General features: G+C 39.9%; 1 protein-coding gene across 1 annotated transcript; it reads right to left on the bottom strand.

Moving 5' to 3' along the window:
- Positions 1 to 36,333: 36,333 nt before the first annotated feature.
- Positions 36,334 to 140,196, bottom strand: grik3 (glutamate ionotropic receptor kainate type subunit 3). The gene is made up of 16 exons (XM_020633518.2): positions 138,938 to 140,196; positions 81,330 to 81,503; positions 80,933 to 81,190; positions 80,647 to 80,828; positions 77,560 to 77,613; positions 74,482 to 74,652; positions 72,115 to 72,258; positions 68,735 to 68,842; positions 65,593 to 65,706; positions 60,647 to 60,850; positions 54,897 to 55,120; positions 50,047 to 50,165; positions 42,559 to 42,776; positions 37,915 to 38,140; positions 37,423 to 37,673; positions 36,334 to 36,671 (listed from the first exon to the last, which is right to left on the bottom strand). The coding sequence occupies exons 1-16, from the start codon at positions 139,050 to 139,052 to the stop codon at positions 36,477 to 36,479; spliced, it is 2,757 nt and encodes a 918-aa protein (XP_020489174.1). The 5' UTR covers positions 139,053 to 140,196; the 3' UTR covers positions 36,334 to 36,476.
- Between the last annotated feature and the right edge of the window lie 3,983 nt (positions 140,197 to 144,179).

Here is a 144,179-nt window from a genome sequence, read left to right as displayed (position 1 = left end):
AGTATTGTATGTGCTAATGACATGCTGGCTCCAATCCCCAGTATTGTGATGATCATTTGTCTCTACTAACAGATATCGTCATTAAAGTGCTGCTAAAAATCCGTAATTGATCAAACACTTCAACTTGAGCCACAAATCTCCTTGACTGTGGGGCAAAAGGAAGTCTTGCCTGGAAGTTGTTTAACCCTAACCACTGGCTTCAATGGATCAATGGATACATTTGCATATGTTCCCAGGTGCATATATCGTTTATGAGTCCATGATAGACGATGATAGGTGAGTGCCGCTGGGTTCAGAGATTGATCTTTGAGATTGTGGATGTTTAAAATGACCTTTAATTATTTTACTTGAAGAGTCAAGAGACAATTTCTCATGAAAAATAAATCAAGCAAAAGGTGGTTTTGTGTAATCATTTTGTCAATGAACTTTAAAAAAAAAATATGATAACTTTCCAACTTGTTGTCTTTGTTAAATTCACTTGCAGGCTGCTTGGTTTGTCCTAATAACACACCCACCTGGTATCCTTATCCTTAGTAGAAGCTCTGCATATGCCTCTGCCATAATGCCATATGGAAACAAAGTATACATACATTGAAAGTATCATCATTGTGTGACAGCTGCTTATAATCTCCAACAGTCAACAACCAATTTAGCTCATATGTGCGTCCATATGGTGTGAAGAGAGTGGGGGGTAATGTTTTTTTTCATTTATAGTAGTGGTCATCAGCAGCACAGAAAATAGATGAGGAAAAAAAATTGTGTCTCAAACTGGCACAATAATTTATAAGAAATATATGCAATCATTAGATTTAAAGGTTACCGTAGAACTTCAAATAAAAGCCCATCCCAATTTAAGGCCCAGTCGCTTTTACTAGCCTGGTGATGACGCAGGCTTTGACGAATAAAGGCGGGTCTGGATTAGAGGCTCCTGTACATTTAGTGTTGAAATAGTGTCTGCAAGGATACTAAGCATTTTCTAGTCTTCTGACTACTCAAAGCGTTTTTACATCCCATATACCATTCACATAATGATGGCAGAGGTTGCTATGTAAAGTGACCACCTTTCATACGCGCATACCCCGCTAACGAAGCAGCTGGAGCAATTTGGGATTAAGCATCCTGCCCATGGACACATCTGACATGTAGCTGCATGAGCTGGGGATTGAACCCCCAACCTTGTAGTTGGGAGACGACCGACTGCAAATTGACATGCAATGCAAAGCTACAAGCTAGCTAAAATGGCTAACATTGGCCTGCTAACACAACAATGCAACAAGGCCAATGCAGACAGGCAAATGCAGTTCGAGTCAAGAAAATGTTTCTTGTCCATCACTTGTGCTTAACTCCACTGCTCACTCCTTTGTGTGAATGCGAGGGGAGCGGGGGTGGAGGTGTGTCGCTGTACGAGAGCAGAGGCTTTAAGTAGGCTATGGCAGAGGTGTCGCAAAACAGCAGTTTGATTTGGTTTCATTCTGGTGCCCAAGAGTGACATCTAATGAATCAAAAAGTCACACATTCTTCCTTTAAAACCTACAGATATGTACCGGACCAAAAGGACATACCCACTCCTAATTTGGACTCCTACCTGTCTGATTGCCCGGAAAATTCATGATATAATAGCCTGAGGGCTCCATCATCCACCAGCAAAATATAGAAGCTAAATTATTTTCAAACTAAAATTATTTTGCCATTTGGAGTGCTGTTGAAAAAAAAAACAATATAACCTTCTTCTCAAAACAAAGCAGATGTGGTGTCCTATTGCTGTTTGACACATTTTAAGCCCTTTTTATTGGAAATAACAGAATTTTTCATTTTGTCAAAACACCTGTGTCCAAAAGAAAAATCAAGAACCAAAGTTTTAACACCTAGCATCCAGTTAACTTTAAATCCATCATCTGTTTCTCCCTGTAAAATCCAGTAATCCTGAAAGCTGGCTCTCCATGCTGTCTTGTATCTGAGCCAGCAGCAGGTATGCTTCACTTTCCAACCACTTGGCATCTCTCTCAGGCCTCATTACAGGTTCCTCTGTGCCATCCAGCAGCGCTCTGACAGGCTGTTCTTTACACAACTCACATCAACACGTCAGTGATGTTAGACCTAAATCACACTTTAACATTAATCACTGTGCATAGGATCGTGTGTGTGTGTGTGGGGGGGCATGTCAGTGTCCTTTTCTATTACTGATTTTTGATGAATTCCTCTGGGTGAGATCAGTGGGGAGAAAATAATTGGAAGGATTGGATGTGGATAGGAGATGTACACTGAATAACTCATCTGCTCACAATTGAATGTTATCCATCATCGACAGGAAATGCTAATGAAAAGCAGAGGTCTCCATATGAGAAGGGTATATCGTAGGGCTAGTTCACTCAGATCCCAAACAAAAAAAAAACAACCTCTCCTTCACTTACTGAGAGTGGCACTGGTATTCAAAAGTGTATCTAATCTCTATTGTGAGGACTCCTGCTGCCACCATGATAAAAAAGAGATTCATAGATTTTCGGTGAATTGCCTTTACAGAATATTTGAAGATTTTCTGAATAGAGATAGATATTCCTTTTATCCACTGAGAATGTTTGAGTCTCTCAACTTCAAATTGGAGCCATTTTTTGCTTTTTGCCCCCACACAAGCATTATTTTTGCAAGGATTTGTTCAGCGAGTTGTGAATCTACAGCAGCCAGAGGCTTTTGGATATTTTTTTTAGAGGAAAAACAAAACTTAAAGTAAAAAAAATCTGCTGCTAAAACAAATTGTGAAGATAGATATTATTATTATTATTATTGTAAAGCTATAAAAGCATTAATGTTTGAGTAGGTACTAATTTGGATGGACACTCATGGTTATTAAAATGTGTTTTGGGGCTAATTTCCAAATACTTCTGCCCTTAATTTGTAAACTAAATATAAAAATAATAACATTTCCATGTGTAGTACTTAAGTAGTTGCTTCTTGTAACAAACCCACATCAAATCCCCCCCCCCCCCGCCCCCGAGCTCTGTTTGCATTGTTGGTGTCCCAAACTTAGAGTGTGGGGTGGCAGTTCTAAAGGCTCAGTCTAAAGGGACTTGGGTAGGGAAGTGGAGGTTCGCCGGTTCAAGTCATAGTGTGAAACAAAGAATGGAAGTTGCACTGGTTACTGGAGAGGCCTGAGCATGGGCAAGCCCCCAACTTGTCTCACTGTGTAAATCTCTACATTAAGTCATGTCCATAGGTCCTGTGTGTGTGTGCATGTGTGTTATTCTTATCTATCTGTGTGAGAAGCACAAAAGTATGGAAACTTATATACATATTATATAAATTATACATATATACATATGGATGTAGTGTCAGTGATGTCAGCCATTGCTTTCTGTAGTGGACTTTTACACCTTTTTCCTTTTATAAATGATCTATATCGAGTAACACAATCAAAGTCAATTTATTTTGTGAGCATGAACATTTTTTTCAAAGCTCTTATCTTTTATGAAATGGTTGAATACTTTGCTGTTAAATATTCACCATCTATTCTCACAGTTGTTAGATTTGCTTCTCCAGTATTTCTAACCTCATCTCTGACTCACTTTATCGTCTCCACCAATCGGTCAATCAGGCACCTCCAGAGTTTTGCTCCTGCAGGAGAATGTGGAGAAAGCCAAGCTTGTTTTAGGCATTAGCTCGCTCTTGACGCATAAAGCGCTAACGAGATAGCGATCAGAGAGGGCCCAACTCCAAAGGCAGCCTGCCTGCCTGGCAGCGCTTGATAATCTCTTCGTTGGTTTCACTCAGCTCCCTTTAATCTGACTTCACATAATCCTTTTTTTTTTTACCCTCCTGATCAAGTAAACGCTTAATTACGGCTAATGAATTCCATCCAGAGCTTGGGTAAACACGTCTATCAAATGAGATCATGCTGATTTTTAACTGAAGAGAGAAGAGACGGGTGGGAAAAAAACAAATATGGGAGAGTAATCAGAAACCGTGAACGTTTTGGTGCCAAAATGACTGCAGTCCCACGAAGGACTTGGAAGAGAGATGGTTCTATAATAGCAGCAAATTACTGCGAAAAGGAGAGAAAAACACTGCCTAGCAATGCTATTATTTTATAAAACAGAAAACCCCTCTGAATGAATTCTTGTTCGCACATCATTCCCTTTGCATTATCCAACAAATGATCAATCCCCTACACTGTTCACTGCTGAGATTTACAAGTTGTGTTCATATTTTCTCCAAAAATGCAGCACATAGATGCAGGCAGAATCCTTGCTGCTTACTCTCACAGCCATTTAGCAGCATATTTACCGTTACTCAAGTATTTACATGAAATGGTTCCACACTGTCGTGATACAAGATAGTGTTGTAGTTAAGACCACACTAACCAAGACCAAGACAGAGACTAGACCAGAGTGCTCTAAGAGCGAGACAAGACCAAGACCATAAATATCACTGAAAAATCATCAGCTTGTGTGCAGTTGGCGTGTCACTCACTTAGACCGTATAACACATGGAAGGTTGCGGCCGTAACCAGGGGATCAAAATTTAACTACAAATGAATTGAAGTGATTTTTTCTTTTAGAAAGAGGCATTTTCCTTCTAATACAGTAATGATGTGGAAAAATAGCCTTAAAGTAGTGGTTTTGACTGGTTTTGATTAAAAAAAATCTGAGTCTGCGGCCGAGACAAAACAGGGTAAAGATCCTTTCTATTCCGGGACGAGGCAGGGACCTTCAAAAAGTTGTGTTGAGACGGGTCTTGAGACCAAAACCACAACACAAGATCCCAAGAGGACAGAATATTACTTTTATTATGTAATGTGTCAAATAAGCAGCAAGATATTTGTCTTTATTCCATAAAGTATTTGATTGTTTTTGGTTGTCTCGTTGGTGCATTGCAGCAATAAATATAAACTGAGCATATAATAAGTATACAAAAAAACATAAAAATATCCATTCAGCAAGTTCAGGCATGTAGCATTCATACATACATATGTATGTGATACATTGTATTTTCTTGCTCTTGAGTTGTTTCTATTTCTTAAATGAACTGTTGTAGAATAATTCTTGTAGCTTCCCTTGTTGATGTTCATTTGCCTTTACCCCTGTTGGTTTGTGTGTCTGTGTGAGCAGAGTCCATAAATTGTTGATGAGAGGTCTGCAGATGGCAGGATAGCAAAAAAGAAAAGTATAGGCAAGGCACTGTTGTGTCTCCACAGATATGTCGGTCCTGCTTCTTGTCTGTTAAAAGCCGGGACTGCGTTTTCAATGCATGTTGGAGCTCAGTTATTCCTTGGGAGTTTGTGCCTGAAAACAACATATTTGAGCTCAGATAAAATAAGTGTAATAAATGTTTGTGTGTTGACTTTAAAGAGAGGTTGGCAACATAGAAATAAATGAGAAATTTGAAAGGATTTGTTTGTGTGTTTATGTCGCACCAGCCGGTTGATTGGCCTCTAAGCTGTCTGTCCCATGATGCCATTTACTCGGAGGAGCAGACCACATTGAAGCGATTCACCATGGTGCTACGCAGGTTATTATTATGACACTCTCCATCAGTTTAAGAGGCTCATTGCTTATCTTGGCTCTGAATGTTGTTTACTGGAGGATTTGAGCGATCTACGTGACGCCACTGTTTACTTTGGGTGGCCCATTGTCATTCTCTACCCATGCTTGACAGTTGGGCCTGGGCAGTTTGTGCTTGGCATCCTCGAATAGGTTCCCCCCTAATGAGCCTGATAGAATGACCATTCATCCACAGGGGGCTCTTGATGTGCCACAGTTCAAATGTTAATCACCCGAGCTACTTTGGCAAATTGACAGAGCTCCATTCACTGCTCGCTCTGTGACTGTGTTGTCTTTCTAAAAGCTGGGCTTGTGTGTCTCCGCCCGTCTTTTGAAGCAGGACGAGACGCAGGGAGTCCCCGCTGACCCTGTTTTACAGTCCTCAGCTTACCTCTCGCTCATTTTTTTTCTTAGTTAACGGACAGAGCGGTGGCACCGCCATCCGCTGCAGTGATCCTCTGGAGGATGGCGCTGTGGCCTGCTGACAAGGCCCCATCCGGACTCCCTCCATCATCATGTCAGCGTTCACTGGGAGTTCAGTCTTTGGAACAAAAGGTGTTTGTGCACTCTTACAACTCAGCTGACCTCCCCTGAACGGGTGTTTACAACTGCTTTCAGTTAATTTGGATAACAAGACTATCAAACTGTGAGCTTTAATACGGTTTAGAAAGCAACATTATTTTAGTAATTAGTGAGTAAAGTTCAGTGGAATTAAAAGGTCAATATGTGATCCTAGCTTTTTTTTTAGATCTTTGCTCTTTGCACAGTCAGTGCAAAAAATTGCATTATAGCTAATTGTGTTTCCATAGGAGTATCAACATATGCATCATATGATATCATGATTCATGTAAAAAAACTGAAGTTCCAAAACATTTCATACTAATCAAGAAAGAAAGCAAAAACAAGAACCAACCAGGTTAACAACCTATTTTCAATTAAAACACAGTGCCTACTTTGTAGATTTTGTCAACATTAATGCTGTTTCCTGGAGTATCTACAAGTGTTACGTAGCCTTAAAATGTGTTAAACCCTATGGCTATTTATGTTTTGCTTTAGATATAAAGGTATTTTTTAGACATTTTTAGACAGGATGATCCCCCCCAACTATCGCCAACATTCCATTTGTGGATACTCCCTGCTCAAGTATTTTTAACAATAATTAAATAAAATTTGTTGATGTCATCAAGAAGTGTTGAAGATGTTTATGCTAAAAGATATTGCACCAAAAAGTCCATATCCATTTAAAACATAGACCGTCTATAAACATGGACGTAGTCTTTGTTACGTGACCCATTGGTTTCTGAAGCCCAACGATGGCAGTCGCCATTTTTTATATGCTTTCTCAAACTAATTTTCAGTCAACCTAATAACAGGCAAAGAGCTGGAGCTGAAACAGGCCGTAAACCTCCTGACAAACAGCTTCAATGTGTCCGCCCATCAGTCAGATCAGCCATGCCCCTTATTATGCATAAATGTCATCCTTCATAAAACCAAACCTAATGAGTTACAAAAAAAGTATTCCCCCTGAGGTGTGTGCCAATAAAGAAATGAACTATTCAGACTGTGTACATTTTTGTACCAGGTTGTAAATGTGTTTTTTTAATTGTAAAAATTGGCTTTTTCAGTGGGAGTGTATGTTACTTTTGTGGCATTTGCAGCCAGCCTCAAGTGGACACTTGGGGAACTTCAATTTTGTGCACTTCCAAGTGGCTTCATTTTTTAACACTGGAGGTTTCCACTTGATTTAATCATGATCATGTAAGCAAGTGCCCTGCACAAATGTGGCCTAAGTTAACACATGTATTTTCTTGAGGTTTCCTTAAGAACACGTGAAATCCAGTGTTCCCTGATACACCACATAACCAGGACAGAAGTCAAGTATCAACAAACTTGAGTCTGCTGTGTTGAACATTCACATACGCTCCTCCCTTCCCTGGACTGTCTGAACAGCGTGAGTTGTTTGATCCATAGAGGTTCTGTTTCTTTTGTAGATCATCCTGTTTACTTCCAGCAAACAAAACCGGCCTTGGTCATACGTTAGCTTGAGATCAAAGCATCCCAGGTCATGGTTATGGATTTTGCCCCAGTGAGCGCAGAACAATCTATATTTATATCACTCTTCAGCAGCATGAAGTCCACATGATCCATGCTGGCTGGTTCAGTGAAGTCTGGATACTCCATCAACGAGTGCAAAACCTGCTTGCACAGATCCACACGATTACACTCTAGCACTTTATGACTACAACTCATCGCCCGGCTGTGGTTAAACCCTCAGTGGTCCTAATGGCCGACAGCAGTGCACCTCCCTTGAAACAGGTGATGAATTACAGCAAGTGTTACATTTCCAGCTGGGGATCTGCTAGCAAATGGGTTTCTTTCTTGTTCGAGGCATTTCTGTGACAACAAATTGAGCCAGATATCAGGGGGACACTTGTTGTAGAGGATGATACAGTAGCTCCTGTATAAACACATACAGCTGGATTGATATTCTTTACAGAATAATGCACACCAATGAATGCTTTCTCCTCTTGTCAGGTTAGTCTGTTGTGACCATGCTCCTCTGCAGCAGCTCGCTGTGGCAGGAGGGGGGATCTGTGAGCATCTGTCGCTGACAGTGATGAAACAACTATGTAACACAAGGCGACAACCAACACGTGTAGAATCATCACTTCCTCAAGGTGGAAGTGGATCCGTCATATTCTTAATCATAATATTCATCCCGGCTTTGAGGCCAGATTAAACAGGCCATTACCCCGACTATCATTAAAGCAGGCAGGCACCTTCATGGGCGGAACCTGTGGTGTAGTGACAGGTAGAGGGTTGAATTTCCATCAGTATAAATTCAAATATTTAATATCTGTCATAGCTGATTTGAATAAAATTAAAACAAAAAAAAAAAAGCTCTGTGACAGTAGTATTTAGATTAGTCTTGAAAACCATTTCTGTTTGTTTTCATGACTGATGACCAAGTGGTTCCTTTGGTTTAAACCTTCTTTTTGGTTTCACAACCAAAGATAATTTTATTTTGTGCACTTGCTCTCTGTGTTTGAATTCTTTCTAATCAACCCTGATTGGCTGTCCATTCTGTATTTGATTGAGACAAACTGGGGAAATGTCTTTTTTTAAAGCGTCTTTTGGTCGTTTTCTTTTCTTTTTGCCTTTTTAATAGATAGGACAACTGAGAAAGACAAGGACTATGGGAAGAGGGAGTGTTGGATGACATGCACTGAATAGCACTAGAACCGAGAGTCAGACTTTAATTCAAGTGTGTCAAAGATGAGGCCTCTGTACAGCACATGGGGCACATGCTCCACAGACATGGCTACAGCACCTTGGACTGGTGAAATTTCAATCTATTTCAATGATCCTAATACAAAACATGCATTCACAATGGTAAATTCCTGTGTTTTTTTCTGTAAGGCAAGGGACCAATTGCTTATCTTCAAATTTTAGACATGGCCTGAAAATGTCTACAGTCCTTGTGTGAGAGTTATTTTAATAAGACTGAACTGTTTAAAATTCTAGTCTAAAATACCACATCATTTAACAATGTGTTCAGTAGGGTTTGGTCATGTTTGGAATATTTGAATAGTAACTCATTTATAAAATAAAATTAAAGTGATTGTGCAACTTTTATCTCATCTTTAAAAAAATATATTTTCGATCATTTTTAGTGGTGCCCAGTGGTAATGCAATAATACCGCCAGGCGGTCGCTGTGGCACTTCTCTAAGCTGTTTGGCTATTTCCATTATGTGTCGGCGTCAAGCTAACAAACTAAGATGTGCATCCTGCTGCATCTGTTACAAAATGAGTCCCCGGCAATAATTAATCATTTTATTTGAATTATTGCTATTGACTTTCAAATAGTTATTTTACTTAAAATGTCCCTCCCTAGATTTCAAAATGTGGGCACATTTGCACCAGTTGCAAAACATGCTGTGAATTTGGACAATTGTGATTCCCATTGAAATTATTCATCCGACCACCACAAAAAGGTTCCAAGCTTCTCGTGTGCAAAAGCACGTTTCGCAAACATTGCATCATTTGACATACATTATTTTTGAAAGGTAATTAGGAGCAACCACTTCAAGGTATTAAAGATAGCAGGTAATCCATACGACATTAGAGCAATTTTACAGCCCTAATTAATGAGTTATCAATTCCTTTGAATTCCTCATTACCACGTTACATCAAATACAGTCATTGTGTAGTTATTTATCATCATTTGACTCTGATAAAGCCTTCATAAATCAGACCTAACTGTAGTTCAACGTTGGCTGATAGTTGTGAAGCTGCTGCTGAATATCTAACCTCAAAGAACACCTGTTTTGACAGAAAGGTCACTGAAACGTTCCTGAACCCTGATTTGACGGGCTGAGATATTATTCTCCACACACTGAAGGCAGCTCTCAGTGTAAACATGGTTAGACCTTGGGAAATAACAAAGATTTATTGCCTGACAGCATGTGTCTTCTTAACCCAGCCTCAGATATACAAGTGTCAAAAAGGCAGGATAGATAACACGCTTTAATCACTGTTGTTTACACTACATCCCACCTCACCGGGATGTTATACTGCTGACATAACAGAAGAGGTTATCAACCAAATTATAAGAGTTCATTCGGTACTTTACGTGGGAGGAATATCCATAGACACTCGGGCTGCACATGTTCAAGTCGAGTCAAGCTGGGAGCAACCATGGGGCAGAGAAACATTGGATCTGAATGATGAACAAACAACTTTGGTTTTATGGTTTGCATGTTAGTTACAAGAAAATACTTACATTTCCCAGGAGGAGTGAATGGAAAAATCAATAGTACAGCTATACTATACTATCATCTATACTCCCACATAACTATGACGTCCTGATCTCTTGTATGAAATAAATGAATAGCTCTATGTATCATTTGCTTCAATTTACCAATTTACATAAAACACTTAAACTGTTGACTCACATTAAGACAAGGATTCAATTATGCAAAACATGTGTAATATTATATTAATACTAGAGCCCAACTGATTAATCGGCCAGCTGATAATATCGGCCAATTAAGCATATCCAGTGACTATTGGTATAAGCTGAGTTTATCGCAGATATGCACATGTATTACTAAATTTATTCACCAGTCAAATAGCATTTAATTTTTAGCAGAGGGCCCTATATATATTACAACAACTATTATCCCTCGCAAGCAGTGATGCACAGTTACTTTCCATTTAAGTGACCATCTCGTCTTCATTATTTATCTTTTCCTCAAGTGTTTGATAACTGCATTTGAGGGATTAACACAATAAATGTGTACATCTATATCTATCTATCTATCGCTACAGATCAAACATTTTCTAAGAAAGATATCGGCCGATATATCTGTATCAGATTTTTTTCTCTCCCTGATATTGATACCGGTATCGGCCCCAAATAACCCATATCGGCCAGGACCTAATTAATACGACTGAAAAATGTGTTAAATGGTCTATTTATTTAAACCACAGGTGTAAAATGTAGAATTTAAATCCCACATCAACCCTTAAGGCAGTATGGATTCTAAATGAACTCTTCGCATCACATTTTTAAGATCTATTTTTTTCCTCCAGCTCAGGAATCTGCATGCTACAGTGTGCAACCACAGCTTGAAATAAGCTACTGCTTTCTATCTAAATGTGATAGGATTGCGTTTCACTTAGATTTTGCATGAGTCATAAAAAATGTTTTTTCCACAAATGATTGAAAATATGAACTTGTCTTTGTACCATGGCTTCAATTACTTAACTTAAAAATGTGGTTTGTGCCTTGCTCAATGACACCTTAGCAATGCTCAGGCACCTCTCCAGCTACCAGACAGATTTCCAGACTTGATCATTTTCGGACTTGGACTTGAACTGGCGACAATCCAGTTCCCAACCCAAGTCCCCACAGACTGAGCTAATCGAACAAAAGTTATGACTTTGAGTACTTCACCAAAATACCTGGGTGGAACGTTTATCCAACAAATGTATCGATTTCCATCCACATAAAATATTTAAACACCTTATTTTATATTACAAATCCAACTTTATTTCCATCCTTGTCTTGTCCTTCCCTGTCTGATTTGCACATTGCAACAACTTGCCATGCTGTCACCAACGGGGTAAATGTCTGCACTGCTGTGACACTATTGTAGTTTGATTGTGCCAGATGCCCAAGAGCACAATATAGACAGAAAGGGCTGCTGATTTTGAATTAGTCTCTTCAGTAAGTTTAAAAGCATGAAGTTGGACTTCTTTATCTTGAGACATTGAAACAGTTCTGTGACTTTTTGAAGAGAAACTATCCTTTAGGGAGTTCCCTGAGAACTACACATCATGGGAACTTTTTTTCTGTCTGCATTTGTACTGCATGATACCCACTCTGACGCAGGAGCTAAAAAAAGGTTCCTCTTAACGGGCTTCTAGGAACTAAAATAGTTCATAGTTTATGTGATGTGGAATGAATGAAAAAGGAGGAGGGTTCCAGCGGTTTCTTCCTGCGGTCCGAAAACTCCCATTGAATGATCAAATTTTAACATTTTCCTAAAAACTGTACTTTTTCTGGATTCAAAGAATAACAAAGTAATGCGCTGATTAATATTGGGGGCCCTTTTTCTCAGTGAGTTATACTAAATGACCCTTGTCATCTCAAATTAAGTAATTACTGTAAATGCTCTCAGATGTTTTATCACTTTGTGAATCATGTTTTTTGAGAGAGTCAGTTTCACCAAACAGCAGATATGAGTGCTGGAAGAAGTGAAGTGAAAAATCAAGCAGCTTCTCCAAAGTTTTTACCTCCCCCCTGCGGGCTCTAAAACTTTTAAGGCAAACCTTCCAGCTGGAGGAGGGGAGACTCTGCTCTTCATGCTACAGCTCACCTGGGAGACTGACAAGACCTTGCTTTATGGGTCTGCAATTCCCTTCATGTACAACATTTGAGTTAATAGAAGTCTTCATCCCTGACCAACCTCATCAGGAGCTTACTGCCGAGGAAATTATGGGGCTAAAAATGGCCGTACGGCAGCAGCAGGGTAACTGGGGAGAGGGTGGAGGGCTGCTGAGGCAGGGGGAGGGAATATCATTACAAGGTTAGATGAGATACGGATATCACAAAATCATAATCAGAGCTCAATTCACACACAGAGCATAGCAGGGGTGAGACTGTCTGTATTAGCACCTTGTAGTGTAGTATTTCTGACATATTGTAGCACAATGACATGACAACCTTTTCTCCTACAACTTACATTTATACATTATGAATTTGAATCGCTCGACAACTCTTTCTGACCACCGAAGGATGGATTTTGTTAGCCACACATGCTGCATTCACGGCTCACTGTATCTACACGGAACATGTATTGATAGTGTAGGCAGTTGCATTTTAAATAAGGTACTTTTCCCATCGTCACTTGCCTCTCGGTCAGGTCTATTTGTCATATAAGTAATAACTTAGACAATACAACAGGGCTAGGGATCAGTGCTATGAGCAAGAGCAACACATGAAGGCTGTGTACATGCATCATGATATGTCTGAAACATGAGGAAACAAAATGTACTGTAACTTGTTTAATTTTGGTAATCACATTTTTACTTCATTGACGTTTGCATACACGTTGATATAAAACTAAAGAGGGATAATCACCTGTACAACTTGTAGTATGCATGTCAAAATAAAAGCTCTATAAGGACAAGACAAAAAAAAGGGAAGAAAGAAACAGGAAAGAAAACGAAAAAAAAAAAAAAATTAAAAGGAAGTAAAAGTTTAGAAATTAAGAACACAAAGAGCATCAACGAAGGCTTCTTAGGTGGACAGAGAGAATTTGCTACATTACTACAGTCGCCTCTTTGGCCCCACGTTCTGTAGGCCCATTCGAGGTGTAGAAAGTATGTATGTACGTAATATACTGCAACTCATTTGAGAAAAGACCCGTGTTTTGCATTTGGCGAGTTAACTATTTTTATCCGTATAATCGCTTTTTCAGTTTAGATTTTGATGTCCTGATTTGTCAAGTCTGCTTATGAACAAACCTATTCTCGGCCTGTTTCCTCTCATGACATGCTCTAGATCCTGTTGTGGGTAGTAATTGGGTTGGGTTAATGATTATTATTATTATTATTTTTTTTTTTTTTTCGAATCAGACTGGGTGCAACCATAGACTACATATAAACATGGCAAAAGCCCCAGTGACGTCACCCATTGGTTTCTCAAGGGGGCGCTTAAAGCTTGTGGTCGCCATATTGGGGCTTCTGCAGCCTCAAGTGGATATTCAAGGAACTGCAGTTTTTCTTTGCACTTAATCGTTAGCTCAATTTTTCAACACCAGAAGGTTGCAGCTTGGCGCCAACCTCCTGTTGCCAATGTATAGAACAGGAGAAGAGGCAAAAATCAAGTAACATAATATTAAGAGGAGTATAAAGTGATTGGTTGGCGAATGGGACTGATGGATGGGTCAAACAAACGCAACATGTGGTTACTTACATTGCAAAACGGCATTACAAAATTTAACATTGATCGCATACTTATTTATTAATCAAACAACAAACTTTGAAATGTGTCTCTTAACTTATCCCAAGTATGTGCATGTCCCATTGTTAATGATGTTTTTCACATGAAATAACATACTGTAGGAATGAGGACATGCTGCATGTCTTCAGAAAGGGCTAGTTAAGAGAATGCGCCTGTAGGTTGTGTTAGATGTTAAAAACAACCTTTGACGATATAGGATGGAGGTAAATCAAAATTTCAAATTAATTTCTAGGTGGTTTGATTGGACATGCCCTGTTTATTTGATATGCAAAATAATTCTCTGATTTAGGCATTAGTACATGGTACTGTGTTTAAACAGCACAACAAAGTAAAACCTCAGAGCAGATAAATTATGTACAGTGTACAAAGTGGATGGATAGCAGTGATTTAACAACCAAACAACAGCCTCAGTCCCTTTTTGTGTTTAGTGTCTGGGAAGTGACTGTCTAAATGAGCTTTTTGAATGATGCATTATGGGAAAGACAAGGGTAGTGCCAAAACCATGCCGTCAGTGGCACTTACAAGGGGAAAAGCTCCAGATAAACATATGGTGTATTCAATCTTGCTAAGCCTTGGGGGGCTCCAGCAATGAGCGATACAGTGAGGAGTTTCATTAAGGACCGGCTGCTAGTATTTGCACTTTATTATTGCAAATAGATGCTTTCCCTTCTACTTCTATAAGGCGTCACTATCTGTACTGATGTCCCTTTGACCAAGCAAGGGTTTTGAAACTATCATTTCAAAAATTTTACTACATTTACATCATTTTTTTAAGGTCATCTTTATTGAGTGGTCAAGTTTACCACACTATTTCGACCTATTGCAAAACTGATGACATATATAGGTTTGGCCAAAGTATGGTCATGGTAACAAAATGGCAACACATTAATCTTATGTCTGTCCTAATTCTCAAAGGACTGGAATATAATGTGTATCAAAATAAATGTTCCACTAAAGCAATTTGTATACATCTATGTCGTTGCTTATCGTACGTCTGATGCAATTGTCAGTTTTTATGTTTGTTTTACAATGTTGTTGTATCATGTGTGTGATTTCCTAAAAGCCTAACCAGGGACATGGACTGCAAAGTCCTAGAAGTCCTATTGCATCGGTTGCTCTTCATTTAGATGTAACAATGCCTACATGTATTGTCCCTGACAAATAAACTGATAGATAAATAAATGAAAAAACTCAAAAATGTTTGGAGCCCATTGCAGCAAAGCACAGTAAGTTGGTTTGATCTTAAGTCCTGCCTCTAACCCTCCAGATATTCAATCAAAGTTTGTGGGATGACACCCGAAATGTCAAGGGGGCCCATGCCACCCAAGGCCAGCCTCTAGAACACGCCTGAACTGAGGCAAATTTGGAGAACAAATGATAAATAACCTTGATAACACAGTCAAATGATCAATCTTCATAAAATCCGAAAAGGGTCAGTCATTTAGGATTAAGAAAGCTGGTGTAGCTATGGCAACACTTCCTTAAAGCCTGAGGACTGATTCAATCTTTGTGTCAGAAGCTCTGTGAGCAGTATTAGGTCGACTTTCTCTCTGTTGGTTTTTCAAGCAGTCATGAACACAGGACTCTTGCCAAGAGTTTTGATATATGACACAGCCATTCACCCAGTTTACAGATCACACACTCTGCCAAGTTAATGTCCCAATCCCTCTGTAAAGATTGGTTTAAAAGAGAAAGTAAACCTCTTCACATTCACTCTGACCTGCAGGAAAAGACATCTGTCATGAACATGGGAGAAATTGGGACTATGCTTCATAATTCAGGCAGTTTGTATACCTAGAAGATAGCAGGTGGAGGTGTTTAATTCTACTCATGTTAAAGCAATTCCTCCCTAGAGCCGGCTGCAATATGTCTGTGGATTATAAATGACAGCTGCCATGTTCTTGAGAAAATAAGAAGTGATAACCTTCAACTGTTTCAGCAGTTGTTATTCCCTTGCAGACAGGCCATCAGAGTAATGGGTTTAGAGGCAGTTAAATGTGCTTTCTATGTAAGGTGATCATATGATTTACAATGAAAACATGCTTTGTATGTTTCATAGCGCTCTATTGCAGTTTTTAACAATAAAAATACAATATAAAAAAAACATCCTTTGCAACCGATGTGTACGATATTTGCAGCGACATCCAAAATACATTGGCTCACACTTGCAGTAGAGACAGTGCTGGCTGTAAGTGGTGTCATTTTTTTCGCTGCGTTCAATGGGAATCAGCTTGGCAGGCCTGACATGTTGCCATTGCTCAATATGTATAACACGTTCTCTAGCCAAATGAAATGTTCGCTGGAAATTGAGGTCATTTCTATTCAAATATTTGTTGTCCTGACAATTCAACAGGAGGGGAAGTATAGAACTGCTACGACACAGGAAATATTCATTCTAATTATGACATTGTAAGACATCAACTGTTGAAGAAAAGTATTCTCTCTGGGTCCAAATGTTGCTACTAGTTACATGGGAAATAAGGTATTAATTAGATTTATGCAAGACTTACAGTTTTTTTTTCTGCATGAAGACATTTGTTTTAGAGGACACAATTTAAGACACTGTTTACATCAACGTATCCCAAACTACTGACGGGTAAACGTTGTCTTGTTCTCAACCTACAGCTCTCAGAGTTTCTGGAGAATGAGACATTTATTTTAACACGAATGGAAATCCCTGTGATTTGGAGGATTTGTAACGCAACATAATTTGGCTCAGCCTCAGTCTTAATATTTTACTTGCTTAATCAAACTGTAAGAAAGGGTAATGCACACTGCTAATTGGATTGTGTCGTTTTAATTCAATAATGAACACGAGGGAGCAAAAAAAAAGTCAACAAATGAGCTATCCTGCTCATTTATGCAATTCCTTCCAAATCATATTGTAAGTGTCAGTACATGGGGAGTTGGTAATGTAACACGCTTGCTCTTTAATACATGCAATAACAGAGTGCACACTGCATTTAAAAGCATATATTTGTAATTATTTCTATGGATGCATTGCATGATCTCAACCTGTCAAGATTTAATCTATTTAGTACCTCAGTTTGGATCCAAATCAAGCCTCATTTAAAGACTTTTCATTTCACATATCAGTCCATCAGGATTTTCTCTGGGGTAGATGAAATGATAAACTGGAAACTGAAACCATTAAATGATTAACTGCAGGTTCTTTCTGATTGACGTTATGCAAAAAAAAAAAACGTTTCCCAATGACAGATTTGCGTCAATGACAGATTTGTATAATTTGCCCATTAAGATGACATGATAAGTTTGGTTTACTTATTCTGGAAGCAAGGCAACACAGTCCAAGAAACAAAAATACAGACGAAAAGTTTTTCATACAGAACAGTAATCAGCCAAGCAGATCTCAATGCAATCATCTGATTTTAAGTCAGATTGAAGGCAGAGTCCCTCGTCCTCATCCGTCTCGGTGGTACAACATATAGCTGTCAGGCTCATTCTGCCTGAAAGTGACAGTGAGGAAACAGGATGTGGGCAGCCTGAGGCTTCTTCCCCAGGGAAACCCAGGACATATGGTTGTTTTCGATGCCGGGACTTGTTATTCTGCAGGAAAGGAGTCCCAGCGGGCCGGTTAAGTAGTAATGACAGTATAGAAAGAATTGACAAGAACCATTTTTTTTCCCACAGGTGCTGCACTGGAGTCCCTCTCTTAGCTTTTATTGCAATTTTGTTACCAACTACCTCTACTCATCAGAATCTGCCATTCATTTATCTAAACTGATATTTGTTGTGATAGTTCTTGCAATGCTCAAAAACATCGGTGTGGATTGTTGTTGAGGTGGTGGAGGCTATTGCTTACCTTCCCAAGGCTAATAAGGCTCTGATCACATTTAGAGCATCCTGATCTGGCAGGTCAACAAGCGTGTAAAAACAAGTGTTCTCATTAGAGCACGGAACATTGATTAAGATTAAAATTAAAATGCGCAACGGCACAGTGAAGCCCAAGGACCATGCATAAGAACATCAGCAATGTTTAATGCACCGCAGCCTGTGTTTGCTTCATGAAACTTTTAAGTTTTGCTTGGCCAACTCACCCACCACTACGTCAAGTTCTTCTCTGTGAGCTTAGAAAATACATTATTTCCAACAGTTTAATTGCACGTAACATGACATATGGCGATGATCCAGATTCTCTATTATACTCAATAAATAACACTTGTTCAGCCATTGCTAACACCTTTAACCAACTATTTCATTATTTTTTTGTAATGGTGGGAGATTGTGGAGAAGAAGAATGGTGTGTTCCTGCAGACATAACCAGAGCGGACATGTAGGGCGAGCTGAGAGCTGCAGAGAGGTGAACGGCTTCTCGACAGTCTCGGGTCCACTGATTACAATCAGCCGGCGTCAAGCAGCTCCCAGCAGATATCAGCACATTATCTCAGGTTTAGTACAGCCTCTTAATCACACCCGGCACAGAAATCCATTAGTCTCTGTCACTTTCTCCCCAACTCAGGGATCTAGATCCCAATCTGCTATTTGAATGTTATGGCCCCTCTCTCCTTCCATTTTCCACCAAGATTTTTTATTTTTTTTTCCCACTTCCATTCCATAAGACCTTTCCTAACACCCTGCACACGACCAACCAATACTATTTCTGCATGTGTTGCATGCTAGGTATTTCCATTTGTGTCTGGGCAGCAATCTCTCTGTATCATCTCACAATTCTATCAGCATTATTCCTCCAAAACAAGATTTTCTTGTCAAGAATATGTATAGCATACTATAGGCAATCATGCATTTGGACAAGTGATACTGTCTAGTGTCATATCTAGCATTTGGACTGCATACACCCTCCTTTGGATATGGATATAACATGATAGTAAATGACATGTATACTTTTTTTGACCTTTAGCTTCTTGAAAATAGGATTCCCGGTAGTTTTCTACACATGCTTTTTTTAAATCCATATTTCAAACCTTTATTTAATCCTTGAAAATCATTCCCTCATTTACAATGTATATAATGTTTGTATGGTAACATTTAAATAAAGGTAATAAAAAGGCAATTTATACAATGAAAATACATTTCCTGTATGTTAAATTTGTTTGCTATTTCTTAGGGTTTGTGCTTTAATGAAGTTGCTCATTAAAGCAGAGCGAGCTGAACGGTGTGCGGACCTTTCTCTTTTTCCTGCAGTTTATACTTGTTTTGTCCTGCACCTGTATGCTAGTCTTTTTTCTCAAACCTCATTGATACACATATCCTTGACAAGAAAATATTGATGGGAAACAGTAAACACAATAAGTTTGAAGTACTTAATACAATGAAAATATGTTCCCTGTATGTATAGTGTGGTATACACACAGTATATAACGTGACAATGTCCTACACAAACCAACCCAAACATATCAATATTGATCTTCTAAAATAGCATATGGACACCAACAATATTTTATTGTTTATGCCTGTGTGCAGACTATTTTTGCTTATAGAAAAATCAATAGAGCTTGAGTTATCAAATCCAACGTGTGTTGGAAGAGAGTGCCAAAGGGGGAGAGCGAGCGGCAGCAAAATCGATCCTGAAATATTGCCTTATTTAACAAGTGCCATAAATAGCAGCATTATGATGTTAACTATTGCTGAAGTTACAGAGAGGACAAGGAGAGGTCAGACTGCATGTTGCACTCACTTTTTTTTGCCGACTCAAATGCGTCCAGTGTCTCATCTAAGTACAGTATCCTCTCTTGCCTAACTTCCCTCCTGTAGGCAGCTTTATTTTCAAAAATACTGCAGCGTGACCTTCATCAAATGCACAAATTATATAATGATCCAAAATAAGGTTCACTCGTCTTTTCTGATAAGGTAACAAATGAATTTAACAATTTCCCTACTTTATATATTGATCTATTTCCTGTTAATTTAACAGGATGGTATTTGCATTGCACAAAAGAATGTGCAGCTATATATAGAACATTTCTGACAAGATAGTGAAAATGAATCAATCAGGACAATTAGGAGGGACAAAGAAATCAGGTCATCAATAAGAGCGATACATCATTTTGAAGAGGACCAGCAGGGCTAAGTACATTGCAATAGGTAAATAAGCGTAGCATCAAGGTGATGTATTGACACATGAGGTGCATTAATAGAAGAAAACAATCTAATAAAACTAAGACAATGGAGGGAAGAAGGGCTAAAATGCTTAAAAATAAAGATATTGTTAAATGTACAGTAGCATCAGTTGCAGAGTTGGGATTTGCACGGATGTGTTTGAAGCCGAAGACTGCCTGCACTTATTTTAAAACACTGTTTCATTCATTAACTGCACATTGGATTTATATCAGTATTGTTGCAAGGCTGCTGTTTCCTTTTAATTAGCTAGGGGCCTAGCTGTATCTAATCTGTTACTTTATGGCCATGCTCCAGCAGCATCTGCTCAAACCTGTTCTGCCACCCTCGGTGTGCCCGACTGCAAGTGAGCCTCGGATATAACCTCGTCCTAATCCTTCCACCTCCTCCCTATACTTGCCTCTCCGTGTGAGCCATCTTGGCAGAACTACAGAGGGAAAAAGAGCTTATCAGAATTTTTATTCATGTTGCCCAACGTCACAGTGAGGCCCACTCACCATTCAAGGATGGATCTTGCTCCTGGAGTCTGATCTTTAAAGTGACAGGATTTAAATTAGCAATGGAATCCATATGTAGTAACAGCTTTGGAGTTTCACATTTCAAACCAATACCAACTTGAGTAGCTTTGAATTAGCAATACGCTACATAGAAAATAAACGTACAGATACCGTACTAACATTATTATATGACAACAACTGCAACAACTGTCTCAGCTTTGTGACCGTTCACTCCTACAATCCTATTTTTGTAAATCTATGATTCAGCCATGGACCAAAATAAAACGGCCTGTTGTGACTACATTTGTTTCTTTTGTGGCAAAAGGTGTGTAATACCTGTAGCTGAGTGAAAAAAAAAAAACTTAGTGGGAGTCATCAGTGGGTGAGATGGGAACTATAGCATTAGTCAGAGCAGATCGAATATGTCTTTTTTCCATGTTTAAAAGCACTGCACTCCCAAGCACTTACAGCTTCAGATAGCAGCAGACACCTGTTTATGTACGGATGAAACTTCTCATCCGAGAAGTTCCAGGGCTATGGAAAGCCCTCAGAGGATTTATTAGATATACTCTTGATATCAAAACTCAGTGTCCTGGGGGTGCCAGTGGCTGAGTGGTTCGTTTTTGCACACCTCATATACAGAGGCTGTAGTCGTTGGAGCCTGCGGCCCGGGTTCAAATCCGACCTGTAGCTACTTTCCCGCATGTCATTCCCCACTCTCTCTCTCTAACTGATTTCTGACTCTATCCACTTTCCTGTTTTTGACAAAAAGGGACAAAATGCCCCCAAAAAGTTCTTTAAAAAAAAGGAAGTTTGGTCTTTAACAGCACTAAATTACTAGTTAACTAGTAAACAAAAAAAAACTCTGATATGTTAACTTGGAAGGTTCAAGTCTAATTAACTAGTAAGACATCATTTGACACTACTATTTAACTAGTGAGCATAAAAAAGTTGACTAATTGGTAAGATCCAAATTGTCAACAACTAAACTAGTTAAGGTCTTTTGGACTTTACTCATAAACTTTTAATACTAAAATGTGTTCTAGTACTGTATTGATTGCTCTTTAATTATGATGCCAATGACAACAATTGTCATCAAATTGCAATAGTAGAGGCTAAGACTTTTTGTTATCAACAAAATAGATAAAATAACCTTGAATAAAAGAAAGCTTTAGAAGAAGCCCATTTACCACTCTTCATTTATGACATGGTGTCTTTGCAGCCATTTGACCTTTAAAGAGGTTTCAACTGTTTTTTCTTTATAAAACTTTACAATCTGAGTGACACATACATGATCTTAGAGCAAGTTTTTAAAGTTATATTTAATGGAGTCAGTCAAGTTATGACAGATAAATAAGTAATCTATTGCACATTCTGATTGGGAAACATTGGCTCAGTTGCACATTCTTAGTATGACTTCATTCAACCAAGTAAATGTAAGTCAATGTAAGTCAATGTTTTGCAATGATAACATACATCTCCTGATAATTACTTGTGAATACTTTTAAGGGTTAGGATGCACATGCCGGGGTCTCATGGGCATTACTCCTATTTCTCAGCGATTTGTGCAAATAAGTTTAAAAAAAAAAAATCCTAAGGGAACACAGCACCTGCACTTTTTGGCAGGCATATGATTTACCCTGGATGTACTCTGACTGTAAGTTCAACCTAGACAATCATAAAACTTGAATTATAAATTCTCAGACACACTCTCTAAGTAGGTTGGCAGACATTTTGTCGCTGGCAAACAGAGTTGCACCTGTTTCTTTCTGTCTTAGAGTTACTTTATCCAAGCAGGGATGAACTGTGGGATGAATCCAGAGCAGAAAGTGAAAAAGAGAAGAAGGCATGAGGGGCTGAAAAGAGCTTTCTGTCTTTGCTCGTGTTCCTCTGACAGCAACAGAGGCAATAGGAAGAGTCCTTCAGGTTACAGAAGCCACGCTGCAAATGTCACACAAATAGATGAGCTCACGTTGTCTCCTACTGTGAGAGGGGGGAAAGGTCAACCATGAAATGATGATGAAAACCAATACTATACAACATGGTGAGACCGGTAACAGCTTGACACTGACATGTTTCAAGGTAGGAAATTCAGGATCACAAGCTATTCATCCAAATTTTGCCTCCAATTTCAAAATGTGAAGGTCACTATGGCCTCTACATGTAGCTGGTAACAACAGATGAGGAAAATCAACCAGTTCTTCTAGTTTGGTCGACGGATATTCTTCATGATAAATTGCTACAAAGGTTATGGTTTGGCCCAGGTTTATCATTCTTGTTGTCTGCCTGGTACCATCAATCAGTAATATGGGATACAATTACCTAAATGGACACGTTTAATTGCTGACAGACATAAAAACTGCTGCTGTAAAACTCAAAATAGGCTTTCTTTTAGTTTTTTCAGTGTGAGAGAATGTACAGACGCTCAAGTCGTAAAGAATAGGAAACCACTGGGTGCCTCAGTTTCTCCAGATATGACTGTTGGAGTGAGATATTAAACAAACCAAGTAAGAAGAACCAAACAAGATCATATCTTCATGGCAATAACAAGTAGGAAGGGTGGTGGACAAACTGATGCAATAATGCATTTAAAGTGTATCTACTTTATGGTATTGCTACATGTTTTCTTACATTTAGGAAAACCAAACTAATCAGAAAGTGTTTAGTGGTACTTGAAGGTAGAGCCTCCACCTACGAGTGGAGCATTGAGGTGCAGGTAATCAGACTGCTGTTAGTGGGCAAGTCCATAGGCAGTGATATAACTGTAACTGTAAATCCACGTTGGACAATCAGAAGCATGGCAAAACATCATTACCTATTCTGGTAGGCTAACAAAGAGTCCTGCTTCAGATATAACAGTACATTTTGTTTAGTAATATATAGCAACAGCCCCAATATGACAGCGTAGAGGAAGTTTTCACCTGGTGGTTCAGATGGCCTGGGGAATAAGCTGCTCTCATTGGGGAGAGAAGAATTGAAGAATTACAATGTGCTCTACCTCGGTCTCTCTCTTTGTAGGGGAGGGGGGTCCATGATCCCATGTGGCTGGAATTTGCAGTTTTTTTCTCTCAGAGAGCAGCAAGAATATCTCAACACAACCACACTCTGGTGTATAGGTGACACTGAGGTGGTTTTTCAGAGTTTGCCACTAGGGTTTTTTTCACCTAACTTTGGTCATGTTTGGAATATAGGTGTTGAACAGTTGGTCTGGTTCTGTTGTATTTCTACTTTCAGAGTTTGTTGGAGGCTTTCAGCAGATTCGTTTTGTACAACAGAGAAAAAGGGTTAAAGAGGCAACATCCAGAGTAAGGAAAACAGAAAAAAACAAAAAGTTGACCCACAATTATAAAAGATTGATGGATGGTTCCAGTGGTTGTGTTAACCGGAAATTCAACATCTTTGATGGTAACAATTCACCAACCTCAACAATGGACTGGAGGCCATTGACCAAAGGCAGACAGGATTTTCCTTCTGCCCAAGTGAGAGCTTACAGGATGGATGGATCCCAAACTGGTAAAATGTGGTATCTTAGGGTTGTCTGGTTGAGACAGCTGGCTGTTAACCAATGAATGACCTGAGACAAATCTAGGCAACTACATAAATACAATTTTATCGACTGATTGAATGGTTAAGTGAACAAAAGTGGATAAAAACCTGGCCCATGAGCTAACACCTTGGTTTGACGTACTGGAGTGTTGTGATGAATTGGATTAAGAGTACATTTACATTCAATACTCAAAAGAACCCTGTGCTATTGGACAACCAAATCTTTATTATATGACAGTCATAAACAAGTTGACATTTAAGTGGCATTAATGGCACTGTTCACACCATTAAGTATTATGACAAGTGACATAAGATTGCCTGATGTGCACACTGTCTCTGTGTTATTGACATGCTATCAGGTTAGTGAGGGCCCCTCCTGTTGTAAAAACAGGATATGTTGCACTCAAACTCCTATGGGCTAAGGTCATTTTGTGACGTAGAGGTCACAATAAGTACAGCAGGAGTTTTGCTTTCCAGTAAGTTATCTGAGCGGATTCACAAGTTCTTTTGTTAAATATGTAAACTGTTCACATTCTTCTTCAACTGTTTATCATCCCACAGTTTTGTCATTATTAAAACCCACGTCCCTTCAGGGGGTGCTACAAAGTTTGTTTACTTGCCTCTGATTGGCTTAAAGTGGGACTGCATCCTTTGTAGAGCTTGACATGTTTACTGTTTGCTTCTTTTGAGAGGCTCATCCTACCAAAGTATCAGTGGACTAAGTGACGGGTCCTGGGGGATTTACTTATAATCGTCTCACTCACTGTCAACGCCGTCACTTCTTAAAATCTGCTGAAGTTTCTATCAATTAACGCTGCTTATAGAAGTAGTGCTGTATCTTCCATAGAATAGCTCTCATTATTTTGGAGCTGTTTGTTCAGTTACAGCAGAGTCACTGGTGGCTCGAGCTTAACAGATGAGGTCTCTCTCTCTGAGCAGCTGTTGCAGGTTATTGATGACCTCATTAGAATGCTGCCTGCGGCACGTCGCCTGACTTTGAAGGACTTCCCATATGCAATGGCACAAACCGCCAACCAAGCCCGTGCCGCTCGCTTTGTGCCAAGTGGCATTTCCTAACGGTCTTTTAGTCAAAGGCAAGGAATTTCAATGCTGTGGAATCGTTGTGGGGGTCCCAAATCTTCTCTCAGAACCGGAGGCTTTTTACTGCAAAGTATAATTTGAACGCTTGGAGGAGTTCCAGTAAGAAGCTTTCCGGTTTCCTTTCCTTAGAAATGAATTTTTTATCCCCTTCATTTCAACAAATCAGCAAAACCCACAAAGTTAGATTTTACATAAATTAATCAGCAATAAGTATACATTTCCCATTCTAGCTCCTAATTATGTTGTAAATTGAATTACTCACTTTCACCATCACAAAAAAAGTAACAGGATGCCATCTAAGCTCCGCTACAGGTGCCTTCTCTTTATATTTTATATCTGAGACACACGCTTGCATTAACAAAGCCTCATTGAGCAATAATGCTCTGTAATTAAATAAGACTTTACACGTGGCTTCACTCATAAACACAGGCAACAACCAGTCACAAAGTAACACACAATGGGGGACATAAATTGTTATTTTCAGTGGCATACACATTAACATTGTGGTAGCTGTGTGGGATATTAAAACAAGTCTAGCACAACGCAAGTCGTCTGGCATGAATACTGAAAGAAAGAGACAAGTTTTAATCATGCACGTTACATCCACAGTGATGTTTGCAAATGAACCGCTAATGTGTGGCAGAAGGTGCTGTTAGTTAACCGTCTGAAACATTAGAAAACACTGCAGAAATCTGTCACAGAAGCTCCATCCACAAGACTTCAGATCTCCCTAAATGGATGTGCATGAGCATCATATTTATAAGACAATATTGAATACATGAATAACAGTAAAAGGATTTATTTCATTATCATTCAGATGTCCAGACTCTGCTAGATATTCAGAATAGCACATGTTGCACCTGTCTCTAAGGGAATAGGACTTTGATTTGACTAAACAAATGGGGGAAGGCGGTATTAAACCACTAAATATTAAACACAATGGTATCATTTCATTGTAAATTCACTTATTTGGGTTTTTTGCAGTCAGACAACATTTCCCTGTCATTGCCAAGAAATCCAAAGCAGCTGTTCTTCCCTTAACCACCACATATTGGGTTAAACAAAGCTCCCAGCCATCACTTGCAATCCCGCTTGAGGGGCCAAGAACGTATGCCAAGTCTCTCCAACTGTCACTTCCTTATTTAATATTAATGAGCAGTTTACGCTAAGCCCATGCCACTGCCACTAAAATCATCAACTCGTTTTTGGGGGTTTTTTTTAACTGGAGTTTTGTTTCCTTGGTGATCTATTTTTTGTCTTCAACGCTCTATTGGAGAAAGATAAAGGGAGGAAGGTGACGTGGCGGTTTTTGGACTCCATCTGCAGGCTGCTGAAATTGGCCTTCACAGACCATAAACTCTCGTCCTGCCAGCCAGACACCCTCTAGCAGCTTCCCTGTGGACGGACCATATAATGTTCTCTTATAGAAGAGAGTCACATTAAAGAAGAGATGATTTTTCATATTCCACTGAGGAGGCAAAGAAAGCAAAAGACATGCTAGAGTTTAGCCTGGGATATAATTACCTTCTCTCTGCTATAGTAAAGCCAAATTGGCTTAACCCCTTGTAGTAAAAGAAAAACCTCCATTAAACTTATCATAATGATCAAGTCATTATGTCAGGCCAGGGTAGCTGCATCTTAAAAATCCTAAAAAAATATGCTTTTCGTGGAGCTGACAGCTGACAATGCTGTGTAGAGAAGGCAGGAAACAAAAAAAACAATTCAAGTCTACTATTCAAAGCTCATACAAACCACTAATGACAAACATTGCCTTCGTAAAATTTGCTTGTTTTTTTTATTCTCTGAATGTTGTACAGAAATGTGAGGGAGGGTAAGATGCTGGGAGCATCAGCAGCTTCCAAAGCTGAACCATGGAAATGTAGGGATGGAGTTTGATAGAGAATAGTAAATCATCTGCTGGTGAACTTCTTCCCCCTCTGGAGCTGAGTGAAGTCTGGTCCTGGGCCAACATCAAACAGCCTTGTTGTAGGCTGCAAGAAACCTTGGGATAAAACTGACAGTATCTCCTCAGGTAGAAGTGAGCAAAGAGGTTTGGAGTTCCTGTTTGATGATGAGAAAGACCTGCCTTTCACAACAAATCCAAACCTTGAAGAACATACACAGTGGTTCTTGCATTAGATACAACCTAGACAGAAAAACTTGGATAAATCCGACTGTTTTCTTTTGGATGCAAAGCAACTCAAGTTATTGGCGTGTAACTCACTCCCATGAACAAAAATGAACTTCAGCAAGAATGGTTTATTGATTACTAGACTTAACATTTCAAACTCTGCCACCTACAGGAAGAGAAAGCAACAGCAGCTGCAGTTCAACCATGCAGCTGTGCTTTTGGTTATTGCACCTCCTACAGGCAATAGAATTTTTAGCTGCATGTAGTTAATAATCTATCTACATCTACATGTGGGCAGCTGTTGCTCAGTTGGTAGAGTCGGTCGCCTCTCAACCAGGAGCTCCTGCAGCCACATGTTCGATGTGTCCCTAAATTGCTCCAGCTGCTTCGTCAGTGGCGTATGAAAGTGTATTAATGGGATTATTCACTTCTGATGGCCACCTTACATAGCAACCTCTGCCATCAGTGTGTGAATGGGTAGGTGTGACATGTCACACCTATCCATAAAAGTGTAAAAGTGTAAAAGTGCTTTGAGTAGTCAAGACGAGAAAAATGCTATACATGCTCAAGTCCATTTACCATTTGCATCATTTGACATAAAGCTGTGATATAGAGAGTTAAATGGTTAACCATTTGATATGCTTTTATGATATACAAATTCAACATCTGCTGAGCTAACTTAAAGCAATGAGGCAATAATTTAAGAGTTTGTCGTTCCAATGATTCTTTATTTGGTACGAAATGGTGGAAGGAAAATAGTCCATAAACCACAACCACTCCCGGTGCTCCATCAGGTGGAGTCATATTGTTCAAATCACATCATTGTTCATCAGCATGTAGCAGTAAGAAGCCTTGATGTATTTTCCAACTGTGTACCTTATAGTGCATAATGACATGTCCTTTACACACCGTTGCATTATGGTCTGGTAGTCATTGTGTGCTTGTGGCATGTCTGTCAGCTTGGATGAGCTTTATTATTCTCTGACACCTATTTTAGTTTTACACTGACAACCTATGTACAAGGTGTTGTTGTTTTTACCCTCAGCATTGCAGCTGATTGCATGTATTGGTCCGCTGAAGAAATTCTTTGCAGGGTCTTATATTTAAAACATTGTACATTTTTCAAAGTAAACAATACGTAAGCATTACATCATGTGCATTCTAAAATATATTGGAGCAGTGTGTGTAAGCTTTTTTGGTATGCTTTGGCTTCATTTCCATATGACTCAGACTCTAGAGGGGAGAGTGATTTGCGTAAATGAAGAGGTGTACCTAATTGAGTGTCCACTGAGTGCACGATGCAACGTTAAACGGCGAAAAGTACTGCACCTTTCTGACAAACACAACCCCACGTTAAATGTTCAGGAGTGTTCTTTTATGTACACTGGAGAAAATTGGCTTTCATCCATTTCTATATTTATATTCATGAAAAGCTTCCATCCAGTCATTATCAGGGTCAAAGACAGAGAACAGAGAGCAAGTCACCGAGGCATTTCATGGGCAACGTCTCTATCAGGCTATTTCACCTGAAGCCAAATGGATAATTCAATATGATGGCGTGAAGATAAAGCTCTGATACTGGCGGTGTCAGTGATTTGCAATAAAAGAGATGGGGTCTGGAATAAACAATGGTTTCCTCTCATTCGGATGTTCCACCATATGGTCTCTCCCTGTACAAATACGACACATGCAATGCCAAGCTCATTACGGAAGGTAGAATATGCATGAGTATCCCCACTGTGCTACCACTTCATTAGAGCATTACCGTGTGTTTTAATTACACATTCATTATTTGTTCATCATTTTTAGTGTCATCGGGATGGACAGTGCTATCAACCTTCTATTTGTCTCGTAATCTAGTTTTGGCATACTGCCCAAATATTTAAAAAAATGGAAATTTATCTATGTCAATACAATCTTGATGTTTGTCTCAAGACAAAGGCTGATTATTTCCTTTTCATAGTAGCATGTTATAGAGTGAGTTAAAAATCTGGATTTATGTATAGAGCTGGCTGGAGTCACCAGGAGGCAAGAATGGGTAGGTTGCAGTGGTACACATGTTGGATTACCACACCTTTATCCCAATTTTGCCAGTCATTAATTCAATTTGGTCATCAAAAGAAATGTATTTAAGATTAGGGAAGTAAAGCGATCACGTTTGGATACAAATAAAGAATCTGGAGTCTTGGTATGCCAGCTAGCTCAGTGGTTATGATGTTTGCCCCATATACAGTATAGAGGATATGGTCCTTATCGCAGCAGCTGTTGGTTTGAGTGCTTCCTCTGGCCTCTGCTGACTGTCATCCCAACTCACCTCCCATCATTGCATGTCTCTCTTCAGCAGTCCTATACAAGACAGAATTACCCCACCCCCCAAAAAAAACATCAAGTCTTGAGTCCATATAACCATTAAGGATATAAAAAATGTTGTAGTCACCATAAATGTTTAAGTATGAAAGAAGTATGGCCACTGCTTGTATATGTTAAATGGACTTGAGCTTAGTGTTTTGTTTTTTTTCTAGTATTCTGCTGATTCAAAGCGCCTTTACACCGCATTTCACACCTACCCATTCAACTCCACATTAACACTGATGGCAGTGGTTGCTATTTAAAGTGACCATCAGATGTTACTAATTCCATTCATACACGACGAAGCAGCAGGAGCAATTACGGATTAAGTGTCTTGCCCAAGGACACATTGGACATGTTGTTACAGGAGCTGGGGATCGAACCCCCAACCTTCATGTTGAGAGACGACCGACTCTATCAACTGAGCCACAGCCGCCCCAAAGCCATTTGTAAAAGCTTTGATACTTTGTGAAGGTGTTATCTACCTTTATCCCTCTGTGACCATTTTTATTCAGCTCCAGCCTTTACAGCTACATATCCCGTGATTCTTGCGGGGGGATTTACTTTTTGGGGTTGATGACATTGCACAGAATAAGGTTCAGCGCACATTGGACCTCCTTTCCAGCCAATCCTCTTGTGCAGCTTCAGCTCAGAGAGGTTTCTCACCCAGTGGGTCCACTGAGATGTGCATAGCGTGGGTCGGTCAGTCATTCACCCCCCCCCCCCCCCCCCACCAAAATGGGTCGATGATGCACAGCCATCGGGGCTCCAGCACATCACCCTGGTGTGTCAAGCAGAACATCACACGCTGACGGCCCTGTCAAGGTCATCAAAAGGAGCACTGCTCTGGACATGTGCCATCCGAGTGAGAAGAGCGCAACGGGTGTGCATGAGCAACCGACCGAGGCGGTCTCCGTCCTGGAAAAGATGCTGGAGGTCAGATTTAGGTTGTGCTTTTTCCATGCAGCACTTCACCTTCAGCGCAGTACAGAAACACATGTAAGAGTAAGTCTGAGGATATGAGCTCGAGAAATGAAAAGGTACTCCAAGGTCCTAACATCATTCAAAGCCTCTCCTCTTCTTCACAACGTGCGGAACACTATGTAAAACCACTCTAAATAAATAGTTTATGCCTCTACATTAAGCTGCAGCACATTAACATTAAATCAAACGTAGACTTCCCATCATAAAAAAAAAGAAGAAAAATGTCCCTTTTTTCTTAAAAGCCACTCAAACATAATTGAGCACAGCCACATACAACTGCCTTTGAATGGAATCATTATTTTCATTAAAAACCTATTCAGTAACTGCACAATTTATTTTCAAAACAGCTCATTTGTTAAGACATTCTGTACTTGTCGACCCACTTCCCGAGATTGTAATCGACATTACTACTCCACTAGTCCGGCTGGAAGTGTTCAAGCTGAACATAGAGCTCATCTTTTTATAAAGCATGTCCACAAAGTAACTCAGTGTTGAGTGAGTCTCCCAAATTCTGTTGTATGTTCCCTAAGTTTCCCGTTATTCACTTTTCTTTCTCTACTGTCATAACACTCTTTCATTTTTATATTTCTAACTTTACCTTATTTCTGCATTTTCTTCTTCATTCACAACTTGTAACCTTATTCTTCTCTTTTGCATTTTCCCTCTCCATTCACCCTCTGTCTAGCTCTCAGATTTGTGTGGATAATATCTTCATATCGTTCCCTCATTCTCAATCTCTATTTTCCATTTTCACCCCATCTTTTCCTTTTAACTCTATGCTTCAGCTCCCTCCACCTCTCTCATGTCCTTTCACATCTCATTCTCTTCATCTGGTTGCCTCCCATCCTCCCTCAGTCTCCCTCGTTCTCTCTTTTACATACTCCTGATGCGCTCCTGCTGGCCACGGGCTGTCCGAGGGGATTAATTGATAGTGAGAGATAATAAATCTTCCCATTAAGCGCGAGGCCCCTGCCCGTTGCTCATTATGTGCCCGCTGCTCCTCAACGCCATGCCCTGGGGTTTCCGCTTGTTTTTTTTTAACACGCACGTCTGCCATCCTTACACCAGCAAGGTCAGTCTCAGTCTAACACAGACGATTGGCTACCTAACCTCACGACACATATTCGTTCATGCATGACCACCATGCATGACCTCCATGTGAAGCACATGCCCCATCCCTCTTGTTTCGCTCTACTGTTAGTGTTTTACATGAAGGACCTAAGCAGCCTTCGCATGCAGCAGCTGTTGCATGCGAGCTCCATTTTCGTATTAGCATTTATTGACTCCAACATAAAAACTCTGCCCTTACATAGTCTATTTTCCACTTTTCTTCTATCAAGACAAAAAGAAAAGCTTATAATGAGTCACAATAGTTTTTTAGATAGTCAGTCTTAAACATTCCTTCATTTGTTGTTTTGGAAAGATTGGCCAGTTAGTGACTCTTGTTTTTGCTAACTATCTCGACAGCTGTTCCATCTCTGATCCATCTTATTGGAGCAGTGTAGCATTTTCTGTTTTGGTTTCTATGACCTGAAAAAAAAAATACTGTGGCAGTAAAACAACCTGTGAAAACTTCACTTACGGTTAATGTCTCGAATTGACCTTGACATTTGCTGGCTTTCAAGAAAGTGTTTCGGGTTTGTAATTTAATTTAATTTTTATTTTAGAGATAGGACAGTGGATAGTGTCAGAAACCAGGGAGAGAGCGAGAGTGGGGAACAACACGCGGTAAAGGAGCAACAACCGATAGGCCCCAGGCAATCTTGAGTGTTTCAGGTTAAACCTGTAGACCAAACCACTGAATGGGAGACAATGTTTTGGATCAGCAGCATAGTGGAAATTATATTTCTACTTAAATTTAGCCATATTACCAAGACATTTTGGGTTATTTTTAAGACATGTGAAAATACCCTACAATGGGGGCTATTCAACACTAGGAGGCGATGTCAAACTAACCAGCTAAGTTTTGCCAGAGGTTCATTGATGAGTTTGTCCAAACCTATATCTATCATATTGTCCTTTAAAATATAATCATCCAATCTAAACAATTGTCATCTTATTTCTGGTAATTTGGTAAAATTAACATTTTAAAATACCTGGTGTCAATATTTAAACTAAATATAAGCTTTCTGAAGTTGTTATATTTAACTTAAAGTCGGCAGGGGCGGCTGTGGCATTTAGTGGGGAGACACGTCCGATGTGTCCTTGGGCAAGACACTTAACTCCAAGTTGCTCCCACTGCTTCGTCTGCGGTGTATGAATGTGAATGCATGGGATTAGTTGCTTCTGATGGTCACTAAGTGTGTGAATGGGTGTGAAAGGGTAGGTGTGACCTGCGGTGTTAAAGAGCTTCAAGTAGTCAGAAGACTAGAAAAAGCGCTATACAAGCTCAAGTCCATTTACCATTCAAACTTAAAGTCAGTATTACAATTGGTGGTAAACAGCTTAACATCAAGGACTCATGAGCACAGAACAGTAGATAAGTTGATAAATATTTGATCCTGTCCTGAAATATGCCCACATACTTCCCTTTACCATCCAGAAAGCCATGGTAGAATGGTAGCACACCAATCAATCAGTAGCTCAACAGGAGACATCAATCATTTGTATTTTTTATTTAAAACTTCATATAACCCATACAGCAAACTGTACAATTGAATTATTCACAATGTGTTAAAAAGAAAATAATCTGATAGCTTTTCTATACCATTTTGTCGACCCATGTTTTCGATGTCAGTTATTCTACTGTTCTCTTAACACATACAGTTACTAGGAAAACAAAAATCTTTTTTTTTTTCTTTACAAAACCTTACAAAAACTATATTCATAGAAATTCTGCATGTCCACAAAGAAAACCCTGGTTGGCACCAACATGTTTTTCATATTGTTTGAAAGGTTTTCTGCCAAATGAAAGAAGCTGTGCAACTGAAAAAGAAAGATATACATTAAAAAAAAGGCTTACCATTGTGACTGCGGGAAAATCAAAACTCATATCACACACTGCTAATGGAACACAGGTTATGTAGCTTACATTTTGCATTATTTTTCGCTCACGTTTCATACAATTTTTGTGTAAAATGACATTGTTATTCACATTATTTTATAAAAAAAAGATGTATATATTCATTAATCAAACCTGACTGAATCAGCCAAATCAGAAACCCTGTTGTAATTCCAACTAATTTAGATTATGATGAAGTTTTCAATTATTTCTCATGTTACAGAGGTGAAACACAGGCATACTTGAGTCTTTGTTTCACCTGCATGGGAAGCTACAGTACACGCGAGGGTAACAGTAATATACTATAGCCAGGTATCAGCCACGGCCATTCTTTAAACAGGTCCTCATCAGGATTTCAAGAGAAGTTAAGGTCCATTTTTTTTTTTTGAGATCAACCCTACCACCATCCCTAGGGGGTGTCCCCTAGATTCTTTGGGGGAGTTAAACATTTCCGTTCCATGTTCACCTTGTAGAAATATATTTGATGATTTACATAGGCGTTCTCATACATTTACCATAAAACGTCTTTCTATTAAATAAATAAGGGTTTGGGGCTTTTAAACTGGGCTTAAGTGAGGAAGTAGGTTAAAGTGACCTCTCTAATGAAATAAATAGCATCTATAACATATTAGACTGTGAACAGAATAAATTTATAACTGTATAAATTTAGCAAAATACATTTTTCTCCTGCGGATCTTATCTACATACTCTACTTTGCAGAAGGGAATCCATAAACAATTATACAGTGAATCTCTACCAAACCAATGCTAAATTTTACAGATTGAAGTTTTCCTTGAACCACAGATAGTTCAGATTTTTTTTTTATCTTGATGTATCAACAACTTAACCTCACAGAGGTTTGCTGTCCTAGGTGATGGAGGCTCACCCAATCCGTGAATCTTCCAAAAGCCATGACGCTTGTTGAAGACGTACACTTAGGCGTTCAAGTCAACATGAACACGTGAATTCATCATCTGTCTTTTTTGTCCATTCACCAAACTTTCCCTTAGCATGTCCATACACCATAAGTATGGTGTCATCTGTACCAAGTACCTAATTCAACAGGAAATTAATTCAAACCTGACCAAACCTTTGAACCCTTATTCTCATTTAAAACCAAAGACTTGCAATTTTTCTTTTTCAATGTACATATTGCAAAACAGGCTGTTTCCTACCCCCCCACCCCCCAAAAAAAAAAAAAAAAAAAAAAAAAAAAGCATCTATATTGCATCTGGGAAATAAAGTACTTAGGACACTCAATGGTCCTGTAGCCACATATGGACAAAGTCCAGCAAGTACATCAATGGTTATGTCGCGATTGGTCACAATTAGAGAATGCACTTGCAACAAAATGCCCTTTAGTTTTAAGGTCACAGTCTCTTGCCCTTTGTCTCTGTGACTTACAATTCTTTATTCAACTAAGATAAAATCAGAAATAACTAATCCAATGCCCTTCCTGCCAAATTGAAGTTTTTAAAAGTCCAGGTATGCTACCATAACAGGTGAGCACAGACTTAAGCAATTGGTTAATTTAACTGTCAATTATTCTGTAATTCTCATAATGAAATTCACGAGACCAACCTTAGGAGAGTAATTTTATCTGGAGGTGTACCATTTCACAAACCATTCACTTCAATGCCATGACTGTGCCAATACAACTAACTTGAGACACGTTACCCTTCATGGTTAAATAAAAATGTTATAGAAAGATCCTTTAAAAGTACCTCACCATTCTCATGGATTTTGCATTGAACCCAAAATAAGTGCCCCATGAAAGCTTTGTGAGTAGAGGAAGTATTCATACTGTTATATTGACTAATGTTGAGTTTTCAGATCTTTGGCAATTGAACTGATTAAAAATTGAATCATACAAAATTATTTTGAAATAAAATGTTCTTCTGTTATAATAAATCAAAGCAATTCAACGCTCCAATGGAGGGAAAAAAGGTATCTCCCCATTCTAACTTTTCTTTTATGTAGATCTAGTTTATTTCATGTAATTACTTCAACAAACCTTAACTTTAGAATAAAGAGTTGTGTCTGACTTTTTGGCCTGGCAATCATTTATGTCCATGTTAACCATGCTTTCAGAAGATCCTGCAACTTATGACTGAACAATAACCATACAAGCCTCGACAACGTGTTTGAGGTAACATTATTTTCAGGCGTCAAAGGTCGTCCAGGAGTTTGTGTGAATCAACAGGTTATAGGTAAGAACTGGATATCATAATTTGAATGTGGAAAAATTGGATCTCCAAGGAAACTCCTCTTCCTTGTCCTCTGTGTGTATCTGTCATTTATTGCCATTCTCAACAAAGCCTTAATTCTTGCCTCAGTCCTTATTAGTCAATAAAAATGTCAGTCTTTCCTCTGGTTGAGGATTCTTGAAAGACGTGTATTTTCTTGTGTTTTTGTGTTGCGCACGTAAACATCAGACTTAAAACTGATAAATTGAGTATACTGTTTTCCCAGATCTCCCCCGATTATTTTCTTTTACATCTTGTGGTTTGGAGAACTGTGGTGAATGTTGTCATACCTGTGTGGCTGATGCTGCCATTTTCAGTTGCCCATGTTTTGTAAGTGTCCCAAAGTCACTGTGGTTAATGGTGAATCTGGTGATCCCGTCTATGCCATTGTCTCTGGTCTCTGGCAGGGTCCCCGACACGTTGCTCAGGAGGTTCTTGCCTTGGGGGGAGCACAGTGTCATGGGAACACGGGAGTCATCCCAGTGCTGCAGCTCATGTTGTCCTTTCCCGGGAGTCGTCGGTCGTTGTAGGCGTGCATGTTGATCACTGCATCCGTCTTCACCATGACTGGAGGCTGAGCCTTGTGTTTCACCCGCCTCTCGCAGGTGAACGACAGTCTGATCTCGTCCACCATGGCACTGCACAAAGACCTCTGGGCGAAAAGGGAGGACGCGGGGAGGGGAGCAAGAAGGAGGAGAGAGGGAAAAGGGATGGGGGGGTAAATGCCTTAGCTTTAAATTGTTCTGACAGTGGAGAGTGTCGACAGTCTAAAAAGCACAAAAGCATTCCAACATAACATTCATGCTGCGTTACTGCTGGTGTGTGTTCAACTCTGTGTGTGCGTGCACACAAATCCATGGCTGTCAGCAATGTCAAATCGCACCACCACCACATGGAGCATGAACACAGTTCATTATTGCTGCTGCATCAGAAAGAGGGGGAAAAGCATGTTGCATGAGAACGCATGCATGACTACTTACTAAGCATGACTCAAATTAGTGATTTGCAGCAGTAAAGAGTCCATGCTTTTCTGACATCTCCACTGACTAATAAAGGATTAATTCTCTATGCTCCAATTTGCAATTATGCCTGTTAAATAAAGTAAATGTTGTGGTGTTATGGCTAAGTACTCCTGGGGATTACCCCAAGGCATGCAAATCCTTTTATAACATGTTTGAACTAAAAGCCATGAATAGAGCACAGCTTTGGTTTCGAGGCTATGTGGAATGAGTATCATAACAAGAAAAGGCATGGTTAGCAACATTTTTACTGAGAGTGAGGGTAAAATAAACTTAAATCCTGGTGGAGTGTAATTAAATTAATGTTTGAATTTTCCATTCATCCAACACACACAGTGGAGGACAAATTAAGAACCAGCAAATGTAATTTATGGAGACATATACCTGCTCACGTTCTGCAGTCTTCCGTAGCTTGTAGATGAATTCGGCGATTGCCACGAAAACAGACAGCACTAGGCCAGATGCCAGCACAATGAATATACCACCCAGATTCTGGATACCCATGGGGCCTGTCTCGCGACGCTCTTCATCCAAACAGCTGCTCCCACTCCACCACTTCTCCTTCAGCATGTGTAGGCGCCCATCCTCCAAGATGCTTAGGATTGCTATGGTGATTTTGTCTCTGTACGGGGAGCCTAGAAGCAACAGAAGGCCTGTTTTACTTTGGAAGGGAGGCCAGCTGGATTCTGCGATAATAAGGTTCATAAACACGTCATGGCATACTGTCTGACTAGTAGCTAAAAAAACATGTCTTATGCTGATGCGCTGTCAAGAAAAATCAATCCCTCCCCCTCATCCTTCAGAAGGCAGCACATAACTTGAATTTTTTATCACTTGGAAGACTGAATGAATTCTCTGGTCATTTGGAGTTCTTACCAAGAGGAGTGCCGATGCCGTAGCCTTTGCTGTCGATAAGCCCTCCCACCTGTGTCAGGTTACAGTTCCTCCTCGTGATGTAATCGATCGTCGTGGACTCCATAATGAGGGCGTAGTCAGACTTGAGCACCCTCTGGATCCCATCCTCAATGGACTTCACCAGTGATGTGCTCGGTTTGCTGCTCATAAAAGCCCACATCTTCTCAAAAGTAGAAACCTTAGATTTCTGTTGGGGATGGAAAGAGTCAGCTTTAAAAAGAAGTGCCTTTGAACGTTATTTGAACAGTCTCTCCTGCTGCAGGTGGAGAAAAAGTTGAAAAATATACAATGCTTTAAGCATAAAAAGAGGTTCAGCTTGAACAAAAATTACTTTCAAAAATGTAAGGCCAAAGAGCGAAAAACTGAAAATATGACTAACCATGAAACATGCTGGTTCCCTGCAGAATGGTAGGACAAGATTGCAGCTATGGGGATTTTTTGTAAAGCTTGAGTGTACGATATCAAAATTGGCACTTAAGTATTTGTTACTCTTTTGAAAATATCCTTTAGCCAATGACCCCGTAGATCGATGTGATTACTTCTACAGATCTCCATCGTCATGGGATTAAAGGACGGTAAATTGAAGCTTTGCACACATCTATTCTCATAAGTGCTACTGAAGCAGCAATAATAGAATGCCTATCCATTAGTCTTGCATCGGCTATGTGGTATTTCATGCTATTTTATAAGGGGTAACACTTATGCCATGTCTAATCCTAGATAATTACTGTCTAAAGACTATAAACCATTTCAAATTGTGAAAGATGCTATTATAAGAAGCCCTCCATTATGTGCAACTAGAGTAGATGCACAGTCCTGGCGTCTTAAGAATTGAGATATGATTGTGTGATATTAAAACCTAAAAGTACCAATTAGGATGTACAGTATAGCTGGTGTTGCCAAGTTGGCATCTTTGTCTGTAGATTTAGCAATTTTCTTTCCCCAGATGAGGAGGCGAGGTCAGTAAGGATCAAATGTCAACCAAGTACAGCTGACTATGATTTGCATTCAGCAACGTGTAATACACAAAGGTCTAATGATAAACACTACATCCCTATAGATCCCTCGCTCTGCTAAGAGTGCAAAATGGCATACAACCACATCCAGTAATTTTCTTCAACCTTCCAAAAGTTGGTGAGAGCTTCTTTCCTTGCAAACAGTTGGCTTGCATGCTTGTGCCCTTCAGTGCTCTTGATACAGTGTGTAATTTTACAAAACAACAGATCCTCACAAGAGGGTTTCCAGCTGGTGTGAAAACTTCCTTGCCAACATTGGCTTAAAACCTCCAATGACATTTCTAATGCAGAGAGTTTGTTTTCACACAGAAGGCCAATGACTTTTACAGAATCAAGATCATGGCTTCTAGTTAGCAAACTTAGTCCACCATTACTAAAACATTTATTTTCCGGAGGTTTATTAATCATTTACTTGATGTTAGCAATATACTGTATTAGTCTCCTGTTATCAGTATAGACTGTAAAAGAAAACCAAACATGGCGGTAGTCCTGATTTCACACATTGGTGTTTGTCATATTGGAAATTATTTCTTGACCAAACTTTCAATCAAACAAGTGTCCTGGCAAATACAAACAGTGCAGTTGCTTCACCTCCAGCTAAATTTTCTTCTACACTGTTGCCTTGGACACAATTTTTCAGTAAGTATGACGCTTTGTATTCTTTAATATTTTTCTTTTTGGTTGCTAATCAATTGAATTTGGTAAATTGATAGCTAGCAGAGCTGTAAGCCAGTAGTATGACTAAGCATTTTGAGTTCGATTACCGTGGTCTTAGACTATTATTTTTTAATGTATTGTACATTTTTAGACTTTGATGCAGTTTTTACAAAAAAAACAGTTAAGTCGCTGATAAATGTCAAGACGAATTAGCCTTATACTTTTTCAAGGATTACAGCTGTTAGCTAGATGTCTAGCTTTGAATATCAGGAAGAGTATGGAGTTATAAGAAAGGCCCCCTCTACAGTGTATAGCAATTGGAAATTGAGATATTAATAACTCATATTTAGTTTTTCAAACAGGCTCTAAATGTATGTTTATTTTTTCTGTGAAAAATAGCACTTTAATGGGACCTAATGACATTCTTTTCTCTTGCTGCTAGCCTCAAGTGGACACTTGAGGAAGTGCAGTTTTCTTTGCGCATTGGCTTTTTTATCTATATGGATACATATACAGAGATGTATATCAGATGTTTATGTGGAACATATCTAAAGCATCTGTTTTTTTTTAAAATGGGAATTATAAAATTGAACATTTGGCAAGTTATTGGATTGATACCGAGCGTACGCCTCTCAAACTTGCATCAAATCTCAGCTGCAAATTAAACACCGACATTTAAGTAAGCCACTGTAAAATAAGTCTAGTACCAAATCCTTCTGGCTCCATACATCTGCAGAGCCTTTTATCTACTTCTCGGTCTCCTCAGTATTTATCACGCTTCTCTGCCTCATTGAGTCGACATCATTAGGCCTTTCTGTAAGAGCAAGACGGAGCAGAGGGCACTTGAGCCTTGCAACTCTGATGAGGTAATTAAACACCTGTGTCTGCTTCTATTTATGGCACAACGGCCACAGCTACAATTTATCAAAGTACACAGAATGATCTGGAGTAACTTTCATTTACACAGCTACAGAGAGGAAGTAGAGGGATGATTTTCTTTACAGAGAGTCAATGAGTTGAGTCAGATCTAGAAGCTCTCGATGAGTATGAGATAATTCACATGCAATCTTACAGTATTATTATTAGAGAAGAGATGTTTTTATAAACACATATAGGACTACTGTATCAAACATGCATGATATTAGCAAAAACCCAGAAACCCAATTATGTTACCAAAATGGAATTCAGTAGATTCAACAAAGAGGCATACACTATTTATAAGCTCAATTTTTTGAGTACATAAAAAAACTAGGGCAGAAAAATGCCCTGGAAGAATCATTTTTTTCTGGTGTCTTACTATTGAATGTCATAAACTTATGGACTGTCTTCAATAGAATTGTGCAGTGTTTTCATTTTCTTACTCGGTGTAAAAATGTAACTCGGTTACATGTGTTATTCAGCACCACGGCAGCAGCGGCAAGCATCTAAAGCAAAGCTCAAAATAATAAAATAAAGTCAAAGACCCTGCAGGCACACGCTGAAACTTCGGAATAAAAAAATCATTATGGAGGAACACATCAAACAGTGTAAAGAAGTGGAGAAGCTGAAGAAGAATTTGCCTTTGCTGTGGGAATTAAGATCTGAGTGGAATAAAAATTATATATTTATAACCTATACAGTTTCTACCTACTACGTAGAAAAAAATAGTTTTTGAAAAGTCAATGTAAGAAGTCAAGATTCAACATCTTAGTGTTGAACATCTAAATGGCTATACATGTTTGTACTAAGCATGCTTCAGCTGCAGTATGTACAGGGTAATACACAGTGAGGGGTCACAGTGAGGGGTTGTTAGTTTGGACAATTACACAGCTGTGTTTAATACGTGTTTCCTCTATAGAAGATCGATGCTATAAATAGCACCGTTAGGGAGTCTGGAGGACTAACCTAAAACATATCTCGCCATAGAAATTCCAGTACATTTAACATTTTAACAATCAGCTTTCTCCATCAAAAGCTGTAAGTAGCATTATTTCCAGATTTCAAATATTTTACAAAAAAAGTTGAAATGCTGGCTAAAAGCAAACCAGAGCTGTACCCATTTTTAATTGTTGCATCTTGATTTAAACATTGGTTTATCAAGAGTTTGTATTGCCATATTGTGATATATGAATTTTAATGTAACCTCATATAGAGTTGTATGTGTTTTAATGTTATTAAATGTTGCATATTTGGGGGCGCGCTGGTGGCGCAATGGTTAGGGGCTATTGTATTGAGCTATGTATTGAGGCTGTTGTCTCAAGCGGGTGGCCCGGGTTCGCATCCCACCTGTAGCCTCCCTCCCGCACGTTGCTCCCCACTCTCTCTCCCTGGTTTCCGACTCTATCTACTGTCCTATCTCTCCAATAAAGACACAAAAAGCCCAAAAATAAATCTTTAAAATAAAAAATGTTGCATATTTGATGCTCTGATAACCCAACTGGGACAAGGGTTAGTAAAAGCTATATTCTTCCTGTGCAGCACATCTGTTTCATGCTTTGTGTTGAAACCATGTTAAATTAATTCATCACCATTAATAAATGAATTCAAATTCAAAACATGATTCTGATTACTGTGGGTGGGGACAAGAAAATAGGCGAAAACAAGGGAGAAAAGCAAGAGGTTAATAGACAAAAGAGAAATTGAAATAGTTTTGGACTTTATTCTTTATTGATCTAAAAGGGAATTTGCTGCATGTCATACCCTACAGTCTAATCCTAAAATGTCCTGTCTCTCTTCAGCTGTTTTCAGTTTTGGGTTTTTCCATAAACCTTCCACAAGTTTTATCCTTTTTTTTCCCAAACAGTAAAGGATCAAATTAAACAGACTTCCTCTGCAGATTAATATGATAAGAGTCCACCAATTTCTGTGATCAGAGCTACCTTTCATTAGCATGATCATTCACAATAAGAAAATAGCTTGACCCAGTCATTAGTATTGGATGAGTGTACTCTACCTTGAAGAAAGACATAGTTGCACCATCTCTGACCACACCATACTCGATCTTGGTCTGCTTAGCGATGTCATCGGCAGAGTCCACAGGCGAGTCCATTCTCTCCACAGTGAGAAAAGCAGCCAGATTAGCTGTGTACGACGATATAATGATGAGTGTGAAGAACCACCAGATCCCGCCGATGATCCTGGTCGACAGGGCTTTGGGCATCAGCTCTGAGCCTGTAAGCAGCACGACACAGGAGAGGTAATTAACTAGATAGAATTGTACCTGCCAAATGTGTAACTGAATTAAACAAATGTGGAAACATGATCACATGCATTTTTTTTTGTTAATAAGCCTGCAAATGTTTTTGGCAGGGCCACTGGGTGTTGATGAAGGTACTGTCGGTGAGGAAACAGGAAATGAAGCCAGCTTGGCAGTTAAGCAAAACTCAAAGCTGAGAATTCAGAACAGTGTGATAAACCTCAAACTGTAAGTTCCTCAGCCTTCTGAGTTACAGATAAAAGTCTTTCAGCAGTTCATTGTAAACCCTTGAAGCAGACATCAGTAACTACCTCTGTTTAATCATTTCATGCAGACAACTTAGATTTGAAAAAGCTCTCAGATCTCTTTCACTTCAATGGAAATGTGTGTTTTTACTCGACAGAAAGCTTTCAAAGAGAGAAAGTAAAAACTGGATTAGCACATTCCTTTCAAAGGTGTTAAATACAGACACCGTCACAATCACCGCAATTTTTGTCAGGCTTGGTAAATCGCAATGCATGTACTAACTTAACTTGTTTGCATTTTCTCCTCCCAGTATTTTGCACGCTAGGGCAGAAATGCCCCATATTGCATATTCATTAAGGCAAACGTACTAAATGGTCAATGCGTGTTGTTTTGCTCATTTGAAAGACGCAATCCTCACTGCGCGCCGTTAGTAGATCAGATAGCACTTTTTTTGCTGGTGGTATCAAGTTTGCACATGTTTTAAGACGCGCAAACCTTTAGTAAATCTGGCCCTTAAACGTTAATACAGTGAATGCACGGCAGCCATTATGTTTCCATTTCGTTATTCAAGACGGATGGTAATAATTGAAAGTGTATCTAAGGGCTATCTTCGGTTGCTTTTCAAAATAAAAATTTTGAGCGCTTCAAGATCTGATCATCACTAAAATGTACGCCATGCAAGAGGTTAGTAATCATTTTGACATTTAAGGTGGCTTGATTGAGTCACAATGTCAAATCTTGCACTGAGTTAAAGAAAACTCTCCACACTAAACATTTCTTGTAGCTGTCATATAGCGGCCATAGACTGTATGATAGCAGAGTACTTGACAGCAACTTGACTTCCTTTGTGGCTTATTTTGAGTCGTTTTGGTCAGATTCATACCTCTTACACTCCTGGATTTCTCAGTTATACAAGGCCATTATACGTTATGCTAGTTATGACCTCCCCGTAATTATGGGTCGTGCATGAACAACTGTACTGTGCTAAAGAAAACCTCTTTTTCTAACAGTGCCAGCGTTTAAGCAAGTGTACCGTGAATAAGCACTCACACTAGTCAAACAATCTAGACTTTGAGGGTCAAGCTTGCTTGGGCACTGTAATGAACGCCTAGTGTGAGTGCGCCCTCAGTCTTTTTCTAAGTCTTTTGTCCTAAATCTGCTTCTGTTGATTGAGTTGGCCTTACAAGTTGATCTGTGAAAACGAGAGGAAAGGATGTAGAGATGTCAGATGACAGAAATATGGAAATGATGGAATTGCTCTGTTGATCAAGTATTAGTGAGTATCTCAAGGCCCCTTTCTGACAGATCACAGGTTGTTATTGCAAGAATGACTACAGCAATTCAGACCAGGTTTACTGAATAAATGCATTTATGTGTTCTGCAAACAAATCATGAAAGTCTGTATAAAAACGAGATAAGAAAAGTCAGGAGCCAGACTGACAGCCCAACTCTGCATCAGCCTTGACTTTGAGTGGTCCTCTGCTGTGTGATACTGTGTTTACAATGGCTCTCTGACTGGTGTTAAAGGAACTTTATATCTCATCTCTGACAACCTTTAAAATACCCTTGCGCTTTGTGCACTCTGTTACTTTACTGAGAAGATTTATGAGGGCAATTCTAAAGAGTAACAAGCCCACAGAAAGGGAGCAGAGTGGTCAGCTCTTTAACCTCCTCTACCAAATTTGATTGGATTTGTCCTTTGTGGTTTGACAAAGACTCTACATGGTTACAAACAAAGGCAGACAGTAGCATCCTTTAATTCACTGTGACTTCAGAGAAGGACGATCCTGACGCATTCTCTGGTTGTACAAAGAATGATGTGAAGCAACGGGTAACTCAATTGAAATCCACACTATAAAGTGCTGTTGTCAGCAGGGAACAGTATATGGGGCTGCATCAGAACACTCTAATAAATACAAAAAGCAGATCAGTCATACGGTGCCAGGGAAATAAAACGGTGTCAATATGCTCGTACATTTTCCTTGAGGAAGGACTTATATCTTGTAAACCAGGAATAATGAATGTTCTTTCAGGGAGGACGATAGTGATACTATTTCAGTCACCAAAACATCACATTTATCTCACTGACTGGATGCTGCTGCTTATTCACAGGCACTCTTGAAATAGCTGCCTATGGCTGTACTGTACATACTATTATGAAACACTGAAAGGCTAATAACATTCTGGGATTTGTGTTGTGGACTTTTGTAATATGGTGACCAGGTTCAGGAACATACTTGTAGCCATAGACTGTATAAACATGGACATGGTCTTAGAGACCTTACCTAATTCTTAAGATACTTTTTTTAGACTGTTTTTTTGAAGGCTTTTGCCTTCATTTTGATAGGTCAAGTGGATAGAGTGGGGAATCAGGAAAGAGAGTGGGAAATTAAATTCGGGAAAGGAGCCATAGGTCCGACTTGAACCTGGGGCTGCAGCCTCCATATTCTGTATGGGGCGTGACCTAACTGCTAGGCCATCAGCACCCCTTAAAAATACATTTTGAATCCTAACAATGGTAGTCGCCGTATTGGAAATGTTATCTCAACCCTAACTTTTAATCACTCTAGAAAAGGGAGCTAAAGCAGTCCTTAATACTTCTTACAACATGTCCACCTGTCAGTCAGCTCATGTCCTTCTTATGTAAATTGATGCACAACTCTTAGCCTTAATATTATCAAAATGGATGAGTTGTAAAAAAAAGTTCATGATGATTCCTTGCTTTTTGCAGGCAGCCTCAAGTGGACAATGGAGGAACTGCAGTCTTTAGAGTGACGCTGCTTTTGGCTTAGATTTACATTTAAATGTCATTATAAATTGATTAAACTGAAAGTCATTGAAGGCGCTAAAGGACAAAGAAAGAAAAGAAAAGTCTAGAAGGAGCATTAAATAAGTGAAAAGTTAATCTTGACTGTCAAATACATAGAGTAAACAGTCTCTATGCTAGGTTAATCCCCCGGCCACAGAAGTGAAACCTAATAAGGAATTACTGAAACCACAAATATATATTTCTTGAAGTTTGAAGCGTTTTTGTATTTAACTGAGTAGTACAGATGACAAAATTACATATTCTGGACCTGAAAATAAACCATGAGGAAATAAGCCTAACATTCAGTTACATGAATGCAGCTAAGCTAACATTAGCTCACAAGAAGACATTGTCAATATTTATGAAAAATCATACAAACAGCCATTGATTATATTATCTAACATAAACATGAGGTTACACAAGGGCAAGAATGCAAATGAAAATTGGGTAGTAGCTCATTCAAAGGTGTACAAAAGCTAATGCTAAACTATAGCTTACTCCGTATGTAGGCCACTAAGAGGAGTATAATTGTTAACACTGTTGAGTTAACTTTCAAAAAGTGCCAACATTTACTTTTGGCACATCTAAAATAAAATAATCCACACTGAAATATTGATGACATTAAATTTGTGTAATCTGTACAATTTGAAATTTTCAAAGATGGGTTATAAACTTCTTTGACAATAAATCAACCCCAAGGTCTACTTGCTAGCTTCAAAAGCTTCAGAAAGCATTTCTTATAAAAAAAATTTTTTTAACATTTCATGAAGTAGAGTAGAATTTTGTAATTCTAAAATTATTTTAGTTGAGGTCTGATGAAAAAAAAACTGTGCTATTGCATTTTTAAAATCTTTTTACATCTGCTTTTTCATCCACTCTTATGATTTATATATCAAGGAGATCTGGGAGTTTTGAAGCTTTCCATTTCTTCTCTTTAAGGCAACTGACAGTGTTTAGAGAGTTGTTTAGTGAGGTTAATGCGATTCAAGTGGTCTCTTAATTTCTGTTGTGTGAGGTCATCATTGTTACATCTGTGAATTCTTTATATAACGGAGATACACCTCTTCTGACACTCACATTTCTTAAGAGGATATCCTGAAGAAGTCCCTCTCACGGAGCTATTCTCCATTGAATAAATGCACCCAATGTTTTTGTCTCTAATGATGCTTTTTGAAATGTCATTCTGGTGGGGGAAGGAAAACGCTGTTCTCTGTGGATTCAGTAATGCGTCGTGCTAAACATAATGCCCTGGTTTTTCTGAAAGTGTTTCTTCCCACGAGCAATGTCTCACCTTAACATGAGAGAAGAAGGCTCTCCCATGAGGACGATTACCTGCACTTATCATTCTCCCTGTGGAGTCTTTGCGCAAAAACTCCCTCTCAGAGCTGGAGGCTTTACTATTTGTTAATTGCTCTTAAACAGTGACACTTGAGGAAGGAAGTGTTTATTTAATTGCTTGTAAATCTTGATGTACATCTCAAGAGGGGAAAAAAGTAACACCTTGAGTTTCTTAACAACCTCCCAAAAAAAATCACCTGACAATGGTCCTATCTTGCGTTAAGACAACTGTCAAAGCCATTTTTGTGTGTTCAATATGTGTGTTCTCTGTTGTTATCCCTTGTTGTCACAGTAGGTGGCATATTCACTATGGTGTTAGTGAAGATACAAGTAGAGGAAGGTGTAATCACTGGCATGGGAGCAGCCTACCATGGGAGGCACACACTTTTTTGACTGCCGTTGTGAAGTGTAACATGGACTAAACATTTAGCCTATTTTTTTTTTGCATTTAAGTTATCACAGGTACATGTATGAGGATAACCAGAAGATTAATTGGACAATGTCAGATTAAACCTGTTTGAGTGTGACAGCACAGGTTAGTTGACCGATTGAGTTATTGCCACAAAACATGGAAGACTACGCATCAATTAAAGTTAGGTAGGCTATCAGCCCCTCAATGGCTCAAACGTTTAGATTGGCAAAATGAAGCCTCTACAACAGTGATAAAGAAGAGTTGTGTTATTTAACCGTGCAATTATGTGTCGATTTTTATGATACAAACACCCAAAAAACACAGGAAATATAGACATGCACCAATTTGGAAAATGTCAAATGTATGACGCTGCAAAATTTGGAACCCCCAGCTAGTTATGGGTTTGGTGCATGGCTCAAGAGCAGTACCCAGAACGTAGTCTAGCAGCTCCATAGCTTCTAGCCGACCCTCTGTGTTGCAGTGCGATTCATGATGGACCTGAACTGGCAACCCGCACTATGGACTTGGCTACTGTCGCCTCGAGAAAAAACATAATTCAGGCCTGAAAACATGCAACTTGGTAACATTTAGAAGAGAAATATCTTCAAGAAGAAACGTCACTGCTAACGAAAGAACCGTGAACAAGTGAACTCATGAATCAAACGTACTTTCAAAAGTATTTCGTTCTGTTATGGGGGAACTAATTTACGGGAAATTATGTGACATATGTTTGCTGTGAGCAAATAAAAAATAAAAAAGCCTAGTGAGACCCCAAGGAAAGCATTTGAAGCACACGATGTGTTTGCCTTTGCACCTCCTCACATTTTGTGTTCTTTGTGTTGTCTGTGACACCTCCCTCCCACAGACAAGCTGCTGGGTTTTTTTTTTCTTCTCCTTTTTTTTTTTTTTTTTTGGATCTCCTCAAACACGTCTATTTGCATTTTAAACACGTCAAGGAAATGGCTTCCGCCTCAGCTGCTGTCACTGTGTTTGGCAGACAAGGAGGGGATGTCTGTTTATGTGACACTGACAAAATACACCTCGCTGCAGATACCTCTGTGCAGTGTGTGCTACAAGGTACTGTAGCACGGATTGGTGTCACGGAAAGCCAGAAACAGTCGGTGTCAAATCTCAACTCAGACAAATGGGATGTTGGAGATCATATTCGAGATATTTCCGATGATGCTCATGTCAAAACTGTTACGCAACAAAACACACCCGAACATCATTTTAGCATCAATATTCCAATGAATACAAACTGAAGAGCAGCAGCAGCTCTAGTTTAGTTAACTTCAATATTAGAAACACTGCAGCTCAGGCAGTAACTGACAACACTGTGAGCCTCACTGCAAATTATAATGGGGACTTTTCCCCTCGTTTAGTGCAATGATATAGGCTACTAACTAGCTCATTTTGTTTTGATTCTCTCTCCCCTCTCTCCCTCCCGGCTTGCTGGTGCTACACTCGCAGCCCTCTGCCTGCACCCTGCAAATTGGCAGAGCTGCTATGCAGTTTCACAAGAGTGCTGCCGAGCCTCCGTGCTTAATGAATTGCTGAATGTGTTTGCTGTCCTTACGGGCAAAAAAAAAAAAAAAAAGATCCACTGCCGAGTCTCACTAAGCCTCCTTGATTTGTCTTGTTACATTGAGGTTAAACATTTTATTACTTGGGTCTTTTTCCTCCACAGTTGACTTCATTATGTTATCTCTGGGCCTTCATTTGCTTACCGATGTTTAAGGGACACCTAGCAAGTGGAATCTGATTTGTATCCCTTTGGTTTCTCGCTGGAAAGGTGGAATTATACTGCAGTGGAAGGGTTGGCAATACATTTTTTAGTTACTGCGCTGCAAGAATAAAATGCTTCTGTAGCTCTGACTGGCTTCAAATTTGAAAATGGGTATAAAAGAAGATCAAACAAGGACATTTGATTGGTTGGTTACTTGTTAGAATCGGGAAATATGGTTTCCCTAGCACAGGACATTCTCAGTCCAAAGTTTTACAGTGTTGAAAAACATCCCCTCAGTCACTTCTAGCATGGCTGACAGCTGGTATTTGTCAGACATGTTCCTCGACGTACCCTTTTCGTCCCGACACTCAAAGAGCTCTTGAGCAGGTCCAGCGAGTGCGTTATGGGAGAACGAATGCAGCCATGTTTTCCATCCTTAGCTGACAATCTCTGACAAGTGCCTGGCACCTACTCTTCCCTCTTTAAACAGCAGGTAGGTGACAACAGCCTGCCTTTGTCTTGTAAGACCAAACTCGGCAGTTGTTCTTGACAGGTAAATGTCTTATGAAACAGTCACAGAATAGGAATCATGGAACTTGTCAGTTAAAGAGGCAGGAAGTGGGAGCTAGCAGCTCGCAGGGAGAAAAGAAAGAAAGGAGTGGTGGTATGAAGGTATTGTTTGTGACAGGGAAGAGGATGAGTGCAGCATCATACCTTGTTGCATCAAGGAACCGACTCCAAACCAGAAGCTGTTGAGCAGGGTGAAGTTGTTCTCCACTACGTCTGATCCGGGGTTACAAGGATGGGCGTCGTACCATTCGTAAGGACTGAACCTGGGTACGAGACGGGAAGTACAGAAGCTTTAAGTCCTTTTCTATTGAGATCTCAGAAAACACAGTATAGAATCTTCTTTGTCATTCTGAACACTCTATCTTCTCCTAGAAAAGAATCTCAAAAATGGGATCTGATTTGCTTTAGAGTTATTCTTAGAATTACAGCTTTCTTTTTTAGTTCTGTCTTCCGGGCACCATCTGATATTGATTACGTCTCTAGAAATCCAGCTCTTCTTGCAGAAGTTAAAGCAGAATAATCTGTGGTTTTTTTGGCCTTGGTAAGCCTTTTCCAGTGGTCTTGACTAAATGGGATGATGAGAGAAGTAAAAGTTACACTGAAAGAAAAAAACTGTATACTGAGAGGAGAGGAGAGGAGAGGATGCACTGGATAAAGTGAGAAGTTAAATCATTGTTAATTATATAATATCATTTTGTGTACTTAATAACATACCATATTGATACCAATGTGACCACATATTTTTGCAGTATTGTCATTGTTGTTATTCTTGGTCAAACTATTATCAAATGTCACATAACACATTTTAAAATCAGCTGGTTTTAGCTTAACCTTCAGATAACCGCTTAACTTTTTCTGAAATGCTTCGTACTTACAGGTAAGCAACAAGGCACAAGAGTATGATTTTCAGACTAAATGTCACGTTTGAGAGTTTGAGGCCTTGAGACTCCTCTTGAAGTCGCACGAAACCATAACGCATGAACCTTTCTAAACCCGGTGCCATTTAGTTTGACATCACAAAATGCTGCACATCTTTGCAGCTCAAGTCACCCTCTGAGGCAGATGCAGAGATAAGTCATGCTAAATGTCACTAGCCCCCCCCTCAAATGAATATATTTTTTTATAATATAACAAATGTTTTTTTCTGGCTCTTTATTCTTGGTGTTCTGCTGAGCTGAATTAAACCTCCTGGACTTCTGATAGTATCTGCTTGAAATATAGCATATCTGTTACTTTGAGGCGCTAAAGTAGAAAAGTAAAGATGAAGGAAAGAATAGATAAATGGTTCAAATGGTCCATGCCACTGGAGAACACAATGAGGAACCCTCCAGTGCGTATTCTCAGTCCTGAAGCACCATAGTGAGAACAATCTTTACAGATTAAATTGGCTGAAATGTGTCAGAGATAGATACACTTCAATGTAATTACATGCTGCAGAAATATGTTCTAATATGTCAGCAGTCTATTTTAATCAGACACTTAAAAGGATTCATGTTTAATCTTGAAACAGCTCTGTAATGAAGCCGTTTCCAGCCATCATTCAAGTGTTACTTATCTTACTCAAGCGATCACACTGATTATCTATAAGAGGATGTTTTGCACAGTGTTAGCTTTTGAATTACTAAAGCATCTCTGAAATATACTTGCTAAGATCATGGGGCCTTTGTAACATTTGCAGACATCAGAGGGGCCTTAGGCGTCTGTTGTTCTGGGACTCGCCTACCACTTTATTGATAGTCTCGTTTGAAAGTCATGGTCAAATACTTTTAGAATTGTAGTGAAGAAACATTTAAAAATAGGAGAGGCTTTATACACACATCTAAACTGCACACCAACTTATTTCTACCATCGACACTTCAAAAAATGAAGTCAGTGATGTCACCCGTTTGGTCTTATGGAGCCCATTGGGGGTGGTCCCCTTATTGGAAATGCTGTCTCAACCTCACTTTCGATCAGTCTAGAAAAACGCAGAGGTAGAGCTGAGGTGGGCCTTACGCCTCCTCAGGAACGGCTACCTGTCAGTCAACTCATCCTACCTTTGATTATCCAAATGTTTACACTACTTCTAAGGCTTCATCAATTAAAAAAAAACTGATGACATATAAAAAAGTGATTACCCCTGTACACAGTGATGTAGTGGTGTCTGAAGAAGTGGGCATACTCTTAATCTTTCCAAAAATGATTTTTTTTAAGGGTCCCATCCAGCAGAGGATAAACGGCCTCTGCTATTAAGTTACATAAGACTCCTCTTGCATATTTAGTTTGTGCATACTAGCCAATTAGAGACAGAGTAGGGAGGATCATCATACTAGGAATAGCAGCATCCTTCTGTATATTGTCAATCAATCAATGGTGTGAATCAGAGGGGATTTAGAAGTGAGTATACCCTATGAAGAGGGTATAGTCTATATACCTGTGTATACGCTGCACTACACCACTGCCCATAGAGTGTGTACCATTCAGGAAATGAGCTATTGATACCATATTCCTTTTTTCAGGCTGTAACCATGTTATGTCTACTGTTAAAATTGGTATTATATGGGAAATTATGTGGAATCCGGGGTTTTTGCAGCCAGCCTTAAGTGGACACTCAAGGAACTGCAGGGTTTTTTTTTCTTCACATTTTTCAACACCAGAACCTTCCGCTTGATTTTTTACCCTTTTTGAGAGCAAGCAGATTCAATAATCCTTTTTTTTTTTTTTTTTGAGCTAATGTCTTCAATGGTTGTTCTAGCAGACAGAGCCATATGCTTCTTTGTTGCTGCATGCTTGAAAAAAACAAAACCTTGACAAAGCATCTGCTTGCAGAGTGTACAAGCTACCAGGGCTTGAATCATCTATTTAACATCGGGGGGTTGTGATTTTTAGTGTACACCTTCTGCAACCTAATTCTACAGGGGGGTCATGGGCAGAATCAACCAGAGGAGATATGTGTATACTAGACAGTTAAATTAACCTTTTTAAAGCAATTTGTGTGAGTAATGCTACACAGAATGTTAAGCTGTTGTGATAACAGATGCAGAATAATACATGCTTAATGTACTTTTTCAAGCTGTAACATTTGAATCTATTCTGCAATGAATCACGTCTTCTTTCTCCTTTTCTTTTGTCTCATCACAAAAAAGTAAAAACAACCCAAGCATTAGAATCTGCTTAATATCAGAAATGTCATCACAGATACAGCTATAAAACATTTTTCTTTTTTTTTCCAGCACATCCTCTTTTGTGACTTTACAAAGTAAAGCATGATGTCAAAAAACATTTTAATGCTTATGGCTATGATATCGAACCAAGGTCATGCACTGTAAGTGCAAATATTGGTGGTTGTAGCTAGGATACTAAATATGTGGAGACTGCTAATTTTGTATGAGTTTAAGAGAAAAGGGTAACACTCCCACAGGTGTTTATTCTGCCCTCTGAGTCTGCCTTTCCCCTTTCAACAACAGGGCATGGAGCGAGAAAGCCCGAGCCACCCTTGAGAGGCGTGGTTAACCCAGCAGTTATAACATGTGGTATTAGACAGTATCAAGGTTGCAGACTATTTGACAACCTTAATTTGTAGACAAACACAGTTAAAACATTCTTACAATAAATTGCCTGAAAGTGATAGTTTTTTGATTATTAGCCCTAATAAAGTAAACAGCACTGGGAATAAATAACAATTTCTCTATTGCATCTGTACAGGCCTGGACAAATATCTTTAACCCTTATATACTGGAACGTTCTCCTTTTGTTTCCATGTAAATACCAGCATATACTTGTTTTCAAAACCTACCTTTATGTATTATTTATCATGCATCGATATAGATTTTGAGTAAAGTGCATTATCAGCTTACATCCTCCTAAATAAGCCTTTTTTTTTAACATTGAGGTTGAAATACAACAATAGAATTTTGGGACATATTCTGAAAGGCTCAGAAGCTTTCAGTGTTTTGTACATGTTGTTTATCTGAAACTGGTGTCAGAATTGTGCCTTTGGAAGAATAACTATAAGGTGCCTTGAAACATAATCATAGTGCTGCAGCAGAGCTTTTGAAAGCCAAAGTGATTTCTGGATAATATTGTTGGTAATGCCTTGACAAGTCCGTCCAACATTCAAAATTACCTACTTGTGCTGAAGTAGCCCACTTATTGTTCACCACTGTCTGTTTTAAGCTCACATGAGGCACTTTTAGCAACTGCAGCTTTTTCAGCGATCTCGGCTGGCCTCCAAAAGAAAAAAAGAAAAAAACTGATGCGACAATTTAAGATGATTTTGTGCTCATGTAAAGCCACTCCAGAGTGTTATTTGGTCCCTTTAAAACGCATGAGCATAGAGGAGTGCAGCTGTTTGCTCTCAAGCCCCAGTACTGCTTTCAGCGCTGGCTTTTTCTAGAACTTCCTCGAGCACCACTTTGCATGAGAAGCAGCAGGAAATACTGACAATAATGCTAACAGGATTTTCAACATATTCATGATGGGGAAAAAAGTGAGATTCTTTTCATTCAATCAATCAGTTAATCTCCATCCATAATCATTTTATGCCAAAAATGTCATGTTTTTTATGCAGATGATTACCTATAAATAGCCTCCTCTGATGCAATTTCACATCAGGTGTATGCACTTTTTTCCTCTTTAGACAGCTCAATGTGATAAGGAAGTCATAATTTTCTGCGTCACCAACTACTTGGTTTTGTTCAAAATTAAAGGTGCATCATTTACAGCCACATTTTCAATTCCAAAGACATCTCAGAAACAAGAAAAAGCACATCAAATGGGACTTTTCAACCCCTCTGAGAGTTTTCTTTCTCCTCCTACCACTGCCTGGCAGTTAAGAGCCCATGCCGACATAACTGCCTTGATTACTACCCAGCAGCTACCACAGTATGAGAAACTGACCGCTGTACTCAGCCTGCAGTGATGACAGAGTAAATTACGATGTCTATTGTCGGACCTCATGGAGGAATGTACGAAGAGCTGCAAGGACAAAAATAGTCTGTAACTTGTGGACTTACCTGGCAATGACAAAAAGGACACAGCTAACCCCCAGGTAAGCCAGGAGGATATAGACCCAGATGTCGGGAGTCATGGGATTGAGGAAGGAGAAGAAGCCGCTGTTGGTGGTGTTGGGTTTGCGGTAAATGATGCTGATGCCCATGTTCATGAAGGGCTTGGAGAAGTCGACGACCTTCTCACGCATGTAGGTGATGGTGAATGGAGCCACGGCCAAGTCTGCTCTCTGAAGAGGAAAAAAGAAAACACAGAAATGAAAGATGTTCTGCATTCTAAATTTTATTTTGGCTTTTCTTTTTTGGAATTATCTGGCAGTGCCTAATTATGAAATTGTTGGTCCAACACTTAAGTTCAGACTGAAACATCTCTGCAAACATGAAAGGAGAAATATGTAACACGTATCATTTAAAATGGGTACTGCAGTCCAAAGAGAGCTGGCCCCCTGCCCTCTCCTGCTCCTTGATGTGCACGCAGGTTGCACATCGAGGAGCAACACATTTGCTAAATGAATTTCAATCGACGTAAGTATTCTTTAAAGTCCATGAAATGAAGAATAAATATATCCTGGTTTCAATCCAACATTCATGAGTTAAATGTTCATTAATTTGCTATATATATTTCAATAAAGCGTCTTCTGAGTATTTCACATCAACATAACTCTATTTTCTCTTCATGTTAAACCTGTCAAATGTCTGATGACTCATCCTGCACTCGGGCGTTTACTAATTTTTCAACCAATTTTAAAAAAAAAAGCTTTGTCGAAAGCTAACGATTCAATCAAATTCACGCTACCGTAAGGTCTCGCCTTTATGTCTTGTGATTGGTTCTCTCCTGTTTTAGTTGGAAATGCGTCACGACTGGACACTCTCGTTACACCGTTTCATTGGTTCTTTAAGTGTTGATAAGCAAGCGGCATCCAACTCTGGAGTCAAATGAAAGTCATCGAAAATGTTCTAATCCGTATGTCAGCAATTTCTATCTTTATCATTAGAAATGTAAAAAATAAGAAACCTCAAAGGACATTAATCCTGAGGCTATCATAGTGATAATATTTACAACATGGAGAGTACACAAGCTGAAAAATATAATCAGTTTTTGAATACAATCGTGAAACTTAATGACTAAATTATTTTGATATTTTGTGGTTGTTAAGTTTGTATCTGTAGCCTCCATGATGCTGTTGTATCACTTGCAGTTCCATCTGCAGTATGAAGCCATTTATTTTTTGTGTCGCTACAATGATGTGTAAGTCTCAGTCACCTATTATATGTGTCTGACTGCATATTCAGAAGGGTTACTATTTACACAGGCGGCCCACACATCTCCTGTGCACCACGGCTGGACAGGAGGTTAATGAAACCAGCTGCTTGGTTCACGCTCGGATACCTCTTTCCCTCCAAGAAACGATGCAACACACAAAGGGAGGCTTTCTTTTCTTCCTACGTACTGGGCGGTGAGAGAGGAGCAGGGCTTGGTTCCACTGCGGTTCATGCTACAACATTTTCACCGAGTTCAATGTTTGTTTGGGAACTTTCTGCAAAGGCGATGGACAAAACCTGAAGAAATGTAGTCTGCTGGGTGCGGCTATATACGATACCATAATAAATAAATAAATAACATTAGCTTTTTTTTGAACGATAAATACTCAGTTTCTAGACCCTGAGGCTATTCTTAACATGAATTTAACTTTCCCTGTGGCTAGGACAGCTCTCCTGCCAGATTCCTGTGATAATAGCAGTAAACAAAGTCAGAAAGAAAGCACAACACACTCCTGCGGACAGCCCCACGGTGGCTAAGTACAGGGTGGCCTCTGAAGAGATGGAAAGATGGGAAAACCAATGCATCCCGCTGTGCGTCTGCTGTCTTCCCTAAACTATTCAAATTTGTACATCACATACTGCTCCCTCTGTTCTCGGCTGCCAACTGCAGCTTTGAACCAACCTGCCACTCAGCCGGAAGATCAACCAGCGTGTGATTGCAGACATCCCTACGGTGGGCTAATATACATGCCGCATGTCCTTGTTCTGCTCACTGCTTAGGCAACACAAACTGGGCACGAGCGAGATAACCTGATAGTGCCCCGCTGAGTGCCACATGGCTCGGTGTTATCTGGGTTTTTGCAGATGGCAGGCTTTGTGGTGTTCTCCCTCCAGACCTTCTCACCTGACGACGGCCCGAAGGATGCAGGAAGTTACATCTTATACTATCCATGCATTTCCATTTACTGACCATGAAACTGAACATACTGGGCATTATGGAAGTTGGATGTTTCTTAGTGACAATAACTGAGCCATTTTTAATTCATTCTTAATTTTTGTATTTTTGTCAAAGAACCGTAAAGGACATTACAACATTTTGCCATCTAAAAAAAGCACAGTGATGACATATTTCTTACATATTTTTTAAACAACTACACTCTGTGTATGTTAGCTTTAAAGTATGTTTATGCAATTAAAAGCTTGAAATCCCAAAATGGATACGATGATTGATCTTTTTAGAAACATTTCGAGCAGATAGAAGAGCCGTTTCTTTCTGTGTAAACCAGTTTCAATAGCACACTTTGCTTAACTCTGCAGTTGATCAAATATTCATTCATATTTTTGCTAAAGGGAAGATGAGGGAATATAAAAGTGTCTGATTGGCCGCTTGAACGTGCATTTACAAAACCCATGGCGAGGGAATCAGTGCACAGTGTGACACTTCCGCGCACAACAGTACAGATAAGGCTAAACCTTATACAATGAAGTCTGATATCGAATATACACAAAGGGCTAATGATGAAGCATATGCAATGCAATCAAGACGTAGCTGCTTTGCATAAGCAGTGCATGCGGAGCATTGTGGCCTGGAACTGGGGGGGGGGGGTTTCTTGCAGACTGGAAAGACACATTTGCTGCTGAGGCAGTTGAACTTTTGCCCTCACAGCTTTGGGTCAGCCTCTCTCGCCAGCAGGTCACCCTGCTGTCTCGGATCAAAATCAAAATCACACTTGTCCATCCACTTGCGGTTATGTGATTTCCTCAATTACCAAAAAAAAAATCCTTAGGAGAGAAAAAAATAGCCCCCCATTCAGACATATTCTACGTCTGGGCTCCGTACAACCTTCCGGTGTATCTGTCGAAGCACTTATTAATTGCCATGACAGATATAAATGATGTGTTAAGCACGCTATTAACATTTGCATCACAGCGTGATTAAAGTGATCATCTATTGTGACTAAATCAAGTTTAACAAGGCCCTGTTGCATCATTTAGCACCTTCCAAACAATGCCCTTTGGCACTGCGGAGCTTTGTTACTGCACAGAGGAAAATAAAGGGCTGTATGTTGCACGGCAATAAATCGTAGCACTTGGCAACATCGCAGTTTCTCATTCACAAACATTAGTTTACATGAGGAGTTTGCATAATAGATCCATAGGCGTCGAAAAAAGTATGCAAGAAAGGCAAAAAAAAAATGATGAAAAACAATGAAGTGACTAATTAGCTTGTTCTTACTGCGCTTATAGTGTGGATGCAAAAGTCTCATATTTCAGCACCATTTTATCAACTACAAGCACATTTGTTTTTCCTGTTTTCCACCTCAGTCTATCTAACTCTCTGACCCTTTTTAAGTAAAGGCACTGATCCCCAGGAAACTGTTGGAAACTTTTCCTAAATAGTATTTTGTAGCATATATAATAGAAATAGGGTGAAAAAACAACGACTGCAGTTCCTTGAGATGGGAAATAATTCTGCTTGAAAGTGTCACCTCAGTGAACAAAGTGCAGCAGTTTGAGGTTTACTCTCAGGAAATTTGTAGCCATATACCGACCTCTCATATCATTCCAGGGTCAGATCTCTTAAGCTTGTCTTAAAGTTTATGTTTCAGGTCTGCTGAATCACGATCAGCTTATCCGTACCCGCAGAAGTAGGGGAAAGCATCAGACCACAAAATAGAGCCGGCTAAAAATCCACAAAGTAAAAGTCATGCGTCCTTGGTCATGCGATAAGGAGCAGTAAAAGCAATAAGTACAGATTCTAATCTGCACTTCTGCAGCTATTTCTAAAAGTATTATACAGCTTAAAGGAACGAGGCTAAAATATAAATATGTACATTCTAAAAGAAAAGCTTTCTTTGAGCGTATTTATCTGCAGATTGAAAATGTCTGGTTGGTGTGTTTGTGTGTATGTGTGTGTGTGTGTGTGTTCAGCAGCCTCCATTAATATTCACAGTCAGCTCAGTCTAGAGGTCTCAATCACCAGATGCTACTTCTTCACAAAACACATGTAAACCTTATGTGACAAACCACAACACTCTTTTTTTGCTCCTGTTTGGCTGTAAGATAATGAGAAAGACTCTCTGTGGCCACCTGCACAAACTCTCCCTTTAAATCAAAGAACCGACGGATACAAAGAGCCATGTGCTGTTAAATGCCGGAGTCATGCATCTCCATTTCGTGCCAGCATTCGCTGCCTTTAGTAATCCATTTGTTCCCCTCAAGGTTATTGTTATTAGCATGGATCTCGCAAAAAGCTTGGACGGAGAAATAAAGTGCTGCAGTGGGAGCCCACCTTTCCCAACCCTTTCAGCACCAAGCCATTGACTCCTGCCATACGATTCCCTGCACTAAATGCCACTTAAGCTATTACAAGTTTTCAGCTGAGTACAGCGCTGACCCGATGGGGCTGAGGACAAAGAGAGAGCACTGACAGGGACACTTATGAAATGCCAGCGGAGAATTGCCACCATCACTTGGATGGGAGGCTGTTTCATGGTCGCTGTGGCTTTGAGTTTGACACAGACAGCTGCGATTGCTCACTATATGCTTCACTAAGATGATTGCCTTTGTTTTCTCCTGCACGCTTGCAGTATCTTCCGTGCAGCAATGCTCGTCTAACACCTCTGGCTTATCCAGCTGAGGGAAGTGGTTTGTCTCACTGAATGGCATGGACACACTTGTAACTTTTAGGCAACCTTGGCATAATTGTGTCATAAATGTAACTGACAGCTTCGCAGGCTCATCCCGACTCGTACTCAATCATAACTCTATCACTGCCAACGCAGAGGACATAACCTGCAAGTCAGTTCAATGGCATGCTTTTGTAAGTCTGCCTCGCCATATGAAGCACTTCTTCTGTGGATGAAGCTGCTTAATTGTAGAGAGCCTTAATGAAAAAGACTGATGAGTTTTGAAATACGCCCAATTGCTTTCTTGCTTGGATTTACATGAGAAGATTAAAATGACTCTTCTTTGTAATATAAATATGCAGCTGCAGCTAGCAAGAAATTAGCTTAGTGTAGCATACATTCTGAGAACAGAGGGGACAGCTACTCTGGCTTTCTTCATAAGTTTTTTTTTTTTTTTTTGAATCAATGCATAAGTAATATTTGTCAATTTTATTTTATTTCCATAGAAACTGCTTGCTATTCAGCATCTAGCAGTTCCAGTGGCGTCCCTTACTAACATTTTAAGAGTTCATCATAGGCCACGGGCGTGTCCAGAGGGATGGCCAAAGGTGGCTTTTTACAAGATTTATGGTTGTGAAAATCTTAAGCAACTAGATATTTGTTACACTATCATTTCTTTAGGCTGTAAGAACGCTATAATTCCAAACAACTCCACAGGAAAGATGAAAATCCTACAGGACCTTTTGACTGGAGTAAGCTCACCTGACTACATAGAGTGATATTGATCTTCTATTCTTGCCAGGAATGCAAATAAGCTTATTTTTCCAATATGGCAAACTGAGAAACATACAAGGTAAAACTTACATGTTCGATAAGTTCCCTGATCATGCCGTTCCACTGGCCCTTCTCATCCTGGGAGCCATACTTCCCATCAGGCACCAGGCGGATCTCATACGTGAAGCCCAGGATGTTGGCCAGCTCTTTGAGCAAGTCGATGCAGAATCCTTCGAAGCGGTCGTTCCCAACCAGCGCCTTGTCAGACTTCTTAAGCATGACATATGGCTCCTCCTGCACAGACCCAAAAGAATCAAATGAAAAGCAATGGTGAGGTCAGCTTTTTCAATTTGTTTCAGCCCGTGCATCTAATTGAAGCAAAGTGATCTGAGCTGATGAGTCGCTGTTGCATTTAACAGGCAGTGACAGCAGATTCCAGTTCAGTGTGCGGATACAGGGAGTGTTAAATTATGAGAGAAGGCTGAGATTTTTCCTACATTGATGTATTAAAGAAAGGAGACGTGAGCTAATTTAGGACTGTAATGTAAGGGAAGGTCTTATAAGATGTAAAGCTTTTGCTATTGTGTACCACAGAATGAATTTAAATAATATTTAATTTCCTGCAATGTCAAGCTAGCAAAACCCCATACTGCTGCATGTTGACCAATATAGCTGGTGGTGCACAGGTCTGTTGATTTTATGGTCAGGTAGCTGACACCTTTTACTGGCCTGTAATGTCCTGCCTGGCTGCTTATAATTTGGTCTGTATAAAAGCTTGATTAGGAACAGAATGCGGCAGTGAAATGGAACATGCCCACATCGTTTCCTCCATCAATTGACACCAACCTCCAGCGGAGAGTGACAGAGCTGATGCCCGCAGTGACAATGACTAACACAGAATAGCTCATAAATGATTTCCTTTATTAAGTGCCTGTTACCATTCCCCTTCCAGATAGACTCGCAGATCCTGCTGTGTATTTCAAACCATGTTGGTCCATTTATGCAGCTGCTGTAATGCGATTTATTGCCGGCAATAGCCAGACGTATAATTTAAAAAATGAGCTTGCGAGCACAGTAATTGATTCTCTAGTGAAGGTGACCCCTTGCATTTGTCTGTTTTTTTTCCACTAAGTAAATAGATACGGTCAAAGTGTAGAAAATAGGCAGTCACAGTCCTCTTTATTCCCTCAGGAAATTGTTTTTCATGGTGGACACATATATATACACACACACACACACACACACACACACACACACACACACACACACACACACACACACACACACACACACACACACACACACACACACACACACACACTGTTTGCTTAGGTGAAAGACACACAAATGGCGGTATGTTGGCCGTTCAATCTCTAACTCCTTCACTCTTCATCGGTGGTGTTCAACCTTTTCTGGTCACAACCCCCAAGAAAAAAAACCTGATGATCCTCCTCATGAAATTTATAAAGCAAAACATTTTTAAGAATTCATAGATTCAGGGGGCGCGCTGGTGGCGCAATGGTTAGGGCGCGTGTCCCATGTATTGAGGCTCTCGTTTCGAGCGGGAGGCCCGGGTTCACTTCCACCTGTGGCCTCTTTCCGCATGTCATTCCCCACTCTCTCTCCATGGTTTCTGGCTCTATCCACTGTCCTATCTCTGTATTAAAGGCATGAAAAGCCCAAAATAAATCTTTTTAAAAAAAAGAATTCATAGTTTATGGTCTTACTTTAGGTAAAAATATATAAAGAAGGACAAGGCTTACAGCAGCAACCCATGCAGCCATTGACAATACTATAAACGTAAAAGTCACTGGTGCAGTATGGAAGCGATTAGTGATCAAAATTCAAATGATAAAGCTAATTTGAAAATTCAAATGCATTAACAGAAATGCTTTATAATTTTCAGAATATGAGTGTATGATTTGACTCAAAAATAAAATGATGATTAATTGATCTATTTTGAATTTTAGTTTTCAACTTCAAAAATACACATTCTTTGACTAAATTAAAATGAAGAAGAAAATGACATTTGCTTTATCATTTTCCAAAAATGCCCCGCTAAATTTATATCATAATTCAAACTGCACGTTCTGCCCGCTCGCCTCATAGACTGTAAATATTACGTTCGCTTGCCTGGGAGCTGGAGTCACTTTCCTGCGCCATCCACTTTGCCATTTCGTTTTCGAGTTGGTTTGAATTATGATCACTTTTTAGCACGGCAAGTTTGAAAACGAAAAGCCAAAGACCTTTTCCTTTTCATTTGAATTATGTCATACAATATGCATACATAGAGAGTAAAAGTATAATGCAAACTGGATGACTGAATATTCATTTTAAATATAGGTCAAATAATGCACCTATAATCTGAAAATTAAAACGTGTTTCTGTTACTGTATTTTCATTTTAAAATTAGCTTTTTCATTTGAATTATGATACAAATTTAGCGCGGCATTTTTGGAAAATGATAAAAGCAAATGTCATTTTCTTCTTCATTTTAATTTAGTCAAAGAATGTGCATTTTGGAAGTTGAAAACTAAAATTCAAATTAGATCAATTAATCATCATTTTATTTTTGAGTCAAATAATACACTCATTCTGAAAATTATAAAGCATTTCTGTTAATGCATTTGAATTTTCAAATTAGCTTTATCATTTCAATTTTGATCACTAATCGCTTCCATAGTGCAGGTCCTATGATGTTTTATTCACTCGTGCCATTTTTTTTCTCAACAACCATCTGGAGAAAAATGATCTCTCCTGCGTGTTGGGAGCCTGAGGTTGAGAATCACTGCCCTACATGACAATGTATATTTTGGCAAAGTATTTAATCCCATGTTGCTACTGAGGCATGTGTGAATGTACCAATAAATGAAAGGTGTTTCATGACATTGGCATTAGTGCATTGAGGTTTGTGCAAGGGTTTTAATGTGGTCAGAAGTATTCAAATTGAAGTCTACCATCTAACATTAATTTACTGGTAGAAAATAGCGTTAAAGATCAACATCTTTAATTGTTTGCAATGTAGAATTGAAGCCACTTGGACATTACAATGCAGGGTGGCCCTTTAAATTAATTCTAAGTTATGAATACTTGATGACAAAGCATTCAGGGAGAAAGTGCTTAGCCACAAACTTTGCTCAAGTTGTCCAATTAACTTGATCAAAAAGTTTGCATGTTAAGGGAAAAAGTCATTACCATCTGTTTCCAGCCTCCCAATTCTTTCTATTCCCCAAGGTTTGGACTCAAATCAAAGTGTTTATTCCAGTTCTCCCCTCGCAGTCGCAGCATGGGCGTGCATAACAGAAACGGGGAGGGAGGTGGGCTTGCACAGAGACATCGCAGGCAATGGAGTGCAAACAATTAATGTAAGTAGGAAAACACATTAAGGGGCGCCTTAATCTCTTCAACAAAGTTATCACGATAAAGCTGTCAGACGTCTCGTTCATGCATCACTGGAATCAGTTTGATGCAGTGTCATTACACTAAGAGGGGAGATTGATATTAAAGTTGAAACTCTCTTCTGCGATGGGGAAGTAGGCGGTTTTTATCATCTTAAACTAATGATTCCAAATGAAATGGCAAATGAAGGAACATGTCAGATATAGTCAAATGCACTTTATGGGCGGAAAAAAAAATCATCTTAAAAATATTTGGAAACTTGAAAATATTTGAAACACTCAAGAGAAAGTCATCCACATTAACAGCACTCCAACACAACTCAGCAAATAGTGGCACTTTGTAGTGCAGTGGTTCAACATCACACCACTTAAATCCTTGTTCCATTTCTCCCCTTTGAGACAGAATTAACAGAGATGATGCATGATAGGCATTAATTATGTTCTGCCTTGACCTCACTTGTCATCATTACAGCCTTGGCGTCCAACATAGGCATGATGATAGTGTTTATCTTTGTAGCTTGTGTATCTGCTCTGAAAGACTCTGCAGGGGGACGCCTGTGTCAGCACCGACAGACGCCGACATCCAGTGACAGTGTTAAGGGGGGGGGGGGGGTTATGTAGTCTTCTCTATCTGTACATGTAATTAATGCATTCAGGGAAACATTTCACTGTCCCTCACTGCTTATTATTCTCCCCCCCTCCATCATTCCTGCTTTAAAAAAATGGTGATGTCACTTCTGTGGCATCTGACACTGATAATTGTCTGTTAGCTAACTCATTGCCCCCTCAGTTGCTTAACCTGTCACGACTCCTGCACAGCATACATGTGCAGTCAATATAAACGGATATTTGAAGCATGAAGGTCCTTGATTTTTACAGTAACTGACAGTATAGGAGGCTTCTGATTTCTAGCTGGTTTTCAAATGTTATACTTTTATCCAGGTGCTCCTAATTTGACTTCACAAATATTGGTGAAAAAGTTTACATTGTTGAAGGGAAAATTTCCCGAAATGCAATGAGGAGAGAACCACTAATTTGACACTACTATAGCCTAAGTGACTTCACCAGTCTCCACATTGGGGGAAAAACACAAGCTTTTTTTTTCTTGTTAAAAACAGCCTTCTCTTTTTCCTCCGTCACTATGTCTGTGCACTTCCTGTATGCCAGAAAATTCACAGGATTCCTATGTGACCACAAGCCAATTAGTTCCATTTAAAGCCAGTGTTGCTATAGTAGACCCATTCACACCATAACAAAATGTTGGGGAGTCCAATGCTGGATGGGCTAGCCAAGTCCAGTTACAGTTGCTGAGCTGTGAGAGACAATCTCTGGGTTCAGTGAACAGTCAGTCATAACACAGAACTTTACCTAACAGGATGTCTATGATATTTTAGAGCTTTGTTTAGAAACTGGAAATATCTCGTGTCCATCACAGGGATGAGAAATACAAACACTTCCTCAATGCTGCATTTTATTGTTATTAATTTGGCTGACATTTTTATCTCTACTCTAAAATGAGTATCACTGCTAGAGCGCTCAATAAACAAGAGTGAAGCTTGAACTTGGGTGTATCATATAAAGAAGAAAACAGAGGCCAGAAGGTGAGGGCATCTTCACACCAGGCTACAAGTGACCTACCAGGATGGTGGTGACGACCAGGGAGCGGTTAGCCAGGGAATCTGTGATGTTCATCCCTTTTCGCTTCGGCGCTTCTGTGATGTTAAGACCTCCGGATGCACTCCACTTCCCGACCTGAGCAAGATATAAAAAAAGAAAAGTGTGTTGCTGAGTGTTCTGTGTCTGTTGGTGGGCTGTGACCCTCACACATTCCCCACACCAACCAGTCTCCCACATTAGTGCCAGGTTGAACACATCTCCGGCAGCATTAGATGATGGGATGAGTCACCTTTATACCAGCAGGCAGGGTTGTTTTTTTTGGAAGACAAGATGGTAGCTGAGTTGATGTGTGGAAAGAAATCAAATATGACGGATGACTGAAATCATTTGATATATGTTAAATGTTTAAACAATAGACATAGTCCTATGTAAGGTTTTCAAAATGTTCAAAGCTTCAGCACTTTTTGAAAAAGAAATGATCATAGTATCAAAGTATTGTAGCTTTAAAAAAAACCTCATGATCGTCAGTCATATTTTCAACCAAAAGAAGTGAGCAAAAGAGAGAGCACTATCTAATAGGTCTGTGCATCTTCACTTGACTCACGATTCGATTCGATTATGACTCTTCTGTCGATATCACGATGCCTCACGATGGATTGCATCCTCAAGTTTCTACTGCACATGGCTACTTTTTCATCAAAAGCAGCAAACACTCAGATATGAACTTTTTTTCTTCTTTTGGAAAGTTCTTTTAGAACTCGATGTCAACGTTAATGTCTTTATAATGTAAACCAAAATAATTTCATTATATAGGTCCAGCTGCGGATGGAAGATCTACAGTCAACGTCCGTACCCAATCCTCGATGATCAGTGCATCAATGCAGAATCGTCCACATCGGCATCGCCATGCAGACGTAGACACTGTAAGTCAGGTCTACAGTAGATAGAAATTTGGTAACCAACATTTGTCAACGTATCTGTGCAGTTTAGGCAGTGTGCAGGAGTGTGGGGGTCACAACCCACCAACAGACACAGAACACTCTGCTTGCATTTTTTTGGTCACAAAAACATTAAATTGCCCACTATGGGCACCTAGGACTTGCATTTTTGTTTCTGTGGTATCAAAAAAGGTATCTATACTGACTGATTTACACTAGCATCTTACTGAAGTTTTAAAAATATGGTATCGTAAACAACAGATGAGAAGATGTCTGATCCTCACATATAGAGAAAAAGTGTTTACAAAAGACGTAAACCTCCTGTATCACTTTCAATTGTCTTCAAACTCAATATGACAACAGCTGGAAGAGAAAGTTGAAAGAAAGAAAAGCTTCAGTTTAACTCCTTAGCGTCAGAAAATACAAAAGCAATTGCATATGGGGTTAAACTACAGAGTTAAAAATAAACACAACGTTATGAAAGTATTGCAAGCAAGTTGCATTTAATTTCCCTGACGATACAGGTTTGCCAGTTGGATTTCATTGTTGAAGTCATTTTTCTCCGCAGTCTCAGCGAGATCAGCCAAGAGATTTGAACAAATAAAAGGAGTTATGCATGCGAGGAGCCTTCAGGCAGAAAAAGCTCTGCATATTGTACAGACACACTCTGGAACATGTCATTAGCACAAATAGTCCTGTGGCTGTCGGTAACAATCTCTGTTTGCAAGTCAGGCCCTCCGCTAAATCCTCCTCCCATCCCTCCTGCCTGCTCTATTACAGCCGACACACACATTTTAATATTCACAGGGGTTTCTGCTTGATGTGGATCTATTCAGAGACAGACACGACCCCCATCTATACACACACACACACACACACACACACACACACACACACACACACACACACACACACACACACACACACAAAAAGCTTGAAAACTTCTGTAAATGTCCTCCCTGCCTGATTCCGAGACAGGCATATGCTCTCATTTGAAAAGCACATTAGTAACAGCTTGTCACACAACCAAAGAGAACTCCAGGAAAGGGATTTAAAAATATCTGTGAATGCTTTCGGCTTTGCAAAATTCTGTCTAATTGGACCCAATTACAATTAGCTCAATTCATTAAACATGATTAGCGCAAGACTTCAACCAAAAGTTACTTACTCATGCAGCCACACGGAGAGCATGGCGTGCATTTCAGACTCCTTAACATGCCGCCATTGACTGAAAGTGTCACCCCGAGAAACCTGTTATACCGTGATTCCAGAACGAGCTCAAACTTCGGCTAATATTCAATTACAATGGATTAGCTCAAAAAAAGTCCACATCTTAACCAGCTCAAGCAGTTAAAGCCGATTCCACGGATATACAAGAAAAGGGAGAGGAAAAAAAAGGGAATCCAGCAATCCGCGGCACGCTGAAGGATCAACGTTTACATGCTCGAGTGTAGGATTTGTCGGCGTCACAATGAGAGGAAGCTAATATGTCTTCAAATACTTTTGCAATAGGCTGCGCTTCATCTTAATTGACCGCATGAAAGACAAGATGCCAGCGGGGGAAAAAAAGAAGAAGAGACAAAGCAGCAGTGTTGCAAGCTCCATTGGTGAACAGAGGGGTTACAGCTGGAAATCGCCTGCTATTATATAGTGTTGAGCCTTTAGGGAGTACTTGAGGAAGTCATAATGGGACTTATCCCTATTTGATGTATTCATAATGTATGAAAGCCCTCTAGTAGAGGAAAGCTGTTATAGTCCAGAGGGGGCTTTGCCTTCCAGTATAATAAAATAAGTTCTTCATTACCAACCTTTTAGTCGTCGTCCCCCCCCCCTCTCTTTTTTTTTTCTAAAACATGTTTATACAGCTCATTACCACCAAACAGCATTTTGGGCATCACCTCAAATTATCATTAGGAGAGGCTGCAATTAACACCCTAATGTGTACCCTAATCCAATTTGCTTTATGATCCACTAACTTATGCTTATGTTGAAACAGCCAATTTGCTTCCTTGTTAGGAGGTAAATGATACTGTCAAGTTTGCACTATCAGCTACGTATCGAGTAGGGGTGGGGGTCTCAAAACGTATTTAATGAAATCAATACTGCATTAAAATGATTTTCATGGTTCAGTCATCACAGAGTATCTGCTTCAATGATGCACTGCAACACTGCTTTTATTATTACATCTAAACAAAGAAAGCAATGAAAGCGAAGACAAAAGTTACCTTTTCAAGTCCTTCCTCTTTCAGACTTATGATGTCCAGGTCGAAGTCTGTGCGCAGGCCGGTCGTCTTGTTGAATGACAGTCTCCCCGTCAAGCCATCCCAGTGAGACTGGAAGAAAACACATCTGCATATTTACATTTTTCAATCACAATTGTTCATTAAGTTTAACATTAGAAACCTTTTCTGGTGAACTAGAACACTGTGTCAGTACAAATCATGCTATGGAAATTATCTTCTTGTGGGCTTCTTGATTATGTTAATGTCTGGGCTCTAGTTACCATTTCATCATAGTGTTAAGTTAACCCAATATTTGGTGACACTAATTGTCCTTTACCTATGTAATGTGTGTAACAAAATATGTGGAAGACATTACAAGAAGACAGAAATAACAAGCAAATAGACATAAAAGAGCAATAGCTGCATACACACAACAAAAACCACACCCTTAATAATTCAGAACAAAAGCGTAACCATCCCCCCCCCCCACACACACACACACAGAGCGAGGCAGCATTTCCTTTTTGAAATTACATTTTACATCTCAACGCCTCCAACGCATTTGCCCCCCCCCCCCCCCCCCCCCACCCCTTCCTGACTGTGGAGTTAATTAACAACCATCTCCTTTTGTTTAATTCCCCATATTCCCCATGAGGGGGGAACAGCAAAAACTGCCCCTTCTAATGATTCCCTGATCCCCGCCACGTCCTCTACAGGCCTGTTTATGAGCAAACACAAAGCAGTTTTTGACACACCCGTGTTCTCATACTTTCACTAATGTAGGTAGCTGCTTAATTTGCACTCATGCTTTTTTAGTTGTTTTTTTTATTGTATCTGATTGAAACCGGTGTTTAATAAAGTATTTGTACTATATGGCATGATCAACTATTTTGGGAGGAACGTTTTTCTTAGATACTATGCCAAGATATGTTTTTATCTTATTTATTGACTCTTCTGTCTGGTGTGAGTCATAAGTCAGCCGTCAGTCACAGTAAGATGAAGGCACTTATTCTATAATAAGTCCTGTTACAATGGCGTAATCAATCCCTATGTGTCATTTTGCAGCACCAAGCTGATATGTAAAATCCAGACTGTGACAACCTCTCAGGCTATAGTTTGCATCTGTCTCCCCTGAAGCTTGCCAGCGGAGATCGGAGCTTCAAGGAGAAATTTGTGGCGCTCTCCTTTTCCAAACCCCCTCACACCTCATTCCATCTGGCCCATCGCCACCGAGGTGGGTGGCATGTTCAAACAGCTTTAATTCAGAGAGTGACATAAACGCCTGAGCCACATCACATCCAGAGGGCCAATTCGACCTTCAGAACATATCAGACGCCTGTCTTGAAGAGAGCGTAAATCAGGCCTGAGTAAGTGTTTGTATAACAGAACACCGCAGTGTGTGTGTAAGGACAATGTAATAAGATTTCAGTAGCTTTAGTCAAGATTCAAATGGGACAACTTGTTAGATTGCTGACGCTGCTCACTCTTTAAACTGATTCATACAGTGTGTACCTCACACACAGTAGACATTGTTTGCGGTATGTTGGAATGCTTAGTCTTTATGATACTGTGTTTGCACATTTGGCAGACATGCATACGTTGTTGCCAGAACTCATTCACAAGAGCTCATGGATGTTGTGCCAGACGAGGATGTACAGCTGAGAAACACTGTAGTATGTACCGTCAGATTGCAGAACACATTCATAGGAAGTGAATGGTTTAAAACGGCCGTGCACTCACGATAAGGATACAGTAATGAGGTTTTTCTTGTTGATTGGTCAGTAGAAATAAATTGTTAGACACTGTAGTTCAAGTCTCCAAGTACAGGAGAAGTGTTCCAGCAGGGCTGTAGATTGGACCCCTAATATTTGGGCTGTCTTTGAACACTGGATAAAAAAAAAAAGTTTGCTGCCATATAAGAAAAAAACTGGCTTTTCTTTTACAAAGACGCTGCCTGCTGGAGACAACCCTTGGAGGAGCCACAAGCTGTGGCCTTTAGAAACCTCCCACTCACTAAAGCTTTCTTTCAAAGCAGATGCTTTGGGGGGGAACAGAAGGTTATACTATTTCTCCTTTAGCGCTCAGATTCTGCCCCTCTTTGGCACTTAACTTGGCTGCAAGTCAGGCCATCAGTTAGCCTATACCACATTCTGGTACCCAAGACAGGAAGGGGAATAGCCACTTATACAATGAGTTTGGGGTCACCCTGGGTTCTCTCTAATCAACCTGATGGACCACATGTGTACACTCTTTACTATCTATACGCTTAGGTTAAGTTTCAATGGACCTATAATATGTGATGGAACCTGCTAACCTATAGCTATCTTATTGGAAGCAAAGTGTCAGCCAAGCAATGGCACAGTATGATAAAGGGATTATGTTTTTGGGACATTTGAAGGTGGCAACCCAAGCAACAATGGTCGCCAAATCTGACTTTGACCCTAGAGCCTCATATTTTTGGTAATCTTTCTCTCTTTAGCATCTCTAACTATTTTGGATTCACATCGAAGTCCCACATGTGTTTAGAAAATATATTGCTGAACAATAAACACAAGTTTGGCACAAAGCAAACTTGGAACTAGTCCCAAATGATGCTAACAAGCTTTTGCATGGATGGTCAACCATGGCGACGTAGCATGGACAAAACCTTTGGACAAAGGCAAGGGTACAGAACAGAAGTTGTCATCCATTTTGCTAATGAAAAGTGGTTGAGGGAAGAGGTTTAGTTCTGCCCTTTTATGTGGACAGCCCCCCCCCACAACCATCATTCAGATTGCTCTGTGGGAATATGCAAATGTATGGGCAGTTACCACAGAGGAGGGAACATGGTTAGAGGGCAAAGCCTGTGCAAGTACAGTGCATTAGATCCAGGAGGTTAACATTTTAATTTTAGAATAATTATTAATTATGATTATAAGAGGGGAAACAAATGGAATTCCAGCTATTTTTAACATTTCTGAACCACACCTATTACTAAAACAAATAATTTTGTTGTTTGAACGATAAAGAAACAAACAGGCGTATCTGCACACCCTTTATCTGCTATTTCTTCACAGCCTTGTTTGTGTATTTTGAGACACTGTCAGGCTCTCATGTTAGATTAAATAACAGCCGATTACACTAGTTGTTCTTTCAAAAGGTTACAGTACGTGCTTTCTGGAAAATAGGTTATGAAAACAGGGATTTTATCAAGCTGACAACAATGCTGCTTTGATGTGTCTATCAAGGCTTGCTTGGCTTCGTATGTGGATATGATTGATTTGCTGTGTAAATATCTAAGTCCCTCTCACCCACACAACCCTCACTCCACTCCTTATGTTGTTGTTAACCCCCGATATGCCCTAATACCATTCCATAGCGACAGGCCAAAGGTGCCCCTTCACCTCTTTGATGAAGCTCATGAAGCGTCCTCCGAATCTCCAGGGTTTGTGGCGGTGGCACTGCAGCGAGTTCACCGTCATCTGTGGAGCGTGCTGGTATGAGACGGACACAATGTGGACCGCGTCATAGGTCAGAGCTGCATCTGTCTGGAATAAGGGGTGAACATTATTTCAGCTGATGCCTGTGGAAAGACAAAAATAGTTTCCCCATCAATCTAACCTCCTGACTGTTACAATATTTTTCCAGCTCATTCAGATTGCTCTTAGGGAATACTCAAGATTTGAAGTTTGAGGCACTTAAAGGAAATATACCAAATTCCAGATCATATAACCTGGCTACGTAGATACATTTGAGAAAAGCTTTGCATCCCTAATCCTAAAGTTTTTAAGCCAGTTTCAGCACATTTTGTGTTTTGAACCGATAATTTAAAAAAAATAGCTGGTTTGTCTTGTTTATATATAACACTCATGCATTAAGTGGCTTCAAACCACATCAGATATTTTTATTAACTTACTTTATACTGGTTTATAGTGTACAAAACCTCTTAATTCATTTATTTTGAGCGTAGAAGGTCTGTTGAAGTCTGTGGTCAGCCTGTGCTTTTGCATTAGCATAATTGCTAACTGTGACTGTAAATTTCCTTTTGGCACATGTTGCATCATTGATTTAGATGAGGAGATGAATGGGGGCTTTGCAATTGTAATTTCAAATCATCATTATTTGGGACTGGAACATTAGCAGACATCTGGCATTCACAAAAGAATAGACTGAAAAGGCTCCTCCTGAGTTTGGTAAATATAGGGTTAGAATTTACAACACGAGTTGGACCTTCATCACCAGCCAGCAATTAGTTCTAAGTCGGGGGGGTTTTAAATAGAGCCCATTTCTGGCACACTTCTTACCATCCATTAACACCTGTGCAATGATGAGCATGTATTTCTCACTCTACATTCATTTATTGATAATACTAGTACACAGTATGAATAATCCTGCAGAAGAGCCCAAAAGTATGGAGTCAGCAATGCTGGAATCCTTAGTGTGTCTTTATGACATAATGAAGTGTCTAGATTATTGCTTTTAACACATTGCTCTGTCTTTATCAAATGGGCTATGTTGGGTTTAATTTGTAGACTGTGTGCACCGTTGGAGTAAATCAGAGGAGCTATCACAGAGAAACATATTGAGACAGTGAAGCATTATCCATAGCAAACTATGCATTCGAAACAGATTGGCTGTAAAGGGATGCACCTGGTCAGAAACAATGATTAGGGAGACTCGCTCGTTGGAAGAATAATTGGTGTGAAATGGCTCAATGAATGTTCTCCAAGCCATTACATCATCCCCATCTGTACGATTGAAAGCATAATGGATCACCTGTAGAGCTGAGCTATTCTTGCCAATATCTGACCCAACAACATGCCAGAACAAGGATTTTTCTGAATTTTCTGAGATGGAATGTTTCTTCTCTACACTCATTAATGTTCAGGCATCACAGCTCATTTTGCTCATTTGATGAGACTGAACAAAAAATTAGCTTGATGCCAGATACGTCTTTTCTCAGCCCCCCTCTTTACCTACATGGGTTCAATATGTCTAATCAGTACTGAACTTTCAACACAAGAGCCATGACTATTTATGGGAAACGGGGGTTGCATATGATCCCGGGACAATAGCTTTTCATACTGGCTGAAACTAATGATTTTACTAGCCAACTGGTTTCATAGTGTGTTTCATGGAAATTTTAAATTAGACTAGCTCACTAGCCAAAGGTAATAAAACAATCAGAAAACAGTGATGACATACAGTACAATTTTGCTTGTTTACATCGTTGTTAGTAGAGCGGGGAGAGCAGGCCCATAACTCGGAGCTAACACCAGTCTCAAGGTGCCTACACAGCCCAAAAATGTTAATAATTAATATAAAAGTAGTAACTAGTTATTCCAGTGCCGAATAGAGGGTGATGACATTTAACCGCTTTGTCGACTAAAGGTGCACATCCCTAGCTGAAACCACTTACTAAGTGCCAATGGTCATAGCACTTTTAAAATCACTTAAAATATGTATCTTCCCAATTAAATATTTAGGTGTGAGATGAACCTCTCAACACTAATGTCATACTTGATACAGTATTCATACATGAGCCACAGTATGAATAACTGAGTTTGTAAAAATCTGAAGGAGTACAAGATGAGAGATCAAAGTAAGTTGAAAATAATTACTGAGGTTAAAGTTACGGTTAAAGTGAAAAGCCTTTCATAGGAAGATGCCATGGTTGAGAGATTAGAGAGACAGATAGATAAATGCGGTGCCTGTATCTTGGCATTGTGACGCCTTACTTTAATAGGTCCAACACACGTAATAAAACATACCGTCATGATGCCCTCAAGCAGGCCTGAGCCCGGTTTAAGAGGTAACTGCCTCTCCAGCGACCATTTCTCCACGATGGATGCGACCAGGGGATTTTCCACATTGAGGATGCGGAAGCCGGTCATGTTGACCCCACAGAAGCGATATGGTTCCAGGTCGATGGCCATCAGGTCCTTTTTGAGAGACAACAGTAATGAAGGATGGATTCTCAATAAGTCTGGAAAATGAGCATATTTGTTTTTATACTAGTGGCTTTCTGCTCAGATGAAAACACAATGATGCAGATTAAACATGCACTATATTAAGACAGAATAAAGTAAAAAGGACGAGAGGTGCAGTAGTTTTCAATGTCAAAACAGGAGATTTAAGTGTTGTGTCTGTAGCATTGTTTGAGTAATAAATGCCATCTAAAAAGCTCAGGCGGCAGAGTCACTTTCTCCCGGTAAATCCTTTTAGAATTGACAAATTGTTATTGTTTTTGTTTGTACCTGCATGATAATGAATTATACCATGCAAAGTACAAGCTTTTAGCATTTTGTCTTTCTAAATTATGTTTATGTTTAAGAAACTTTATACTGTAGGCGCAAATGTGTTATTTTGGGATGTTATAATTACTGTTTGTAGCTTGGAAAAAAATTTAAGTACAAGAAGAAAAAAAAAGATCAGTTCTGTTGGATTGCATAAATAATTCAACACTCGCATTCCCTTGGCAACTTCCAAGCAAAAAAAGCAATTCAATTTGAGCGGCTGTAATTTCTAGGGCAGCCATTGTAGCTGAAGTGTGAAGTCACATGTTGACACATGTCGTGGTGAAATGGGCCAGGGGGCTTAGAAAAGACATTTGGATGAACATAGATATTTCATTAGCACCCTGTGGGGTTAGTGCTGCGGGAATGAGAGCGTGTAAGACACTTACTAAAGAATGGTTGCCGCCAGTCACTGAGATATCTCTTCTCTTTCCCACCAGAATGCAGTACAGTACTCTCTTTTATGAACAGAGATCAAAGTAAATCTCTGTTGTTCTTCATGACATTCAGAAATTGCTCGGAAAAACTAGATCAGGTTACAAGTTTTTCCAAAGCTTTGAAGCTAAGAATACAAACTAACTGGGACAGATTTGTTTGTACGGATATAATTCATCTTTTGTGACATCCTCATTTATATCACGGCATTTTTTTGGGATGTCAGCGAGGCGACTTGTTCCAATTATAAGTTCACTTTTTTTTTTCTCGCAGCACTGCCTTGTGCACACATCTATTGCGCAAAATCAACATAATCCTACGACGGCATTACACTGAAATCTTTACCCTGAGAACATGCTGAGCGCATACAGAAGTGGTTTGGAGGAGGTAAACACAACAAAGTTCTTAGCTTTAGGTGGCTCGGAGATAGCTACTGTGAGGCGGGGAGCTATGACAGACTCATTTCAAAGGACAAGGAAGTTATTACCCCACACCACTCGGCTGTTGCCTTTTCACGCTCTAATAAGTCGGCATTTCACCTCACCTCGGAAGATAAAACACAGACATCAGTGGATTCCATCGAGAGGAAATTGTATCGCCATGTACACCGCACAAGTATTCATCATTTTGGATCAAATCAAGCCGCCAGGTGTAATCTCTTTAATGGTGTGTCTATCAATATGACAGCAGCGTTGGAAAGATACCCCACTCTTGATTCTATACAGATATCCTGCCATCATGTGGAAAATATTGTTACAGAAAATTGTGTCAAATAAAGTTGATCCTTTAGTAAATATTTTCTGTTCCATCCGATCTCAAATTGTCACGCATGAACCAGCGCACTGGCAAAGAAAGGGAGTAAAGGATTTTTGTTTTCCTCCATTAAAGCAATAGACGTGCAACACAAACAAGAAGCATGGCAGACCAATGCCATTGCCACGCTGTTGAGCGTAAAAAGATGACACACATCACGCCTGAACCTTCAGTGTCATATCACATTATGACAACAGACCGGCCGAGTCCGGAGAGACAGCGAGTGTGTGTGTGTGTGTGTGTGTGTGTGTGTGTGTGCACAAGTGAGGCAGAAGCAGAGACAATAACAGAGAGTGAAAGGAACAGCACAGATCATGCTGGTATTCACTCCCATTCAGTCTGTTTGTCACCAGATAGCAAACGTCTCAGTGAAGAGCAGCAGCGGCTCCCTGCTGGGGCTGCTTGTGTTAGTCAGAGAAGATCATTTCTGCAGAGTGGGAGCTGAAAATGTTCAAGATGGGAGTAAAACTATAACATACCCAGGCTGCATTAAGCATGCCTGACACCGAAACAAAAACTTTGAGCCCTGAAAATTCAAGAAATTAGTCTTAGTAGACTTAATTTAGCGTTGTTTCCTGTTTCATTTATTGGGATACATCAGAGGATATTTGTCGTGTTTTTATTGATGTAAGTGAAACTTGAATCAGCAGTTAATGAATTCCAATTAAAAGCCTTTAATTGAATTTCAGGGTTATTTGAGGTTAGATTCATCGGTCTCATTTTGCAGTTGGAGTACTTTTCCTTTTTTTTCCCTCCAAATTCTATCCAATTTCAAAATACTGTATCACATTTATTTTAACTGGATACTTAAATACTCCCAAAAAAAGGACATATAATTAACATGTGCTTTATTCTCACATTTGAACAGCTTCAATGTAAGAAAGAAGACATCTAGTAATCACAACTCCTTGTAGAAAACATTGTCTAACACCACAGAATCTCACTTTGATGGTAGACCAGGAGTGACATCGTCAATTTGCACACCTCGGTGGCGTGGTATATTTAAAAGCTCTCCGGGGAATTTAAGTCTTTTTCAAACTTGGAAGTCACCCTCAGTTTTAAATCTCAAGCTGTTGTGTCTTTAAAGCTGCCACCTCAAAGACTTGTGTTGACTTTACGATGAAGCCGAGTGTTTACTACAGCCGGCTGAAGACTCTATTATGCCTCCAGCTTGTCAAACAAAATTGATATTATGGACCGGATCCAAAGCCCATTGGCAATTAGCCACTATTCATCAAAAACCCAAGCGGTGGGGAGATGAGAACAAACGAGCCTCTATTTGCATTAACAAGCAAAGTACATTACCAGAGTGGTGAAGATATAGTGGTAATACTCTGTCATCATCCCCATGGTCTGGGCCTGCAACGATACAGAGACACAGAGAAAGATTGGAATGAATAGAAGCAGGAGAGAGAAACAGTCATTTTAAAATCAACAGCATAGTCCGAGTACACAATGCTTAAGAGATGCACAAACGCCTTGTGCCAGCTTTTAATGAGCCTATTGAGTGAAACGCTGTTCATTGCATGGACAAGTTTCTGCTTTCCTTGTTGGGATTTCTGCACCGTATGTGGTCCACCGACTTACAGAACAGCAACAGCACTTGATGCTTTTTCTATGCATTTAAATGGTTTGCAATGGCTTCAGGGCACATGACGTTATCCCGGCAGAGAAGAGGGGCCGTCAATCAAAAAAGCTCGGCAATCTTTGCCTCATATGCGCAAGCTCCATCGCCACCACTTGTTTCACTCACTCTACATTCAAAGGCAGCACATTCTGTTGCTCCCATTAAATTGTACCATCTGTTGTTGGGGAAAAAAAGCCAAGGTTATGTAAATAAGAAGCCACGCTTATGTGGAGGCAAATTCAATCCTCCATTAAGTCAAATACGTGACATTGAAACTTGTCGTATTTCCTTTTGTGGGATGGAGCTTTTGTTAATTTTCAGAAATTTGAATGCCAATTTTATTCATAAACTCTTATTTTGAAAAGCACATTTCATTAAAAGTGCTTTATAATAAGGACATTACATGCACCTGTGACTCACATGCAAATGAACAGAATGGACATAAAAACAGGGGCATGATGAACATCATAGGTAAAATAAAATACACTGCTGAGGATAAATTAGCATTATGACGCGATGTATTTCTGTCATAAATAACGGTCCTTCATAAACCTCCATATGCTGTTTTTTCCCCACATCACAGCAGGGTCACTGCACAAATGACAAAAGGAAAACACACATGAATGTGTGACAAAATGTACACAGGCACACCGGGGACGTGTGTCCTATTTTCTGCTGTCCACCCTGAGAGGGAATGTAACCTGACAGAAGCATGTTACATATGCAGGTGAAATTGTCAGAGTGGAGACGGCATGCACATATCGTGCAAATCAGGGCGTGACACACTGAATATTCTAAAGATGTAAAGCAGAGCGTCAGAGGTGAGATTGAACTTGAAATAGTTGCACCAACTCTTTCCTTTTATGAACATGACATTTATGTATTTCATGCTTCTTCTGTCTACTCTTTTCCTGAGCATGGAGCCTTTTTTTGTTGAGTTGTAGGAGAAGCAGTGTGTTAATCTGACACTGTGGTTTTAAGGTGCCGGTTAATCTTGACCCTTCTGCTAAAATTTAAGGAATAGTCAACCATCTTCCTGTAGTAAGAAAGTACATTTAGATGACTATCACAGAGGGATGATCATTTTGAACACTGAAGTATATAAAGGGGCAGAGTTGAGCAGATTATGTTGTATATTTTAGCTTTATCTGTAGTATGTTTCAAATTTTTGAGAAAATGTCTCACATTCTGCCTTCAAGCCTCTAAAATGTAAGTAATAGTATATATTTCAGTCAACTGGTCTGAGAATACAAGCATATGAGTATGTGAACTTTGGCTTTTGATACGAGTGCTGCGATGAGCATTGTCCAGTTATTTTTTTTTAATATACTTTATTAGTCCCTAACGGAAATCTGGTTTACGCTCTGTTATCGAGAGACATGCTTCACATAGGCCCGATTCACACACATGCACAAACAGGACCTGTGGACATGCATTAGTGGAGAGATGTCAGAGTGGGGCTGGTACACACTGCTACACAGGCCAAAGCAATATACAGTATGTGAACAACAAAATGATCTTTTTATTACAGGCCTACATCTACGTTCCACTGCATAAGATCTTTTGCAATGTGTAAAATATCTTGTTTGTGGTTTTCATGGCATATGCTTCTCTGTTAACATGTAGATTGTTCTTTATATTGTTTTTTTTTATTTGCTGAGTCTACAGCTCAATGTGTGCAGCATTGGAGTCCAAGGCAAATTTTACCAAGAGGACTATACAGTGTATTGTATCGTATCCTTTCTTATCGTATGCTATCATGACCCATTGTATTCTAACCTATCATATCTTATCGTATATCTTCTTGTATTGCAGTCAGAAAAGCAGGTAGGTTTTTTTTGTGTGAGAGGCATCATTCATATCACCTATCTTCCCTCTTTTATAATCTTTGGTTTGTACTGTAGCGACAACTCCATCTGTCACATAAGGGGACCGACTGAAGCATTTTTGCCTCAAAAGCGTCTCTTTCGTCGTCTCTCCAGAGGACACTGAAGCCTTGGTGCGAGTGGTGCAGAGTGGCCATGAGCAGATACGTGTCACCTTAGATCTCAGTAACTTGGGAGGACTTTGATTTATTTAAATAACTTGGGTGGAGATGATGATGCATTCAGTAAACATGTTAACAGAAGCTGACAGCAAACTGAATGGAGTGGGGGAGGGGGGAGGGGGGGTCCACCAGCCTGTTCCTGACATCTCTGAGCATCAGACCACCTACACAATCTGCGCTCTGTGCATCAAGCTGACAGCGCTGTGTTCACTGACAATCATTTATATCAAACACATGAATGTACTGTTTTGATAATGAAACAAGCATATCTGTTTGTTGGATGTATATTAGAGTCAAAGTCACCCACAATGCAATGGGGAAATGTGTTTTCTGTATTAAGGCAACTACAACAGAATCCATCCAGTGGACGCTGTTTAAACTACAACCAGTGAGACAAGAAAGACGAGTGAGGAGACAACCAGATTGTTGGATAAAAACATGTTTGTTTGTTATTGGCCAATCTGTTATGATTGAATTATTACTGATGCATTCTGCCTTGATGTCTCTCTTCACGGATGTTTTTCTCTACCCAGCCACCAGCTTAAAATGCAATTGGACACTGCCACAAACAGAAACCAGAACGCTTATGACATCTAAATCGTGTCCCACGCTACAGATTCTGCATTTATATCCAGCAACTAGGCAGTGACAAAGTCAAAATCCTGCACTGTCAGATGTCAAAATTTCACTGTTGCTTAATTACCTCTCCTGAACTCACCTGTTTGAGAATCTGTGCAGCCATGTGGTGACTGCAGTCGAAGATGATGCGGAACTCGCGGCTCCTCTTCATTTCTTTGAGCAGGGGCCTCGTGTCCTCTGAGTCGAGGGGAAGCTGACGGATCTTTAGCCGTATGTTGTACCTTGACGGGGCCATGATCAGCTCCTGAAGTCTGATAAGACCTAAAGAAGAGTAACAGCACAAAACAAGGCAATGGCTAAGACACCCTTTTTTTTCTTCCTTGAACCATGTGCTCTGTGTTTAAGCGCATGCAGGAAAATGATACCTGTGCTGTCGTCGTATACGACAGTGGCTGTCTTCCATTTGAGAAACTGCACCAGGTCCAAGATAGCATAGCTTAGCGAGGAATAGTCCGGATATAAATTGGCATAAAAGCTGTCCCTGTTGTCCATGGGATGATGTTTCCACCGCACCTGGATGTGCGGCACTTCCAACGCATTACAGATGGACTGCACTGCATTCGACGATGAACTATGTGAGGGCCCGAATATTGCAACCACACCTAAAGACAGCTGGTCACAAGCTGGAGAAGAGCAAGAGGAGAAGACTTTGGAATGAACAGATTACAGAATAATTATCACGATAGACATTTGGTCGTTTTTGACTGACCAGATTCTCGTCTTCCTCCCTTGAACAAACACACACAAAAAAAAGCCACTCACCTTTTTTTGACGCCTCAAAACTGTCGTAGATATTAATCCTCTGTATGTCATATGTTAGTGTTGTGTTTGGCAACAAAGTCCTGTTTCTGTTAATGTTATTGACAGCAAATTTAAAGGCAAGCTCCTCGGCGCTAACAAGCGAAACAGGTCCATCTGTTCGTTCGAAGATCCCACCTGAAAAACAAAAGAGACAGCGACATAAGCCCCTGACAGTCGGATTCAAACATAATCACGAGCGCAAAGGAGAAACACAAACACAGTTCCAGGTAGGAATAAATGGAGGAAAAATATTGAGAGGCGTTTGCACTTAGGACGAGCAAGGAGGGGGAGCAGTGCACATTACACCAGGTATTAAATTTACTCAGCAAACACGGAGAAACCCTCTCCATTTTCAGGGAATGCTGAAAAAACAACCAATATCAGCTTTGAAGTCTAGAGCCATAATGGATTTAAGGAGTGTGTGTTTGTGTGAAATGTGTGTGTGTGTCTGTCTGTCTGTTCCATCAGGGCAGCATAATATCTCAGGCCCTTGTCTCTCCATTAAGAAGTTCTTTTTATTTCAGCCGAATGGCACATTGGTGGAGCACATAACTGGACTCGTGTTCTGTTCTTTTACATAAAATTCAAAGGAAAGTTATTCTCTTCTTTGCTCAGAACTTACAAAACATGTCTTTATTCACATCAAAGTAGAGGATCACTTCAGATGTTGATGTGTATAAGACCATTAGCAAGCATATGGAAATTAAACTGTTCAGTTGTTTGCTGAATGTATAGGGTTGATATACTGGCCTTATATATCAGATATACTGTAACAGCTTATATTTTAGATTTAAATCAGGTCTCCCAAAAGACAACTCTACATATTTTATACATAATCCATTTTCACGCACACTCCTGAAAATATCTAGATCATTTCAGGGGGGACTGCTCCGGTTATTCTCCTGACCTGGCTGTTCACATAATGCTCCTCATAACGGGACACTATCCCTGTCAGGGGGGCAGGTGGTCTCCCGAGGTAAGATGCCAGACGTGGAAAAAAAAGATGCTATAATGAGAATATTTGCCTTTATATCAATGCTATGTGTGGTCCAGACGAATCGTAGATCATAGCGGTCGAGGGGGGGGCAGTTAATGCACTGACTCCATGTAACAGTATAGAAATATCACCACCACCCCTCCCATTGGCTCAAGCTGAATTCTCCGGAGAATATCCTGCTGTGTTCTCACATAAGCTCACTGTGGAAAAAATACTAGGGGTCTGGCAGGAGACACTCCGGGTGAAGTCTGAAAGAAAAATCTGGCTGTTTGCGTTCACACATACAACTCCTTCTGAAAATATTTTGAGTTTTTCAGGAGTTTTCTGCAAGTGTGAAAGCCCTAATAGAGACCAGTTTCTTTCCTGGGCTCTACTCAGCCTTGGAAATCGAATCTGTTATCCCTCCTTTACCTCCAAAGGGAGCTTTTTATGTCCCAGAAAATCCTCATAGGGATATCTTGGTGATGGCCTCGGTAAGCTAATATGGGTAACAGTATAACAGAAATGCAGCATTACAAACTGAAGGAGCTTGAGCTTCCAACAAGTGGATTGTTGTTGTATCAATGGAATTGACAGATTGATTATGTGTATGAATTATTATTGTTTTAATATTTATTAAGGGGCTTTTTATGCCATTGTTTAGAGATAGGACAGTGAATAGAGTCAGAAAACAGGGAGACACAGAGTCGGGAACGACATGCAGGAAAGGGGTTTCACAGGTCGGAATTGAACCTGGGTCGCCCACTTGGAGGACTAAAGCCGACATGTACATGGGGCGTGCACACTAACCACTTTGCAATCTTTTTTGTGGGTAAATAAGAGCTACTGGTATATTTCCCTTGCATATTGATTTATCTTGTCCAAGAAGGATTGATGAACTTGAGATACTGACACTCTACAAAATGTTGCATTAAGTTAACTTTGTCCCCCAACTCTATTTTCTAGCATTATTGCATAATACAAACACTCAAAAACCCATCAATTTTTTTTTTTTTTTTTTTTAATTTTAATTTAATTTATTTACTAATGTCACTAATGTCAATTAAAGAAATCAAATGCTTTGGTTTGTTTGAGTGTTTTGTTGTGTTCTTTGGGTTCAGGACTTTCTTCACCATGGCCTTGCCCAGAACTACCACCAGCCAGCCTGATAGTCTTAGTAATGCCAGAGAATACCTGGTTTCAGAGAGCGGAGCTTTGGAACAGCACCTGTGACCTGCTGATGCCCCCACACACAAACACACACACACACACACACACACACACACACACACACACACACAGAGTCCTGTAGCCTGGATCACAGAATCACATATACCTCTGTGTTGCTGTGGGCAGAGCAGCATTTCTAGAAGCTAAACTCATCTTACTATTTATGACTCAAAGCCTCCCTGGATTGCGAGTGAACGTGATGCATAAACCGCCCGGTGGAATGCGTCACATTAAAATAAATGAATCCTTCCATTTCATGGGGAAATCTCATTAGAGTACATTAAGTAATTGCTGGAGTATATAGTAATTTGACTGTTAAGAGGATAAAATGTGCGTTGCTCAGAAGCACTTTAACAAATTTAATAAACAGGGGGGAACTTGCTCCTTGGGAGGAGAATCCTGCGGATAATTTGCTTTTTCGTTCTCAGACTTCTGCCGTGAGCACAGCGGCAAGGCTTAATGTGCGAGAGCTCCTGCAACTCCCTGAAATATGGAGTTCTCCTGGCATCCTGCAGAAATTACTCTAATGATGTAGAGATTGGAAAATGGAGGAACATGTTTACAAGTTGCCTTTGAAACGACTGCTCTAAATGTTTTTTTTATGCAGTGGGTAAAGCAAATTGAGATGCATGAGTTTCAGAATCTTAGTCAAAAGGCTTCAAATTAGCACGTCTCCAACAGACAAGAACACAAAGGCCGTTAATTAGTCTCCCAGGTCCTACTACAATATATAAATCAGCCACTAATTGCAGCTGTTTCCATAATTTGTCCGTTGAGGGCTTTGGATTTGCTGCTTTCAAACGCCACAGACAGATGCTTGTGCGGAACGAGCGGTTCACATTCCACTTGTAAACAGCAGAAAACTAACTCTACCACTGATCCACATCGGCCCCAAAAGGTGCTGAAGTGGAGAACTGAAGCTTCCCTTGAAATTCAACTCAAACTTAAAGTAATGGGGACTCAACTTGAATTCTTCTGAAGTAACTCAAGACTGGATTCAGACTTAAGGTTTGATGACTCGACACACTTGCTAGATTGACCAGTTTATCAGGGTAAATGTAACTAACATGCCTGTGCCGCTAATGAACCTTATCCCTGTGGTTCCATAATGTCAAATAACATTAGGCTGCCTACTTCCACATGTTGATAAAAAAACACAAGCATCATGAAAGTACATAAGCAGGGCACATGAGGGCAGTTAACTCGCTGTAAGGTTATCTTTTTACATACTAGGTAGACGGTATGTGTTAAATATTGATTCAAATAAAATGCACATACTCATATGTTACTAGTGCAGATTAGAAGAGTGCAAACATGTTTTTCAAGGAAATAAATTATACATCAAAACATTTAGCTTGCATGTAAATGAAAAGGCTTTGGAAATGTGTGTTCTGAAGAAAAATCCAGCTTCATTTCATCCTAAATAGAAGCTCGGGTTCAGTTTGGTGTACAAGGCCTGAAGGAGCTGACAGAGACATGCTGCGCCGAGTCAAAATCACAGGTCTCACACTTCAGTTCTACATGCCCGTGCACAAATCCATGATGTAGCATGAAAGCCCTGCGTGTCATGCGCCCGCAAACGACGTGGGCAAGTGCACAAGCGTATACCATCCCTCCGCTGTTATGTGGTGGCAGATTGCCTGCGAGCCAGCTTAGCCTGTAAGGCTGGAGTCATCTGGGTACCACTGAAAAGACTTATTTAGAACATCTGCTGCATTTACTGACTTCAAAGAGCGTGATCTGAGTGACAACATGACAGTGTGCCAAAACAGAGGCACGCTCAAATAGAATCATGCTTGGGTTTGTTTTTTGTGGGTGGCGGGGGGGGGGGGGGGACTTTACTTTAAGTTTATCAATGTCCTGTTTTGATTTTCTTATGAATAAGCCATGTTCTGTTTAAAGACATGCATACTTAAGCTATATTATTATTTTATATTGCAAGTATTAAATTCCACAAATATAACAACATCTCTTAATGTCTTCATGTCTGACTTGTTAAAGAAAGAATTTGATACTTTCGACCGAGTAGCTGTCGCCCTTGAGCACCAGCATGAAACCAAGTCAAAGTGCAGTTTGGCCACAACACGGCCATACTGAATCCTCCGCTCTCCTTCAGCGACTCACCTCCAACCCCCCCCTCCCCTTTTGTTTTCACGAGAGAGTTATCAAATGGAACGCACCATTAAGCCCAAGCGGTGGACAAAATTGTCCTCAGCTTGAGCTGCAATTGCCTGTGGCCTGCATTGTTGTGTTAGCAGGCTAATGTTAGCTCTCTTTAGTTATCCCGTAGCTTAACAATGCATGCAAAATTGATATGGATTGACCGTGATCTAGAAACACTTAGGGGACATTGAATTAAGCAGTGAGTAGGCTATTCTTTTTCTCTCTAGTCATTGACTAAAACAGCTTTATACACGAGGCCATCCCGTCCATGTAAACATGAAGTAAACACAGCTCAGACAACTGTACAGCTGGCGGGATTCACTCTTCTCACTCATTGCAGACAGTCATTACCCAGGGATATTTACACAGGGTATACTTGATTTATGCTGTATTTATGTGTAAATGTTGCACATTCTTCTTTTAAAGCATCTGGCTTTCTGTTTTTTTCCACCTGCAATTCTCCTCCAACTGCTTGGGCTTATATCCAAGATTAAATATGTTTATTGGTTTGTAATGTAAACACATTGCATTATGATGATGCATTTGTCCAGATCCTTAAAACACAAAAGAGAGAACACATAATCTCAAAGTGAAATTGTTTGATTTAAGCTCATTTTGTCTCGAAGAATCCAGGAAGATTAAATTTTTTTCTACAATACTGTCTTCTTGTTTTTAAACAGCCATCTATCTTTCTTGACACAGCATGTGTGTTTAAAATAAATGCTGCATCCACAGTTTCAAAGCGAGGCAAGGTCAGTGTCTTCGTAGCTGCTCTCTTAACTGCTAAGGCAAAAAAAAAAACTGATACGATTGACCTTGTAGAGCAAGAAAATTGTGCGGAAGAGAAGCGAGTCAGTGACCTTTTTGTATTTCATGCCAATCAAGAATTTGAATTTTCAAAACAGATTCACTGCAAAATGTAGTACCTAACATGACCCTCTGAACTTGAGTGACACCATATTTTGGGGAGTGATGTCAGGACTTACTACTACATACATTTTTGAATGTCTAAAAATCAAAATGAACAAGAAAAATCCACTAAAGACCCATCATCCAACAGATATGGATAGGTAGATGCGGTGGATAGACATGTTGTTTTCATTGCCCTCAGTTATATGATACATTGAGCTTGTTAAAGCCAATTCCTCCCTGCCAGACAAACCATTGCAGAAGCCCAAACAATGGAACCAGCTCATTATGCTCTCGGATGCCTGTGTGCTCGCCCACTGCATTTCTGAGTGTTGCTCTTTTGTACTTTCTTTCACTGGTGGGATTCCCAATCTCCCTGTGAATAGCTTCCTGTCTCTCTGGAATGGCAACAACACTCACTTTCACAATGATGGCAGCACAAAATGACCGGCACAAAGCGCCACACACACACGCACACACACACACACACACACACACACACACACACACACACACACACACACAAACCCCCGACAAATGTTCAGAAATGCAGCCAATTTTGGAAAGAATGTGCCGCTCTATAATTACGGGTAACAACACATCACTTGGGGCTAACTGTCATACAATACAGAGACCGGTGGTTAAGCTAGCCAATTCTGCTTTTTGCACCACACGAAGCAGAGAAAGCATGCCAAGAATCTGATTCATTTAATCGATGATAAGGATCACGAGAGGAAATTCACGGTGCTGGTTAATTAATGGTGTCTGGCAGCATGTTAGCTCATTAGTTAGCAGAGTCAGCGCACAGCAAGAAGGGTCTGGGTTTGATCTTTGCCGTGGTTCTTCTCTCCATGTTCTCTTGGGTCCCCCCCCCCCCTCCCCCCTCCCCCCTTCCCCCTTCACAGCTTGTTTCCTCAGTTCAAACACACGCAGGTCAGGAAGGCTCTGAAACCGCCTGTTGCTGTTGGTGTGAATGTGTTCTCCCAGGATGTGGATCAGTCGCCTGTTCAGGGGGCTCCCATGTCCGTCGCTTAATACTCTAATCAGTCAGTCACCCTTATCAGGAATAAGAGAGCATAAATAGATGAATGGGTGAGAGTTCTCTGATGAATATTCTGTAATTAATGATTTAAAATCTCTGCAAATGATGTTTAAAGCTCCTGTGAGGAGATTTAAGCTGCTCATGAAACAGACTGAAATTAATACAGACGCCTCTTTATGACCTACAAAAGCAAATCAGACAATTGGCCATAAGATTTGTTATTTATATTAATTTCAATGCCTGCATCTGCTAGGATATCCCTGAAACAAATGGTAAACGGACTTCACTTACATACTGTAGCACTTTTCTAATCATTCAACAACTCAGAGAGCTTTCACACTACATGTCACGTTTCTGCTTTCTCACTCTTGTGGCAGAGGCGGCAATGCTCAGTGCCAGGCTGCCCACTGATCTAACATTTACACTTTGGGAACAATTTATGGTTCAGACAGGCGACAGAAGCTGAGATTTGACCCCTAACCTTATAGTTGAGAGACGGACCACTGTACCACTTAGCAACAGCTGCAACAAAACTTTCTTTGCTTCCGTTTATCGACCGGAAAGTCAAAGTAAGTTATATTTTTATCTGACAGTGAAACATATTTACACATGTACAGGAGTAAATCTGCAAAGAGATAAGACATGTCCCTTGTCCACAGGGCTGGCCAAGATCGACAACAAGCAAAGGTTTCTCACAGTAGCTTTAAACCTTTCCAATAAAGGAATTAACGTATTATGATGTTTGCATTTAGAAATAAAACACAATCAGGTGTGTGGGTATGAATCAATAAGAAACTGTTTAATTCACAAAACACACGCAAAAGGTTAAATGTACAAAAGGTTAATGGCCCTTTTTTTTTTTTAGCAAACTAGCCTCATTGCAAAATAATGTCTTTCACAAACATCTGCAGTTATAGCCATGCACACTTAAGACTGAAGGAAAATTATCAGGTGAGCCTAGGTGGTAACTGTGCAACAGTTTTTATAAGAGAAGTCATAAACAAACTTTCCAGTGATTAACAAAAACTATTTCACATCTGCATGACTGAAAATGTCTGTATATGAGGTATAAGTTTGACATTACTATTTTTAATATAAGCAGAGGTTAAATCAATCACTGGACACTTGACCCAAGACAATGAGACTCAGATAATATTATTTTAAGTGTGGCATAAAAATAAACCCTGAAAAATTGTATACATCACACATGAAGCTCTGTCACAGTCTAAATGGAGAAGAAGCCAATAAAAGGCCCAGTTTCTTGAATGTATCCAAAATTGATCTCTGCTCTGTCCTGTCATAATGCGGTATACAATAGTTTCACACAACAGGAGCACATAGTTGTACATAATGCTACACTTGCTATCGCCTTCAGCTTCCTACATCTGCCACCTGCCAGCTTGCATATTAGTCAAAGTGTTAACTGTTGGATTATAAAGGTCTCCAGTGTTGACATTGTTTAAAGGTGTGATAGGGCTGACAGGTGTATGCTGACATGCTAATGGCTGCAAACGTGTTAATTGCAAACAGCCACAACGGGCTATTAAGAGTGTGAAGGACTCGTGAGTCTGATGAATACATTTTAATTAAGGAAATGTTACCTGACACATTAGTATTTGTGTGATGTCAGGCAGCGGCAGCTTTTTTTATTTTGTTTACCTGTAAGGCTGTTTTTTAGTTCAAATTTGATGACAGGCACAAGACGCAAAAGACGATAAAACCACAATTATTGTAAAGAAAATCAGATACGCTTCTTTTTTTAAACGTCTTGTTTTGATAGAGCCTTATTCAGACATACAGTTCATATGGACAAATACGTTATATGTCAGCTAATAGCTCAAAACCATAACATTGGCTTTCTATGCAGCCATCTGCTACAAGTGTGTGTTTACTGATGATACATTAAAGCGAATACAAACAGTAAGCAGCTAATGTGCACCCTTCACTCTTCAGCCACAGAAACTGTAGTCATCGTTGACATTCTACTAAGCTCTTATAATGCTGGTGTAATCCCTCTCATGTTAGTCAAACTGATATATCAGTGTGTAACCACATGGTAGGACAACACTTGTTGTTGGAAAGGGCTTTGTAATCCACGGCATAATAGTTATGATTAAATAGTGACACATTTAAATGTCACTGGGCTGTGGGAACAGAGTGAATCGACGCTATGCTGACAGAATTCAAATATCAATAGAGCTCTGTTTTATAATGAACAACATAATAATGTTAACTTGATGATCATTTACTTTTGACATTTTACTTCAGTGTTTTCACATTTATTACATTTTTAACTATATACTGACATGTGGTCAATACTGTTTACATAAGGCAGTGAAAAATATAATATATTTCCCTGCTCAAAAAGTGTGTTTGCAACAGTTATGTGTAAGTTCAAACTTAGCACAGTAATTTATGATGGAGTTCAAGTAATACTAACATCTAAGGTAGAGCCCGACGGATTAATCGGCCAGCCGGTAACATTGGCCGATATTAGCATATAAAGTGACGAACGGCATCGGCTCGTTTTATTGCAGAAATGCCTATATTACTAGATTCATTCACCAGTCAAATAGCATTTAATTTGAGCATCTTTGTATTACACTAGCATTTCTCATGGATTACAACAGGTGATGGAAGTACATGTGCAGTATAAGGTTACAGTTTAGTGACCATTATCCTTGTTATACTGTATATTTTTTCCACCAGTGTTTGATAACTGCACTTGAGGGATCAACACAATACATGAGTATATCTTTATCGATCTACCGATCTCTACAGATCGAACATAAGATCTAAGAAAGATATCGGTCGATATATCTGTATCTGATTTTTTCTCTTCCCAATATCAATATCGGTATCGGCCCCAAATATTTCATATCGGTCAGGCCCTAATTTAAGGTGCTGTACCAGCTGAGATAGTTCCAAAGTAGGCATAAATTATAACTTAAATCTTACACTTAGTAGGTGTAGAGTAATCTGTAAAATGCGGTTGTGTGGGTGTATTGTTTTGATAGGTGGGTTAATTGGAGGATGAGGAGAAGCAGAGGGTTTTACCCGCTCTTCAGTGTCAGTGTGTTCTCCATGATAGATTACATCCCTCAGAAATATATGACTTTGATTTGTATTCCCGCTTTCTTTTTCCATGAGCGGAGATTATTCCACCCTTCCAAACACAGAGTACCGTTAAATTACTATGTTTTAGTTAAAGATTTAACCCCTTGATGTCACTGTTGTTATTTCACACTAGCCGTATGAAGGCTGTAGCTGTGGTTTTCATAATGCTTGGTCATCTTTTACATACATTTTCATTGCTGTTACTGGATGCATGGCAGAAAACAAAAGTTATTTTCAGCTGTTAGTCTGGTCAGAGACGTTTAGGTACAAGAGGCCAGCACTGTAATGAACACTGCATTAAAAATGCTGTTCACTGATTGGCTGCAGGAAGTGTAATTGTCAAATCTGCAACTTTATCCTAGTTAGTTTGGGTGTTGTGCACGTTAAATGACGTTAAAATACTTTTTATTTTGGACTTAAGAGGGAACTGCAACAAGCCACAGACGAATTAGCTGATCAAATTAGCCTCATTGATGACCCAACATGAACTATTAAGCCAGTTAAGAGTTGGGTTATATTGCTTATTCATAGCCTTGACATTGAATCCTCTAAGGTAATTTTCTTTTACCAGACTTCCAGCAAGAAAAACACACTCTAATTTCACATTAACAAGAGAGGTTGACCAGTTTTTCAACCTCAGCCTGCGATTTGGATATTTAAAACAAGGAAATTAACATTTATTTTGGTGATTTCAACCAAATTTTATACAAGTTCCCAGTGAAATATTTTTTAATAATGTATATTTCAATGTTTTTCTTTGGTACCTGATTAGAAAATGATACATTTCAGCTGTGTTGGGTCACATATATGTGTATGTATATTTAAGATGGTGACTCACAAATACACTTTAATGTGTAAGGAAGAACAAATTGGCTCCAAACGTCACGTATAATAATAAATCCTTTGAATGGGAGCTCCTTGGTGCCTGGATCTATTTTGCTTCTTTATACCTATTTGTGTTTTTTGGATCCAGCACCCACTTAGGAATGTGCATGTTTTTTTTGTATTTTACGTTTTAAAAATATAAATTTTATCCCTGACATATACCTTTATCTTAGCATGAAAAAAAAGCACCTATTTGCTGCACCTTAAAATCCCAAGATAAAGAGAAATAAACAATAAATGGACATTCTAAAGCCAGTGTTGGGTTAGTATGCCTCTATATCTATCAAGCATGATTTAGTTTCCTCACAGTGGTTAAAAGGCATCCTTTCTAATCCATCCATCCAACCGTTTTTTCCCGTTTGGGGTTGTTGCCTTTTTTTTCTTAAGTTGCAAAACATTTTGTAAAATGCAACACTGTAAGTCTTACAACAGGTCATTATTGGAATATTAGTGCAAGGACCACTGCACCATAACAGATATAGCCAATGTGATTAATATTTCCCCTTTAGATTTATCACCTGTGGGACAATTATATACTGTTGTATGCACAAGGGCCTCTCTCTCACACACACACACACACACACACACACACACACACACACACACCATTTCCTTTCAGAGAACAGTGCAGCTAAAGCTCGCCTCAGTGTCTGTCTCTCTGCTAAGCCTACTGGATTTAGCGCTTTGTCATACAGACTGATTCATTCAGTCCTCATTGTTGTCTTAATGATGTATTTAGCTTATTATTTTGTAACCACCAGCGCCGGGGCAAATAATTGTTTCCTCAAATACTCTGCCTCATAGCAATTCATTATGCTCTGTACAATGACTGTTTGTATTAATTCTTACTTTGAGAGGCTGTGCTAACAGTAAATGTGTGTTTTGTTATTTCCTCCCGCTGCAGAAGGCCTTGGTGCATCTTCAACTGGTTTGACTGAATTACAGGATCCAATGGAAATAGATTGAAATCATTATACAATCATATATATGTCATTTATAGCAAGTTTTTGTCATACAAATGTGTTTTTGAGACACTCTGCCGGATGTAAGAAACACTAAATAATGACCTAAACTACAGAAGCAAACAAGAAAAACTCTTAAATACCAAAATCTTTTGTTTTAATGTGAATTTTAGAGTCGGTGTCATTTTTTTCAGAGTCCCAGCATTTGAACAAACATCCGGTAATGCATACAGCTTTTACGCAGCATAATATATTATCATATAAATTGAATTTGGGCTTCTAATGTTTGAGTCCATAATGAGAAAGGCTGTTTTAATTACGTTATTTCTCCCCCTAACTCGCTGTCCACATTGAACCTCCATCCGGCTCCATCACAGCTGAGAGCCATTCTTATTTATTTGATACGATTAGTAGTACTCATGCAGCCCTATAATGTTGTGATATCTCCTCTGTCAGAGGACTGTCAGGTAACAACACATTTGTAAAATCTAATTTTATGCTCAAGTGGTTCTGCTTCTGCAATTTATCGCAGCTATCGCTCACCCTCTCTCCTGCTGCACGCTCACACTCGCTCGCTCTTTTCTCTTGTTCCCTCCCTCTCTCTCCTCTCCAGTCTCCACCCTCTCTTCCCGGCTTAGTGAGGTGTTTTGATCTCATTATCATTCCCAAACATTCACACCGGATAATCTGTCAGGGCGGGAGCCTGTGCTCTGCACCGTACAGGGCACCCTGGTCATGATTAGGGTTGTCGGGGCGTGCTTGCGAGAATACCTTTTTTTTTTTCTCTACTTTTAACCCAAACGAGAAATATTGCGTATCGTTCTCCCTGCATGCTGTAATGAAACTGTGTCAATTAGCTGCTTTAGTAAAGAGAAACTGCCTCAAACTGTACAATGACATTGTGGAACAATCCAAAAGGGAACACAGTGGGATGCCCTTCTACAGACCACAAATCCCTTTCCAGAAACATTGCACAATGCACAGTAACCTGCATTAGACAATCCAGTTGCACAATGCACGACACAAACACCCCCCTCCCTTGAATGTGGCCTATTGTTATCATCGAGGTAAAAAAGGAAAACACGCCAAACCCTCACCTTACTGCCAGTTCAATCACAGGCTGTGCCAGGAAAACAGGGAGCGAGACAATGGAAACTAATGCCAGGTGGACGGGGGGCTCTGAGCTCTGCCAGTCTACCTGTGTCCATCACCGTCTCCACCCCCCCCCCCCCCCCCCCCCGGATCCTCATCCATCTCCTCACCCGCTGCCACCTCTCTTTGTCCACATATGGTGGCAGAAAACATGCAGACCTGCAGCCTTGGCAGCTCGGCATAGTGGGAGACAAAGGTGGCCAGCAGCAGAGTAAAAAGCTCCACGCTGTGCAAAAACAACAGCTTTGTGAAGGTCTACCCTCTGCTTTTCCATGTATTTACAGGGAGAGGCCTAACATACTAATACATTCATGATGCAGTTAAATATTCAGTGTTAATAACAATTGTGAATGCGCAATTTGATACACGATTACCCCGCTTACTCTTATTAAGAAATACAGTACACATCCCTTTCTCCGCAACTCTTAAAGGCCCCTAAGCATATTTAATGCAGATTACAATGTGGGTTTTTTTGTGTGTGTGATTATGCACTAGTCACAAAAACAATGTTTGTATTGCCATGCCAAAATAACAAAGCACAAGTTTGCATCTATTTTCATCCCAGATTCCCAATAACTCTACAAAGTCTGATGTTCATGGTAGTTTAATTTCATGTTTTGAAGCGGTATATATTTAAATATTTATTTCCTACTTAGTTGTACGGCCTGATTAAAAAATCTTATCTGGTTAATTATCTTTAAATAATCTCTTTAGCCTCACTGTGACTTGATATTTTGCCTTCAAGGCAGTCACATACAAGCTGTGAAGCCTCATGTGATAATAATATTCAGGCATTGTCCCTGTATGCCCTCTCTAACTCTCTCCTTATATCGTCAGCAGAATTCATATGTGAAAAAAAGGCAGAACTGACCTTGTTAGAGTGATTCGACACAGATTCAATAAGTGTAGAAACCTGCTGTCTGGATACTGCATGTGCAGAAAACACTCATCTTTCTACAATTTAAGAGCTAAAAAATTGAGGTTTTGCGAAATGAAAGTAAATTATTTATGCATGACATAACATGATTTATGCAACACCATTCAAAAAATAAAGTAAAACCATGAAGTTAAATAGACAGACTATGATTATTTTTAAGGCTAATTGCAGAATGTTTTCAGAATCTTGAATAGAAGAGCTATTTTTGGAGTTGTTATGCAAACACAAGAGGGCTTTCCCAGAGTCGTCAAAAGAAAAGAAGATTTGAAGCATGGGACATTTTATATAATATTTTTTACCCTTAACCCACTCATATGCTTAAAAAAGGCAAAGACAAAGCAAAGTGACAAACCATCAATTCCTGTAAACTCTGAACTAACTATAGTCTTTACAGGACAGAGAGTATTGTTTGTTTAAAATATAGGTTGTCAAATATAAGCACATATCCATGCCCCCACCACAAGTTGGACTCTATCAGACCAGGCGAGCTAAATGCAGAGGTGTCTCAGCAGAGTTACGCTGTGTACCTTCAGACAACAGACCCGTGTTCAAAGACGCAGCAGCTTCCTCCAGTCCGACAAAACCAATGTGTAAACACAGCAGGGGTGCTGCCGCAGAGGAACCTGTCTTTCACTTTTACAGTAAACATACGGCAAAGTCCTGAAATGGCCAATCAAATGCATGCAATGACACATCTCCTGGAAAAGCATTTTGTAACATGATTCTGGGGACAATGCTGTACAGTAAATGTTATGCATGTGATGCCACAGAAGTCACCACAGTTACATCCACTGAGAGGCAGAAAGCATGTTGGCTACTGAGAAGTAGCTTCAGTGTTCAGCCTGAATGAAGCACAAATAAAAAAGAGACTTCTGTAACGGGAAAAGGCTGAGGGTTGTACTGGGTCTTTTGAGCTCAGGTGAGCTTTAAAGTCGGCGATTTCAGTGTCATGAAGCCGGCTCTCTTTTTTACCTGACTGCATCGGCATGCTAGCTTACTTTGCAAAGCTAACCTGGTCGGGCTGTGTTTAGAGTTTGGGCTTTTACATTGACTGAAAGGTGCCGCCCTTTCATTCTTTATTAGGTTACCTGACAATGTTCACTTATAACACTAATATGTTTCTCTAGCAAGTCCATCCTACCTGCTCTACTTTTCAGAAAATGCGTGCTCAAACAGGCTGTTTGGAGATTGTCCTTTGTGACATCACAAAGTGCAGTAACCACTCCCCCAGATGGGTGACACTACCACAGCTAGGCGTTTTCTTTGCAAGGTGTTTGTTCTTCCCTCTGACCCTGCCTTCTCAGCCTAAACAATTTGGCATGCTGCAAGACAGCTCGAGCCACATCCCCTTCCAGGGAGGGGCGTGGTCAAACACAGCTCATTTACATTTAAAGCTACAGACACAGAAACATAAAAAACATAAATACAGGATCAGAGTGGATTTTTAAAAGGACTTCACAGACATGTTTTGGGGAACTCTGACACTTGTTAAAAAAATGTTTAAGCAGATATTTGTCTGTTTTACTCTTTTTTAATGCTGTTTCTGTTCTGAATTACATCTGTCTTCAAAGTATTGCAGTAAACATGCAGTCTTTTGGCATTATAAAAGTCATATTCATATAGATCTATCTACTAGTTAAACTGCCTGGGATTAAATACCTTCCAAACCTTTATTTTATTTGCCAAGACAGTTTCGGCACATGGCTGTTCAACATGAGATTTCATGTGTTGTGAATTACTGCAGATTAACTATGCAGCTGATTGATTATTTCCACAGGATTCAAAAATGTATTACGTTTTCAGCGGTTGATCTAAAAGTTTGAAGTGACTGGTGAAAAAAATCTATGTGAAGAACAGTTTGAAAGAGTAAGTCTTTGAGAACTGTATGTTACCTTTTACCTTCCAATCAATATGTTGTGACAAGTGTCAGTGAAACAGCAGCACTGCAGTGTTATAGCCTCCCACCTCAAGGCCTCACAAAGAGTTTTATGTTCATATTCTCCGTGTGATGGGTCACTCGGGAGCTGCAGGGCTTCATTTTCATTAGCGGCACTTTGGAAGGACCTTTTAATTTTACTGTCGTCAACCTGTTGCACAAAAATCGACTTCTCCTGAGGGTTAAAGCAGCACAGTCAGATGTATGGTCTCTGAAGTGAAAGGTTAGATAACTACTCCGGATCACAAAAAAAAAACTGTGCAGTGTAATTGACATTGATTTTACAACTAAAGGTGCAATTAATATCAAGGCTTGTGTGTTTACCGCTCGGAGCAGCTTCAAAGTCCGTACTAAAATGGAAAGGCATCGTTTAATTTAGGCCAACTTATTACCGTGCAGTTTTGACAACCACTTAGTTGCTTTAATGCGTAACATAATTAGAACAAGACTTTGAGTTTGGCTCGGTATAAAACTCTTTGACAGTGCTATTATCGGCCCCCACCCACAGAAATGACTGTCTTTGCTCAGGGCAGAATGTGAACAGGACGAAAGTGTCTTTTTATGATCGCTTGTCTTACTTTAGGAAAAGGTAAACACATCACCCTGGCTTTTATTGTATTTAAAAACTGTGCGATGAAAAAGCCCTGCAGAGCTTGTTTTTAACCCAAATAATGATAAAGAGGTGTCATTCCCATGTTTGCAATACTGCTGAAATAGATGGAAGTGTGTTGCATTCACATGAGAAAATAAAAACCAGATCTGAATCACTGAATAAAGGAGATACCAGTTCCTTTAAATCCCAACAGAAGCTCTCGTCTAGACCTCTTTAAGTAGCAAACATTCCCAGACTATTTAGTTGAAACAGCTGTCTCTTTTTTTTGGTTTTGGTTTGAAACATGGAGACATACAGTACTCGTTTCTTTCTATAACATAGATGGTATTCTTATTAGTTTGTCCAATTTACAAAGGCAGCTTTGATCTTTTGAGACGCAAAGCCCACGCTGACCTTTCAGGATCAGCTGTGCAGATTGTTATTAGACACTCTTACAGAAAGCATTCGGGCTGATAATGTGGTGACTTGAGAGACAACAAGGTACTGGCGGAAAATACTGGATCCCAATGAACGCAAGCGCCTTCTAATTGTAATTCTGAGAGAAATATCTCATTAATTCAGAAAAACATGAGCTTATTTTTACTTTTGTTAAAAACCTAACCTAGTGATTAGTGTGCGTGTCCCATATACAGAGGCTTCAGTCCTCAAGAGCAGTCGACCAGGGTTCAAATCCAACCTGTAGCTACTTTTGCACATTTTTCTGACACTATCTGCTGTCCTATCTCTATAATAAGGGCTTAAAAGTCCATAAATGAATCTAAAAAAAAAATAAAAAAAACATCAATCCTAAATAGTTATCTTGTTAACTCAGAAAAAAAAGAACCAATCTGTATATACTCACGTGAATGCAATAGGCTTCTGTATATGTGTTAAAGACTCAAAAAAAGGGACCTTCAGCCAAGAGGTTGACAAGGGTCTGAAGACAAGAGTCACCCTGTTTTTCAAAGTCATAGCAGGCGCGGCTAAATATAAAATCTGCCCCACTTATTACTGGACGGGACCACACATGCAAAGTTAATGCAGACAAATGAGAGAGAGGTTCAGGTCACATCGTTTGGGACACCTCTGGCTGCTTTTCTGGGACAGAAGGCACTCAAATGGAAATTTCGATGTGTCTGTGGGAGCGTTCACAACCTCTGGAACAAGACCAATCTCAACAAATCTAAATTGAAGCCCCTGGCGCTCATTTTTATCCACCTTCTCCAACTTTTTTTTTTTTTTTTTTTCTGGTGGCATGAGGAGGAAGATTAGTCCCTTCAGGGCACGTAGGAGGGCCATGTACTCATGAGGATTAGCAGAGAGCGCCGAGCGATGAATGTGAGGGAGCAGTCAAGCGAGGGACATTAACTGATACCTTCTGACTGAATTTCGACATTCATAGAATCTGAATTTGAGTTACTACCGGAGGACTGTTTTTCATTCTAACACACTGCTTTAAAATCTGCCATATTTTTGAAAAAAAACTAGCCTTAATGATTAGCTTTAAAGCACATTCCCTCCTGACTGTATGTAAATCAACCTGTTTGACTGCACCGATGTGACTGACAGCCGACAAGAAGCCTCTCTTGTAAACACACAGCGTCCAGAGCCGCCAGTGAAGTTTCATAAAACAGATGATGCAAGATAGGTCTGTATTTAAATCACTCAGATAAAGATTTTTATGATCTCCATTTCAGAGCCTCATTGTGAAATAAACAGATCAATCTACAGCTCCCAGACACATCCCAGTTGTCCCAGAGAGATGATAAAACAAAACAATACGATACGATAAGAGGCATTGTGAGAAAACGATTGCGTACCATCCTGAATGAGAGCCACACCCCCCCCCCCAGTGTGGAGAATAAAACGAGCCGAGCTTATTTGAGTTCCTTTTTCAAACATGGCTCCACTATTGTAGGTTTATAATAAAAGCTGCCTGTTTTATCACAGAGCACGAGCATTATTCCTGAGCACTATTGCACCGTCTTTTCAAAGCCGATTAGAGCACGAAGGAGGAGGCCGCAGCTCATCCTCGCAAAAGGCAGGATATTTACATTTCAGTGACACGTGCCGGGAAATTTGATTTGCCTCCTTAGCACGCCGGCTTCCTCGCACTTTCACACACGAGTGCTTAATGGCTTCGTTAACATCCTGAGGGACTTTTTCTCATTACCTGATCTGGTCAACTCTGACAGGTGCAACCAGTCTCATCGCTGATCTTTGTTCGGATGGTGAAAAGTCCCCCCCCTCCCCACCATCAATCAGAGTGAAGCCGAAATCAAAGAAACACATGTGAGTCAAAAAGCCAGAGCACAGGAAAAAAAAAAGGAAACGTCAGTCAGCAGCAGGAGGGAATAATTCTAATGAGATCAGCGCCCTTGACAAATATATACGACCCAAAGCTAAATGTCTACATTATTCCTGCATTGCCTCTCAGAGTATCTTTGGACACAGACCAAGAACACCATTAGGACATTTTAAACAAACCCATTAAGTATGTGTTTCACTTCACAGCCACTGATACAGTCCTAAAGAAATATTGTGGAAATATTTTTGTTTTCCTTTTTAAAATACACAGAAAATATCAGATCATCAGCTGCATTTGTCCTTGAAACTGACAGCTGTAACGTGCTGCTTCTATGTATTTATCTCTCTTTAATACATTTAAAAAGTCATTTATTATGTAAAATATACTTTACCATGTTTTTGCTACAGACGCAGAAACGGCCAGATCTGAGGGCGGCTGAAATAGAGGGCTTTATAGGCATGCTAACATTCAGGATCTAGGGAATATTGAACAAGAATCTTCACAGACATGTTTTTGGGGAGCTCCGAGACTTATTTAAACTTGTTGACAAGGAGTATAATATGTAACCTTTAATACATCACGTATTGTATTCAAGCTTGAAGGTCACTGATGTTATCTAGAATGCAGACAGGTCATTTTCTAGAAACAATAATTAAAAAAAAAAAGAAAATTCCGCTAAGCATGTAATGTCGCTAAACAAGCTTTTATGACAAAATCAGATTTTTCATTTATTAGTTATTATATTAGTTCTGTTCAAGGTCATTCTGCCATTATAAGCCTTTTTCATTGAATAATCTGGTTCATTGATGATATGAAGTTTTCATTTATTTTATTTTAACACACTTTGTAAATGACTCAAATAGGATTTCATTTTAATATAAAAGAAATAAACTGTTAAGAAAAGGTCTTAATGGAGCCCTAACATCTCTTCTTCATGCCAACACCTTCGAAAAAATTCAAGTACTTGTTTTCTCCCCACCCCCCACGCTCCTCCAGTGATGGTCACACACTCTGCACAGCATAAATTGTCTTCACTGTTGGCTTTGATCCCCGACATGGACACGACATTCCACTAGCTCGGCGTGGAGCGCTGACAATCAGCCCACACTTTGTTGTTGAAAGAACACATAACATGTGTGCACCTTGTGAATCGCCTACACAACAGACTGTGCATCATGTCTGCTCACTCACCTGAGAACCACAGAGGACACACAGACCTGCCTAAAGAGGAATACCAATTTAAAGGCACACTACAGACAAGTTGAAGACTGGAAACTGGAAAGCAGAAACCTACTGTGAAATATGCTTCTTATAAAAGTTAACTAGAATGACTGTCACTGAGCAAAGTCAGGTTAAACAGTCAGTATGTAAATATGTCAATATAATATATAAATACGCCACCAAGCTCATGGTGCTTTCTCAGTCGCACAAAAACCTCCTGAAAACCTCCTGAAGTTTTCAGGGTGAGCTGCGGGTTTGAACACAAAAAGCCACTTTTGTCCGGCAAGCCTCCTTTTTTCATGTGAATTCAGGGTGAGCTAATGTGAGGAGAAAAAAAAACAGGCAATATTCAGGAAAATTCAAAGCATGTGAGCAGGAGGTCGTTGTAACACGTATATCCTTGTAGGTCACAAGACCATAGACTGCGAGGGACCAGTGCGATCTCTGTGCATGTAAAGAAACTGCTTTACTAATTTGTTCTTTCTCCCAATATGTTTAATCGTTTTTTTATATTTGGATTGTGTGAAACTACAGGTCGTATTCATACACTCTCATCTTAGCGTTATGTCATGTCATGTCGGCTCTGTTGCTTCGTCCGCCACTTCCATATCATCTTTCAGCGTCATGTCTTGTCTCCTCAGACCTCCACCCTGTTCGATACGGATAGTCTGCCCCCGATAGGTACATCTGTGAACAACCAACTCAGGAAGAATTCAGGGGTAGTCTGCTTGAAATGTGCATGTGTGAAAACAGCTCATATGATCCATGAACACACTTTTATATGTACATGGCATGTTGTGTTTTTTGTTGACATAGTGACTTTTTTGCACACTGCTTCTGCAACATCTTGCACATTCCTGTAAATTCACATTGTACAGATTTAATATAATATTGTTTAAATGTATGTTCGCTATTTTATTTGATAGAGATTCTAGACGAGAGGGCTGCTGTTCACTTTATTTCCTATATTTTACTGTATTCTGATTTGTTTACCATAAGGCACAATAACACTAAGACAAATTCCTTGCATGTTACAGAATGGGTAAACTTAAGAAACCTCAATTATGTTGACACATAACTTCTGAACTGATTTTTTTTTCTTCCATTATAGTATTCTTCACCTTGTTAAAGCTCACATGTCGTACAGTCTCTCATTACTAATCATAATGTTACTCCTGTAATAAGCCACTGTTTTCCTGCTTTAATAGATAGGAAAATGGATCCTTATAGGGCTTCAACCAAAAATCATTTTCTGTTTTCAATTCCTGCTGTTGATAGTCTTCTTATCTTTTTAAATGTCCCTCTTCTACAAATATAATGGCAGAGTTGTTGTGTCTGACTATCGAAGCAGAAACAAATACACATTTTGAAGAATAAACCTTAGAGATGGTGTGACGAGGGAAAATTTGGCACCCGTCCATAAAGTTCATTAAAGATTCTGTTGATTCTTGTAACAGTGACTGAGTAATTCAATATTCCATTTGTACACGTTAATGATACTAATTGCCAGAGATACAGTACTTGAAATGTAATTGTAAAAATAAATCTCATTTCAGAACATGTATATACGTCCTCTTGGCATCTCACATAATTACTCCATTAGTCCATATTACTGACAATAGTTTGTTGCTTACTCTTCTAATGACAAGGTGTTGTGTATTGCAGTTTTCACAGTAATATCAAACCCACTTCAACAGTAATGTCACTTTATAGTTGGGAGGTTCTAATATAATCAGTAGCCTTCCCTCCTATTCGACCGTGAATTAGCTTTGAAGTACCACAAGGCCACACAGGGAATCAAAAAAAAAAAAAACTCCATCTCACCGTCTGCACAGAAACCTATGCTACATAAGCCGACGGGCATTTCCCCCTGCCAAATGAAAAAGGCAAGAAATCTCAAATGAAGTGAAAAAGGACTGAGGCAAATCCATACCTCATACTAACCTCACCTCCTTGTGTAGTCAGGTCTCAGTGCTTTTATCTGGCAGGCCTAATACTATTGATGGGCTGTTGAAAAAGAATAGAAAATCCCCTTCGCTAAAATGGCATTTTGGCTGTTTAGCATTTGTGGGAATACACAGTAGGAGCATTATGGGAGCGGATTATTTATTTTGAATGAGAGGCAATTCGATTTCTCGGGTCCAATGGGAGACGCTAAAATGTGTTCCTTGTGCAAAACAAGCGGCCGAGCGGGGACTTGAGAAATCATTGGGGGGAGAAGAGCGAGCGAGGTGCTGAATTGAATAATAACAAAAAGCGACAAAGCCAACAAACTCTAAAACCTCCAGATGACAAGTTCATTACCCGCTGAAACCACCTGACTAGCAGCTTTTTTCTTATGAGCCTTTCACTAATAAAAGGCTTCAAAATAACTGCACACACCGCATTTTCCATTTGGCCACCACAATGCTTGTGGCTGGGTGTCAAATCAAGGTCATGTTTTTAATCCCATATTTCCTCTCAGGTTCAAGCTTTTCTACAGCTGCTGCTACTTATCAGCCAAAGTATGTTTCTCTTCCATTTTTTTAACTGCAGTGGCTGCAGCTTGTCCACTTCATACAAAATGCATTTTGATGAATACCAATGAGAGCTAAATCGAGATATTTCTACTGATTAGATAGAATAAGAAATATCAGTGCTTTTAAGTGGTGGGATGAGGTCATATAGACACACATATGCAAATGTAAGACGTATAAATGTGCATGCAAACCAGAAAACACACAGAGAAGATGCTGTAGCTAAATCAAGAGTCACCCCCATGCTTTTTATCCTTCTAATGGCAATCTGCACTATAATGCAACATGTTTAGTGAGAAACCTAATGCTGCTTGAACTACATTTCCATGAATATATTAAATGATGGATATAAGTGGTCAGCCAGTCACTCTTGTAAAAATATGATGATCTTGATGAAGGATGTGTTTAGGCATTAATGGTAATTGTTTTAAGATGAGGAAATAAATATGTCTTCGATACCATTTTTGAAAAAAGTCAAAAGTGTTCCAAGCTCTACATTTCAGTGTTTAAAATATTAAAAATTTCAAACCTAAAAAAAGTTTCCCCCTAGATTTAAAGGCTTAATATGCGATTTTTCACACTTAAATGTAATAGAAATCAAGTATATCCTCTGAAAATAACTCTGTGAGTCATGACTGTCTACAATGGGTGTAACACCCGAGTCCCACTGTCTTTCCGAGTTTTCCGAGTCCTATTTTCAGTTTGTTTACATCGCCCGGACGGCCGGCCGACTCATCCCCTCGCGTATAAAGGTTGTTTAATTGAGGGACTAGAGAAAAGAAGAATAACATACTGTACTCACTGCTTAACTGCGTTTCTAGATCACGCTCATTTTGGGTAAATTTACATGCAGTGTGAAGATACGAGCATAATAAAGATCGCTAGCATTAGCATGTTAACATAACAATGCACCGCAAGTTGTTTTGGTTTCATGCTGGTGCTCAAGGGCGACATCTGCTGGATCAAAAAAATCACATATAAAGCCTTTAAAGCTACCTTGTGTTCTTTTATGAATAACAAAAATGTCCCCTCTCCCCATGCTGACTTTCTACTGATTGGTCAGCGCTCTGGAAGCCTTCCAGTGGGGCAGAACGCTGCAGGGTTGCCAGGAGAGTGCTGCTCGTGTGCTGGTAGAACAGCCAATGAAAACGGCTCCACCTGCCTAGATGCTTGAAGCCATCTCTTGAAAGTCTCACAGAACTCTTGTATGTTTAGCACGACGAGCCGTTTAGGGGGCCCTCTTCAGACTTTTCCGGGGGATTACTCCAACATGCGTTTACCTCATGAACACATGAACTTTGCATCATGTTAAGTGTGCGTATCCAGCATTGTTACATTATACAGTAGGTGAGTTCAAAATGGGGATCAGCATAATAGGTATAATTTAATGATAGCGCTTATGCTTACTAAACCTGATCATACAGCTTGTAAGATTTGAACCCTGTTCTATGATACCAAGGGTTTGGTTTTGGGCATCCATCATACATTTAAAACAATGACTGTGCCAGGGAAAATAATTCAGTCAGGTTATTCACCATTTCATCTCCGAAACTGTATCTCTACAGGACTAGAATCATTACTGTGAGAGTTTGGTTAATCCTGTTGGTATGTAGGATATATATTCAGTTCCTTTAAGTCTTGGTGAGACCCTGCTGTATAGCCTGCACTACAGAGGGAGAGAAAAGTGCAGTTGTTTTCTAATGCTTAGCTAACAGTACATATTGTAAAGGCTGCATGCCTAGGAAGACGGTGCTAAATCCTCCCAGCCAATCTCAAGGGTGCTTGTGGGATCAAGAGACCAAATCTAGCATAACGCCTGGTCTAAAGAGAGCACACAGTGTGGTAAGAGGAGAAGCCTATGGCGCACAGAGAAACAACCGTGATGCACTAGCTTTCTTAAGGACTTCCTCGTGGCACTAGCTTAGTAACAGTCACCGCGACGGCAGTACTTGAAACGTGAAAGCAGAGATGCTGAAAAGCCAGTGAGTGGATGGAGTCAAGGACCTATTTTTGCCATTCAAAGCACAGACAGCCTGAAGCAGTAAGATGTTTGAAGGAAGTTGAATATGAGCTGATCCACCTCGTCCATAGTATCCTGTTACAGTTTTTCCGAGGGGGGGGGGGGCTTGGCAGGCTGCAGGAAATCAAGTTGTACAGCTGCGTAACTGTTGTGCATCACTGAGTCCGTATCGCAAACATCAAGGGAGCCTCACTGTCAACATTTAAAGGACACTGCGCTAAATCATTCTGGAGTGTCTGGAGGAATCAGGAAGGGACAGTTCATGACTCATTGCATGTTATGCTTACATTTCAGGCTCTGTCATAATCGGTTAACAGGCTTGATTAAAAAACTGAGTGACTGTGCAATCATACTGAAGTCTCCTGTTTGTTTTTATAATGCCGAATCGAATGGGGACAGTCAGTTGAAATCAAGTCATCACTTGCTAATGCCCCTGCGAATACATATCGCCACCAGTGATTCATAAAATATGTTTCTCCGATCACAGGTTACATCCACATCATCAATCCCCGAGATTAATTTGGCCTGGGAGATGAGATGTTCAATAATTCATTGTGTAACATTTGCCTGCAAATTAATCCTTATTCAATGTGACAAGGGGAATTAAATGATTGCTTACCAGGTAATTTGGTCATAATTATTCTTCTTTCAAGCTATGGTCGGCTGTGCAACATTCACAGGTTGTTTTTTTTTGTGTGCTTTCTGCCAGGTGTTGTTAAGACAAAGAACCAGTCTGGATGCATTTTCCCAGAAGAAGAAAAAAGCTAAGTTTAGACCTGAGCATATAGAAATGATGCATGTGCTCTCGACGTTGTTCATCTGGTTGGAAGAGATTTATGATTGGTTTGCTGTACAGAATATTACATGATCACCATGTATCCTGAAACGTGGCATATTCCTGTAACTTTATTCGTCCTAAACCTTGCACACACTGGGATGGAACTTTCACCTGCCTCCCCTTCACACCTTAAGACAAACAAAGCAATTAAGCTGGCTCAGCATCCACCTCTCTCCCCTTCCTGGTGACCCACATTTAGCCTGAATATGAGCCGAGTGCATTGAATTTGACAATAACAGCACATTGTATTTGCCTTTGAGAGGAAGAAAATTAAGACTGGAAAATGCCCAGGTCAGCACGTTGCTTCACTTAAAAGGAGTGGCCACTGATTACATTGCTCGGCATTGTACGAATCAAGGAGCCATTCATTTGCAAGGAATGGAATCATTCTTGCAGCTACTTCTTTAAAAAACCTCATTCTCCCGACAGCCAATGAAGTGCTTTTTTTTATTTTTTTTACACTGAAGTAGCAGCTGTACTTGTGAATTCAATTCAAACTGAAGGTCAAGTTGATTAAGAGCAAACTTGGGCAGGAATTAATTCATGTGAGGCTGTTAACTCCACAGTGAACTCTTAATTATACAAGTCTTCAGAATGGAAACAGAAGCTTCAATGAAGTGACCTCAAAGGCAGTTTTTTTTTTTAAATTTGCTGCTTTTTCCAATAAAGACTGAGAGAGTTATTGCACCGGGTCGCTACAATTACTGGTGAACAACAAACCCTTACTTTGACATTTTACTACTTGGAACGTACAAAGCCCTTCACTGGAAGAGGCAGAATTGAGTTATTACTCGAAATGAAACAGAACACACTGAAGACTTACCAAAGTCTAGTCGTCTGCAGACTTTTACAAACTGACTTTTTAAAATAAGTATCCGAAACAGATGGAGTGAAACAGCCCACTCAACTCAGGAACAAGTCGATCCTTTTTTACTCACACCTGCAGTCTACCTGTCAAAAGCCTTCACTGTTTGGCTGTCTCCCCTCCCTCACTGCCGCCACCCCCCCCCCCCCCCCCCCCCCCCCCCCCCCCCCCCCCTTCACTATTCATGTCTCTTCACAATTGCAGGCCCCCTATTGCGGTCTGTCAGATGCCAGACTCAGACATAGTGCACCACTGCGCTGGAGAGTCCACAGCTAACTGTCACTTGTTTTTTTTTTCTCTCCCGTGCTTCACATGAGGAGAGGGAAGTGAAAAGCACCTCAAAAAAAAAAAAAAAAAACTCAGGGAGGAAAGATGTGGCCAAAGCTGTCAGCGAGTGCTATATATCATTAGGAATACACATGTTGGGAGGAATGTAACATTAGGATTGTCAGTGGTGATGCAACAGTAAAGTAAAGGAGGTTGTGACTGCAGAGGCAAGGAAGGTGTGTGTTGCACTGTGCTCCAGATAAACTACCGTATGTTTCCTAGTATCTCTCGGATATGCGTTTATTAGCAACTGTAGGCTAACCAAAGTTTACCAATGTATCATTTACAGCTTGTTGCGCTGCCCCCAAGTGGACAAAAAAAAAAAAAAAGAATCAATGGATGCAGGTTTCAAGTTTCATCAATAAACCGACATAACCAGGCTCCAGCAGTGCTGCAGTTACATAATGAACCCTCATGAGGATTCTGGCTCAGTAACTCAGAGTTCATCCGTGGGGAACATACTGTATGTGGTTCCCTTCAGTAAAACTTCCTTTGGACAAATGTGTATGTGTGTGGGGAGTCAATATGTGGACATGTATAAATATACTGTCTATACATTAAAACATAAGATTTGTTATCATGGCTGATCAGGCGTTACCTTTAGCTTTGATAAGGGTCTCTTCTCACACTATTTAATAGTAAAGAGAGTGGTTTAAAACTAGTTAAATTAATTGATGTTACTGCCAATTTCCACATACATAAGGGTTTTTAAGATCACATGAGAACTTCAAGATTACCCGGGACTTAAGACAAAAATGTGCAAACTACAAGTTTCTTTGTCTTTTTGAGGATGATTTGCTGTTCATTCAGTGCCTGTTGATATAATGATGGAATATACAATTGGGAGTCTGTATATTGTGTTTTATTTTTAAATTAAACCTGATGCTGTGTTCGTTTTCTGGTCTGACTTCCTGTTCGGGTCAATCTATTCTGTCCAGCTTGATGCATGCTTGCAGTGGGCTCTGTCAAAAATAGACGTGGAGCGTGGATTTGAAACGGAGCAAAGCGTAGCGGCGCTGCTGGCACGCTGCGGAGCTGGACCGCGGCGTGTGATGTGGAAACAGGAGCATTGACTAGAGTGGCAGCAAACTGACAGACCGCAATTTGCAGTAACAGTCATCAAGGGTCAGGGGTGCAAAACATACTTAGGTAATAAACGATATTCTATATGTAACTTCATATTCACGTTCAACATATTAGAAAATGTACAACATGTATATCCCAGTATATTGCTAACACGGCCAAATACTTCTTGGTAATTATATGTGGTTTAAATTATGTAGGGTAAATACTTAAAATTGATTTCCACCATATAATTTACCACACTCGATATTGTATCCAAACATACATTCTCAGCATCAACCTCCCTCCCCTTCCTCAATCCCTCTGGTGCACTCTCCCCTCTTGTCCACCACTGGAGGTGAGGTTTTTTTGTTGTACATGATATTGGCCGAGCACACCCCAGCTGAGTTAATCTGTTTTCTGCATCAGTGACTTGCAACAAGTCCACTCTCTTTTTCATTAAGTGACTGAGGGATCCTGGAGGCTGAGCAGAGCTGCTGTCAAAACGCCCGGCCCAACAGTCTCACACATTAACAGGCGCCCGTTTTGGGGAATAACAGGGTTTGCTTACATTTGCATATCAACCGGCTCCCACAAAAATCATGAGCAATATCACAACGTATGTTTTTTTTCAGCATGTTAGCATGACAAGTTTCCACAGCAGGGGAATCAAGTTTGAAATGTTTCCCCAAGTATGATGCTGTATGAAATTAATGACACATCAGATGGATTATCCAGAGGCAAAAGTATTTGGCAATCTGTTTGTGTGTTTGGATTTCTTTTTTTATTCCTTCTTGGTAAGAAAACAATTGTTTACAGCTTTTTAGCTTCTCTTAGCTACAGGAAAGAACAGGAGGGATCAGCCTCCCCGGCCAGGAGGTGCCACCGTCTCCTCTCTCCATCTGTCTGCCCACTCTTCCGGGGGCTAATTATCCTAATCCCTTGAATCCAGAAAGTAGGCTGGTGGCGCGCGCCTCGGTCCCAGGATGCTAGCGTTTTGCCTCCCAGTTAAAATGTGGAAATTAATTACCGCCTGCCCTGCTGCCAGTGGGAGGAGGAAGTGGAGAGGCAACCGCAGGAAGGCCTGTCCCTGGCAGGTGTAGGAGGATGCTATAGGGACTTGTGTTGGGAGCCTGATGTGGGGGCCACGACTGCAGTTCAGTTTGTTCAGCTCTGCATTGTACCACCGGAGTCCTGTTAGTAGTTTTAAGCCACTGCAGGCTGCCATGCAGTTGACTCCATCAGGTACTCATAGAAAGGGTTAATATATAGACAGTATATACATTCCAATGCTGTGTCTTTAAGATTTATTTTTGGGGGCGTTTTTGTGCCTTTATTGTAGATAGGACAGTGGATAGAGCTGGAAATCAGGGAGAGAGAGAAACAGTGGGCAATGACATGCAGGAAAGGAGCCACTGGTCGGATTTGAACCCTGGTTGTCTGCTTGGAGGACGATAGCCACTGTACATAGGGTGCGCACAATGTCCACTTGACTAAAGGCACCCCCAATGCTGTTTTTATGCACGTGTGTTACTCCTTAGCGCTTTGCTTAATTGTAAATTGTTGCTACCCACAGTCACCGTTTACGTTAAATTGATATATTTTTATGAAATACAGTTCTCATTCCAGTAGACAATGGTATTTGTAATTCAATTAACAATTCAAAGGGGGTAGCAGTGTAAACACTTATTGATAACTTCCACACAGTATTTGGCAGTAACTGTACTACAAAAAGTGGTGCTAGTAGTTTAACTACATTTCCCAGTACCTTTGTGGGAGCGTTGCCGTTTTCTGAGTCCAACAGCTTTTCAGTAGTTCAACTGTCCAACTAGTCCAAACAACATACATCTTCACACATCAACGTTGAAGCTCAGCAGAGCGCTCTGTCACAGTCCAAAATCTAACTTTTAAGGATGCGTAAAAGATGCCAGCTGATAGACGGGCATGTGTTCATAGTGGATTTATGCGGTAACACTTTAAATTAAGGTCACAATATTCACCATTAACTAGTTGCTTACTAGCATGCTAATTAGTAGCATACTGGCTGCTTATTAGGTCACTTTTGAGGGCTTATTAGTACCTTACTCTATATGAGTACTTCTACCTTATTAGAGCCATACTACGCAAAAGCATTTCAAGATCATAATTTATGTTCAACAACTTCCTAACTTACTGTCAATAAGCAGTATTAAGTATACTGGCTATTGAGGGAAAACTCTTAATTAATGGCCTATTAGCCATTGACTACTGTCATGTAGAACAAGGTACAAATTAGCGCTTAATAATGCCCAATAAGCAGCCAGTATGCTGCTAATTAGCATGCTTATAAGCAACAAGTTAATGGTTAATATTGTGAACTTAGTTTAAAGTGTTACCATAACGGGGCGCTGGAGGCGCATTGGTTAGTGCGCGCGGCCCATGTATGAAGGCTGTAGTCCTTCAAGTGGGCGGTCCGGGTTCAAATCTGACCTGTGGCTCCTTTCCCGCATGTCATTCCCAACTCTCTCTCTCTCCCTGATTTCCGACTCTATCCCCTGTCCTATCTCTCCATTAAAGGCACAAAAAGCCCAAAAATAAATCTTAAAAAAAAAAAAAGTGTTACCATAACTTCTTATTTTGGATTGGAATTGAAACTTAACAGCACAAATGGTCCACAGCAATATAAAATATTGTTGAACTATGATTAAAAAAAAACACTGACCTTGGTACACTAAACAGAGCTAAGATGTGTTCCAGTCATTGGTACACCAAACAAAGATGGTAGTGGGTAGCTCCGTCAATCTCGCCCACAGACATTTTAGTAGCACACGGACTGTAAATAAAGAATGAACGTAGCCTCTTTGGTGCTTTAAACCTGTATCCTCTCTAATTGAAATTAGAGTTAAATATGAGTCTCGTTTGTATGGAACCAAAGGAGGAAGTGACAGAGGAAGTCCCTCACAGTTGATTTATTTGCGCAGTAAACATTTTCCTAATTAGTTCATGGTCTCAGCCACTTGCTTTAAATCTTCTTCATCATGATGCTCAGTTTGTAAATTATTGACTGAATTACAGTTAAGTAGCCAAATGAGCAGGGAGTCTATCAGGGCTGTGGGGCTTACTTGTGACTTACAGTAACACATCTTTTGTATTTTAAGTTTAGGTAGAAATCTGAAAAAGGGATAGAGGACAAAATCAAATCTTCAGATAATGCATTACTGCAGACGTGCCTGTGCCATGCAGCTCGAGGGGGCTGTGTGGCTGCTCTTACTTGTTAACATGGGCAGCGAAATGAAAAGCAAGACGTTTCAGGACATATAAACACCTCTCAGGTCAGAAGTGTGGCCTGAGTGTTACAGCCTTGAAGGCAAACAGCAGAGGACTGACAGAAAAGTGGGGCGGGAAGAAAAGGACTGAGCAAGAGGTCAGATCAGAGTAAATGTCATGAGCCAGTAGTCATTGGTGAGAAAGTGTACTGCACTCTGAAAGTGTTGGGGCTCTGAAAGTTCAATAGTAGACTTGGATGTGGCAGTGTCATGAAGCATGGAATAGTGATATAAGATATGAATGAAGCTTTTGTTTGAAGAATAATGATGTGGAACTAATATGTATATAAAGCTACTTTAGGGGAGCAGACAAGTTTTATTAACCACTTAAAAGACATGCATGATTTAATTCGACAGTTCATCCATTGTGAACTGTTGAGGGCCAATTTCAATGCAGTTATAAAATAAAAGAAACATAATAATGGATGCACAATATGATTTACCCGTTTTCTTTACACACTTGAGTGAATGAAAAAGTAAACTACAAGAAACATGAAAGCGTGCATTCTTTTCCAGGACACCCACATAGCTAAATGACACTTCCACTTAGCCAAGGAAAACATGGTGAAAAAAAACACGATGAAACTGATATTTATAGTTGAAAAATTTCACTTTTTGGCATCAGTAAATACACACGTATTATATTTTCTATCAGGGGGTCCTGCTCTCATTAGTCCAAGTACTGGTCTTTAAATAAACTGCCTGAAATGATGGCAGTATCTAAACATGGTTTCTTTTGGATTTACAATCATCTCTCAGAACCAACATGTTGGCGTTTGATGCACCATTATGCCCTAGTTCTGCTGCAAATGGACAAGCCGCACGCCTGTGGATATATCAGATAAAAAGTAATGGAGGAGAGAGTTTTCTCACACGGACACAATCAGCTCCTGATCTCAGACACCAACCTCGCAGGTCTGGCAAAATACAAGCCAGCACGCTGTTGCCCTAGATCACGGGCTACTAGTGTGCCCCAAATTTCGCAAATGGGGCGACAGTGCAGGTCTCAAGTTCAGCCGAATGAGCGATGTTGACACCTACAATCAAGGTGTAATTCTCTATATTAAGTTCAAGGTTTAAAGCCTGGAGGTTTCAGTTATGGTCAGTTTTAGAGTGTAGTGCAACCAAACCAAGAACAAAGCCACACCATTCTAGTAGCAAATAAATGACTACAGACATGTTGTAACTGTATCCTTTTGCCAATAGGTAACAACAAAAGTGGTCCAGAAATGAATGCCTAAAATATGTTTGAGATTGTTTTGAAAAAAATCATTCAACCTTAGTTTGTCAAGGTACTAACACATTTTTCAATTGTAAAAAAATATCTGCTTAGTATACATCAAGGTCACAGTTCTTTTGAAGTTCGAATATATGGTTGCCTGGCGTTGCTCGACCAATTCCTGAATGCAAATTAATCTGGGACGTCTTAATCACTTTCCCTTTTCAAGGAGCATTATCAAAGGGGAGCAGACAAGCCATGAAATGTGTAACATAGCAGCAGGCTGTTGGCTAGCTACATCCAATTTATATGGCCCCTATTATAACAAATTATACTCACATTTGCAATGACATGATTCAATTCAGCATATTCTAAACATTCCACATCAACAGCAGCCATCTTTGTTGTTTATAAAACTGATTCAATGACCCTGCTTTGCGCAAGTAATATAGTAGTTTGAATCCAATTAAACACAGCCAATGTTATAGCAACAGTTGCTCTAATGAAATCAGTCCAAAGGGTGAGGGGGGACTGGCTGCATCACCAAGAGCCAATGAAGCACAAGTTAGGTCAACAATCAAACGTTAATAGTATTAGCCTTGACAATCTAGTATCTAGTTAGATAATCTACTTAGAATTTGCTTAAACATTTACAAGTTATTGCCAAATATGTTCCAGAGGAAGAACATTTTTTTGTGTCTATATATTTCCAAAACCCTATCCTCAGAAGTACAATGAAAGCTTCATGATATTCCTGTTGTTTGCTATTTATGGCAACTTACTCGCTATATAAATTACATGTAAATCTTCAGAAGCTGGGAATGTCTGAAAGCACTGATTCAGATTTGATTTAGTTGCAAACCAAGGATAAATAATATTATTTAGGAGGGCTCTGTAGGATCAGCGAAGTCATCCATTATAACATAAATGTAATTTATAAATTCAGCCTTTACGTATATCCTTATAGGTCAACAACAAAATGGGGGTATCTCTTTGCATAACTATGAAAATGCATATCTTAAGAGATCTTTGTATGTGTTTGTACCTTTACTAAAACAAATGATTTGTGGATGGACAATCCACATTCAAATTAACACACAGAAGGGCTATTGAGTTTGCAATTCATGTCAACTGCTTGTAAGGCCCTTAGTCAAAATAAATATTTAAAAACTATCACTTATGTCCAGACAGACATCAGTGACATTTAATACAGTGCGTATCAGAAGCCGAGCGGCTCATGATTGAACCAACCCAGAGAGGCACAGATGGTTCCATTGTGGTCGAGGACCCTCATCCAGCCTCTACATGTTTTCTGTGGCCTTGTGGGGGAGATTTTCAGGAAGTACATCTTATTTGACGCAATATGTGCCTGACCTGTGGGCTGGGTGGGTAATGGGGGTTATCAGTGAGCAGGTTGCTACGGAGATAATCAAATACCCGGTGGTGCTGCTAGGGGTTTGTAGTGTCAGTGGTCTCATGCTCTTTCCTGCCAAGACAATGTTCTCTCCCTAAAGCTAAATCAGAACAGGGCACAAACCATGCTGTGCCTACACAAGTCAGTTTGGTTTCATTTTGAAAAAAAAAACGTGTCTATTTATTTGATATTGTTATGGTAAGAAGAGGACGAGACACCTGAAATGATATAATCAACATGCAACAATAACATGATGGTAATCCAAATCTGATTACACTGTTAAAAATAAACCCTTAGTGCAACAGAGGTGTCAAACTGTCCAACACCACCAAATGTAGACATATAGCTGCAGGAAGTCTAGATTATAGCATGTATTACTGTCTAACACAATGTCTTTTTGTAAATACCAGTTGAAGCCTGCATTGCATGACATCTGATAATCAACTTTTTTATATGTGGAGTGTTAAAGGTCCCATATTATGCTTTTTTCTGGTTTTATATGCTCTTTAGTGTGTTCTCCAAGTGTCCTGTGCATGTTTAGGCACATCTATGTGAAAAAATTCAAAGTCTGCGGAAACGTGGCTTCTCCTACGTCCTCCTGTTAGCTGTAGCATTAGCCGCATGTAACGCTCGGTTCTAGCCCCCCTCGATAAAAATGTGTCAGTCCGACGTCATTGTCAGTGTGAGATCACTGATCTAAGCCCATTGGCTCGTTGTGGCAAGCCCTGCAGCTCATGTTGCACGCCCGTTAACTTCTGTAGCACGCCCACGATATGCCGTAGCCTGCGGTAACACAGTAGTGCTAAGGTGCTAATGTTTATGCTCCTCTCGGACGGAGCCAGTGGCTGCATTCCCAATATGGTAAAAGAGGCGGGACATTTCCGAGAACCGTGCTGAGCAACTGACCAATAACGACAGAGCGGATCGACTTGGCCCACGTGGGGTCTAACAGTGTGGGCTCAACAGAGTGCAGCTGATGGACTGAGAGCGGAGAGGGAGCAAGGAGGAGCAGTACATGAAAACACACTTTTTTCGGACTTTAGCTATTGTGAACGTACAAAAGTAGGTACATAGATTAAATATACGAACCCCAAAAAGGGCATAATATGGGCGCATAATTGCATTTAATATCCAGCAAATATAGAGCAAACAAACACAAAATCTTGTTTCCATCTACCTGACAAATGTAAGTCCGACATAAAGTTCCCTATAAAATCTGCTTTGGTCTCCACCACTTACAAAACTAGAGTGGATTTAAGAGCTACCACATTCACCATCAACCATTGATTAGTAGAGCTTTACAAAAATAAATTAGTTTGTTAGAATCTAGTTGCCACAGATCCCACTAGAACCTTGTAATGCTGATGTGAAAATGGATCACGGAGTAAAGGGCTGTGACAGTGATTTTTGACATATTACATACTTGGTTGTCCAGCAGCTCCTTTAACTTTGATTTGAAAGACTAAACTTACCCTAGCTTTAAATGTTTTGTCTGATATATTTTTTGCCATTAAGGTAAATAAACGATCTGTTAATTTGAATTTTGGATTCAGTCAGTGGATACTAAAGCAGCCTATCTGGCAACAGCTGAGATCAATTACTTCTTTCTAATTCTTCATAAGACTGGAATAAGCAACCGTGTGACAGGAGATGGCTGACAGTGTGCAAGTTTTCAATCCAACCAACCACTATACTGGAAGATGTCACTGATGGCAAGCATTCTCGCAAACACAAGGAGCTAATTAGCGTAATCACCCGCTGTACCACGGCACACGGTTTCCCATTGCTCCTTTAAAGCAATGCAACTTTGTTTCTCCCTGAAATAGTGCTAGCTAGGTTGATTACAGCGTCTAATGACCTTGATAGTGTGATGAGTGGGCCTGTGTGCATTCATGGCTTTTAGCATACTGGTAGAATCTTAACACTGCACTTGACTTCCAGAGATGTGATCCCACCTTCACATATCCTCATTAGGAACCCTTTGCCGATCATTAGCACCTTAAGTGCCTTTAATTGATAGTCATCTCTCACAGATGACTTTCCCATTATTTGCTGACTAGCGCCTGCACTTGTTAGCCCGACAATTCCCAGCTTTCACACCTTTAACCCCTGACTAGATTACACAGTGATGCATCGGCACATTGCTTATCATTCCTGGGAAATCTAGGCATCTCACCCTGTACAGCAGGGAAGCGCTGCAGGATGTAGCAAGTCATTTATTTTACTACTCTAAAATCATTTCCCCATAAAGCAGAGTATGATGCCTCTGATGGTGCGTAGCATTTTGAAGGTGAGTCAAATTAGGTTACATTTTGAGGTTCAGTCCCATCAACAGAGCGCCGCAGTAGAGTGACAGATGACACTTGGTGACAGCTACAGTCACAGCCTTCATTACTTTTTTTCTCTTTCTCCCTGTTAACCTTTGTATCACCATGGCCATCGATCTGTCTCCCTCTTAACCATTATCTATATCATTCTGTTACTGTGGTTTCCATCCATCTTCCTCCATGCCTCTACCTAGCTGTTCTGTCAGCTAAATCAATGACATACAATCTGTTGTGCTCCTATTCAAATAGCACACAGTGTTAAACAACAATTCCCACACTTCACTCTTTCATACATAACAGTATACTAATATCATTAAACAAAAGAAAAATACAAAATGGAAAATGTCTGCATCATGTACACTAAACTCTCTAGATAACTGTCTATATAGAAAACCTGATATGGAGTCAATACTGTATCAAAGGGTTGTCCCCAACTAAGGATTTACAAATCTGATTGGAAACCAGCATAGCTAGGTACAACACTTTTGTTTTTTTTATCTTAATTGCACACAGAAACAAAGATGATCAATCGACAAAAACTGAAATGAGGCCACAGCAACTAAAAAGATTTAAAGGCCAGCCAAGATGCCGCTTCTGTAATAACCCCTTTAAAACGAGATAGTTCAGCTTAAACTGTTAAAAATATGCACATTGTGTATTCAACCACCCCAGCAGCCACAATCTACGCATCCGTCAGACCACCGACAAATACATTTTTTCTGTCCCTAGACTTTGCATTAGAAGATTTATTGAACTCTCCTGATCATAATATTCCAACAAAATATGTAATATGTCAAAAGAAAATGTAGGCTATGTATCTTCATACATTCAGGGGAATACACGATTGCCTAAATGTAAGCACGAGGAACTAAGCTGTTACTCTCAGGCAACAGGATTTAGTTTCAGACGTCTCTGAATATGTTTGTCACTGTTTGCAGAACTATTCACTTGTCTGTTGTTGACACAATAAATGTGAATCTATTCATTAATCACTATGTCTGCTACATCCCCAAGAATATTCCAAATCTAGAAGAGAAACGTCCGTTTAAAAAAAAAAATCAGTTCACAAATGAACGAACAGACATCTTAGGGCTCTTTTTCTCTACAGCAGCAGGAATTTGGCAGCGAGTGTCTGACCTCCAGGCACGCTAACAGGCTAACGATACGCTAATGTGTCCCATTACGCCGATTTGCCAGGAGGGGATTTCTTTTTGTTGAGCATCATGCTGCTGGTGGATTTCAGATGGGCACTGTATAATGATGCGCGCCTTTCTTCCTGGCTCATAAAAGATACAAGAAGTAGTCCTGCTGAGAGTCATTAGGAGGGCCATTTACGCTGTGCTTTTCTTATTCACACACTTTTTTTGTGGTCTTTGAAGAGAGCCACGAGGCTACGCAGACATCCTAAAAATGAAACGTGAGCCGCCACCCAGGTGGAAAGTACTTTGTGTGAAATGCTACTAAACAGATGTTCAGCTCTGTGCCCATTTTTACCACAACCAGTGTTTGAAGTTAATGAATTCTTAGTTAGCAAATAAATAAGTAATGAAAGGGGGGGAGGGGTACAAATTAAATGTGCATCACTGTTGAGGAGGAGAAATATTGCATTTTAGCCTGCATTTGCAGAGCATGAAATACCAGTTAGCATGATGGGATGCAAGGCTGTGGTAAATCACTCACCATTTTCTGCCTCTTCTCTATGACCTTACTATTTCCATTCCACGGACAAATTGAATCCAAGGCTAATTTGAATTGCACTGCCGAATAACCTCTTATTTATTCATTGCTTTTCTCTCCCCTACATACTATTTAATCTAATAATTATTCTTTTCAGTACTGAATCACCCACAAACTGTGGACACTTGAGTTATTCTATGCTTCCACGTACATGCTTCCAAATGGAAAGAAAAAGTAACGTGACAATGTGCCACATGATTATTAACTCTTTTGCATCTTTCGATGCGTTCTGTTTTGCTTTTATTTTACGTCATATTGAGCCGTTTTGATCAAAGCAACTGAAATATGCTTTGCTGTATGTCTTAGTCTGTGTTGGCATGTGGCTGTGAAACACATTCAGTGACAAATCCTCTATCCTAGTGGACATTGTGTGTTTCTTTTTTTTTTTTGTTAAAAAACCTCAGTGTCCTTTTCAGAAAACCAATTGATTATTGGATCTTTGTACTTAAGTGTCATAAAGCTATGCAACTTAGCTATTGGATTTAAATCATCTAGTTCTAGTCTAGGAACAGGTAGAAGACAGTTGGGAAAAAATATCAGATGGGTGACAAATTACGAAAGGGATTCATTACATTGTTACTTTGCCTGTTAAGATCGCATTGTTGAGGTGAAACAAAAATGACTTCTTAATTAGTGTAAATACGATGTATATCCATGCATGTATAAATACAAGAAAGTAGATTAATAACTATGTAAGAACAAATAAAAAGTGGGCCGTAAACATATACAATAATATAAATTGTCAAATTGAATCAAAGTGAAGTCTACAGGTTGAAAAGGAGTAGGATGATGTGAACAGTAAATTTGTCTTTCTAAATGGAAAGCCATCAAATTGAACTCCCTCAAGACATTGAGCTTAAGGGAATCTCCTGTTCAAGTCATGAATTGTTTAGTTCAAATGGTCAGAAGATGAACCTAAATGTTTTGCTAATTGTCATTTTGCACACATATTGTTTTGCAAATTTTATAATATATAAGAGCATGGTTATGATTTTTTCGTTCTCACTTGACAAATATGTGAGCATGATAAAATGTACTTTTTTTTTGGAATTTAGTAATTGCTTTGTGAATGCCTATTTCCATGGATGCTATTCTTCTTATGGCCTTGCACCTGTACGTAATGAACTTTAAAATACCTCCCTGTAAGTCTTTTCAATCCGTACATTGAAAACTGATGGTCACTTTACATAGCAACCTCTGCCATCAGTGTATGAATGGGTAGGTTTGACCTGCTGTGTAAAAACACTTTCAGTAGTCATAAGACTAGAACAAGTGCTTTACAAGCTCAAGTCAAAGTCCAGATTAAGGAGAAAAACAGACTAATTATAGGCTTTAACCAACTAGGCTGTTTGAAACAGTTAATATTTGCCACAACAGAAACAATCAAAGTCGTATAATGCCTTGTCTTATATTCATTCTTGTTTGATGTGAGAATAAAGCCTCAAAAATCACATACATACCTTATCTGAGTGTGTGTGTCTTAGTCTTGGTGCCACTCGGTGTAAAGTGTGTACATTTTTGGCAAAACTCACTTCACATCAACTCACCCTATTATCAATGCGGATCATGAACTTGGTAGGACATTTGCAGACACCCTTTTTCAATTAAACATTGTCAAAGAGCATGACAACCATGAGGTGATATGAGAAGAAGTTTAATATAAAACCGCTTTGTTAATTAAGGAAAAAAACCAGAGTGAAGAGCAGTATCACTTCTCTTTTTAATATGAACAAACTTTGCTCTGATTACATTCACAGATACATTGATATCACGCTGGCAGAAATTTAATTGAAGGTCACTTCCTGAGATTGTGTGTTAGGGAGGGTGATGCGGGCTGAAACAAAAACTGTGGAATTAAAGTAAAAGGAAAAATATATGGCCACGTTATGAAGTTTACACTGTATCCCATATGCACATAATGTCCAAAAAAGAGGCTCTCAGCAAAAATAGGAAAGAGACGCAGAAAGTAGGATTTAAAAAAAAAAAGATGTTGAATCACAACAAGTTAATAACCTGTTGCCAAAATGCTGCGATTCTGCTCCAGATCTACAGTCATAGCAGAAAACAAATGGCTTCCATATTTTCCTGAACTGAAGTGAGCACACAGTTCCTCCATTGTTTGGGAAAGAAAATTACAAGACCCACATGCCAACAGCAATTCCTATTGATTCCTAGATTCCCGGCAGCTCCAGAGAGATTATGAAATTACAATATACACTCTGGGAAACACTATGTAGGGCCATTCTGTATGTGCATTAACATTGACCTATTGCATTGGAAGGGGAAAGAAAATAATGCACACCAGCACCTAGATAGATAGATCATGGGGATTAATGCTCGGAGATGAGGTCAACTGGGTGGATCTGCAACCAGGAGGTCACTGATGTAGCCTGAAGGAGTTTGTATCTCTCTTGCAAAAAAAATATAAGAAACATGAAGAAGCCCTCGAGCAAGGCAGTTCATAGAAATGGGCGCCTGTCAAATATATTTGTTTTTTTTAAATGAATAGAATGACAACCAATGTTGAAAAAAATATACCTATAAAGTGCAAATACAGTCTATGGAAAAGGAAGCCAAAAATGGTGCTGAGAGGCAAAGTTAAATATTCTTGCATGTCCCGTTTTATTAGCTGAATGTGGTTGTGACACAACACATAGTATGCCAACCACAATTATTTAAGTATAATAAAGCTTTTGTGTAGAATTCAGGTCTTTAAACATAGGGAAGACCAGTATAGAAATAACAATAGCAGCCAGTTTTAGGTTGATGAAGCAACATCAAAAAGCATTTTTTTATTTTTTTATATTCTAGCTAGCTTTGCATGTCAAATCATCCATCATAATGATAAATGTAAATTACATGTCTTAATTAATTTAAAGGGGGATTCATTTGTTTGTATCTGATAAAGGTGAAATTAAGATGTAATAAATGCACTTTATTCGCGCATGGTCAGACCAAACCTAACAACAGACAGAGTCTAACAGTGTGTTTTAAAAGCATGCGACATGAGAAAGTGTCAGCGACAAAATCAACTTGATTTTATTGTTTCCTACCAGGCTGCCCTAACAGCCTTTGAGCGATGCATCCCAAAGCATTGCGAAGCAGCGCACAGCAAGACGAAGCAGATCAAATCCCCCAAATATCGGATGTCTTCAATTCCACTTAACAAAGTATAGGGCATACCTACTGTACCAAACCTATTACAAACAAGATCATTATTTGGATTAAAGAAAAAAAAGCTTCTGAATCCAGTGATCCTCATAATCCCGCATTATACACTCCCATATAGGTGAGAGATACAGCTATACTACCCAGGCAACATAAACATATAAAATGTCTCTCAAAGACAGAAACATGTAACATAGAATTATTATAGGAGTATGAAATCATAATTGCATAATTGCGTTCAACATGTACATAAGGTCTCAAGGACACATGAGAGATCTCCACTGGATACCTCTCAATCTGACAACAGCTTTGTATTGTTCAGCACATATATAATAGTTGCGACCCGCCTTTACGCTACGTCTTACCCGCTTTAATAATATCGGTCTGCATGAGCAACTGTTTCTGTTTTTTACACATTGCATCAGCTCTATTATTATGCGGCCTTTGATTCTCAGCCACGTCTAAATGCTCCAGTTAAGTGATCTGAGCACACTGTGCTGACAGACTCTCTGTATAAATGCTGATTTTTCTGAGAGAAAAATAAAGGTACAACATGTCTTCCCAGGCACAAGCATGCTCACAGGCACCCAGCTATACTGCTTGTCAACAGAATGACATGCAGTACTTTGAGCTGAGGTGAGTGCAAAGTTGTGAGTGTATCTGTCTGCAGCAGTGACACATTACCGGGGAAGGTGTGCAGCTTTTCAAGGCGCGTGTTATTCAGCACATAAAGGAGGAGAATCTTGAGGGGTGGACATTGGGCTTAGGTGTCATGTTTCATTCTGTTTCATCAATAGATGAAAAACCTCCCAGGTTTTTTGTCACACTGAAAAACACTATATTTGAAGCTTCCGAGTACTGATATTTGTGGAATCTTATGTGAGCCATAAAAGCATCAGAAAATTGTTGATGGCAAAAAAAATATTCAAGCAGACCATCTAACATAAATAACAGGACATTTTTTGCTTCCTGCCAAATGTCTACTTAAAACCATCAACAATTGGGGAGCATTTCTGGAAAAGAGAGACTTAATGTTTTCACATCTGCTCTGCTCAGAGCTGTAATGAAGTCGATTGCAATCGAGCATATGTTAATGCAAAGACAATGCTTCCTGCCACAGCTTCTTGCAGCCTGAGTCATCAATGTAGGTGACTGCTTACTAGGCCTGCATGATACGATAAAAAATAAGCAAAGTACATTACGTGGTGCAATATCGCAATAACTATAAGAAGTGCAAATGCTTTGACTAGGTTTCTGACTATCTGCTGTTCTCCGTGTTTCCTCTAAACAAAAATTTAAAAAAACAACAACAAAAACATGGGGTTTTTTTAGCTGATAGTTAGTTTTACCTTCATTTGACTGCATCAAAATGGTTTAAAGACTGGCCATCATACACATACAGAGATAGACAGTATGCATTTTTTTCTTTTTTTTTTCAATGCGAAAAATAATGTTTTAGGTGTTTTATTGCTCATAACATTAAATTGTTGGGGAAATGCATCAAAAGACCTCATAGTTTATATCAGTTTTCCAACAAATGACTATAACCATTAGAAGCTTTTTATATGACCTGTAAGTCACAAAGCTCCCAGCGACACCTTTTTTACATTGATGATAAACTTCTATAGGTTAGAGAGAATAAGTGTGATCAAACAAAGATATTTTTAATCAATATCCAGTTTTTAATACCCAGTCTATCTTGTACAGAGCAGAAACCATTCTGGACTTCCTTGATGTGTTAAGGCTCTGTGGACACTCTTCCCCGGTGTGCAATAAAGTTTGAAAGCCTTCTGCTGTCTTATTTGTATTTGCAGGAAGTTTCCCCGATGTGTCTCCCTCATTTCCTTTGGTCAACAGTTCACGATGTGGGGCGCTTAAGGTAAAAGTTTACCCTAATTTGCTTGTCTGTTTAAACAGAATGAGCAGAGGTTTAGATTATCAGGAGTTGTAAACACAATGAAGCACAACCTTCACCTCTGAATCTCAATGTTGTCAGAACACTTGACTTGTGTCTGTCTCTGTAAGAGTAGTGCTGTTCTCACAGTGCCCTGAGGATAATCCAAACTGGAGGAAGTATAAGCAAAAATGAGTTAATGCAACAAAGAATTAGAAGTAGAGCCAGACCGATTAATTGGCCAGCCGATAATAACGGCCGATATTAGCATATCAGGTGACTATCAGTATCGGCTACTTTTAACGCAGATATGCGCTGATATTACTAGATTTATTCACCAGTCAAATAGCATTTAATTTGAGTTTCATTGTATTACACTAGCAGTGAGTCAGATGTGCTATACGGATTACAACAAGCGTTATCACTCTCCAGAGTGTCAAGCGGTGATGCACGTACATGCATAGTTGCTTTCCAGTTGAGTGACCATCTCATCTCCATTATATATCTTTTTCAAAAGTGTTTGATAACTTGCATTTGAGGGATCAACACAACAAATGTGTATATCTTTATCTATCTCTACAGATCGCAGAAAGATCAAAGATAGATATCGGCTGATATATCGGTATCAGATTTTTTTCCTTTCCACAATATCGGTGTCGGACCCAAAAATCCTATGTCGGTCCGGCCCTAATTAGAAGCCATGAAAGCTGTTAAATTGTGAAATTGATCCACATGAATCATCAGCTTGAACAAATTAATTGAATTATTTTAAGGGAAAAAAAGGACATAGTCAAGTTCACCAAGTATGTGTAAAGCTTCACCTCCATCATTTTCTGTGTCTTTATTATTTTTCTGTTGCACTCTCAGACAGACACACAAACAGAACCAAGCTAAGGTGGTATAAACCCTGGATGCAGTACTCTTCAGGGACCCTTAACAAAGCTTTTTTTTCCCGGAAGCTTCCCTTTTTGACACACTGTGAACAACTTGGCTCAGCTCTTGACTGAACAAATTTGTTATGTTACGTCAAGCACCTCATCTGCTACAGACCTCTACGTCTTATGTAAATGCTTCTGCTGAGTATGATGGTGGATTTACTTTTTAATACAAATCTCCTTCAGCATTGTAAAGTCTATCAGCCTCTACAAGGCTGACACTGAGTCCTTTTTCTTTCGAGAGCTGTGACACTTAAAGGGAAAAGTTACGTTTAATGCTTGAGGTTTAGAAGACACATAGAAGGTGACATCACCACGACTATGACGGTTTAAAAAAGCAAACTTGACATACAATAGAGGAGTACAAAAAGCCAGATGCAGAAAGAGAAAAAGTGAGCTATTGAAAACCAGGCTTTTACTTCTGTCACAAGAGAAATAAGATTAAAGAAGTAAAGTGTATTAATAAACTCTACTGAGTGATTTTAGCCAAGGCTTGTCCAGAGGAAAATACAGTCTCACTTGAGTTAACAGTCCCACCATGAATAAGCCTGTGGCTGTAGTCACTTCTTTGGTGGAAAATAAGATAAAAGCCAGCCAGCGGTCAAATGCAATTGCACACATCACAAACAGTAGGCAAGTTATTTTACAAAATATAGAGCTAGTCTTTTACATCTAAAGTTTTACTCAGTAAGATGCTCTGTGGGTCTTGCACACAGGGAATGGCTTCCAGGATCCAAAACAGAAGAGAGATGCCATTTTATGTGTCACGGTTGAGTGAAAAGCAGCTGCTGCGCTTAGTGTCTGGAGGTCATCTCAACTATCATGTGAGTGGAAAAGCCTAGTGTTATGTGTGAACATGGCAGACCTGCTGGGCCTTTCACCAGAGGCAAAAAAAGTGGGACTGCCTGAGAGCAAAACCAGAGTCCCTGAGGTGATAAGGATCTGCCTGATGAATGTGTCACAGAGCCACTCCGTTATGTTACTCTTGCAAATGTCCTTCCATTTTAGATTTTTAATTTAGAAGACAATGAAAACATGCTAGATTCCTGAACTCTTATTATCATATGGACAGTCACACTTAAAGCCCCTTTTCCTCAAAATAGGTATCCCCCTGGGCTCTGTACTTATCCCTCTGCTGTACTATCTCAACAAACTCCAGACACAGCTCTAGCTTTATTTTCACTTTTGTTGGTGATATAATAGCCATATGCTTGATCACCAATAATGATGAGAAGGTGTACTTTGAACAGATGGGGAGACTGGAATGTGAAGTTAACAATCTCTTTCTGAAGATTAAGCAAGAATTTAGTTTATGGATTAAAAGAGGAATAAGTAGAGGAATTTTGCACCCATAAGAATTGTCAGGATACCTTTGAAGAGTGGCAACACCTTGAGATACTTAGAGTCCACATTATTAAGATCTGACTTAAACCACATAGTCTAACACCTTGGCAAGCCATGCAGTACCTTAACCACCTTGGACAGAATTGTTCTTATTTTTTTAAGCTTTTATACTGGTCTTTCAGCACAGCCTTATATGTTTGTTTATGAAATAAATAAAGCTCTGAAACCTGAAAGCTCTGAAAACACTCATACAATTAGGGTCCTAACCCACAGATGCCGAGTACAGGGTCAAAAGACTTGCTTCAAGGTAATGTCAGCCAGTTTATTGCAGAATGATGGAGACTGCATGGGCAAATGCTTTAATTTTAAGCAGTTCACCAGAGGCTGTACTTAAAAATAATTAATACAGTGTATGATTTGATAAGTTCCACACCTCAGGGCGATTCCCCCACATAAGCTATATGAATCAATAAGCTGGGCCTGAGCCCTCGGAGTTCTCCATTCTGACTTCTTTAACTTTCAATCACTTCGACAAACTCAATGATTATAAATGCCAAGATGGCAATTCTTTTCCAATTGCCTTACTAAAAAAGACATTATATTGGGCCCATTCGCAGCTGCCTGTGCTGGCAGAGGGAAAGAAAGAGAAAGAAGAAGAACTCCTTGAAATAAATGTTGTCCTGCATTTCTGCAGCTAGTAATACAGTTTAACCTTGCATTTGAATTCTGTGTGCATAATTATCATGAAGCCTCCATTAGATCAGCCTCTTTTTACCTTTCTATTCTTCCTCTGTGTTTTGACGTTGGGGATGTTTTTTAAGGCAGAAAGCGGCACATTTTAGGAATAGTTGTGCTGTAAATGAGTACTATGCATTGGACGTTTGAAAGAGCTTTTATCACCTGTTGGTAATTTGAGACTAATGGATGATTTCTATGACATCTCCCTTCATGCAGAAACATTTTGAGTGTGTATATTCTGAAAAACAACAGCAGAGCTATGCATGGCGCATCCTCCAACACAAAGATGAGATGGCAGCACACCGGACACTAAAGCAAGAATGGGGGCCAATTATGAAGCAACGTGCAATCAAGGGGGTCCCTGACAGGCTGAGTGGGGTCTGATGAGCCAGTGTGTCATTCCGGAGCTCCAGGGCTCTACAGCTAATCAACCACCAAGGAGGGGCTTGAGGGGCGCGATCACTCAAGCCCTCTATCACCACGCTGGGAGGAAGGCAATCACCAGCCCATTTCCATGTGCTGCTATTCCCACCCACCACCCCCCATCTTCAACTCTCAAATCAAGGTGTACAGACGACCAGGGAAGCACTGGATGGAGGCAAGGGTGGCAGGTGGGTGCAATCAAATGAAGTGTAAAAAAAAGAGACAAAAGAAAAAGTGAAAAGAACTTTCAGTCTTGCAAGCGGTCTATTCATGCTGTTTAATGTATTTAAATAACCATACATGATTGGAAACATAGGCGGAACAGACTGAACAAGGCCCAATTGGCTTCCAACCAGCAGCTCGTAAGATCGTCTGATTGGGCTTGCAAATTGAAATGTAAGTCTTGTAATACAGTGGGCATAGGAAACGGAAGGGTTAAAGGTCAAGCAAGGTGCAAGATGGGAGTTCTAATTTAGCACTTTCAGGGGATTAACACAATGAGCATATGTTAGCAGGGTCTCATCTTCTGTCGGCTCAGAAAAGAGGAAGGGAAGAGAATGAAACCTAAACAAAAGCTTATCTTCACCCCTTTTTAAAAGAACATGCCTTCAAATAAATTGTAATTCCTTGTTTCAAGGGTGGGGAGATGGGTAATAGAAAAAGGAGACAGTAGCCAGGACAGAGGAAGCCCCTTTCTCATTGTGGTGATACGTCTAATTTGAAACAAAATATGAATTAAGTAACAGAAAAAAAAGTCTGACAGCCAGACAGCTTTAAAGCGCTTAGACTTAACAGATGCACCTCAGCACATAATTGAAGATAAAGCCTCCTCCTGCCTTTGTTTTAAGTTTGACGATGGCTGAAGAGGCACTAATAGGCTCCTCTCAGAAAAACACATGCACACGCGCACACAAGGATCATCCTGTCATCTTGTACTGTCCTCGAATTCTTAGACAGAATATTGATAAAGAAAGTAAAATCTCTGATTTGTCCAGTCTTGCAATTCAGTCATCATTACAGACCTGAAATCCAGCTCATAAAACCCCCGCTGATCTATTTTTGGTCTCCTAAAGGCCAGAACATAGGGGGGAGGGGGGAGATAATATCCTCAATTTTTGAAGTCATCCCTCTTGTATAGTTAAATATCTGATTTACCACCATGCTGGGTACAAGGGATAGATGCACATCTAACATGTCCGAGCCTGTGTGCTGGAATTTGTATCAAACTGACTCAGTATTTTTTTAAAAAGAGGATCAAAAGACCAACTAGCTTTAACGTGGATTAATTCACAGGTTCCCAATCTTTGCCATGCCCAAGGACACCACTATACAGAATTAGCCTCTTGCAGGGACCCCCTCTTGTACATTTTTTTAAATCATTGTACAATACTATAGCAAATGTCAAAACCTAAACAAACTACCTGAAATATGTTCCCTCATCTGTATCAATAACTAATAGTCTTATGAGTTATTAAATGTATTCAATGTCTTTTTTTTCGTATGCTGACTTATAATTTCTGTCCCAATTCTAAACCGTTGTGACCCCCACTTTGAAAACACTGGATCAACATGTTGATTTATTTTAAATAGATATGCATACTCTATTAAAGGTCACATATTTTGCAAAACAGACTTGTTAGACATGTTTTTCTAACACTAGATAGATAGGTTTTACTTTATTGTTCCCCGCAAGGGCAAATTCTGTTTTGACACTCTTTTAGAGTCATGCAACACATGCACTAAAATATGTGTCCCAAGCCTGTCTAAAAAAAAAACAGTTATTAGAAAAGTCTGTACTCTTTTGCCTGCTCCATTTTTCAGAAAATGTGTGCTTTTTGTGATTTTCCCTTTATGACATCACAAAGGTCGTAACCCCTCCCTCAGTTTGGTAACATTCTGACAGCTAGATATTTGTTCTGTCCTCTGAGTCATGGCATGGAAAGCCTGAGCCACATCCCCTTCCAGAGTGGGGCGTGGTCAGACACAGCTCATTTGCATTTAAAGCTGCAGACACAGAAAAACTGAATTTCCCCTTGCGGGATTAACAGAGTATATATTCTTCTTCTAAACAGTCTGGGCTGAAAAAGAGGGGTTTATAGGCATGATAAAATACAGGATCAGATTTTTGTCAAGAAACTCCAAGGACAAGTTTTGGGGAGTGCTGTGCCTTATTTAAACTTGTTGAAAAGGAGGATAATATGTGACCTTTAATATAAAGTAAGCAGTTTATTGGTCACATTTTTATCTAAAAAGGGAAATATCCCTTTGTATTTTTACAAATATTAAAAAAAAAAAATTCAAGTCAATCAAGCCCCATTTAAAATGATCTCATTATGAGATTACTATTTTTTGTCCTCTGTATTGAAGCCTGTGTTCTCAGCATTGTACAGCAGGAATAGTCCTAACCACATTGAAAGTAATTACCACTCTGGCAGACAAGCCATCCATATGTGAACAGTGCAGAGGGAGGCTGAGCAGGACATTAACTGAGCATTAATTCTGTGATGCCAGTGTGACGCCAATTATTTTAAATGTGGTCAATGTTCTGAGGGTTATATATTTCTACAAGTAGCAATCAAGCTAACAAAAGGAGCTTGGTGTGAATGGAAAAAAAGGCAAATGTGGAATAAAAAGGAAAAAGGAATCCGGTTGTTTAAATGGTGGGGGGGATTAAGAGGAATATGATACTGGAATTGGATAGGAATAAAAATGTGCAGAAATGTAACTCAAGGGGGGATGATTGCTTCATCAAAGTTATAAATGTCCTTATTTAGAACCATGGAAAACCTGGTTCCTCTCCCTAACTAACAGTTTGTGACATTTCTAATTGACCTTTCAAGACATTTAGAATATTGACATTTCTAAACTGCGCTGCACTCTACATTTTCTTAATAGTTTTGTAAGTCTAGACATGTAATTACAGTGAAGAGCTCTTTTCCTTTCCCTTGATTTGATTTCCAAAATACTTTTTTTACATCCTCATTTTACCTAAATTAACACTGCCAACAAGGGCTGAAGCCAATTGCAAACACTCACACGTCGCATCACATATTACTCCTAGAGTCTAGAGATTAGTTAGACACATGTCTAAAATAATGTGTATGGATATTTGTTTATGTACTTTTAAAGACCCACAATGAGCTCTAATGTCGATGTTTTATCGGGGTTTCAGTCTAAAATGGCAGGCAGGATGAACGCACATTGTTTGCTTTTCCAATGAAAATAATCAGCCTAATACACTGCAGATGCCTCATTAAATTTGCATACGATTATTGCAGCGTTACTTCAGTTGATCCTTTTCATCAGACCAGATAATACTTGCTGATTGCAGATTATTTTGGCGCAGGCAAATTTCATGGTATTATTTTCACTCTTAGTGAGAAAGCAATTAGGTGCATAGCTCGTAGGTTGCCTGGCGTTATGCAGAAATTATCCAGCTTTCACAGATTTAAGGCTCCTTTTATTTCTCTGGACGTGTTAAATCACAGCTCTTGGGTTCAGGGTTGAAAAGAGGCAGATTACGTGACGTTGCATTTCCCTTTTCTCTCTTGAATTATCGCTTCTGAAGGTTTGGCCTGCGAATTGTGATCAACAAGCACATTGAATACTAAGGAGAAAAGGAGAAAGTCAAGTGAGGAAAGGATAATGTAGAACTTTCTACAATAAATGGTCACACAAATCCCTGAATGTTTAGTTAGATAAACCCAATTAATCAGTAAAAAAAAGATACACTTTAATTTATGTTTAATGGCACTTAAATCATCACTTTGAGGTCTTGTAAATTCTTACACCAAAATAAGACAAAGAACCTACAGCAAAGAAAACAAAGCACTAGAAAACAAGAAAAACAATCAGAAGCTTGATTCTTTATTGTCTCTCAGTGATAGAGAATAGATTTAACCAAAATAAATCCAAACTGCTGCTCCTTCTTTAAAAGCCTGTAATCACACGATATCATCTCAATCAATCACTTTCCACTTTGCCTGCTCCGTGAGCTGTCGTTACTATGACAGCCATCTCTCAACCTGCCGGCTAGTTCTACCTTTTCTGGCTTTACATTAAAGACCCCTAATTCATACAAGCATCACTAATAGCTTGACTAAAATGTGCTGCCAGCCTCACACCGCCCACAATCTCCCCCTCGTCTTTTTTTTCCCCTCCTTCCCCTGTCAATGATAATCTCTGTCTTGCTCCATATATCTGACGCCGGTCCCATGCAGACAAGCTGTCTTCGGATGAGTCACCGGGGAGCAGTTTTTGCGGTTGACCACGCTGCTCTCTTGGGGGCGACCTGGACAGTAGATCGGCAGCGGGTAAAAAAAACATTCGCTGAGACAAGAGAGACCATCCCAGATTGCTTCGCCCGCACACGGCACGAGTGCTGAGCGGAATCTTCTGGTTATTGGCTGTGTTAACTAAATTGACAACCTGGCTTTCAACCTCCTGGCTATCCATCAGTGCAGGGATGAGCACAGGGGCAGGAGAGGTAACCCCCGGAGTTGTAGGCACTTCTTATAGTCGTCCTCGCGTTTGTTACTACCAGGATGAGGAGGGGAGGGGAAAGGAGGCATCTCTGTTTCCCCGCTGATATTTTTGGTGATAGCCATTCATTTGTAGTGGTTTTGGCCCTGAAGAGGTTTGTCTTATCTGTTCCTTCTCTTCCTCTCTGGGGGGAAAATAGAGGGTGAGTGTTCTCTAGCATACTCTCTCACAGTTGATTAGTAACTCCTGCTCTACCCCTACGCTCCGGGGATTCTACGCCAGCTCCCCTTATACATCCCCTTGTCATGCACACACTCACACTCCCTCTGTTCTTCTCTCTCTCGCTTTTTTCCCAAACACACACACACACACACACACACACACACACACACACACACACACACACACACACCTCCCTACAGTCATGGTACGGCAGTTTGAGGGAATCACACACCCAAGACCTGACATTTATAACAATGAGGCCTTGATTAAAAGGGCAGAGTGAAACAGTGTCACCCTCCATTCATTGTCCTTAGCCCGAGTTAAATAGGATTTAAACCTGTGCATTGCGCCTGATACCTTCACTGTCAATTCCTGATTGCTTTGGAGCGGCAAGAAGAAAAGGTCTCGTTATTGTAATGCGTGCGCGTAACGGTACGTAACGGAGATGTCAGAGGTGACCAAGTTTACACACAGCGTCTGGGAGTAGATAAGGAGGACGCTAAAGCCGGGAAGCTAATGCTGCTCTGGTGAATGCTGTGGCTGTGTGAAAGGCAGTGGGATGAAAAAAAGCTCGTTTTTTATCTGGCTCGGGGCAAGACACTAAAGGCGGCAGCGTTGCAACGTGGCGGGTTTTAAAATTGGGATCAAAAGGTTCAAGCTAATTAACAAGCTAAATGAGAGTCCCCTAGCTTCAGCCATGTAACCACCCTCGCTCTTCCGCGCTCATTCTCTCCCATTTAATTTTTTTGTGTGCTGTGGCACTTGCCTGTAGTGTGTGTTTGTGTGTGTGTGGTTGGCTAAGACATACAGTGTGTCTAGGAAATGTGAAGACAAATTGCCCCCCCCCCCCCCCCCCCCCCCGTGCTGAAATGTAAAAAATAATCACCAAATTACCTTCAACAAGATCATTCTAATTAACTGTTATATTGGTGGCTTGACCCTGGGAGCTAAACGCCCTGTGATCAAGCTTTTCTTCTCTGACTGTTTTGATGTTATTTGACTTTTGCAGCAGAGCCCCGAGGAGGCCCTGAGACGGGCGAGTCAAATGGAAAGGACAAGGGCACATAATAAAGACAAATGGCTAGAGCATGAAATTTGATTCATTGCCTTGCTACAGAAACATTCGCAGGGAAATAGCCAGCATTGACATGAATTTCAAAACTCTGTCAAATCCAAAAAGCACACGTCCTGCTGTAATGACATTGAGTCCCAAGGGGCCCTTCATGCAGATTGTCGACCAAATCCATCAGGCGCTTGTTTCTGATGGACATTTCATTTCTTTTAAAAAGCTCTTTAAACGGTTGCTTCACCCAAATGACAAAAAAAATCATGTTTTGTACGTACCTGTTCAAAGAACTATTTTCTCCAAGGTCTGAAATATTCAGTGTAGAATGTATTTGAGACCTTTTCTTTTAGTCCCTTAATGTCTCAATGGCCTACCTGCTTACCAAACCCGCATGGCATCCTGGCTCAAGGCCTCTGATACACTTGAAGCTATTTGAAATAAACTCACTCGCTGCTGTTTACTCCCTGGTTGTTAATTTGGCTTTCTAGCTTCTTCGCCTTCTATGTCAGTATTGTTTTGTAAATTGCATGAATTCTCCAAACAAGGTTTAACATTTGGTCCTATTTGTTAGCAGACTTGCGAAAAAAAAAATCACTGGTCCAATTTCCATCCAAGGTGCTAAATCATACATTATCGTTTCAAGAGGAAGTGTTCTAGTGTTGGAAACATATCCACACATACGAAGTGGTTTTTCTGATTTCTGTATTGAAGAAGACCGGACTGCTGACTTTTTGCCTGAGGTCTGTGCTCTCTCTTTGCTCTTCTAGTTTGGTCTTGCTGTATTCCAATATTGTAATCCTGTGAGGCACTGTGTGACCTTGTTGTTGTTGTTTTTTCAAAGTGCAGTATAACTAATGGTTTTATTATCTTCCTATATGGTTTTTGGCTCAGTGCCCAAAAATGAAGGATTCAGATAGAAATTTCTCCTCATTGCTCGTAGCATTAATATGTATATATAAAATGTTTTTATGTATTGTACTTGATATATGTATTCACCAGGACTTCTTCCATCTACCAGAAACTAGTCCTTGTGGAAAACTGTTTATGGTGAGTTTGTGGAGTTTCCAATAATCCTGAATTCCAAAAATTGCATTTACTGCCACTGACAAAGCATTAAAAAAAAAAGTGTATCCTCGTACCTCAAAGATTCAGACCTAAAAGAAATGTGTTTGGTCATATTCATAAACTGGCCCCTTTTGATCCCAAAACATTAACAAAAACCTCAAAATGACAACATGAACTGTCGTCTGCAACAGAGTATCGATATTAACGACACAGTGGTTCTGTCATTCTTCAATGAAAGGATTACATTTTTAGCCGGAAGGAACTCAACACCTTATTTATTTCAATATGCATCTGAAGCATATGCTTGCAGCAGACCTTTCACTGTCGAGCACCCACTTTGTAGTACGATATGAAAACACCATCTGGTGTGTTAGCAGCAGCAGCAGCTAAGCTAAGCTAGTTGGGGCTCGATGGGGGCCCTGCTGTGTCACAGGATTATGTTACTGGTTGGTAGATCCGTTCTATTAGCCCCTGGTGGCTTGGATTATTGGATGATCATTATAATGTGTGACTGAACATGGAGCTAAGCACCTGCATTTCCTTGACACACTTAAGTCTAGTTAGTTTTAGTGATCACACACATTACGAGCACATTTCACATTTATTACACCTTGTCTGAGAGGTAAACACACAGTTTATTTAATGCGCTCTGACTCAGACAGTTTGTTTTAATACATTTCAAGTGGGTTTACTGACTTAACGGGCTCAGTACTCGAGCAAGAAAACAAACTATCGGAGGCCTGGAGCACTTGTTTGTTCGTGGAAGTTGAATGTTTCTTTGGAACGCTTCTGCACGGGATCACAGGCAAGCAAAGACGACAGCACGTTCAGAGACGGGGCCCTCTGCTCAACAAAACGAACATCTGCCGTTTCTCATCAGCGAGATTGAAGCTAATGACGAGCTGTGAGTGTGCTGACAGAGAGAATGGAATTGGATTGTGTACAAGAGGCCCGGTGAGACCAGACATATGTTTTGAAAAATACTGCGGACGGAGAATGGCTTTACAAAGTGTGTGTCCGCATGTGTGTGTGTGTGTGTGTGTGTGTGTGAGCAGGAAATAGACCCTTGCTTTTTCCTTCAGCAGTTCATTTCTTTGTCCATGTTTATACGAGAGAGGGGAGTGCGTAAGTGCAGTTAAAAACAACTGTTGTATCCCCCCCTCCTTCAATCTCTGTGTCGGCTAACAGATAATGGAATTACACATCAAAGAAGCATCCCCCTGTATCCAATTTTTCTGTGACCTCTACCAGCCTTTGTTCCTATTCACCACAACATCTCCCCAACCCCTGAGCCTCCACTAGCAGGCTTCTCCCTGCTTCCTCTCTCTTGGTCTGGAGGGAGATTAAATTTAGATGATAATGAAAAATTCATTTGCACTCTGCAACTGATGGCCATCTTAATTTGATACAATTTTTGATGCAAAATCTCCTCCTCATTGTACCTTTTCATCACCAAAGACTTTTATAGATGTCCTCCTCTTCACTTCACTTTTTGTTCCCCCATCCATACAATCCCCTTGTGGGTAATTCTCAAAACAAGCAGCCTTTTGGGTTTGACTTTGTTAAAAGTAGAACCGCAAAGTACCATTACAGCCTTTTTTTCGCAGTCTCTTGAAATATGAGTCATTTCACATGAGATATTTGCAAAAAAAAAAAAAAATTGAGGAGGATCTTGCGAGTGGAGGATGCACTCTCTCTATAGCTGGCTGGAAGAGTTAATCACATGGAAACTTCTCAGTCGCTCTCTCTCTGCTGCTGCTGGTGTGGGGATAAAGACAAGCCTCTGAAGTGGCTCTGTGTTTGCAGACTTCAACCAAAAGTGGTGACCAACCAACCCCATTTATCCCACTGAAGCTTATGAACGGTCACACTGCATGCAGCTTCAAGTGCTGCACATTTGTCAGCTTACATTTGAAGGTCCGGGGCTGTTTTACACACAATAATTGTGTCTGCCGTCATGGCCGCCTGAAGCCTTTCTAGGGAGGCGGAATGGAGAAACGCATGTGAGCAGGTGTTGTCGGGGCAGAGTGGATGGTAAGGAAATGAAATCAACAAGAAATCATGAGGGAGATTGATTAACTGGCACTGATTAAGTGCTTTAAGTATTAGGTAGATAAAGTAATTGATTATTCAATAAATCTCTGTCAGGCAGTGAATAGCCTCAGTGTGAGGGGAAAAGAGGCAACAAATGATGAATTAGTTTCATCAGTCTGCAGATGTAAGACACAATGTATGATAATCTGTCATTAATGCATGCTTTATCAACATGGAACACATTATAAATACATGTAATTCCATGTTTTTATTGGGCAATCCCTATCTGATGCATGGAGGAGAAAGCAATGCATATGCAGGGAAATTAATGAATTATACAGACAGAATGCTGCAGAGCAACAAAAAAAAAAAGCACAAAAAAACATCCATTACATTCATCTGCTTCAAAATGTGTCTTATTTCCATACTGGCAAACATACAAGAGAAAATCCCATCCACATCCTCCAGCACTTTCCTCTTTATTATACCAGCATTGCATTAGCAGCTGAGATGGTTTCTTGATGAGATGAGAGGTTGCAAAAACATGTCAGGAAGAGAGCGAGATGGAAAAAAAAAAAGAAGACAAAATGCAGGCGGAGGGAGACTAAAGAGAAGCGCAGCATGTTAAGAGGACAAATACAGGAGGAGTACGCTTTTCTTCCCTCCAACAAATAAAAGCTGCAGTATGAGACGGAGCGACCATCTGGCCTCAACTTGGAGCAACGCACTGTAAAAAGCACTAAAATCAATGGCAACAACTCTACCTTGGATGCCCACCATTACCCAGATGGTGTACTTGGAGGAAGAGCTGCACAGGCCACCTAACCGAGAGCAGACACGGCACAGACAGAGAGCGAATATCGTCCGCCCACCTCACTGTTTTTCACTGGGTTTGTTTGTGTTGGGAACCAGTGCTGAGCAGCGACGTCGGCCACCGTGTGAGGACTATAAGAGAGCCCTCTGTTGGTTTTAAGAGGGGGGGCTGAGACACACAAACACACACACACACACACACACACACACACACACACACACACACACACACTTGCACACCAAGTACCAAATTACACTAAAAAGGAGAGCACGATTGGGCGCCAATGAACCAACAGACTGTGAATACAAGCATTATCTCATGGAGAAAATAACAATATATCTGCAATAATACGTACACACACTTGTGCAAAACCACTATTCATATATATAAAATAAAACTATATAAATAATTATTTTGTGCGATTTCTTAATAGTATAATGTGTTTTTTCACACACAGGCCTGCTTTCAAGAGATCCAGCTCGATGGATTATTTTACACACATGCACGTTCTACTTAAACACTCAGCTTCAAGAGATCATATGAAGATTTTTTTTCCACATTCTCTTTTTTTGGGGGGAATTTGGAGGAATTTCGGTGTCTGTCTCATATCCCTCTTCTCCGCTTGTCAAAATCCAACCTCAGAAAACAACACAAGGAAAGCAAACTGCTCCCGCACGGCAAGCCATGATAGATTCTAAAAAAAGCAATGGTGCGACTGTAGCACATTTCAAGGTACATTTGTCTCAGCACTTTGACATTTTTTAAAAAAACAAAGCCTGTCAGGTCTATTTCAAGTCTTCATTTGAGCTGCTGCCACTGTAAAAAAAAAAAAAAAAAAAAAAAAAAAAGGGAAAGAAAAGAAGACGTCCTTTTGACCAAACGATTTCAGTTCAGATCAGTAGAAGAGAGCTTTAAGGATTTATGCAGTTTCTTAAGATGTCACCAAAGTCCATACACAGCAATGTCAGAGGAGTCATGGCTCCACAGAGAGCAGCTGTCGATCACAGAGACATTCAGGGCCTGCTGGACAGCTGCACATGATGCTCTATTCTACTGTCTTTGACTTTATTCCGAGTCTTTCTGTGGAATACGTTTTTGATTTTATAGATAATCTAAAGGAGGACTGACATCAACATTCAAGGTTACAGAGCTGAATAATTCTACTTCAGTCTGTGCAGATCTAATGACTTTAATTTGAATTAATGCCGTTTTTCTACGACCACCCACCGAGCCTGACAGGAATTATGAATTAGAAAATCAGAGCAGGATGTTGGTGATTTGCAGACATGTCAAACAGGAGACAACTGCTTTGGAGCGACCATTTACTTCTGTTGGACTACTGGAATATACAATATGCAGTTTTTCCAACATCCATCCACTTTCACTTCTCATTATTTATACCTCCAAGACAAAACGCTCCCTGCCATTAAGGTTCACTCTCTCCCTCTCTGCCTGCCTGTCTGTGCTCCGGCTGTTCTAGTGGGTATGTTAATGTGGGCCAATGCCATTTTGAGTAATTGTCCTGCACGGCACTCCGCCAAAATGTCAAAACCGATTTGCCTCGTGACAAAACCCGTATTGATCTTCATTCTGTTCTTGTCTCTTGGCGGCGCAAAATGTTTCATCACATCGCCAGGCTCCGAATGACAATTCTCACATTGTTTCTCCGTGAGTGATTGGAAAAGTGACAACGCTGCACAAACCCTAGTGCTGCTGCTGCTGCTGCTTTATGCGCGTCTTCTATGTATAAAAGATCACAAGGAAGGAAACTTGGAGCAAAATTAGTCCGTTTCAATGAACTTTGCTTTGCTTAGAGTGATGAGATCAACCCAGATAAGATGGAACTTTCTTATCTACCAGAATAAAGTGCGTAAAACTCTCTGTAATCTTATTTGATACTGCTTTAAATGTAGCAGTCTGTTCTTAAAGGCTAAAACTTCTTTTTAGAATCGCAATGAGCCTGATTTTGACTGGTGACTCAACAAGCTGGCTGCAGAAAATGGCTCGGACAAAGCAGGGTGCATAGAGGTCACACTAACCCAAAATATTTCACTGAGTGGTCTCGTGGAGAAGGCATCCCCAGTTTTTTTTATAGGCAATCGTTTTGAATAATGCACTGCTCCCTGGTTGTCCCTCATTTAAGAGAAAAAGGAAGATCCACGCACGAGCTGGGGACTGCTCATTTACGCTCCAAAACTACCCGCGTTGAGGACCCGCACTGCATAAGGAGCAACTTTCAAGGTTACAATACAAACGTACGTGCATGGGTGTGTGTGTGTGTGTGTGTGTGTGTGTGTGTTTAAATGTTCATGTAGACAACTTACCTATTCGAATAACATGCGGCATCCCGTAAGAGTACTGAATCCAAAAGAGACATGCAATCAGCAACGTCCAGTATTTCCAAATCGCGCTCCGGGGAGACAGCCAAGTGTTTCGCATGGTTGTAAAGTCTCGGGATCCACTTTTTAAAATTCCAAAGACGACTCAGAATTGCTCATCAAAACTGAATTCGACGGAGCATAAATGGATTTTGGTGCCTGCGACAAATGTGCGCTCATTGTACTTGATGCAACATTCTCTCTCTGGTGGTTTTTTCCCCCCCTTTTTTTTTTCTTTTACTCACAAGTCCGAGAGCAGCTCGATAAGGATGAAGCCCCCCAGTCCTCTCACAGGCGAATCAGTGATACACCTGCGAACACAGGCTGCTACAATTAGCCTGCAGGAGTCTCTGTATCCCCTCCTTCTGCCGATGCTATCTGTCTACTGGCGAGCACCACGGCAACAGCCGAGCCCGACTCCCGCACCGCTGCTGAGGAGGAGAACTGCGCCTGCGGAACTTTGGGTCGCCTCGAACGATACGAGACAGGCAGAGAAAAGCGTTACACGACGTGTCCAAAATGCTTGTTGCAGTTTAATCACTCCAGTCAGGGAAACTGTCCGTGAAACACAGAGGTACTTTGTGAGGAAGCTCCGTGACGCTCCTCTCCAGTTGCGCGCGGTGATGGCGCGAGGCTGGTTATTGAAGAAGGTCCAAAATCTGCTCAAAAAGCCTATTTGTTACACGATGTTCATTTTCTATATCTTTCAGTTTGTGCTGGGTGGAAAGGTAGTGCAGAAAGCCGCGCATCTGCGTGCGTCTGACGACCCTCGTTTCCCTCCACGGTGCCACTAGAGGCACGCGTCGTTACGCATACTTGTCAAGTATGTCCAAGAAGTATTTTATGGAGGTGAGAGGGATCCGAGTGATGACCCGGTTATCTGCTTGTCCAGTTGTTGTAAACACGTGCATTCTGTTTTCCGTGTATTCCTCCACATTTATTTTAATGAGATTAAGGATTTGGGGTTCTCAGGAATCTTACAGATGCAGATTTATTTCTTATTTACAGCACTGGCATGGAAATTTTTCCTTAGCCTCTAGCAAAGAGAGATGGAAACCCCCACCGGCTGCCTGCAGGATTGTGAATGGGATGAATTATTTGCATGAGGGAAATAAGTGTCAGCTGGGGATTGGGCCATTGACAAAGCAGGCTTCTTATCGCTGTTATTTGAGACATTCTGTCTGTGTCAATGAGTGCATTAAAGCCCCGTAACTGCTCGCTGCCTATCTGTCTGTCCATTTTTCATGCCTTACACAGAGACGTCAAATACAAGCTGCAGGTTACATACACAAGCTCATAGAGAGAGGGCTGCTCATGTCTCCCTCAGCACTGCAGAGGAGAAGGAAAGAAGCAAATGAATTGCCTGTTTATGGTACAGATTTCAGTGCTTTTTGCCTTAAACTGATACATTAAACTTCTCTGATAGAAAGGCTGAAATTAACTTTGTAAAGATGAACAATGGAGCCTGCATGTGGGAATAACTTATTTTTAACTACCAATTTTTAGATAGATAGATAGATAGATAGATAGATAGAGAGATGGATAGATAGATAGAATAAAAAAACATTTGCATGAGGAAAATAATGATAATATATTTTATAATTTATAGTTCTAATAGGTCATAAGAGCAAACATTCCTTTGCAGATTTGCAGTTTTTTTAGTTCTGAAAAATACACTGTTACATCCCTTTGTGCTTAATAGAACAGTGTTGATGAGATAGTGCTGCGGCTCATTGGTTTTATTTTTCTGTTTGGAATGGGGGAGAGGAATAAACGGTGCATCAGGGGGCATGCACGCAGGAACAAGCCAGACTGACTGCCACTGCATATTCATGTCTCCCCGAGCAGATTTATCGCCTCTTGGCACAATGTAAGGACTATCAACGTGAGTTATGTGGCCTGGCTCTCGCATTATCGAGATTCATTGACTCGCTGCTCTTTCAAATACAAAATGTACACAGCTCCAGCAAACAAGACATTCTGGGTCTGTGGGTGCCCTCTATAGAGAGATGGAGGTCTGTGCTCTCAATCACCTGAGGGTGATAAGTGGAGGGAGTCAGACCCCGGAGCACAGGAGTCCCCCACTGTGACACAAAGATAGGACATGTAAAGAATTGGTAATTCAGGGTAATTTTCACCTCTTCAACAGCTGTTGAAGCAACCAGGGTTTAGTTTGTGGCATTAAATTATTGACCCATCAGTCCTGTCTTCTTTTTAACCATAGTCTTTGTAAGACGTGCCACTTGTTCATTCTGCCTTTATAGAAATAATAGAGATGCACTTTAGCAGTTGGAGGAAGTGACGCAAGTAGTTTTATAATAAGAAAAAAAACACACATAGTCAGAAATGTTTATTGGAAAAGTCAAATTCCTTATTTAAGTCGGAACAAGGGCAGATTCGAGTTGTAAATTCAAAGCTGAACTTTTTAGTCAAAGAACTGAAAGGAGAAAGAATCAATAATGAAAGTATCCAAAGTACACAAATAAATCCATTATGGTTTTTATTTCATTACCTAACACTTATTGATATAATTAAGCACTAATGCAATTATGTGTGAGAAGTACTTTGGAGGTGGAATTTATCTCAAAATCTTAGTGTGGAACTTTTGTCTCCCCACTCTGGCAATGAGAGTAATTACAAATATGTCGCTAATTTGTTTGCATAGATATTCTGCAAATAATTAAAATAGTTGTGTTTTTATTTTCATGTCTGGTCAGTTATTCATTCTGACAAATTAGCTGAAAATCAATCAAATGTTGTGGCATGTCATTAAGCCAGAGGTAAAATACAACCAATACCAACATTCCCCCCCAAAAAATGTATATAAAGAGCCAAAAAAGATCCGCACACCAAGTAGCTTCTTTTTAAAGGTCACAAATTATCTTTCTTTTCAACAACTTAAAATAAGTCTCAGAAATCCCCAAAACATGTCTGTGAAGTTTCTTGCTAATAATCCACTCTGGTCCTGTTTATTATAATGCTATATCCCCCTCTATTTCAGCTGTGCTCGGAACACGCTGTTTATGTGCCTGTAGCTTTAAATGCAAATGAGCTGTGTCTGACCACGCCCCTCTAGAAGGGGATGTGCCTCAGGCTTTCTCTCACCATGCCCAATTGTTTACAGTGAGAAGGCAGACTAGAACAAATACCTAGTTGTGGAAGAGACACACACCTGTGGGAGGAGTTACTGCCCTTTGTGATGTCATGAAGGGAAAATCTCCAATCGGCTTGTTTTAGCACACATTTTCTGAAAAGTGGAGCAGGCAAAATACAGAGAGGATGGACTTTTCTCACAATTGGGGGATTTGTAGACAGGCTAGGGACACATATATTTTGTATATTTAGTGAAAATGCATAATATGTGACCTTAAAAAAATTTAAAGTGTTGAAAGAGTTTAAAGTTACGTTTTGAGCCAACATGCTCTTCCAGAGTTGAGCATGTTGGCTCGAAACGTTTCTTGGTAATAAATCTTTTAAACGGGAGGTCCTTGGTGTGCAAATCTTTTTTCACACAAAGAAAAAACATGATCGAAGAGATATTCCATTGAAGGGTTCTTTAACAACATGAATGTTTTTAAACAATATTTGTAGTAAATCGTGATACAGGGGACAGTTTAAAATAAAAATGGAAATGCAAGAGAAAAATTAACGGTAATGGTTTAAAACTGACAAAATGTGATGTCAAACCCCATGTCCAGAGGCTTTAGTCCTTGTCACAGCAGCCATGGGTTCAAATCCGACCTTGGCCCTTTGCTGCATGTTATCCCCCACTCTCTCCTCCCAACATTTCCTGTCTCTCTTCAGCTGTCCTGTCCAATAAAGGCAACAAACAAGTCCCTTAAAATATCTTTAGAAAGGGACAAAATATGTACTTTAAGTAACATCATCAAACAACTGTTGGAATAACTCAGCACATTCTGTACTCTGGAGTAAATTAAAAAGTAATTTCAGTCCACATTATTTAAACAGGTCACTCATCCATACACGACAGCACAGGATAGTCAGCTCTATTCTTTTCTGTGAAATGATTGCTGTTGCATTTACAACTGGCCCGGCGATCAATGCCTTGTCTGGCAAGTTGGTCATAACTAATGGCTCCAGAAACACCGAGTCTCCTTTGTGAAGCCTGAGACATTGACAGGAGGTGTACTTATGTTGACTGGATTGATCAGCACATTTTGTTTATTTTTCTTTTGGAAGGTTGTGAGAGAGGAGAAAGAAGACAATCAATTTTCCACATGACGCCTTTCACCGCTTGCTTACACACCTTGTGATTGGCTGGAGAAGATGTGCAATCTGAGATGCTAGATTGTTCATAATTATTTCGAAAAATTGCCATGCTTCGATTGAGCCTTAAAAATGAATCATGTGAAACATTTTCACCATTGATTTTGCTCTTCTCTTCAAGAGGAACATAAAGAACTCTGCCATCAGACTGCACATAATGCTGAAGATCGAACGTCTCCCCCTCAACAATGGGTCAATAGGAACTCATCTCTCAGTCTAACTCTTTGGTTTTTCACATCTTTTCGATGTGGGATTCACTTTTTTAGAGGGTGAAGCTTTTGCTTTGTTAGAAGAAAAGATGATTGTTTGATCCAAAGGCCACAGAGTCAACTTTTGAAATTACGAAGAGAGCTGTATTGATCTCTGGGAAGAGACGAGAAAGACATAAAAAAAAGTTTTAACGGCATGGAAGCTTGATGTTTGGGAATAAATATGCCATATTTAGGCTTTCATTTGACTGTAATGAAGTACTCCTAAAATGTATTTTTTCATGTTTCTCCCTTTTTCAAAGGCCTTAAAACATCATAGAATTAAAACATTTCAAAAACGTTCAAAGTACCTGTCAGGCATAGCACACAATGCCTTATGAAACAAGCTGCAATGTAATACATCTGCTGTTTGCACATATCGCTGCCATGGCGGCGTGTGTGGCGACTCCATTACATCAGTTCTACAATGCCCATGCAGCTTCTGCAGGCAGACACAGATAATTAAATGTCGATTTACCCTCTTCAGCTATACTGGGGCAATATAGCTGCTTTCACTGACAGATTGAACACTTGCTCCGGCCTCCAGCTCTTATGATTCAAGGCAAGGTGCCACGTGCAGACAAGGTTATGAGGAATTGGGCCAATTCTCCCGCTGATTGCAACATTTACTGGGGCTCTATAGAGCTCCGGCT

This window comes from Labrus bergylta, chromosome 8 (assembly GCF_963930695.1).
Source record: "Labrus bergylta chromosome 8, fLabBer1.1, whole genome shotgun sequence".
NCBI classification, from domain to species: Eukaryota; Metazoa; Chordata; class Actinopteri; order Labriformes; family Labridae; genus Labrus; species Labrus bergylta.
Note: the sequence above shows the minus strand (reverse complement) of the source record. Positions and strands in the feature narration are given on the sequence as shown.

What these genes read in the sequence shown, in the direction of transcription:
- grik3 (XM_020633518.2), bottom strand. Translation starts at nt 139,052, where the DNA reads ATGCGAAACACTTGGCTGTCTCCCCGGAGCGCGATTTGGAAATACTGG. An exon ending in TCAGGGAACTTATCGAACAT is followed by an intron (nt 55,121 to 60,646) that starts GTAAGTTTTACC and finishes TTTCCTCTTCAG; the next exon opens with AGAGCAGACTTGGCCGTGGC. An exon ending in GTCCTTTTTGTCATTGCCAG is followed by an intron (nt 50,166 to 54,896) that starts GTAAGTCCACAA and finishes TCTCGTACCCAG; the next exon opens with GTTCAGTCCTTACGAATGGT.